Source organism: Leptonotus elevatus, chromosome 14 (genome assembly GCF_054856555.1).
Source record: "Leptonotus elevatus isolate MCC_2025b chromosome 14, RoL_Lele_1.0, whole genome shotgun sequence".
Lineage (NCBI taxonomy): Eukaryota > Metazoa > Chordata > Actinopteri > Syngnathiformes > Syngnathidae > Leptonotus > Leptonotus elevatus.
In genome coordinates, this window is record NC_141252.1 from 8,578,373 (window position 1) to 8,711,486 (window position 133,114).

Sequence of the window (133,114 nt, forward strand, 5' to 3'; positions counted from 1 at the left end):
AACAGTTGGGTAACCGATCCACTTTATGGGTCAAATTGACCCTCAAAGTTGGGTCAAATTGACCCAAGTAGAGGATCGGTCCATTTTTAACCCATAGTTGGGTTACTTTTGATTGAACGTTCCGAGCACAATTTCAAAATATATCCCCAACCCAGACTGTGCTTAAAGTGGTTTTGAATGAGTTTATTAAAGACTTGGACACAAACCCTAAGGACAAAAATTGGGATAGTTCAGAATAAGCCATCCTATGTCAGAAAAATTCCAGGGCTAATATCACAAAATATATTTGAAATGCCGCCCTTCAATCCGTATCTTCAAAACTGGTTTTCTTGATGACCTGTTTGAGTTTAGGAAAGAGAGCTCGAGAAAAAAACAGCTCATCTGAGTAGAGGTTGCTCAGGCGTGACGATGTTCTTCTTGGCCAGGAACTGTCAGATGCTCAGTGTATTGTCATAGATAACTCTCACCCCGTCTCTTGCAGTGAACGCGGCACAATCTCTGTAGTCGTAGTTTTTGAAATGTATCTTTTGGGACATCAATCTTGGAAATTTTCTGACATCTCATAGACACAAACCCCAAACCTGATGTGAAAATTGTGATTTAGATCTGGGATGGATTGTTTTGGCTAGTAAACTAACCATAAATCGAAGGTACATTTTTTTTGATTTACTAATCCTCAAATCGCTGGTGAAAAATGATGGCAGAAACTGTTTTCATGTCAACTGGAGTAGTTCAAGGTCTGAGGGAAACCTGGAGCTCAAATCCTGGACTGGTTACCGGTTCCAACTCCCAGGATAAAAAATAAATAAAAATAGGGGACAGTCCAGATTAAACAGTAACTCTTAACCTGTCAGATAAAAATGCACTACTCCAAAATACACCAATATAATCCAGGCCAGAAAAGAGACGAGGACTACTCGAACCCCATTGGGCCGCTCCGCCGAGACACAGCATCTCTCGGTGGCCTGCTAAATTGTACAAATGATGTGCGTTGTTCAGATGGGTGACCTGGGTGGGTGCGGGAGGTGAAGTCACCCGAGCAGAGGCGGCCTCTGTCCGTGTGAATCGGAAAAGACGATTGGGGGCTTATTAGAGGCCCCGGAGAAGTGTAACTTGTTGGCAGGGAGCGGCCCGAGACTGAGCGACATCTCCAGCCGGGAACAGTCAGAGGCATTGTCTTACCTAATTATGGCCGACCAACTTCTTTTTGTGTCCTGTTCGGCATGCCTGTCTGATTCTTTTTGCCTGACCGCTCGCTCCGACAACACTGAAGTGTGCTAATTAGAAGAGAAATGGTCCTAGTAATTATGTCAACTCTGATTATAGGTGACGACAATGAGAAATATTATTTTTACGCAATGTTTTGCTTTCCAAAGCTCATTAAAGTGAAAAGCGCTGTGAGACAAATTTTGCCCTAATTTTACATTCACTTTCAAACTCGCGTTTTGTGGACTTTGAATCACTTGAAAGTTCCTTTCTAATTAAAAATAAATACATATATACAGTATACCAAAAACAAGCAGCAACATTTAATGCATCATCGAAAAGGAAATGAGTATAAATAAAAAGGATTGACCATAGGCAAGTCTTGTAAATAAGTGCAAAGTAAATAAAAATAGAATATAACGATAAATGGTTCTCGGACCACAGCCAGAAAAACGTTTTCATCTGTTCTTACTACTGGTTCTCTACATTAGCAAGTTATCTTTTCTTCTTATTTAAAAAAATATTTTGGGGGCATTCGTTTTTCAGTTAGTTGAATTCATCTTACAGAAGTTTGGAAGGGGACTATTAAAAAAAAGTCATATCCCGTCACTTCTTCGGCCTCTCCAAGATGTTCAGGAACTTCCCTCTGGTCATTTCTCTGGCTGAAAAAAAAAGAAAAAGAAATTAAAAAGGTGTGAGGAAAAAAAGATCCACATCAAGATAAGTTTGCAGCGAGCAACTTCAGACAATCTGTGATCCACATTAGCCTGCAGCTCCATCCATTCTTCAGCCGCGCCATTAGTGATGCAAAGCATGAATTTAATACGCGCAGTGTCACACTGAGAAGGTAATTTACACAAACATCTGTTCATTCGCCACACAGTAAACAACATGAAAAAAAAGAGAGCGGCGCCCTGTGATCCGCTTGATTGCACAAGCACTGCAATGTGCTCGTGCATGAACATTATGTATGTATGCAAAACATCAAGATAAGAGAGCGGAATACTGAAAGGCAAAATGTCTCTATTAATTTGATCATGTAATCAAGGGGGCATGATCACGTGTGAGCAAACTGACAACAAAGAAGTCGATACAGTATAAACGCCGGTGCCATACACCATCGGGATTTTCTGAAACATACAATCGAATGATTTAAGATGGAATAATGGCTGACTGAAAAGCTGTAAGTTTCATATCGGTGAGGAAAAAGTTATGATGACTTGACATGGGTGGTTTGATTTATTGCATGACTCAATAGTTGGGTCTCCCATCCACCCATTTTTATTCGAATTTTCAAGAAATGCGAGAATAAAAGTGAATGGAAACGCCAGAAATTTGAAAACGGCCCCAAAATTCCCCAAAAAGGTTTTTACGCTTAGAAGGGATGGATTTTCACGTGCATTGAAAAAAAGGGAAATGGGAATTATGGCTATGGAAACCCCGAAACGGGTTTTGTGAATAATCGCTGGCAAGACCTGATACACGTTGCACGTTTTAACCGGATATTAAGTCCCAAATCAATGGCGGACAATAAAGTAAGGTATGTCTGAGGAATAGACGAAACATTAATATTTTGGGAATTAATTAAAGAAGCTAATATTAATGCTATTTTAGATGGAAAACAGCAAAGAAACGCTTTGGTTTATCAAGAATTACAAAAGCAAAATCAGACGACGTCATCACACGGAGCAGTCGCTTCCTGGTCTTCTTCTTCTTCTCTTAAATTACTGGTGGATCACATCCCTTAATGGTGTGTACCGCCACCTACAGCGGCGGAGTCCTCTCTCAATAATCGCAAATGAAGAACACATGGAAACTGGCATAAGTCGCATGTCCGTTTTGCGCGTTTTCAGTAAATCTGCTTAAATTTTTTCCCAAAACAATTGGATGGAAACCTGACTAATGTTTCTCGTGATTTTTGACTAACATTTGTTTTTGTGACTTTTGGCTTATCCCAACATACAGTTTTTATAAAACCAGTCTTTAACATTCTTTTATATAAAATTTTATTGAAATACGTAATAAAAAGAATGCGTAAAAAGAAGAACGCCTGATTGGTCCGACAAAAAAAAAAAAAAAAAAAAGGTTGGTCGCGAACGTATCAGCGGGAGCAGTACAAGATGTATTCTTGTAGTATTTGTTAACAAATACTGTGAGAACCCAGCTTGCTGGCAAGGTTACCAATGACCTCAATGTGTTGAGGTCGTACTTAAAAAGTGCATGTTTTCAGAAGCGCATTAGACAGGTAGCACTCAAATCAATACCAGAATTGTCACCATTTGTAAGTTGTCTTTTGAGCGTGCCCAATCGTTACAAAGACATTTGTGCACCTATGGAAACTTCAGTTCACAAATCCTGCAGACGCACCACCCAGGCACCGTAATCACTCTTTGTTGAAGATGAGAAGAAGCTCTTGGCTCCGCTGGTGCTTTTATGAGCTGCTGAGCTGGAATTACCTCCGTGACTTCATTTTGCACATCACACAATATAAATGTACGGGGCATCAGTGAGTACTGATTCCAAAACGGCATTAAGCGGAATGTCATCCACCTTCATAATGCCTGCAAGACAACTGTCTTCTGCTGAAAAAAAAAAAAAAAGAGACCCCTCCTCCTCCTCCTGCTGTGCATGGCGGCTAATGAAAAAGCTGGACCCATTTGGTAATTCTGAAGAGGTGCCCAGTATGGAATTATAAATGGCGCTCGCTCTTGTGGGCGCCACGTCACCTTGAGGTGTCTGCCATTAGGTTAAAGATGATGCTAATTCAAACGCCACAAATTAATTTTGCACTTTGCCATCTCTTCCCATCGGCCGAAACATCTGGGGCACAGCTGGACATGCATAGGACACGTCTGATTGAAACAGTCATCAAAAATGGTTGAACGCAATTACACTGGGATGACCCCAAACCTGCATTTTCTTATGAGAAGTAGTTATGCAGCAGTTAATTTTTACATTTCATTTACGGGGTCGCAATCTCTCTCGCCTCTCGTCTTTTCTTGATGAGCCCGAGCTGAAGGTGCCACGCCTCTCGAGGCCCCCCCAACACCGCCAAGAGTCTCATTAATTACAATTCATTGCATAAATCAACACTTTGTCTTCATGTGCAGCCTGTCGAGAAACTCCGACTGGCTATTGAGTAATTTTTGTCATAAGCAATAACTTTTATGTTGAGTGTAAACCAAGGTGCTAATATCGGGAAATTAGTTGTGGTGGCTTGTGTAATTGTGAAGGAGAAGCTGTCTGACTTTTTTGTGCATAAAAACTACTTTACTTTTTATTTATTTAGTTTTACGAATTCAGTTCAGTTCGATTTAGGCTCATAGATTAGTTTTAATAGCACACATGGCAGCAAAATGAGTTGAATTAAGAATAAGACAGCTTTCATTCGATCCTTTCTAGATTTATTTTTTTTAAGCATACAATGGCTCAAAAACAAATGATGCAAAAAAGATCAAAGACGGAGCTGACAGGCCCGCGAGACGGACAAACTCCAATCATAATCGCTTGCCTCTAAAACGAAAGCATTCAACACGGACACACACACACACGCTTTGTCATACAACAGGCGAGATCAATACTGATTAGGGGAACTTAGAGATTTGTTTAGTTGATTAGAAAGGTCAATTACTAATTTTGCACTAAGTTAATCAGCATCTTGTTACTACTGCCATCCATACTAAATGACACCTTATGGATTGCCAGGGCTTGTTTCTTGCCCTGCTGATTTGGCGCCATCTCATCATCATTTACCTGGTACGCGCTTCCATCGGGGAACGGTACCCTGTATGCAATTACCGACATTCCACCATTTATTGCCTTGAAACAATTTGTTATTATTTCCTGCTACAAATATAGAGGGAACCTCCAAAGTCGAACAATCCTTTCGGGGACAGTTAGAATAATTGAGAATATGTCAAATCTCTTTCAGGCAAACCTTCACTAATTTTATGCAATAATAATATTCTTAACTGTAACAAGTGTAAAAGGAAATTAACTGTGTATTGCTATGTATTCAACATTAACTATGATGATACTTTTTTTTTATTTTTTTTATGAACTTATTATTGCTTTAGCGATGTACTGAACAGCCAAGCCATCCGTACCCATTTTCAATGTTGCAGTAAGTTCGCTTTTATTCTTGACCATGACAGTTGCCCCTTTGCGGTGGGGAAAAACAAACAAACAAAAACTGTTTATAGTTTTTTTCTTTCTTCCCCTCCCTACTTTTGACTTCGGAGGTTCCACTCAGTCGCAAAGAAAGCTTGGAAGGGTTATCGCCAAAGTGGGGGCTAACTATTTGTACCTGTGAATACATTGTCGTTAAGAAGATTAAACTCTACGTGCAAACAGATGAATGTGTTCTGCCGGCTTTTAAAATGGTGGCTTTTTTTCGAAATGAAAAATACCTGGATGGGGTTATACGCAAAAAAGAAATTCTGTCACAACTCAAATGTATTCTCTGCATTGTGTGCCATTAAATCATTTTCATTTGGAGTCAATCACAAGTGGTTGGAATGTAAATGAAAAGGAAACGCTGCAGCGGAACATCTTACTTGTGCGCATTTATGGTGATTGATCTGGGTGTCATTGTCACAGCCCCCCCCCCCCTGAACGCAATTCCCCTGTGTATGAAATGAGAGTAATCATCACTCCACCACCCCACACCCATCGCGCACCTCTGTGGGCGGCACACTCCCAGTGAGCTGGCAGGACCCCTGTTAGCCCCAAAGACAGATGACCACCTGGGTTAACAGGAGTCCTGGACCCCGGCCCCGTCTGCCCCGGATTCACTTTCATTAAGAGCTAAGAGGACTTATCTGACCCTCGCTGCCCGTCTCCAAGTGCTGCTCAGCTATTACGGCCTGTAAGCTTTATTTAATGGGTTTAACATCCACTTTCGGCGCCCTCCTCCCTGGGGGGTGGGGTGGGGTCGGGTGCGGCACAGAGGAGATGAAACACTCACACACATTCAAGCGCCCCCCCATCCAGCCACGCATACACCTGACGCTCATGTTTGTGTTCAAAATTCAATTACCCACTTATTGATACTTCACAGGGATATTTAAGATGCAGACACGAGCTGTGATTTCCCAAGGGAGTCACTGCTTCCTCTTTATGTCCCAGTCGGGGCGGGGAGGGGGGAGGCGACTCCTCGGCGCATTTTCGCCTCATTGACGCACACATACACACACCAAAACAAACACCTGCACCTCCCAGCCCCGGCCCCTTACTATGCCTGTTCAAGAGGTGTCCTTATTAATAGGCAATCAGTCAAGAATCATTCATTAAAAAGCCTAAAAGGTTTTACACCCGGACTATGATTAGCTGGGAAGGAAAATTCAATGAATTCCTAATGCCTTTATGGAAATGAGGTGTCATTTCCGATCTGCTCAGGGAGGAAGCAGGCAGGCAGAGACGAGGAGCCGTGTGTGTGTGTTCATAAAGCTCTGCCGCTTCTCCTTTCACACAGCGCCAACACTGATGCTGTCTGCGATATGAACAGGCTGCTGCAGACACAGCCGCAACCTGCTGCACACATTCGGGTCATTTGGTTTCCAAACGTTTGCCAAATTATGATCCAACGGGCCGCTCGATTTGAAATCAAACAGCAGTCCAGGTGATTTTAAAGGCTAAAGCTACATAACGGAGAGGCCAGATTCTGTAGTAAACCACACGGCCATTTATAGCATAGAGCCGGTGAAGAAATTGGCTAGAGGTGAAAAGATGAGCCGAGCGTATTAGGAGCGGTAAAGAGGAAGAGGAAGAGGGCGAAGAAAGGTATCCTCATTCAGCGGCTGTCAGCAAAGGCACTTCATAACCGCCCGTCCTTTGGTCAGCCCGCCCTGATGGATTGATGGCGGCACATTAGTGCCAGTTGAGCCGAGTGAATGCAATCATATTCAACGGCGGTGCTCTTCTAATAGGCCGGAGATTGATCCTGGGGGTGCGGAGGAGGAGGAGGAGGCGCCGAAAGCAGGGCTATTAGGAACTGTCAGGGCAGGGTGACCTTCAGGCTCACCTTCACATAAGCAGAAGCAACAGGGGCTGGTGTGGGACTACATAGGACGGCATCAAGGAGGTGTGTGTGTGTGGGGGGGGGGGGGGGGGCAAGAGGTGGTCCTGTTGGCTGCTCGGATTCTACTTTAATCTATTAACAATTCAGAGTTGGTCTGATATCTACTTTCTACAACAATTGATTTCTTTATGTGGCCTTGGCGATGTTCAACATGCTGTCATGCACATTCCTAATAAAAAAATATGTTAGGCCAGAAATGTTGCTCCCATTGACTCGTGTATTTGAATGAGAAAAAGTGGCAAACTTCACCACCTCCCATTTAAACTCGAAAGCAAACAACAGCTTTACGGCTGTCATGTCTGCTCTGCAGGCAGTGTGTTTTGTGGTAACACATTCTACCATGACATAATGTGGTAATGATGTCATATACACAAGATATTGGAATTGGTAGTGCTGTTATTATTGTCATATATATATATATATATATATATATATATATATATATATATATATATATATATATTTTTTTTTTTGTTATACATTTTCGTGTTTAATTACAAAATGAAAACACTCACAACAACTTCAACCCAGACTAACTACAGTGCTCCCTCGCTACTTTGCGGTTTGGTTATTGGCCATTCACTCTATCGTGGATTTTAGTTTGTGACATTTGTTAACCAGTTTCTGGTTAACGCAAGCCATTTTAAAATTCAAAAGAAAAACTTGAACGTAGTTATTAAGTCGATGTTTCACCATTCTCCTCCTCATGTGCTGCCAGGGTGCGAAGCGCGCATTCGCTCACATTAATTTAATAACGCAGCCTATAATGAGCAGCTCAGTATTTATATTACATTTTGTATTTTAAAAGATACATTTGGTACAAGTGTTACAAGTGTTTGCAAGGGTGGGGCCCGCGTGTGTGTAGGGGTTTGAAATAGTTTAATAAAGGCCTTAAGTCAACCAGTATTCTTAAGGGATGATACTGAAGGCGCTTGAGACTTGAAACAAATAAAAGGTAATTCCAGTTAATAAGCAAAGCCAGGCCTAGATACTTTTAATTAAAACCATGTTTTCCAGTTTAAGCGATGCCTCGAGCAAACGAACACCATAAACTACCAACATCGCCACCTCGGCAAAATCAGAAAAACAGGCCCTTCTGAGCCTCCCAAAGGAACACTCAGCTTTCAATTACCTCCAATAACAGCACTTATCAGAGGACTGGGCTTTCCCTGGAGACGCAGGGCCTGTTGCCCACACTCAGCGGCCCGCGACAGAGGCATTCATCACGGGGAGGAGTAACAGCTGGGCCCGAGGAGGAGGCACGCGTCAAGCCCCAATGGGAATAGACTAGGCCAGCGTCACACGCAGCCATTGTTGGAGCCACTGGTAGAAGTGGACGGGTGGCCGGGTGGGGGCGCTTAGGATGTGCTACATCCTCCCAGTGCATGCATGCTGATGAATTAACATGAGAGTATGATGGGGGTACAGGGACGAAAATCAACACGGGCTCAGTTGCTATATCATGAGCTCAAGGGAATGGTTTTTATGCGTTTTATGTAAGACTGGCTCAGGTTGTTTTTCGAACTCTCATGCAGCCGGGTGAGTTTTCACTACTTGATTGTGCCTGCCCCCGACCATTAAGCGGCCTCCTTTTTTAATCGCCCACATGCCAATGGGGGAAGGAGGGCCAGTAAACGCCGTCCCCTCACCCTCGCTCTCGACTGAGTCTCGTTTACGGGGTCCTAAGCAAGACGGCAAACGTGATGAAAAAGTAGCTGCGATTTACAAGCCTGCGCTGACAGCCAGGGAAAGGAGAAAATTAAACCAGAGAGCCTTAAACAGGCCTCCCATTACAGGGCAGCTCCGACACCAATAATAACCATCATTGCGTCCCGTCAAGCACGGCGACATGACAGGATTGCAAATCTTGCAGTCCGCCACCTATGACAGCAAACATCTTTCTGCCAACGAGAATACGGGCGACTCCACGTTAGCAATAGTAAAGAAAAGCTGCACAATCCAAAAACATCCTTATCTTTGTATTCACTTTGTTAGCTGAAACCAGTCATTGAATAATTTGACTACAATAATCGCTTAATGCAAAAGTGATAATTTTTCCACACTGACTGCACTCACGTCCCACTGCTTGTCAAAAGTTTGGGATAATTTTACACTTAAAAAGGACGATTAAGTACAATGTGTCTACTTGTACTATTACTCCAGTTCTAAAGGCTCCCAGTGAGTTGTTGAATAAACTTTTAAGAACTGCTCCTGGTCTTTAGAGCAGAGAAAGGTTTAGGTCCTGAATACATCAAACAAATGCTAATGGTATATAAACCCAGGAAGGCTCTGAAGTCTACAGACTCGGGTCAATTAGAGGAGCCAAGAGTTCAAAGCAAATATGGCGAAGCAGCATTTAGCAGTTATGCTACACACAAATGGAATAAGGTGCCAACAGAAGTGGAGTCAGCCCCAAGTGTGAATATTTTTAAGTCCATATTCCCACCATGCCTACAATTGAGGACATTCAAAGTAGTTTTAAAATACAATTTTATTTTAGTAACTTTCCCCCCTTGTAATTTGTTTTTTTACATGCTTTCAAACATGGTATTTTTAATCATATAAAGTACATTGTGTTGAAATGAACTATATGCATAAAGCTGCCTTACCTTACCTTAATGCAAAGCAGAACAAATGTACCACAACAGCACATCTATGATTGCCAACACAGGGTATTATCAATGTTAGCTAATTTTGTATACTGCAGTCTGAGTATGAATCGGAATGTCCTGACAGGTGGTCATACAGACACCCCCCTTGATGCACTTTCAATCACTTAAGTGAACAAACGGTAAGAAAATAAAGACATTAGGAGTAAATTCATACACAAGCTGCTATGACCAAAGCCGGCGCGTGCAAACACTGTAACCCCCCCCCCCCCAAAAAGCACAATGTAAAAAAAAAAAGAGGGCTGTAAAAAATCCGCAAAACAGCAAAGGCGCGAAAGATGGACCCGCGAGAAACGAGGGAACACTGAACACGTGCAGGTGCAAGCGTGTCCGCAACGACAACATGAGTAACTGGGGTCTGTTCTAAAACATTGCTAAACAGTTACGGGACACTGTGACTTGCTAAGAAGAATTAAAATAAATTAACGTTGACATTCTTTCTTTTTTAAACTTAGCATGGTACACGTTTCTTAATGTACCAAATATTCTATATTTTGTTTAAAAATGAAATACAATGTGTTGAATGAAAAAAAAAAGTTTTTATTTACCCAAATATTTTTTTAAAGGACATTTTAGATCTGTAATTTTAATACAGTGATACAGTGACAATATTTTTTGCTCACGGTTATCATACCGTCCAAATCTAATATCAGCCCATGCCTAGTCACCACGTGGGAAAAGTTTTCAAATGATTCATCTTGGTTTCCTTTTTTCTATATCACAAAACAAACAAACAAAACAAAACAGATATTTAAATAGATACATGTAAACTTTTTACATCCACTGTATACAAATATATCTAATATATAATCAAGTCAAAAACCACCCTCATGAAAGAGGCGGTGTTTGTCACCATCTCAGTTTGTTCATTATTTCACTGGAAAAATAAACAGCCATTTTCTCTTTGCAAAATTTAAGCACTTAGATATAGCTCTCTAATCCACACTCCAGCGGGATTATGACAATGGAGGTAGTAAAAGGGGAAAGGATTAAAAACTCGATTTTGCATGCATCACATGCATCAGGCACTTTTATTATCAGCACTCATAGTCGTGCCTGTGTTACTAACCTTTTCCGCTGTAACAAGATTGACCTAAATCTTATATTTTGACGGTCAACTTGTTTGACCAAGCTCATTGCAAATACACATTTTAACCTAGGATCAAGCTGTACTAACGGTTTGCAATTTTAAGGCAACAGCCGCCATCTAGTGGCCAAATACTTCAATGTATTAAATCAAGTAAAAACAAAAAAAAGATTAAATCCTACATTTTAAAATATATTTGCAATTAGCTCAAGTTGCTAGTGGTACTTACATTCTTCTAAACCAAGTTGATAACCGAGGTTCTGAAGGCCTTTGACCTTCTCCATGAGATTGGCTGTTGTCAAACTACCCAATTCTGCAGAAAAAAACCCCCACACACACATTTAATCCTTGCATAGTGTTCATTTTCCATGCACACAATATTTTCCAGGTAAATTCTGAGTTGGGTCAAGCCAAGAAGTCATAATAAATATCCTCTTTCAATGTATTGTATTCTACTATTTAATGCATTACCTTTCAACATCTCAATGTCCTCGCTCTCAAGCTCAACCATCCACTTGGGTGGTGAATTTGTGATGGGCTGTAGAGTTAAACAAATATTTGATTAGAAGAACCTGTCAAAAGATCTGAGGTGGAAAAGCAGGATTAGAACTTACATTTTTACAAGATGCAGCAAATTCAACAACTCCAGGCACTGCAAAAAAAGGAGACTTGGAATGAAACAAGCAACAACAACAAAATCCAAGACAATGCAAAATAACCGAAAAGGACATTAGGCCTTACGCTGCTCAGGCCAAAGGTCAGGCGACGCTCTGTCCAGTTTCTCATAACTGAGCAACGAGGTTTCAAAATCTTCACCTATCGAAACAAGAAAATGGCATGCGATTTGAATGGATTTATTATTGAGGCATCAATTACAGTACTATACACTAAATAACAGCAGTAAAAAGAAACAGCTGACATTTCTCCTTGTATAAGTTGTCTTACCATGGACTAGTGAACATCAAGGCTTAGCCATTTCTAGCTTCATGCAAGTTAACAATTCACAACACTTGTAGTATACAACTTTTTTTTATTTTATGCATTCACATTCGCGTGATGTAATTTCTAATGCGTTAACAATTTTGGAACTCTACCCCCCCTAAAAAAACCCTATTATTAGCCATGCGGTCTGCTAGCCTAGACAGAAGCTGAGCTGCACTGTGTTTGTTTATGGACTAACTGTATGGCAAGAGTGTGAGGCGGTTACACCTGAACAAATTAGTAATAGTAACCCCCAGCATTTGACTGTTATTCCTTATAATGAATACATAGTTGGACAATTGTGAAACACACAAATTTGGCACTAACCAGGATATTTAAAATTAAACATTTTAATTGTTGTTTCAAAGAGTGCTATTGGCGTATCATAAAAAAATTAACAAAAAAATTAATTAAATTTGGTTAATGCCTTCAGCCTTCACACAAAAACGTTACGCCAACAGAAATCAAGTTCCAAATTAATTGATAACCCGAACATTTATGTCGATATAGTTTATACACGCCGTTAAACGAGAATGTAACTCACTGATTTATCATCAGTGTGTCACAAGCAGCAGAGTCTTACGTTTTTAGCAGCTAAGCAACGAGCACATTTAGCTGTTTGCGTGTGTCAAATGTCCACTGTTGCTGCTGTACGAACATTTGACAAAACACCAAGTCCACTTGAAGCGTTCGAGTAAAGCAGGAATTTGAACAGCAGACACACACGGCGAACAAGTAGACTGTGACTCGTTATGGCGCTTAAGTGAGGTCGAAGATGCGCTAGAGGACGAAACGATAACGAAATACGCACATAGACACAGAACGTCTCGGTAAAGAATTAGAATTTACCTCCATTTGGAGACGCCATCTTCAAAATGAACACGTGACTAAAGTCAACCAATTAGCAGCTGGTGTTTTTCAAGCAAAGTTCAGGGTGCAATTCTCCTGAGCTGCCTCTAGGATTATACCAAAAGGATTGTAAGCAGAGGTGGCTGTGAAAAAAGACCCTGAAATGTATTTACGTACAAAAGTAAACATTTATTTACACTTTTGCCTACAAAACGAACGCATTTTTGCACACATCAATCTGTCATCACCCCTGGAGGTGGGGGGAAAAGTAACAAGGCTATCTTGACAAATGAGAAGTACAGATCTGTTTCTAAATGTACAGAAGGGGGGAATCTACTTAATTACAGTAATTACGTATTAGTCCCTCATTACTTCCCATCACAGACTGGATGTTTATAAATATAATTTAAGTCAAAAATACAATTAAAAAAAACTTCCATATACTTACTATTCCAATAAGTGTTTTTTTCTTTATGTATTTGTGCTTCAATAATTACAAATTCATATTTTTTGTCATTTAGAAGAACCTTTCCCCAGCTATTTCCCGTAAATCTCACCTATTTGGGATTGTGCGCTTTTTGAAACGTCCTACGACGTCACCAAGGCCCTGTCTAAATTGGGAAGTCGTGTTATGAAGTATTCTGAGAAAAAAAAGATTTTGTGTTGTGGAGGAGCTCAATTTAGCTTGGGTTGTGTTGTGAGGAAAGTTCCACATGGAGGCCAACAGTCACTTCTGCTTTTTGAAATAAACTCATCTGTAATCATAATTCTAAACATTGTGGTGGAGCATCAATTAGTACTCACGTTTTCATTATTTGTGGCAGGACTCATGTGGGATTACTTTACAGTACCGAACTCTAAATCGTCTATAGTTGTACTTGTAAATGTCAGTGTGAACGGTTGTTGGTCTATATGTGCAGTGTGATTGGCTACTGAGAAATGGGTTTAGCTCATGATAGTTGAAGTACTAGAATGCACAGGCTAAAAGAATATCATAATTTATTAACATGGACTGTAATCTATGCATACAAATCACCATAAAGCTATATCACTAAAACTCCAGATCAATATAAGAATAAAAATAAATGGTCTGGAACTGACTACACTACTACCAAAGAAATTATTGTCTTACTTTGAGAATTTTCGAGGCACTTAAGATCATTCTTACCACATCCAATAGAATTATGACGCAATGTGCGATAGCTTGCCGCCGATTACGTGTAGCCTCAAGTCCTCAAGCTGAAAACAGTAAACTCAAACAAACCCTGGCAGGATACAGTACTGTGACAAAACATTTTCATTAACACTGTAAGACTGTGAAATTAATGACGGATTAGTTCAAGTCCTTTATGCTCAAAATGGTTTGTTTGATAACTTTTATGTCATCTTCACTTGTTAGAACTCCCAGGACTCCATCCACTTCAGTCCGACCATGGAGCTGCCCGGCTCGTGTGCTAGAGGTCCCGTCATGCCATACGTGAGTGGGTGGAACAGGTAGAAACTGGCAAAGAGGAAGACAGTCATTACTCAAGCTACATGAAAAAAATTCTACACATATTCAGAAGAGGGGAAAGTATGGCCCGTGAACCACATCTGGCCCGCACCATTGTTTAATCCGGGCTACCAATTATCAAGTTTTTCAGCTAAAGAATCACCATTTTCTTAAAATATATTAAATAAATGTATGTGTATGTAACTAAAACACTAAGATGCAATAGTTACAGTTACAATTTTAGAACACAAAAAACAAAAACAAAAAAATTGAACAAAATTACATTTACAACGGTTCACCCATGGTTGCAAGGTTAATTCCAACTGTGCTATCTTTCTGTTTGCAGATATTGGCAGTACTGACTTATTGGGAGCTGCATAAACCTCACTGCACTGCCTCAATTATGATTGCACAAAAACGTTGTGTAGTAGATGAGTCCAATCGTAATCAGATCTTCTTGCTAAAGTTAATCCGTGGAATTTTGCTCGTCTGGAATGTAAGATGTAGAGTAAAAACTTGACATGCTAGAAAAAAAAAACTGACTGCAATTTTGGAATCAGCATGACTGTTTTTGTTTTAATCAGTATAAAACTATCCGGAATTTAGACAAAAAAAAGTTCCCCATTGTTGTTATTATTATTATTATTATTATTGTTATTGTCATTATTATTATCATCAAATGTCCTATAATAGTTTTTATATTAATGTAGCAGTTTTTCCTCAAAATTGTTTAATTGAAATGTATTAATTTATTTAGTATTCATTTATTTCAATTACATTTCTTCATTAAGAAAAATAAATAAAATAATTAAACATTTTTTTATTATTTTTTAACTAATGCCAATTATTTTATTGGTAAAATAAACTCTTTTACACTTGACACTTCTACATGTTTCACATGTAGTTCTTAATTTTTATCCAGTTTGTAGAATGTAGTAATGAAAATCTCAATAAATTGATGTCTTGCAAATTAAATAAAAAACAAAAATAATTTCACACACAAAAAATATTTAAAAAAATAAAAGGAAAAAAAATAATTTTATAAAATTATTTATAGAATTTTAAATCGCAACATTGAAAAATCTTAATCAATAATTTTATTATTTGAATAAACTATTTTTATATGCACATTTGAAGTCCTATTTTTTGTTTTTTTGTTCCCCCATCTCATCAAAGAATGACCTAACCTATTCGTCCATTAAAAAACAACAACAAATAAGTGCAGCAAGAAAATAACCCATTATTTGGCCTCACCTGAAAAGAACAATTACCAGAAATAACACCTTCCCAACTCTCTGCAGCCAGTCGCAATACGGTGGACGGAGCAGAAGGTCGGCCATGTTCAACAGGAAATCCAACGTAATTCCTGCCATCAGCAAACATTGCTGCATGTTTGTATCCTCTCAAGCACAATGAGTGGGCACGCTGTAATGCGACATGCTACCTGTCAGCATGCTGCTAAAGAGCATTGCAGGGAAGTAGTGATGGTAGTACAGAACCCGGCCCATAGTGTAGAAAGGCACGTAGTGCAGGAGCCAGCTGAGGAAAAGGAGGCCTCCTCCCCTCATGAGCACAAAACAATGACCTGGAAACCAGAAAATGAGCTTTTTTTTTTTTTAAATCTGACATCAGTATATGCACAAGCTACAGTATGACTTGTGTTACTCAGGTTTTAATCCAAATTTAAAATGGCATAGAGTTAATCTCAGTACATTTGAATAGCGTGGAAAACATGGAGTATGGTCATGTGACGTTTGCAAGATGAGAAAATTGGACTGGTCTATTCCCAAGTACTCCCAAATCAATCCTACCTCTTCTCTTTTGCCCCACTGAGATGCCTCTTTGAAAGGCAACTGAAGCGACTGCCACCAAAATCAGATATAATCCCAAACTCGCCAGATTTAGCCACCAGACCACCTACAAATACATTTTACCACAAGCATGTGAATGTGTGCTGATGAGGCATAACCCGCAAAGGATGAAACGAGTCAAGCTGAATTACTTACCGGGTTGCCAAGTAAGTACACACGATATTCTGTTTCATTCACTCCTGAGAATCTCAGTCCCTTCGCCAAAGAGACAAGCACCGCTTACTTGAAATTGTTGATGCAAATCACACTTACGCACTTCACCAAGGCTCACCTGGTAGTTGATGGGCCAGTGCCAAGGTTTGGAGTTCATCTCGTTATCTTTAGGCTTCAAACCGCTATTACCCTAAAAAAAAAAAAAAAGTTTCATTACATTTGCAGAGAACCTCATGATACTTTCTTTTTTCACTTACTCTTATCATCACAATGTGAGACTCCATTAGGATCTCTAAAAAATGAGGCTTCAGCACTGACAGACTGATGTTGGGCACTGTCAAGAACAAAAAAGCAGCAAAGAAAAAAAGAAAAAAAGTAAATGCCTGATTCGAAAAAGAAACAGAAACGTGGCTCATACATTTGGCATTGACGTGATCTTCGATGTTCCACTGAGAGCTGGGAGTCTCCTTCAAGTAAGGACTACAGGTGACCTCCACTTGTTCCCAGCCCCTGAACACAAATGTGGTCAGCTCTGAATTCTCGACGGTCCGAGCGGATGACCTTACCACTTGGGGAGGGTTTTCCCGGAGGAGAAGAGCACACAACCGATGGCTTTGTGCAGAAAGCGAACTTTGCTGCGGAGCACCTTCACCGGGTCACCTTTGCGCCCACCGCACACCTCCACTATCCACAGGTCGTTGCTGTCGCCGGTATGATTCTAATGACAGACGGGTCCAAATTGCAATGAGTTATTTCAGACTTACAAGGATGGAATTGTTGTGTTGGAGCATAGTAACGCCGGAGAATATGTATTTTTTGGAATGCCACCACAGATGGATACTATGAGTAAAAAATGAGCTGTGGGATGGGGACAGAGCTATGATGGCGTATTGGGGCAAAACATATTATATTATTTTAGTAATAGTCAGAGAAAAAAACAACACATTTACGAGAAATAACTCGTATATTTGTGACATAATGAAGTAGCAAATCTGCGAGAAAAAACTCACAAATTTACGAGAAAAAACTTGAATATTTGCGTCACTATAAAGTGGCAAATTTGAGAGAAAAAACTCACAAATTTATAAGAAATAAACACAGATTTGTGAGAAAAACAATCAGAAACTTGCAAGAAATACAAGTGGCCTACTCGGAAGTCACAATTTTCAAGTGTGCAAAATGCCTACTTTTCGGCGTAGGGCCGTTGTGTCATCATCTCACAAATTTGCCACTTTATAATGTTGAAAATATTCAAGTTTATTTCTTGTAAATTTGTGAGTTTTTTCTCTCACAAATTTATAATGTCGCAAATATTCATGTTTATTTCTCGTAAATGTGATTTTTTTCCCTCGGGGATTTATAATGTTGCAAATATTCACGTTTTTTCTCGTAAATTTGTGAGTTTTTTCTTACAAATTTATAATGTCGCAAATAGTCGAGTTTATTTCTCATAAATTGAGTTTTTTCTTGCGGATTTTAATAATGTCTCAAATATTTGAGTTTATTTCTCGTAAATTTGTGATTTTTTTCTCTCGCAAATTTGCTACTTTATGACTCGCAAATAATATTATAGCAGCTTGAAAATCAACTAGCGCGACGGAACAAATTGTGATCCGATTTGATGGTTCCAGTGTAATGCGTGTGAGATTGAACATTGGTGGTACGTTGCCTACTCACAATGCCATACCCCGTAACTTGGAAGTGCTTTGCGGTCAGCGGGGCTTCGTGGAGGTGACTGTGAAGGTTTCGAGTTGTTCTGAAGGAACCGGGGATAGTGTTACTTACATGTTTACAGCAATCGATACAAAAAGCAATTTCCATTTTAAGTACTGACTCTTTGTGCTCCAATCTGATGATGTCACCATGGCGAACCAGATCAGGGGCCTCGGATTGAGCTAAAACACAATAACAAGTGACATAAATGTTATGATTGGAAAATAAAGTTACAGGTTGGGTGGTTTCCTTACAGTTTGTATCGTTGTGCCTGTGAACCAACCACAAGTTGTTGTAGTCCTTGTGCAGGTAGGCTGTAACCTACATGGGGGGGAAAAAATACAGCATTTAATAGACGCTCTGTAAAAGTATATTCACATACATTGCAGTGTCTTCCTGACCTGCTGCTGCTTAGCTCCAACTCCTTCTGGGTACAAGTGCCAGTGAGAGTGCAAGTAACCTCCAGCAATGCGAAGGTTCTTCATCGTAATGGTGGAGCCATACGCCAGGTCTGCACAAGATAAACAACACATTCCCTCACATAAACAACAAACGCTTTCTTTCCACAAAAAAACTTGATCCAAACAGCTTTTTTCATTTCCGCTTAAAAATTCACTAGGCATAAAAATGAAATTCTGCAGGTTTTTTTTTCAAATTCATGTGGTTTCTCATAATAAAAGTTGCGTCACACTTACACTCAGGCATTGACGCGTTGTGCAGGTTGTTCCCAATGAGACGAGACTGGAAGGCAGAACTGAAGAACCCGTCTCCTGGTCCGCTGATAACAAAGATATATCAAATGATGTAATGCGAAACAACAAACTGCATCCAACGCTCACACTCACCTTTTGTTCAGCACCACAAAATGGACTGCAAATATTGTAATATAGAGGAAGACGGGAAGCAGGATGAGCGCCACAACCCGAGCCAGGAAGTGCTTTGTGACGTCCACCTAAAGCCAAGAAACACAATAACGTCATACTTGTCGACACCTTCATTACTTTCGTATTTTGCATGCGGGTGTTTACCAGTGATAGGTCCAGATCCCCTAAAAGCCTCCAGAGGTCTGAAACCGTGTTCAGACCCACCAGCAGGATGACAAAAAGACCAACAAACTTCACCCCCAGAGCTCCAGCAAGATTGACACCAGTTAGTAGCATCCAAAACCACCAAGGGGCAGTAAAGGGCCTGGAAAACAGATGAGCCAACAGGATTCTCTGTTAGTAACAGACTAATATGTACATTTCATTTTTGACAGATTGAGACAACGTATTAGGGCCACACTGAAAAAAAAAAAAACCCCAACAACAAAAAACGGTACTCTTAGAATAAAATAAAAAAGACAATACTACAAGATTTCAGAATAAAGACTTGGAGCTATTAAGAAGAATTGAGCAATTTTCAGGGAATAAAACTGTAAAGTTGTTTCCTTAAAATTTTGTTTTTAGAGAATATATTCACAATACTTCAAGAAAAAAAATTTCAAAAAAAAAACCGGCGTCAAGAAAATTAAATAATAATAATAATAATATTTTTAAAAGTTGTAATTTGAATACAATAAAGTTGTAATATTACAGGTAAACTCAGGTAAATTTAAGAGAATAATGTTGAAATACAAGAAAAAAGTTGAAATATATAAATAAATAAATAAATAAAGCATAATTTTAAGAAAATAAATTCCCAATATTACGAGGCATGAGAAGTGCAATTGTACCAGAATAAAATTAACATTAAAAAAAATGTCCAAAGGTAAAACTGTTTAAAAGCAACATTTCATTCTGTCGAATAGTATGTAACATAAAATATTTTAACTTGTAATTTTTCTTTTTAGTGTAGCCCTAATACTGCTTAGTGTGCTGCCTTGGATACAATTATATTACATTCAAAACTGTTGAAGGAAAAATGTAACACAAAAGATAGGCAACCTGTCTTTTTGCTGGTTGAACTTGACCATACTGAGCACTGCTGCCATGATGAAGAACAGGAGTATGGGGTCCAACAGGATGTACTGAGAAATAGTGATGCAGCCCGTGTCTGCCAGGAAGAAGCGGACCATAAGAATTGAATGATAACTGACATAGGAAACTGAATTGACTTTTTCGTTGGGACCTTACCAAATATGAGCAGCCAGGCAGCAATAAGAGCGGCTGTGTGAGAGTGAGACAGCTCCAGAACAATGAGGTAGGCAAAGATGGGGAGAAAGGAGCCTAAGCCAGCACAGAACTGAAGGAAAACACTATGTATTATGTTTGGAAAGGCAGACTTTTTTTTTTTATGCAGCTCTTTCAGTACAGTGGTGTCTTGAGATACATATACAAGCAACTGAAAAATAAGTCTCCTATAGTAACATACCCCTCTCATCCCCCAGTAGGTGTGATGTTCGTATTTATCTCCTGGCTTTGTGAATGGAAAAGTGCCATCATAGCCGCTCATGTATCCGGCTAGTCCGATCAGCATCTGGAAGACAGCAACAACAACGAAAAACAAACAAATTGTTGTACCTGTATTTCATTCTCTGCCGTAAAATGTAGTCAATCGATCTCACCTTCCCCAGAGGAGGGTGGACATCAAAAAAGAAGGTCCTGTTGATGTAGTAGCTTCCCATCTTCCCAAAGTGTGTCTCGTCCCAGCTTAAAGACAACAGAAGAGCCACAATAAGCACCTAAAATAATAAAGAGACCTTTTTCATGTGAACTCACCACACATGTGGAGGCTCTTTGATTTTATAGAGGCGTGTGGAGAAGGACAGTCCAGCCACCAGGAGAAGAAATCCTCTGCTGGTGGGCTCAGCACTGGTGGAGCTTTTTCTTCTTTTTCTGGAGTAACTCCCATTGGTTTGCTGATTGTCATCTTCTGTCAAGTTTCCATCCTTGTTGGGGGTTTTGTCAGTAGACGGAGGAGTGGATGCCTGAAAAGTCTTTCTGTGTCTTATTACTGATGCGTCCGTTGCTATGTGGTACTGTGTGGAGCATCGTTCCCTTTCCATTAGAATGCTAGAACAAAACGTCCATAAGAAATGTCGAGCTAACAAGGCGAACGCTAGTGTTTACAATGCAATTTAATCATATCGCCTGCAGGGATACTGCAATGTAAGTATCATAATATTTCTCTATTGACGGCCACGTGTGTCAGTGCTGTCCCTGAATGCGTCACACGGTTTATAAAACTATACCATACTTATCCTAGCTTGGTCGCGTGTTTAAATCCAGTTGCTCGACAAAACTGGTCCTTCCAGACAACTACAATCACGTTAGTGCTTAATACAATTTATCATTATCTTTCTTAATTTATTAAAATCATTATTATCTCGTATTATTGTGTTGACCACGACCAAAATACAGTTTAGGCATGTTAGAATGAGCCGTCAGAAACAGTGACGCCGGGTTAAAGATGATTTGTGGGAGTTGTAGTACGCTATTACAGTTGCTCCGTTATCAGAACGCCCAAAAGAATACATATCCCATGAGTCTACACGCTAAACAAAGTCGCTCCCTGCTAACCAATCGCAAGACAACGTTGTGCAGCTACTTTTTGACCACAAGATGGCCGTACAACATAATGGTTCATGTCGATTATTATTATTATTATTATTATTATTATTATTATTATTATTATTATTATTATTATTATTATTATTATTATTATTATTATTATTATTATTATTATTATTATCATTATTATTATTATTATTATTATTGGGGCTTATCTTTTAATTACAGTAGGATTTTAATTAGATTAAATATGTTTTCGTCATGTTTAACTTATTTCAAATTTGTTGGTGTTAGCTGTGTATTCAGTATTATTGACTAAATAAAAATAACTAAGAGAATACATGAATATAATTGTTTAATCGACTAAATAAATGAACATATTTAAATAACTGCGTAAATCGAACTTTTTTTTTTAAATAAATGAAAAAATGCCACTTAAATTACTTTTTTTTTTTAAACCCTCCAAAAAATAGTGTAACTGACTAAATAAATAGTTTAAACTAAACCAGTCAAAACATGAATTGCCTAATTTATTAATAAGTCAAAAACGCCTACTACTAAATACAAAATACATAACTAAAAAGATATTATACTTATAATATTCAATATTTATTGAATGAAATAAGTAAAAAAAAAAAGTTAATATAATGAACTAAATGAATAAATAGATCTAAATAACCAATAAGCCTGTCTATTGAGTAATATAATGGATTTGATAAAATAAATAAAAATGATTAAAATGCATGACCTGCCTATTTGGACTACTGTATATAAATAAATATATGAAAATAACCAAATTAGTAAAATAAATAAATAAATAAATAAATCACAAGGCACAGTAATGAAATGTGTTCCGTGTAACAAAACACCAAACAGATGTCTATTTTTTACATTTTTATTTGGATGACTGACAGTGATTACAGTCAAGAGGTAAACAAAATGAATGAGTGTGATATTTCCGATGACCACCAGCATTACGAGGAAACATTATCATTAGGCTATTTGCGGGTTTTACAGGGGCCTCGATTGTTCTAACTTTGACCCAAATGTTAGACTTCCCGTCTGGTTCAGGTGATAATTAGAGCAGCACAATCAAAGTACAGTGCACATCGCATGGAAACTTTTACGCAATTGCAGCTTTTAAAGTTCATTAATGCAGGTTAAGGGGAGATTGGAATTCAACTTTTATATGTATGTGCTGCCATGATTGTGTTTTGCCAGGTGCCAGTTAAACAAATGGTTCAATTAAACCTGAACCACACACAAAAAAAGTTCAAATAAAGAAAAGCAAGTAGGCCAAGGCTGTCTATGATACATTCATGACTCAGAAAACCAACATAAGAAGTAATGTTCACAATTAATAATATTTAACCATAAATTTGTAACATACAGAAGTCGGTGCTTACAATTCAAAAAGTGTTGTCTTTGCAAAGAAATGGAAAATGTCTGCCATCAGATTAAGAACAGTGCTGCCATTTCCCCCAAAAATATATATAGTTCATATTCTGCTCCACAGGGCAGGTTATACACACAGTTCCTCTGGTACAGTGTCAGCCGCTCTCCTCACACATAAAAAGATTTGCTTTTAAAAAATAGTTTGTTTGTTTTTTACAGATGTATGAATCTACAAAGGTATAATATCTTTTTTTATTTTAGATTTTGTGTTTTATTTCAAACAAAAAAAAAAGTTGGTCGTGTAATGTAGGGAGCATTAAAAGGATATGTAAAAAACAAAAACAAACATAGTACTAAGAGCTGTACAAAATATACCAAACCTCTACAGCGGAGCCTTTGTCTTAGGAATGAAACATTTGATTGAATTGTTTACACAAAAGCAACCTTTTTACTAAAAAGCAGTGATATTTGTTCAATCGGGGGTTATTTTAGACACAAAACTAAAACGTAGCATCACACTTTCGAGAAGCATGCTTCTTTGTCAACAGAATAAAATAAGTTAATACTGTTAGTCTGATTTTCTTTTCAGAAAAACACAAAAAAAAAAGTGGTCAAAACAGAGGAAGGCAATGATTGCGCCATTACAGAATATCATATAATCAGATCCTCATATACATCTCGAGTCTTCAAAGGTGGCGGCTAAGTCTTTATTTTTGAAACGTTTGGTTGCATTGTCTTCCCAGCTCTTGGTCCGCACATTCCACACGCTGCTGTTCGGCTCCATTTTAATGTAGAGAAAAGAAGTGGAATGAAGGATAAGAAAATCAGTTGCTTGCTTCTTTTTTTTTGACATATGTAAGTGCCATCCATCCATTTTTTATAGCGTTTGATTATCCTCATTAGGGTTGTGGGTGAGCTTTCCCAGTTGTATTAAGGCGAGGCCGGTCCGCCCCGGACTGGTCGCCAGTCAATCACACACAGACAAACAGCCATCCACACTCACATTTGCACCTACGGACAATTTAGAGTAGTGATCCCCAAACACTCTGCCGTGGGAAACGATCCAATTTCACAGAATTGGTTTAAATTTTTGTACAAATAACATATTTTTGTTAGCGACATAGTGACAGACGCTTTTTCTCTCTCTCTTCCATGAAATGGTACAATTAACTTTTGTGTCCACCTGAACCTGGCTGCAAAAAGCAAAAATCTGCAAATAGAGCGTTATTTGCAACACACTTCAAAATGCCACAAGATGGCAGCAAAGCACTACACGAGGCTCTTCAACTTGATGCCACAAGATGGCACAGAAGAAATACTTTTATATTAGACATGGCTTTGGCCTGCCCACGATAACAGTAAATAGGTGAGATTTTCGGTGAATAATGGAAGATTGGTGAACTAAACACACCAGATTAATTGCGACAAGATTGTCATTAAAGTGAATATAAAAAGTCTACACACCCTCATCAAATGCCAGATTTTGGTGATTTAAAAAAAATATGCCAAGAATTTTTTTGGACCATTAGTGTGACCTGTGCATCTTAAATGACAGAAAAATAAGAACATTAGCACGTGAGATGTGGTTGCATAAGTGTGCACACCCTTTTATAATTGAAAATTTGAATGCGTTCATAATTAACCAATCACATTCAAACTGAAGTTGAAAGGGGGGGGGGGGGCTTGAAAGTGCAACTGATTTTACCCACATTAATTTCAGCTGTTACTTTTTATGACATTTTGTTGGTGGTGTGCTGTGATATTTTTCCGATGCAACGTATTGTATGTGCTTTGGCTCAGTGAAGGTTGGAAAACAAATTCTTGTCTTCATTGAACTAAACATGCAAGCTGGAGTATGCAGCGAACCCTCAAGTATGGGCTTGAAATAAATAACACAATTCTAAAAAAATGTTTTAAAAAAGAATGAAAGAGAAAATAAAATGTGTTATTACAGAATGAAAAAGGTCAGGCCACAGAATCCCTCGTCATGTCGTGTGAGCCGAATGCAAATGTATGTTCTGCAAAGAGTCGGAGTCTGGACATTTCGCCGTGATTTGGCCAGGCACTGAGGAGGAGAAAGCCAGAGGAGGGGTGAAAGTTCAACATTGAAGGAAGCAGGAGAAATCAGCGCTCGCCCGTCCTTGGTCTCAGTTCCCCGTTTCCTTAAGCTCTGCCGCCGGGATGGCCGGGATGCATTTGTGTGGCTTGGGGGAGGCCACAAAGCCGGGCAAACAGGTGCACTTGTAGGATCCTTCCGTGTTGCTGCAGTGGCCGTTCTGACACAACGGCACCATGTCGCTGATGTCCTCACACTCGTTTATGTCTGCGGGCAAAGGGCACATGATATGCAGATAAAAGGAAGGGCTAGCATGCGCGGCACCACGTTTACTCTGAATCGACCTTGAAGCTCGTATGCAGACGGCATATTGCCATCATCGCATTCCATAACAAGACAGTCTCACTTTTTCACAAAACAGAACACACTCAAAAGATATAAAAACCCGATGTAATGGAGCGAGTGGCCGGAGATTCAAGGGCTTACTCTTGGCAGGGAGCAGCCAGATTGTGGGCTAACAGACAATGCTGGAGGGGAGTAGACGGCTTTCATTAGATGGCCATAAAACACAAGCTAATGCAAGGTTGTTAAACGCAAAGCTTCTTCTTGAGCTGCATGAAGAGTTGCCTCACTGCTATAAATCACAAGCATGGCTCCACGAGGTTTAAACACAAAGGGAGAGAGCACCAAAGTCTGATTTCAACATTCTGAGAGAGAGTTAAACAGACTGATGTAGTGCACGCTCACTCTCGGAAGTCCACCCCCCCCCCCCCCCTGCAAATTTTTGCACATTTTGCCTGTTTTAAGAGCTAGCTTTTCATCTTTGTTTTTGAAAAACATTTTTTCTATTTGTTTCAGGTACCTCTGTTCATTTTCACCCTTATTTAAGTATTTGATTTATTTATTTATTTATTTTTATTGTTGAATGAGTTCATAATAGGTTATTATAGTTTTGGAATTTTCATTTTAGTTACTTTTTATTTTGTTTAGATTTTTTCAAAAATTTAAATAGTTTTAATTTGTTTTCAGGGTGGTTATGCTAGTTAAAAAAAAAAAAGTAGTTTTAGTTTAAAAAAAATGCTGAGTTTTAGTTTAGTTGTAGGATTAGTTTTCTTTTTCTTTTTTTATTATTATTATTATTTTTTTTACTTGTGTGCAATATTTAAAAAACACCATGGGAAAATTCAAAAAGTAACCCATTTCTTACCTAGCGTTGCATTTCGGCTGAATTAAAAGCCAAAAGTCAAGCAGGCAAATTTGTCGCCGCAGAGCGACGTCATCTGAAGGTGCTTTTCTATTGGCTGCTGCTAGATGACATCACTTCTGTGTGACACACTTTCAAACGCTTTTACTCTGGTTAATATCGAAATAAATATACTTAGAATCACATTTAAAATCATCCCCAAAGGCTCATGTATTAAATTAATTACCAAAGACTAAAATATAATTATAGTTAATTTTAGTTAGTTTTGTAAACAATAACCTTGTTTGTAAGGGCCAATAATCAATATTATTGGCGGAAATAGCAGGACCCAAAATCAAGTTTAGCTCAGAGCCCTATTGAGGCGCGGGCCGACTCCTCCGCCCACACCTCAAGAGTGGTTTTACAAGTCAGATATGAGGGCAAAAGCGCACCTATGCAGGCCATCTTGTTTAGGTCCAGCTCGTAACCGTCGAAGCAGTCGCAGGTGTAGCCTTCCCTCACGCGGACGCAGCGTCCGTTTTCACAGCCGTTCAGGATGCCGCATTCTTCTGCTTGGAGACCCTCAAAGCTATCGTAGCGCTCTGAAAATACAAAGAGGGGGTGTGAATGAATCAATATAAGCTTTAAAAACTTTTTTTTTTTTTTTATCTCAATCAATGATTTAATCAAAAGAGATTTTTCCTTGAATCATAATTGTTGATCTTATCAAGACTTCTTGGACAAATCTTCCACTTTTGTGGAAGGCAATTTTTCTTTTGCAAATCAAGGTCTTATGTCATATAAGTTGGCAAAGTATAGCCATATTTGGCACAATCCCGTCTTTAACTGAGCATTTACATGATCAAGACTCTTGTAATATTTGGTGCAGTGTTTAGCCATTTTCTCTTAAAGGTGGGTAATTAAAATGTATGTATTGTATGTATTCATGATTCAAATATACCATTCAATATTAGGATAATAAATTACTTGATTATAAAGGTTATTTTATCTTTTTATCTAATAATTGGTTTGTCGTTAAAAAAAAATAGAGCTTTCAAATGACTACATTTTTAAATCAGATTAATCACATCTTAGAATTTTGAATAATCACGATTAATCGCTTAATTAAAAGGCTTTTTGTTAATTCTTTCGACATTTAATGTTATGACGTCTTCAACATTTTTTTGATCAACTACACATTCTTATCCTCCTCTTTTTTAATCAGTTAATTACTTGCATCATTTAAAATGAAAAAACAAACAAAAAAACAATAGTTTGACATAAACAAATATTCTGAATGACATACACAAACATTTATTAAATGCTTTACTTTATTGCTCAAGCACAACCTGTGCTGCCTTTAACATAACCATCTGCTGTCAAGATAAAGGATTATTTGCAGTCAAAATTAACAGGGTGATTAATCTGCTTTAATACATGATGAATGTGATTTTTTGTGTGTTTAATCAATGAATTCACGCTTTAACTTTGACAGCACAAAAATAAAAATTATGTCAAAAAAAAAAGTCTAAATTATTTACACAAGATCTGATTTATTATTACTAAAATAAGTAATAAATACAATGGTTAATTAAGTAGCACAATTAAAAACAAACTTTCCCTCATAGTTGGCCCATCTGTCAGTTAAAAAAAAAATCAAAATGTGTCCAGCCTTTGAGTGCAAAATTTTGCCCGGATGGAAGAACTTGACGTTAGCTTAGCCATATCAAACAGCGTTTTGGGATGGGACACTTTCACACACTTTCTTCAATGGTGCCACGTGTCCCAATAAATATAATTTTTTTTCACGTAATGTACTAAAATGATTCATGAAACGGATACAGCATCTCACTGCTGAAGTAAAAACACATGGCCGACATAACAGTGCATGCTTCTAATATTGTGCCTTTCTCTAATGGAAGATATTGAAAACATCTCTCTGTATGATGCAGTGTTAATACAGTTCTAATAAAAACCTGTTACCACCCGTAAGTCACGAATGACGTCTGCTTTAAGGCCAGTGTGTCGTACCACCCACCAGAGAAGGAATCCACCGGCCGAGGCTGGTGCTCACGGGGCCGATGGGCGGGGACTCTCACAGGCGGCTGTCGGACGCTGTAATCGTTGTCATTGAACAGAGGGACACTATCAGGACCGTCATACGGTCCCGCTGGACCGCCGTAGTTGTCCCAGTAGGGTGGAACGAAGGATTCTACGGGATCCTCGGGCCCGTCCACGCCGTACTCGTAACCCGGCCGCTCTCGTAGGCTGTCTGAAGCTCCTCTCACAGGGAGGTTGCACATAACTGCGTAGTCCTCTGAAAGCATAAAATTAAATATTATTACGTCCATCCTGCCATCTATCTGTACCGCTTGTCTTCATTAGGGTGCCTATCGTAGCTGAGTCGCACCTGAGTCTTTTCTGGGACAGAAGGCACACTGTCCACTCCAGGCGATTCCATAGAGGCAGCAACACTCGGTGTAGGTAGTTCGGCGGCCTTGTAGGGGTTCCGAACACATGTTGTCTCCTTCTAAACGCTGCCAGCAGATGTCCATGTGCACATCGACGTTAGACTCCACTGTTTCTTTGGGAGGGGAAAAAAAAGAAGATTCACTTTCTATTCAGCAATTTTCAATATCAAGATTAATTAGGTAAAATAATATATATATTTTTTTAATCTAACCAGTATGTAAAATATGAATAACACCTCATCATCATGTCTCAAGTCAAATCCTCCATCCCGTCTATCAGTTTTTTTGTCAAGTCAACTATGGGCAGTCTCAGGCCAGCATTCATTTTCATATAATATTTTCTTCTGTTTGTAGTTTTGGCATTTCATACCTTCTGTTGAGTTGACGCTTATGCAGCGCCGCCGTGTGCTGTCCAGCACTAACGGCGGACTGCAGAAACAGTTAAAGGAGCCTGCCGTGTTCACGCATGCTCCATCTATACAGGCGTTTCCAAATTCACATTCGTCGTAATCTGAGAGGGAGAGAGAGAAAGAGAATGTTGAAACAATACATATAATACATATTTTTAAAAAGCGCAGTGTAATTCCACACACGTTTGAACCCTGAACCTCAGAACTGTGAGGCAGATGTGCTTGACACTATCTCACTGTGTTTGAGATTGGAACCCAAATATTTTCATTCAGTGACATGCTAACAAATAGACCATAAATAATTTTTATTTTTTTTCTCTTCCCTTTTTAATTGTAAAAATGTTTGGTCCCTTTTGATATGAATTTATTGTCATCATCTCAAACATTTGTTCATTCCATGGCATAAAAATAGCTTCTGGCTTTGTTTACAGGCACAGAGGAATGCAGTACCAAAACAAAAAGTTCAAACATGCGCTTTGTGACTGAAAGCAATAACCCTAATGGGACATGTGGTGTCAATAAGAGCAGTCAGAACAATAGAACGGGACACACGAGAGCGATCATCTCTAACAGCTGAAACGCAGTGATTGAGATCAACTATGATTCCAGACTTGAAAAATAAGGACAGCTTTCTTACCGATGCACTCGAGTCTGACGTTGTCGTAGTAGAATCCGGAGCGACAGTAGCAGGTGTATGTGGAGAAGAGATTGACACACTGTCCATTCTTACAAATGTCTGATCCAAACATTTCACACTCATTTGCATCTGAAGGAAAAAGAGAGAAAAAAGAAGAAGAAGATGTTTTAGGGCTTAGCAAACAGGACACACTGTGATTATAGCATTAAGACAGGTATGCATCCTATTGAGCCTTGGCAGAGGTCGCCTCGTAAAAGGGGGCGAGTGATTATGTTTGTTTATTTGGCTTGAAAATAAAACATTCATTGCCAATGTTGAGGAAGACATAAAAGTTTAGGGATGCTCATGAAATCAGTACCAATGTAGAGTCGCTGTTCTGCCAGACTTTGAGTCGAGGAAGCAGGAAGGGGAATGGATCCGCTGCCATGAGGGCACAACTGGTGATAATCATCTGGAAAAGAAATAGTGCTATTATCACTGACCGGATAAGATAACATGGAAACATTTAAGGATAAGCATAGTAACTGATTGTTGAGAATGCTGTGGAATCGCATCTTGAAGCTAATGGAATGTACTTAATACAAATTAAAAATTTAAGGGGCGGCATGGCTCCGTGGTAGAGTGGTCGTCTCCCATCCGCGAGGTTCTGGTTCGATTTAAAATAAAACAATGAGTTGATAAACTGATTGTTAATATTCCACACAGCCAATTAGGGAAATATACAGGTAGTCCAGTGGCTATCCCTAATTGATTTATTGCACCTCCTCCTGAAGCGGGACAGGCGTGGATCTCGCAGTTGTCGCCCCAGCCGGTGCCCACGGTGCAGCAGCACTCCTGCTTGGTGGTGTTACGGGACAAGACGTTGTCGCAGAAGTTGGCGTCATTTAAGTTGTAGTAGCATTCCTTCCTCTCCTCGGACGAGGGGGCCGCGGGGGCTTTTGGGTCGGTGTCAACTACAGGTGGACAAAAACAGTTTGTAAATGAATAATTAAAATGCAAGAGGCTTTAATTTCATAGGGTTACAAGGTTATTTTATTCTTTACAAAAAGAATAGTGTTTAAGAATAAAGTGTTCAACGTGAAGGGATGAATGGGCGTAAGGCTATGATCATAGTTTTGAGTAGTTGGGTTTTAGTAGGTGATTTTTTTTTTAAATCAATGAATAATCATTTTATTAATTGTGATTTCTAAATCAAAATAATCGTGATTATTATCTTCCCCATAATTGTCCATCCCTTATTCATCAAAATGACTCAGTAAGATTCTGCAATATTCATAAGAAGATAAACTAGAGGATAAACATGTGTAGATTTTCAGTCATCTACGTGATAGTAATCCGCAAAAGTTAAATCGGGCAGGCTACATTCTTCTTATGTTGTGTTCTTGCCTTGTTTTTTTTTTGTTTGTTTTTTTGTTTTTTTTAAATAAAACAAGCATTCAAAATGACATACATGGGCAATTATGCTATGATGCCAAATGTTTTCAACTTTTGACGCTCCACACTGCATAATTGCCCAGGATCACGCAGCAACAACGTCAAGTGGCTTTATGAGTCAACGTGTCTGCATGCCTCCTGGTAGGTGGTGCATCACCCTCGCCCGCCACTGCTCAGCCCAGTCATTTGTCCAACAGGCATGGGCTCAGGCATTTTGCCCATAAGCTGCCGGCTTAGCCAAATGGAAACACTGGCATGTGAGTCAACACACCATTCACGTTCACATGATTGATTAACACACGTCGAAAGCAAACAGTGGAATGTGGCAAAAATGTACACAGAGGCATAGCTGGGATTTAGTGCCCGGGCAGGAGGAAAAACAACCCTGCCGAGGGCGCGCCGCTTAATAATGTAAATACGCCCAATTCCTGTACACGGACCAAACTGGGGGACGTGATGATGTTTCCATGAGTCAAAGTGCTTTTCTTGTGTAATCACAATGCACCGAATAACGGTAAGCGCTCCCGAGATATTATCTTAGAAGAGCTGCCCACAGAGTCGATTACCGGCAGGTACAGTCGATCATTGTTTGTCTTGGTGGGAAAGTGTGTCTACAGTAACACGGCCCTCGGGGAGTTTGCTCGGCTTTACTGAAGGAGTTACAGCATCAATTGTCTGAGGGATTAGACTCATACAAATTTTGCAGGCCGTCCAACCAACCGCAGCACTTAGCCCGCAAAACAAATGAACGCAGCCAGGTCAAAAAGATACACTAAAATACACGCAGTGTGTCGCGTCCACCTCATCACCCATGTTGTTTAGATAATAAAGACACGGCTCATTAAATGAAGGAAAACTCCGTCTCCCGTCGATGCGACGCAGAATTAAGTCCGGTGAGGCACTGTGGGCGCTCGCGGCGTTCTCTTACCCAGGGAGCGGCAGCGGCTGGCGATGGGATCAAATTCCTCATTGTCGTTGGGGCAGATGCACAGGAAGCTGCCGTCGAAGTTCTCACACAGGGCCTCCCCGCACAGCGCCAAGCTCATCTCGCACTCATTCACGTCTGAGGGAGAGGTCGCGAGGTCAATAAAAGGATCAGGCATGTACACAATGGCATGTGCTCCAGTAGCACATACAGTATATCGGTATCAGGGGAAGTTGGTTATTCATGCTTTGATGACAGAGAAATACACAAGTCATCTCTTGAACTGATTTGAGTAAATTGTTGCTGTACAATGAATCCCTGCATATTCATGGTTCAGATGTCACTTTTTCTTTTTAAAACAGGGTACAATATGATTGGCTGCTTGCAGAGATTGCTAAATGAGCCACCACTCAGAAGTTAATGATACTAATGAGGTCAGTGCCCCCCCCCCCCCCCGCGCCCTCGGCTGAGCAGAGAGGGGAGGGGTGAGCAGAGCGCAAGGAGGGGGAGACTAACTCCAGCATACTTAGACTTGTTGCTTTGTCAATTAATGTGCCTTGTGCTAAAAAACAAAACAAAAACAAACAAAAAACATTGTGCCAAAAGGTACTAGTTACCTCAAGGGCAACATAAGTAGCCTATGGGTCCCTTCTAAAAATAGCTCACCACTGTGAAGAATTAAAACAGAAGAATTATTACATTATTTATTACATATTTGTTAATGTACCAATTATTCTATATTTTGTTAATAAAATAATATAACATTAAATAAAGCAAAATATGTTTTATCCAATGGAAAAAAATGCTGCTTTCATTTACTCAAATATTTAAAAAAATATACATTTTAAGTAGAGTTGTCAAGATAAAAACATTCAAATAAAGAGCTGTCAAAATAAAAAAAATTTTAATTAGATTGATCACATCTTAGAATTTTGGTTAATCACGATTAATCACTTAATTAAAAAAGCTTATCAACATTTTTGCCCGCCAAATTTGAAGAGCACCTATTATGTGTTTATTCTTTGGACATTTAATGTTATGAGGACATCTTTATTTTTTTTGATCAACTGCACATTCTCATCCTCTTTTTCTAATCAGTTAATTAATTGCATAATTTAAAATAAAAAGAAAGACCCCAATAACTTGACATGAACAAATATTCTGAATGTCATACGTAAATATTTATTAAATGTTTCACATTAATGCATGGAGTTATGTTTATTGCTTAGACACCTGTGCTACCTTTAACGTAACCCTCTATGTCAAGCTAAAGGATCAGCTCCAGTCAAAATGAATCGTGTAATTAATCTGCGTTAATACACGATTAATGTGATAATTTTTTGGTGATTAATCAATGAGTTACAACTTTAACTTTGACAGCACTAGTTTTAAGCTATTTTAATACCATGTTACTTCAATAATTTTGCTTTGGAACTTATCCTTCATTAATCAAAGAAAAATCTTTCTGTTAAGTGGCAAAAAGTCTGGAAATTTTTTTTTGGTGGCAAACATCAGTAATAGAGTGAAACCTCCAAAGTAGAATGAGACTTCAATGAAAAAGTCCCAATTGCCTGTTTGCCTTATAAATCAGCACAGGTACACACCAACACATTTGCTGGTGTCTCCGGATGGGTTTGAGTAGCCCAAATCGCACTCGCAGCGGTAGGATCCATCGGTGTTCTCGCAAAAGCCGTGGCTCCCACAGATGGTCTGATTGAGGCACTCGTCAACATCTGTGAAGGTAATTGAGAAAAAGAGAAGAATACAGTGTTAAATGTTTGAGATGTAACAGCAGCAGAACACGCAATAAACACAAGTCCCTTTATGACATTTAAATCACATCCAATCCAATTCCAATTTGACTTACAATAACAAGCGAAACCACAGTCTTCCTAACATGTCAAAGAAGTTGGACATTTGTATTATACAGTTCGGTGACAGACTTTTCAAACACCAGTGTTTGTCAGTTAATTCAAGGAAATTTTGTGAAATTGTTTTTTAAGTAAATCCAGAGCGGCTGTCAGGAAACAAGTGGAACAGCACTCAATCCCATCACACACCTTTGGGATGAACTACAACTGAGATTTGCAAGTAAAAATACCCAACAGACAAGTGGGAGCTTGTCACCTCAGGAACTCCGAATTTGTGTCTACATCCGATATCCGATAACATGAATCACTTTTTGAATTTATTGCTCATTATTCATCAAGAGACATAATAAGTAGCATGGGATCGGGAGAGCTTGAACCTGTCATGAGTCAGGCAGGAATCGGAGAAAAGACAAAAAAATACTGCACTGCTCTCTTGGCCGAAAACAATCCTCAATGAATGGAGTTGTTGTGGCAACTAAACATACTTAAAGAGACATAATGAACAAATTGAGGTTTAAGTGTTTTGAAATCAGTAAGTCTGATCCATTTTGTCTTCTTTTAATTTAGGAGAATGTTCCAAAGCGTTCTTGTTTGTAATTAAATGCATTTCGTCCACATTCGGCAAAATAAGCTGTGACTAGAAGCTGGCTGGCGGTCGGTCCACAGTTGGTTGTGTGAACAGGACGCAGCCAAGCCACTTGTGCCTGACGGCCACATCCTTTCTTTAATGCAACAGTGATGTCACTAACTAGCCATGAAAATACCTTCCTAGTTACGGGGTATCCTATAAATGACTTAGATGCATCGTTTTGCTTGTTTTCTTTTACATTTCACAATAAAAGTTGTGACTTGAGTTGAGTCATTAGTTGGTGAGAGTGCACATTTCGGACAGTTAAACTGTATTGTTGTTTAGTGCTCTTTTAGGGGGCAGAACGTCTAACGGAATACTCGGGATAGGCTGTTCACTTGGGAATTGATTACAAAGTTTATCTTTAGTCATTGTTTTGACAGAATATTTTTAACATTTGCGATGAAGCATACAGTTAAAATTCGAGAAAGCGATCATTTTTGCCATCAGTTTGATTTCTGTTGACCTTTTAGTTTTGTAAGCACCCCCTATGAACGCTGCAGTCTAAAAGTTTCCATGACTAATGGTAACTAGGCTTAGAAAACAGGAAGGCTTCTTACAAACATAGAAAAATGCCCATATTTGTGTAACATTTTTACCGATCGCGATAAACACATTAGTGCTCTTATATGACTCACTCTCAAGATGTGTCATCCTGATATCACGAGTTTTATTTTGACCCTGAGGACTCATAAGGTAGTCTCTCCTGAAGAAAGAAAGGAAAATGGGCCAAAAACCCATCTGATTTGAGCAAAGCATTTGGCTGGTGTCCCGTTTTCCCGTTCAGCACAGACAACCACTTTCACAGGCTTACTGGTAGGCTCATCCTCACTTGGATGCTTCCACAACATGAGACAGGGAGGAGAGCTCCCACACGCTAATAAAACAGAGACAAAGCTGTCTTGTCATTTCCAGGCAAACCTTGAGAAGGACCTAAATTGCTGGATTGTGAACTGGAATGGCAGCAAGAGGAGATTTGAGAGTTGAGACAATGTCATCTTTGCATTCACGTCACATTCATAGCAGTTTAAGGAGGAACAGTACAGTGGATATAGAAAGTCTTCACACCCCTGTTCAAATGCTAGGATTTGTGTGGGGCAAAAATGAGACAAAGATAAATCATTTTAGAACATTTCCCGCCATCAATGAGATCTACAACCTGCAGGACTTTTGAGAGAGGAAGCAAAAATAGTAAACTGGGATAATGTAGTCGCACTAGTGTACACCCTTTTATAACTGGGACGTGGTTTTGTTCAGAAATAAACCGTTTTGTAACCTCTTCAGACCCGCATTTTTCCTGCTGGGCTTTTTATTTTCATTAAATTTTGACTGATTTTGACTCTTTTCCCACATAAGAACAACATGGAAATTTTTGGGGGAGGATATCTCATGTTTTTATTTATTATAGTGGATGCCAGCATAATATAACGAGCTGTAAACTTACCAAGCTTATATGTAACATTTTTAGAATGAACATCAGGCAAATCAACTTGCGATTGTGATTGGTTAACTAGGATCCAATCCAATTTGATTAACCTTAAGTAAAGTTTTGCTGTTCTTTTGCTGTGATTTTTTCCCCTGCTTTGCCAGCATAAGATTGAAGGTTTTAGAATAGAATAGAACACTTTTTTTTAGAACACATTTTCCTCTGATACTGACTAGTATTTGGGACTGTTCAAAATTCACTCCACCTTGAATAAGGCCCCATTTCCAATTGAAGAAAAATAACCCCAAAGCACAATGCTGCCACCACCATGCTTCACTTTAGGTATGTTGTTCTTTTGGTGATGAGCAATGTTGTGTTTGTGCCAAACATACTTTTTGGAATTTGGGCTAAGTTTTCCCACACACATTAGGGTTATTTCAAGTGTGCTTTTGAAAAATGGGTGTTTTTCTTTGTAAAATAAGGCTTCCGTCATTCCAGTTTACCCCAAAGCCCGGAAATACTAGGAAAGCTGAACTTTCTGTGGGGTTAATCAGAGGCATTTTAAATGGTGGCCGGTGTGTGTTGACTGCTATGGTTTGAATGGGACTAGTTCATTGCAACCATATTTTGTCATTTCTTTATTTTACTTCACTTCTTATAAGGATTTATTTCAATTTATTTTTAAATTGTCCAGATTATAAGTCACTTTAATGGTGGAAAAAATTTAATTATTATTTATCTTGGGCTCATTTTGAACAGGGGGGTGTAGACTTTTTATGTCCACAATATATAATTTCTATATTCATAAATGCAGGCTATTGCGATTCAGAGACATTTTTAAATTTGATGAGATTTACTATAATAATAAGACTCATGTTCCCACCCTTAAATATGGCCACAAGATTTGGTTAGAGACTCCCTGTAAACTACAACCACATTAATAACTTCCGTAACAATATGAATCAAAAACTCTTTGTAAAGACAGAATGATTCAGCATGTGTTGGATCTTACTGGATTGTGCGTGTGTATCAAGTGCTTTTGGCTGGTGAATGTACACGACTCAGACTATTTTAATATTCTCTCAGGAATTAAGGTAAAGTGGATCCAGGAATGTTTCCCTCAAGCTTCTCATTCAAGTGGAACAAAATGTGTTGCTAACCACATGCAATCAAAGTATCGTCCCTGGGCGGAATGAACGAACGCATCAAGACCCCAATAATTTTTACGATAAATGTGTTTTTCCCCAAAATGCTGTGACGTCTTAGCAGTAGCATTTCTTGACCTGCCGTTATCACCTAAATCCATCGCATTCCTATTTTTTGGCGGTACAACGGCACACACCAGCAGGATGCGGGATTTCATTTCTTGCTCTTTCCATGTAGTAATCAGTTAAGTGTAAATTGCCTTGAGGGAAAATATGAGGCAGGGGAGAAGGTGAGGCATCCACTGTTATAAGGTTGAGGGGCAAAGCAAGACCAAAAGGCGCTCACCTCCAGTTTCCGAAAACTCTGTGCCATGTGCTAATCTGATGCAAATGGTGGTAGTCAGTAAGACTAGCATGAGAGCAAGTGATGTTCTGCAACTTGCATTTCCCCTATATTGTGTGCTGAGCCTGATTGAACCCATATGCATTTCACATGTGGGCACGAATGAGGAACGATGACATATAATGGGAATCCTGTTTCTGCGCCTTTACGATCATTTCGTCAATCTCCAATCTTGGAATGACCACATCAGATCGCAATAATGTGTAGTTTAGTACAGTATGTGGGCATAAAGACATGGTAACCAAACATACACATGGCAAATTTTCTCACTGGGCTGGAAGGTTGACATGGGTTTGACCGCATGCTATTCCCGCCCTTAGGCAGGTCTTATTAAAAAACAATGCATATAGCATGAGGGAACTCATGAGCCCAGTGCTAAATTTAAACAATGACACATCCATGGATGTATATGGTTCCACAGTAACATGCCCAAAAGGGTCCTATGCACAGCATCATCATGACAGGGCTTCCTGAATGACCCCTAAAAAGCACACTTGCGGCTAAAAGGCCACTGCAAGCAAAAATAGATATTTCCCCCCTTTATTATGATTTATAAATCTAAAAGCAGAGAGCGTACAGAGCCAAAGAAAAGTACTGCCCTTTCAAAAATAAAGCAACGCCCAATGCAGAAACTGCACGTTACGACCTCCTCTTGAATGATTGATGATGATTTTTTTCAAGCAAACATGCCGTAGAGGAAGTAAGCATTTTCGCAAGATGACGATAAGTCTACGCTTATCCCGAAAAAAGGGTTTTAATGGTGCCCAAGAGACAACAAGCCAAAGTGCATTGGAAGAGGCAGACATAAGTTACTATGATTTACTATGATTCAGTGCGGTGTATTTCCACTTAAACATCCACCTTTGGGCAAAAGCAGAATAAAAAGATTCTGCAATATTTGTTGCTTCTGTTTCTCTATAGTGGAAACTCAGAAGTCAAACAGACTACGCTCAGGGATGCTGATCAACCACTGACTTGTAATAATCATTCCATAGTCAAACTGTCACTATAATAAAACCTTTATTAACTGTACAGGCAATTGATTAATCATTTTGTGTTGCATTTACATTCCTAACAATCATACAAATGTACACGCAAAACACACGTGGAGCTAATCCTTTTGATTAGAAGTTGTCAAATTTTAAACCAAGTACCACTTCAAAAATAATTTTGGAATCTAAAGGGGTTAAAATACAGTAGTGTATTTGGTTTATATCTATAAAGATTATTTAATGTAGCCATTGTAACAAGATGGATAGTTTGAATGCACTTAATACAGGAAAATAACTTCATTAAGGATTCATTTGAAATGTATTTAAGTGCGAAATTGTACCTAAAACTGTTTGGGGAAAAAAAACTGTTATAAAAGGTTAAGAAATGTATTGTACTTAAAAGTCTTGTGCAGTGTTTCGAAGTCTCACATGATTGAGGCATATTTTTCCCGGAAAATAGTGGTTGGTTTCCAAATGGTATGATCTTTAGGACGGTCGACTTGAGGTTCCACCATATTAGCAATGACACATTTAACTGCACTGAATGCATACACTGGCCGCTATTAACACCGACAGCTTCCATCTGTGTTCAGATAGCATCATTCCATTCGGATGCTCTCAGCCTGCTTTCCCATCTTCGCCTGTCGTTCTCCAATGACTGTTTGGATCCCAACTAAGGATGAGATAAATGTTTGGCCCTTTTATCTCTCAAAAACCTCATAACCCCCCCCCCCCCCTTTTTTTTTTTACACTGAGAGTAACAAAGATGAATCCTGCACTAGAGAAGGAGGAGCGAGCGAGGAAATCCAAAAGTTGTGCAAGAAACCCAAATATCACAAACCCAAGGTGTCTGTGCCAGTAAACACACAAGCATCGGTGTACTCTGGATGTCATGGAGATCGTCTATTGTAGTTGGACAGCTGCGAGGCCCAGATGTAGCAAATGCACAAACACGGCCAGCTAAACTAGGTGAACTGGAACCACAGAGAGGACACAGAAGGTATGTGGACATCTAAGCTAACAGTCTTGTTCCCCAATCATAAGAATAGCAATGATTAGGTTTCAACACATCTTTTTCAGACACACTCCAGACTCGTGTGAGCTACTGGCCTCACTCGCTCCAGTTTTAGGTGGAGTGCAGGGGTGGATCTATTGCAGTTGGATACAGGGCGGAGGGGCACCCCAAAATCCTGCACTCTAAAAACAGTGGGGTCAAAAATATCCCAAATTGGGTCAAAAAGGGACCAGCTCAACATTTTGGGTTATTCAATTAGCCCAAAAAATTGGGTCAAATTAATAACTCACAAACAACCCAAAAACTGGGCTGCTTATTGGGTTAAATAATACAAAAAGTTGAGTCAGTTAATTTTTCACCCAATTAATTTGTTGTTTTGTGGGTTATTAATTTGACCCAACTTATTGGGTCAATTGAATAACCCATAAAACAACCCAACAAACAGGGTTGCTTTGTAGGTTATTTGATTTGACCAAAAGTTTTGAATTAAATAAGTCAAAAAGTTGGGTGGGTTCATATTTGACCAAATTCAGTTGGGTTATTCAATTAACCCAAAAAGTTGGGTCAAACAAATAAATTGCAAAACAATTATTATTAATTTAATTAGTTTAATAACTTAAAAAGTTGGGTCGGTCCATTTTTTACCTAACCGTTTTTAGTGTGAAAAATCCCAAAGTATTACCTTTATTAGATAGCTGTGATGTTGCAGATTTTTCAAAATAACCAAAATATAGGCTATTTCGAAACAATACATAAATGTGTGACAGATTCCCTTTAGTCTGTTTAATAAATTAAAGATGAGGCATGGAGCTTTCGATTTGTCGATCATGATGGACGAAAAGCACTATAGAAAATAGATAGACAGGATGTAGTGCAATCAGTATCCTTCAAGTATCACACCACTATGGTTTGTACCCCACTTTCACATGTCATGAATCACATTTTTTTTTATACCCTTCACAAGTGTGAAAGGAAATTCAAAACTGTTCTTGGTTATCCCAAACTAAATAATACATTGAAGAAGGGCGAAACACTCAAGATTTACAGTATGTCTGGTCTTACGCTTCAGTCATAAGGGCTCCGAATCGGCCTGTCTTTTCTCAAATGCGGTAAATTGTGCCCTCTATTCCTTTAACTACATGTGGTTTGACCACTAACCGCAGTCTGTGGCGTGCTCTCCCTCAAGGCTGGGCTGGCAGCCCATGAAGCAGCGGTACGACCCAATAGTATTCTCACAGCGCCAGGTACCACACACCGAGCTTCCAAACTCCTTACACTCATTCTGGTCTGTCGAGAAAGAACGAGAAAGAGCAGTTGATTAGAAAAGGGCAAGACCAGGGGCACAAATGCAACCACATGTGACCCCCACGCCCACCCCTCCTGCACACACACGCACACACACACACACACACACAGCTATCCCTCCCTCTGCTTCTACTGTGGTGGCTGTGCAGCTGGAGTCATCCAGGAAGCCTGTGGTGTAGCTGTCCTCAGTGAACGCAGCAGGCAAAGGGGAATGGCCAACAACAATATTATCACAGCAACCAAAGAACTTGTGAAGGAGCTAAAGGGAGACGATCCGGAGGGAGAAGCGGCTCCTGCTCACAATGGGGTCATTCACGCTACTCCTTTGGGGAAAGACACTTGCAGGCCTCCAGACATGTCATTCAGGAACCCCTCGCTTTTTTTATGCCACAGAATGGCTTGGACAATTCACACTGGCGATCACAAATTAGTCATGGTCAACTGTGCTGTACCGTCGAAGCTTCATTTTAAATGTAGCGCAACGATCAGATATCTGACGCTGGCATATGCTCTCAAGTATGGGAAATTGAAAAGTGAAGTTGACCTCTTCTCTGCAGCTATAAAATAATTGACTTTTGTGATGATTTTCTACAAGAGTGATTTTGTGAAAGTTTTTGTTGCTATATTTTAAACTGATTGTTAAACTTTTCTTGGGCACTTCGAGGGGCTGTGCTAGGCAGAGGTGGCAAAGAAAAAACAACAACCCTGCCACAGTTTGGCTTTAGCCCTTAGTGCTAGCGAGCTAGCTAGCTCCTTAGCATGTAAACGAGCATCATGGGTGCTAGCTAGCTAAATGAGCACTATGGGTCCTAGCTAGCTAGCTTGCTCCCTAGCAGGTAAACGAGCACCATGGGTGCTAGCTAGCTAACTAGCACCTGAGCCTAAAGCCAAACTGTGGCAGGATTTTTACTTTCTGCACCTGGATTTGCCACCTCTGATGCTAGGGAAATTTAGTGTGTGGTTCAAAACGTCACCAAAAGCTGTTCTAAGATACAATCATAAATCCTAATATCAAATACACCTGCATTATAATAATAATACCTATATTTAACCAGATAAAAAAAATAATAATAATTACCTTCACAGTCAGAAGTGTCCTCGCTGTACTTAAAACCAGCCTCACATAAGCACATGAAACTGCCCTCAGTATTGAGGCATCGGCCCCGAGTGCACACGTTGTCTTTGCTACACTCGTCCACATCTATGGTAAAAAGAGAATCAAGATTTATTACATACCCATCACAAAACATACCTCATTGAATCTACTCAGTGCTCCCTCTGAGTCATAAGTGTTGATAATGAATGCTACATGCTTGATTAGAGGCACAATGGTGGATAATTGCAGCATTACAGCATAACTCGTGCTGTAAAGGGAAGTTGGATCCAAGATGGGAGGCGAGGAAGAATCCTTTTTCCTTTCCTAAACATTTGATGAACCAATATGGTGAGCTTGACAATTTAGTAGGATGTAAGTAATGTGCTACATTAATGCAACTAGATGGCTGAAGGTAAATTAAAGGGGAAGTCAGTCCTCCATTTTTGTGTGTGAAAATAATATGTCCTATGCAGCCCTCTATGCAGTTCAAATACGGTATTCTGGTTAGTATTGCGTTAGTGGAATATGAGTTAAACAGGTGAGCTGCGATTGGCCGTTGCCTGAGCCCTGAGCAACTGTGATGTCATCTTCGATCGACATTAAGCGGCAAAATGGCCGCCCCCTCGGATGGATAAAAACTGCTGGAATTTGATGCATAACTCAAATTTCAAAAATGTAATATTAATTAGAATGTCATGCTTAGACTAGTGAGGTCACATATAACATTATTGTCAAGAAATGTTGAAGGTTGACTTCTACTGTGTATCCACCTGTTGCCATTCAAACAACCGAATAATTCATCATGGTTTCCTGCGAGCAGGTTTGTGTTCAACTAAACTTGCCCTGATTTCACACTGAGTAACTATTATATTATTATTTCAGTATATATACACAGTACTTTTTGTGACATCTTTGTTTGGTGGGGTGCCGTGAGATTTTTCAAATGTAAAATATGTATCTTGGCTCAATAAAGATTGGGAAACACTGACCCCTAACTGCTTTGAAATGATGGCAAAATACCAAATACTATAAAGCTGCAAACAAACCCATGTGAGAGGATTCTGGTTTGTCTGTGCCAGCACTGTTGAAAAATGGATGAATGAATGAAAATATGGGACAACCTGATTAATATGATAATCAGTGTCCATGATTTGCTCTGGCAGGCAGCCAAAGAAGCTGACGGAGGCTGGTAGGCTTGCATAACAATCTTCCAAAGACCTCAGTGGGAGTAATGTCCCTAGGCAAGGAGTGAGCCATCATCGCTCAACTCTCTGCAGGGTTGTACTAGCAAATACAAGAGCCTGGACCACGGGACCAGCCCATCCCCACAGGCGTCATTTATCTAACTTCACCCTTTACTGTATTGGCAAGACACACTAGAAATAACACGGCTTCAATTCAAACATTCCAGTCAAATCCTTTTAAATTATTTTGACAGCAAATTTGTTGAAAAGAGAAGCTTGTCCACCATAACGGATGACAAAGCAACATTATTTCCCCCAGCGCTATGAAGACTTGGTCACTGGGTGCGGTTGGAATAATATAAAAATGAAGCCGGTGGTGAGATTGATGGGGAGGTTACGAGCAATTAACGTACTATTTCCTGAAGTCTCAGACCTGACTAGAACACCACAATGTATTCCACAAGGAGTCCTACAATTGTGAACAATACTGTATATGTATCTATCTATTTTCTATAGTGATTATCCTAATTAGGGTCACTGGTGAGATGGAACTTATCCTATTTGACTTTGGGCAAGAGATGGGGTACACCCTGGATTGTGTGTTTTGTTGTGGGGTTTTTTTTGCAAAGGGGAAAAGGCCAAATGGTGTGACATAAGAAGAGCTGACAACTTCCAAGGAAATGAAAGCTGCATTAATATCAGCAAATTATATTTACAATACAGCTTCATCGTCATAGAAAATTCTCGTACACTAAGCCTGCTGTATGTAGTATGTGGCAACAAGCTTGTAAATGAGGCAATGAAGGCTTCAAAACTGCCTAAAATCTATGATCTAAGATCTATGAGGAATTCCAATAAGGAGGTCATACAACAATTGGTATCGTGTTTTTGCTATAGTGTGTTACTTTGCCTTGGCAGCCGGTCCGCCCATCAAGTGTGTTATATCCCTCAGGACAGACACACATATAGGAGCCTTCCGTATTCAGACACCTGCCTTCTCCACAGATCCCCGCAACGGTCAAACACTCGTCGATATCTGCGGCATGACATGTAAGGACAGACTTAAGACATAGCATCAAAGTAAGTCAAAGCTGACTGTTTTTGCTTTACAATGCATATACCTCCGCAGGAGGTCCCATCGATCAGCTCGAGGCCAGCAGGGCACGCCAAACTGTGGGATTCAACGGCTTTGGTGCACTGACCTCCCACACACATGCCTGTGTCCTCACATTCAGTTCCATCTGTGTTCAAACAAATACACACACGCATAATGATGACATAGTCTCACCAGCTGGAGATCACTGTGTTCTTTTCCAAAAGTTCTGTCATCTTAACGAAGAGTTTCTGGTACTAATCATCCCATTACAGGGTGCCCATTGACATAATTGCTACTCTTGGAAATTAGTGAAGCACATGCTTGCTTTTTGAATCATTGTTACTCATTGTTTAGAGCCCAAGTACATTTCAGTTGTATTTTAATTTTTAAGTTTAAAACACTGGCATTTCAATTCAATTCAATTCAAAATTTTCTTTCGTTCTTAAAAAAAAGAAATGAAAGGGGACAGAAAGAAGTCAAACTTATATTTGCCCCTGATTAACAATTTTTTTTTATCAACACAAATAAATGACAGCAAGCAGTCAAGACGCTTTCAATGTGACAATTAAACAAAATAATTCAACGGCATGACCTTGTGCTACATATATTTTTCCAATAATTATTCTTTTATACCTTTTTTAAAAATACAAATAGACTAAGATGATTTAGTTTTATAATCCAGATTGTTCTACAAACTGACACCTTGATTTGAAAAACGTTCTTTTTGTTTTGTTGTGTATTTAGGTTTGGATAAATATCGTAATTTGTACTCACCTTCCCTTTTTTAAATTGGATTTGCATGTTGCATGCATGATGGGCTTTGTACATTATTTTAAGGCGGTTAAACTCCATCAATTCATTAAATGTGAACTTTTTTAGTTGTATAAATGTTGGATTAGTGTCATCTCTGTATCCACATCCGAAAACGACACAAAATTAACGACACGGCATTAAAATTAAAAATTTGTCTCGGTACACTTTTTAAGTAAATTTTTACGTGAAATATATATTAATGAAATCAAGCTATTTTTTAATGAAAAGGCTACACTACGGTTTATTTAGGTCATGATGGTGGTTTAACCTGATGTAAAAAAAAATAAGTTTGAGAACAACTGATCCATGGGATTTAGGAAGTGAAATGGATCCATTTTGCTTCGAACAACAGTTAACTTGGGTTTCAAAATATGTTTTTCTTGATGCGCCTCCACTGACGACCTCCAGGGCGAGGCGCGTAGATAATGCAACCAGGCTGATGTACTGTACGGCACATGACAACACAGCCACTGCAGATGATCACATACCTTCGCACGAGAGGCCATCAGGTGCCACGGTAAAGCCGGGGTCAAAGGCCATGCACGAGTAGAAGCCCTCTGTGTTGGTGCAAATGCCCGTGGGACATAAACCTGGGTTCTGGCACTCATCGATATCTGAGCGACAACGGAAGAAAAGTTGATATAATCTTGGCCAAAGAATCCACATTGTGGAAATGCTATACCTTCGCTGTCTGCTAATATTATTAACGACACAGTGAGCTTCAGCCTAAGTGCAAAGCATTAGGTGCAGTAAGTAAATCTCTCTTAATTTGATCGCACTGACTGTTTTATTAAAAAGGACGGGAAGATAAGTATGCAAGATGATCATCGACTGCAAAACAGCAAGCTATTACAGGTGGTGTGTAATTTCTGGATAAACAAACAGTGACTGAGATGGCTGTTATGCGATCACTAAAAATTCCACAGACAAGCACAGATTATATTCTTTAGGGGGAAAAGAGTGTGGGCCGCCATTAAGTGATGGCTCAATTTTGCCTTTGGGTGAGCAGAGGGAGTTCCACATAGCGAGCTTACTGAGGAAGGATGCACAGCGGTTGACTTAATTTCAAATTAAGGCCTTAATATTTTCCATCATATCATTTAAATCCTATCAGAGGCTGACTTGGACCCGGGGTTGTTTTGTGAAACTTTTTCCCAGCGCAGAGACACACATCAGTGGGGGATCATCCTCTCGGGCAAGATCCCCACTTCCATTAAAAAACACAGAACAGTATATGTGAATAACCGAGGCCACATTTCAATTAAACAATCATCCGGTTTTCTCATTCTCATGAAGTCACAGCAAAGCTAACCTCACTGGATTGGTCAATGCAGACGTTGTATTCCATTGATCTCGTAAACCGTGCCATGTTATAATAAGCCATACAGTAAAGTTCCTCTGTAATCATGTTGAGGGTCTTAAGTAAATCTTATTTTATCATGGCCTAGATCCAGTTAGATAATTACTACGATGACAACATAAACGAGCCAAGATGAAATAGTATACAGGTTTACCCTCGCAGCCATAACCGTCCGCAGTCAGCTGAAAGCCGGATCCGCAGCTCCTGCAGGTATAAGACCCCAGGGTGTTTGAGCACAGCTGGCCTGGGCACACGTTAGCTACCAAGCATTCGTCCACATCTGTACACAAATACATGGATGGACACGTCACAACACAAATTGCCATCTCTGGCTTGAAACAAATACATCCTGCCGGTTTAAATCAGCTAAATTAAAAGTCAGTGAAGCTAGGAAATGTCAACACGTGTATCTTCCTGCTTGAGTTATCTGAAGAGTATTTGACATAATGCACTATTTTGAGACAGATGTGTATTTGTTTTGAGCACGAGTTAAATAATCAGTGCTCGAGGCTATGGGCTTGATCAGCCAGCTATGATGTGATGTCTGAGAGATGTGGCATGTTGCATCGGCAAACCTGAACCAGATAGAACCCCAGGAAACGGCGCATTGACATATAAAGTCCACATCTGTGCGCAAGTAAACAAACAGCATCCAGGAAGCCAAAAGTCTCACCATCACACTGCTGTCTATCCTCGGAGACTTTGTAACCAGGCTGACAGCTGACACATGTGAAGGAACCCTCTGTGTTTGTGCATGTTCCCCGGGGGCATGTAGTGGGCAGCGCACACTCGTCAATCTCTGGCACGAAACAACACAGGATATTAGAAATTCCCGAGAGAAGAAGGGGAATCTCCGCCGCCAACAAAAACACCTAATTCACCATGACAGATCTTCTACAGCATTGATAAGACACGTGAAGCTATGCGTGGATCCCTTAAAGGGGAAGTCACCTCCCCCCCAAAAATAAAAAATAATATGTGTTCTATGCAGCCCTAGTAGTCTAAATATGGCATTTCTGGTTAATATTGCATTAGTGGAATATGAGTTAAGCAGCAAAATCCTGCCATTTTTATCCATCTCAGGGGGCGGCCATTTTGTCGCTTGCTGTCGACTGAAGATGACATCAATGTTGCTCATGTCTCAAGTAACAACCAAAAGTCAAAAGTCACCCATAGCTTTTAGAGGCATGTTTTGCCAGGTGCTTTAGGTCTTAATGGGTTAACCTATTAGGGCCTAAGGCGCCAACTGTTTTTATCAATATCAGAAAGGGGCTATTTTGCTACTTGCTGTCGAGTGACAATGACATCACAGTTGCTCAGATCTCAGGTAACAACCAATCACTGCTCAGCTTCAGAAAACAGCAAGTGACAAAACGGCCGCCACTTGAGATGGATAAAAACGACTGGATTTTGCTGCATAACTCAAATTCCACAAAGGTAAAATTAATCAGAATATCACGTTTGGACTAGTGAGGTCACATATTGTCAAGAAATGTTTAAGATTGACTTCCCCTTTAACGATGAGTGCTGAGTGACCAACCTTCACAGAGTTCTCCGTCATACGACACTTTGTAGCCTGTGGGGCAGTTCTCGCAGGTGTAAGAGCCCTCTGAGTTTAGACAGATGCCATTGGCACAGGTAGACAGCGACTGGCACTCGTCAATATCTGGGTGGATCACAACAACAACATCGTAGACGTGTTTGGACCTCACTCGGATCAAATGTGAAAAGGAATTCTCAAGTTGAATGCAACGGATTTGAAAGCTTGTGTTGTCAAGATGCCCAGTATGTGTCAAAGGAGACCTGGAAAGAACAAATGGTTTTCTCTGAGGAGTGGAGCTGGGAACGAACCTTCACATCGCCGTCGATCTGGAGTCACTCTGTAGCCTGCCTTACACCTGGTGCAGGTGTACGATCCGGCTGTGTTGGCACACACGCCACCGAGGCACCAGTCGCCCTGGGAGCACTCATCCACATCTGTAGACACACACATTCAGGTTCACCAGAAAAGTCTTATTATCATATTTTATCTATTTATTTATTTTATTTTATTTTTACTCCTATTACTATTTTAACTACTCTCAAAATTAAAGCGTTAACACTGGAGATTAATTTAAATGTTTTAAAGTGTTAACATTTTTACTCCGCTAATTAATTAACTCAAGCGGTAATTATTTTTTTTAAACTCGGTTAATTATTTAACTCAAGCGGTACTCTTTTTTTTCTTTTTTCTTTAACTCGGTTAATTAATTAACTCTATTTTATTTATTTCCAGTAATGGCCTATCACCTGCAGTCAAACTTGCCCACTGGCGCTAACATGGACAAACACGGACTTATAGGTAGGTTTACTTTCAGTTTTACTTGCTTGAATTCTATTTAACAAACAAACACAGCTATTACAGCAGTCTTTGATTCTAAATATACTTTCTATTTGATGAATTTACATTAATTCCAAGATTTTTCCAAGAATATTTGTTACAAGCTCTGAAGAAAAAAGTAGAAGCAGAAGTAGAAAAATGCGATTAAACACGATTAACTCATTTGCTCCCAAAAACGTATAAATACTTTCTATTTTAAATATTACCATGCTCCCAAAGACGGATTTATTTGTTTTTCATGGTAGAGCAGGGTTCACCAATTCCGGTACTCGAGGTCCAGAGTCCTGCAAGTTATAGATGTTTCCGCCTACCAACACACCTGTTACTAAAGATCAGGATCGTTATCAGGCATGCTGATGAGCTGATTACATGAATCAGGTGTGCTAGTGAGCGGGTGGAAACATCTTAAACCTGCAGGACTCCGGACCTCGAGGACCGGAATTGGTGAACCCTGTGCTAAAGCATACAGAAGGATTTGATGCAGCCTCTGAACTGGCAAAGGCAATGGTAGTTATTACAAAAACGGCTAGCAGGTGGCAACAGAGTATAAGAGATCAACCAGGGCCATGTTGAAAAAATTTATTTTCTCCACTGTTTTAAACAGATTTGTGAATAATGGCGAAACTTAGCTATATTCTAATGCTAATTGTTGCAAAACGGAAACACTTAGAAATATACCTTTTTTTCCTGATGAAAGAAGAGACACTAATCTTTCTTTTGGTAGGGTCCATGTTTTTACAGCAATAGAACACAACATTCTGTTAGCCTTGCAAAATAAATCAAAATCCAGCAAAACAGCCAGGAGTGAAGGGGTTTGCTTCAGAGAAAATGTCTGGGAGGGAATGAGTTAATTACGGAAAAATTGTGTGATTAATTAGTTTTTTTTTAGGATTTTTACGGGGTCCGTAGCAACAAAATGTAGTTGGTAAGATCTGATGACATTTGGACTACTGTATAGAAAATAGATGGATATATAACTGATAGGATTAGATTTCACACAGATGGTGCCCCTTAAAACAACCCCTTTGAATGCACCATCTCTATGAGGATTATTACTAAAATTGAATGGTAACTATGCAGATGTAACAAAAGGACAAATGCAGCTTGACACTAAATGAAGGTAAAATTCTACCTTCACATCTCAGCCCATCAGCAGATGGTTCAAAACCAGGATTACAGCTCTGGCACATGAAGGAACCTGGTGTGTTGATGCAAATTCCTTCAGGACACTTTTTACCAGCTACGCACTCATTGATATCTAAAGGGGGAAAAAACATGCGCGTTTAATTCGGTTGCCATAAGCATAGAGCAGCGTGATGAAATTACACAGCAGACCTTCACATGCTTTGTCATCGGAGGTGACTTGGTAACCATGGTTACAGGTGCATCTGTGTGTACCCTCTAGATTGACACAGCGTCCGTGAAGGCAGATCCCCGGAAGCAGACACTCATTCACATCTGGAAAGAAGAAAACGTGGAAAATAGAAGGGGGGCCTCAGGAAATCAAAAGACACTCGGGCTCTTTGTAAGCTTTTTTTTCTAAAAGCTTCAAATTTGCCATGGAGCTTCTGCAGTAGCACGCGTGCTGCAAACTATTTACACAGCTGTTACTTTGTCACGGATCTCTCTGTCCGCTGACGACTTACCTTGGCATACGTTGTCCAGTGTGAGTTTGTATCCCTGGAAGCAGTTGCACCTATAGGAGCCCTCGCTGTTGACACACCTTCCACGGCCGCATATGTTTTGGTTCAGGCACTCGTTCACATCTGCGGACATCGAGGGTCATGAAAGGACAACGCATGAACTTAATTGTTATTTTTTTCAGGTTTCAAATATGTGCCTCAGGATTTTTGGGACAATAAAAGTTGCTTGCCAAAATCTCAATATAAATAGTAACTGTGGTTGTTATATTGTGCTAAAAGGGAAATAATTAGGGAAAGCATCATGAGCGTGGAAAAAACAGCATTCTTTAAATTCAACTCGTTAAGGCTTTAACGAGTTGGTGCAGGAGATGCCTTTTCCACTTTGTGAGTCAGAGCTGTTGATCCAGCATTTACTACTTGTGGAAAAACTTTGAGTAGGAATATTGTTTTGTAGTGCAATTTTTTGCCAAGGGTTCACAACAACACAATGTCACAATTTCACAGGATTATGTGAAAAATCAGAGTCAGAGGAATGGACATTGCATAACAAATAAAGGAAGTAGAGCTGTCAAAATTAATCGATTAATCGACAAGTAATCAATGATCAAATGAATCGACAACTATTTAATAATCAGAGTATTCGTTTGGAGCCATTTTTTTTATTTAAAACTGTCCAAATCCGCTGATTTCAGCATATCAAGAGTAATTGTTCACTGATTTCTGTAGTCCTTCATGAAAGAAGACTGATTATCTTCTGTGTTTAATCAAAATAATAAATGTGAAAACATCTGTTTTTACTTTGGAATACAATGACCGAACTGATAAACCATAGTACAATATTAATTCCGCCTTTAAAAAAAAAACACTACATGAATATGAAGTACGGAATAAACACTGATCACTGGTTAATAAACAGTAATTAGGGGGGGGGGGGGGGTGCTTTTGTAATAGACTTTAATGCAAAATTAAAATGAATCTAATTAGTCCATTTTCACTGAAGCAACCCTCTTCGCTCTCGCAACAGAATTTTATCAGGAAAAAAAGTACGTTTGTATCTGTTTCCATTTTGTAGTAATTAGCATTAGAATATAGCTAAATTTCATCATTATTCACAAACCTGTTGAAAACAGTGGGGAAAAGAGCTTGTTGCGACATGGCCCTGGTTGATCTCTTATTGTCTGCTGCAACCTGCTGGCCGTTTTTTGTAATAACTACCATTGCTTTAAGCGACCTCTTTAGGTCAGAGGCTGCATGAAAGCCTTCTGTATGCTCTGCCATTAAAAAAAACATTTTAAAAAGTTTTGGGGACCATGGCAATATTTAAAATATAACTTTTTATATGTTTTGGGAGCAAATGATTTAATTGATTGAATTAACCGTTTCAAAAAATATTTGATAGTGCCAGCACTAAAAGGAAGGCACTCGTTTGTCTGCAAAGGAGGTGGAGAAAGAACTGGAATTAAAAGAGGCAAACAAAAGGAGAAAGTCACAGACAACGTTTTGTTTGGCGCAATGCAGTCATGCAATCTCCCCTCAGCCTGTGTGATAATCTTTGACAAGGCAAATGGAGCTGTTCACTATCACAACGGCAATTAAGCTTATCCGCGACCCGGCCAATTGGGCGCAAATTGCCGTACTCCCGTCAGACGGCTGAAGCAAAAACTGGAAACGGCCTGTTTATGCCGGACGAGCGCCAGTAGGCCTGGATGTGGATTATGTTGACAAAATGTTTACCTTTAACCTCTCATCTGCTATTTATTCTTAACAGATTGCTACAGATTAACCAAGTAGTTCATGAGGAGTTCTGCGTGGAAATCTGGCATCTAGATGATACACACAGGCCAATTTTCTTCACACTAATTAGAATAAATCAATGGCAAGGTGCTGCAAACAAACACTTCTGAAGTCAATTTCATTTAGACTCCAACTTTTCACATGTCTGGAATACTCAAGACAGGAGTTTAGGTTTCCAAACAAATTAGTGGTGGTGTAAGGTCACGGAGAGGGGATGTGGTAAGTCACACCATTCGGGTTGTTATGTAACCGGGCCACGTTGGGGCTCAGTGTTAGCATCAAGCCGTCAACGCAACACACACCATGTGCTACATGCATCCAAATCTAATAGACCACAGTGAGAGGACGTGCCGGTTGAGTGAGAACAATTGTTTGCAAGTCGGGACCTCTTCGCAGTCGGTAGTTGACCGTTTGACCCTCCTCATACATCTCCAGTGACTGCCTGGTCCCCTCACCCAAGCCGGCGGTGCTAATCAAATCCTGCCGGCCTCCAGCGGACCCAACAGTACAGTGGTCGCAGCTCTCCAACAATAACATGCTGTTTGTTCACGGATGTGGCCAAGAGAAAATATTTGGATTCTCCCAAATTTAAGTATTATAAACAATCTTTTCTTTTTCGGGGGCCACTGATATCAGAAGATCAACAATAACAGTGAAGATGTTTAAATAATATTGTGGATATTACCGGGGCTGCTAAGCTGATATTTCATACATGAAGGCACTGAATGGACTCGGAGGGAGGAGGGCCGAGTACAATCCCGCCGTCACCACTGTGGTTTTTAACCTGTCATGTTGGCCTTATAACGCCGCACGGCTGACATAAAACATCCACGCCAAGCTGGTTTGAAGTTTAAAAACAAATGTATCCTATACACATTTAAACACATGAACAGCCTTTGAAAAAAAAAAAAAAACAGTCAAACTAAAGGAGCTTAAATTTGGTGCTGGATCACAGACTGTCGGCAAGTCATTACCGCCGGGGCTTGTTGCCATGTCAACTCAGTTGGGTCTGGCAATTCCATTTGGAAAATGCAGCTTTTAAATGTAACCTAATGCAAAACGCTTTTCAACAAAACCTGACTGATTTCCATGGCAGCGGTCTCAGGGAACGCTTACACGACAGCGATATATAAAAACTCTTTGTCTTTTTGATTGCTTTCACATACAGATGAAATCACTGTCAAATCAATTCTTGCTTCATCTGCAAAAAAAAAGACAAAAATTTTTGTAATTTGCATGCTGTGCAAGTACTACAGTTGTCATTCTTTAGGATTATATGTAGTCAGTTTTTTTTTGTCTCTACTATGCTATGCACAAGCTTACTTATTTATCTTCTGTTAAGTCCTTGAAATAAACGGATAAACTGAAACAGATGTTTTTGGTGAGTAATGCAACTCCACTGGACACAACAGCATTAGTACACTTTGCTGCGTTTCAAGCGCAGACTCTGCTACAGGGCCAAGGTCACCATTACTGTTTTGGTACTCACACATATTGAGACTGTAAACTTAACATGATTGCACAACTCATCTGACTTCACTCATTTTCACATTTCACATGTTCACGTAGAAATCCAGTGAATGAGTTAAAAAACCCACACATGCAAGCACATTTTGTAATTAGCAGTAAAAAATAACGGGAGTGGCGTGGCTCAGTGGTAGAGTGGTCGTCACCCATCTGTGAGGTTGTTGATTGATTGATTGATTGGGGGAATGTGGGGCTTTGTAAAGCGCTTTGGGCACTATAGCTAAAAAAGTGCTATATAAATAGCAGTCCATTCCAAAAAATAACCACATATAAAACCATACTTGAGAGTTCCCATCAGACATTTGGTGATGTTGCTGATAACAGGCTGCGTTACCTTACCTACACATCTATTGCTGATAGGCCTGAAGCCTGGGCTGCAGACCTGGCACTGAAAAGAGCCCACAGTATTGACACAGCTACCACTGGGACAAGTGCTGGGATCTTGACACTCATCTACATCTGGAAAAGAAGAAGATGACATACAGTATAAATGCTTAGCTGTGAACAGGATGCAAGATGACGTTTTTGGCGTGTCACCTTCGCATTGGCCTCTCCAGGACTGGGCAAAGCCGCTGTCACATTCACAGGTGTAAGATCCCTCCGTGTTGACGCAGTGGCCATTCTGGCACTTGTTAGGCATGTTGCATTCATTAATGTCTGCAACGAGGATGAATGTAATGTAATGTAAAATGTAATGGTGGCATTCATCTATTTCAAAGGTGACACTGCTGTTATGTACGCTTGCTTACCTTGACAAAACTTCCTGTTTTGCGTGATTACTTGGCTGTAGCCGCTGAAGCACTGACAACTGTAGGAGCCATAGCTGTTTGTACAACTGCCTTTTCCGTCACATGGCTCATCCTCACACTCATTCACATCTACAGTGGTAGAGAGAGGGGAAAGACAAGCGATAGCTCACTGGTATTGTGTATATACTGTAGGTCTTAGTGGCGGGCCATGCATTTTGTATCTGGGCATGAAGATGGGGACTTACTCGGCTTAAACCACCTCTTAATAACACTTCCAAGCAAGGTTATTTTAGTTAACGAAAACTAACAAAATAACAAAAATTCAAAAAACATTTTCACTAATTGAATAAAATAAAAACAAAAATGCTTTTTAAAAAACTAAAACTAATTTAACAAACACATTTTTACGTTTACAAAACTAAAACAAACTATAATGATAGTGAAAATTTCCTTCGTTTTAGTCTTTGGTAAATCATTTATTACATTTATTTCGATATGAACCGGAATAAGGATGTTTGAATGTTTGTTGCACAGAAGTGATGTCATTTAGCAGCAGCCAATAGAAAAGCACCTTCAGATGACAACAATTTTGTGTGCTTGACTTTTGGCTCCAATGGTTCAGCTCGCCTGCTTTTTCATTTAACTCAGCCGAAATGCATCACTAGCTAAGAAATGCGTTACTTTTTTTTATTTTACCATGGTATTGATTAAATATTGCACACAAGTAATACACTTTTTTTTTTAAAATACAAACATTCATACAGAAACAAACTAAAACTAAACTAAAACTAAACTAAAACTAAGTGTTAAAAAAAAAAAATAATAACAGAACCACCCCAAAAACTATTCAAAACGAACTAAATTTTAAAAAGAAAACTTAAAATGAAATAAAAACTTACTAAAATGAAATTTCCAAAACTATAATGCTGCTTACAACCAAAAAAAACAACAACTGAGAACCAATAAAATCTTGCTGGCCTTGACAGCTCACCACTGCCAGGTTTGCATCCACAATTAACTCACCCCTCTGTCTTCCAGTTTCTTACCTATGCAGTTGGTCTGCAGCGCATTGAGTTTAAATCCCGGCTCACAGTGACAAGTGTAGCCAGTCTGCACAGGAACACATTTCCCGTGGCCACAAATGGAGGGGGCGGTTGCACACTTGTCAACGCTCACTAAAAGACAAAGTTAGAGACGATCTGAAATGCACTAATTTGAGTCTCAACAAATATAAAAAAATAGCGTTTTGGTTACACAATATGGTAGCCGCTGTAAAGTGTTAAAAAAAAAATACAAAGCCTAACACATTCCTCTCTATGAGAGCCTTCCTGCTCTTATATTTGACCCATCCAGAAAGGGAAAACTTTTTTTTTTATACATATACGTTTATAATGAATGTTGCTCATTTCCAATATTGCCCATCCTACAGGATCCTGGTAACATTTAATATAGTCTAGAATACAGTATTACAATTCATTCAACATTTATACCCTTGGAGTGATTCCCAACCAGCTTGTCGTGGCACAATAGTCACGTGAGGCCATTTCCAGCTGAACTATTTTTAATAAATTTTTGGTTCAAATACCTAAAATCCTAACAATTTGTAACCTGGTACAGGCCATGAAGGAATACACTAAAAATTAATTTGCAAAAATGAAGACAGTGGTTCATAATGTCCATTGGATATTATTCCTCTATAATTGTTCTCCTTTTCAAACCAAACTGATACAAGAGGATACATATTTATAACATGAGATGCATATTCTTTTATAATGTGCGTCTTACCTGAATCTGTGTGGGCTGTTTCCTTTGGATCCGGCTTGGCTGGTGAGTCTGGAGCAACTTCTGGAAGGAAGAATAATGTTAGCTATGCTGTATTTAGGCCTTGTATAAAAGGATACAACCACTAACGCTCTCCTTAAATTATGCATTGCTTATTTTACAAAATTTGACTGCCTCAGCTGTCACTCAACAGGCAACTTGAAAAGAAAAACGATGTATGCTTTTCTCCATGTTAAAAATAGGACAATAGCAGAATTAGAGCAGTCACAATTGGACTGTCAGTGTTTTAGCTGGCACAGGAGCAGAGCATGCAAAGACTGTAATTGGAAATACTGCGTTAAATGAAAACATAACAAAATACATTTCCAGATTGAAATGACAATACATCATAGCAACCAAATTACAATGTTAAATATAACAAATTAAGTATGTCAAGGTATGTATGACAAACCTGGATATTTCAATGGCGAATCCGTCACAACAGCTGGCTAGAAAACAAGCACACATTCCAGACAAATTTTGGTTATATTAAAACCATCATCTAGCAATGTTTCCCATTTCCCATGTATTCATACTATAACTAGATGTGTTTGAGAAATGTCGCCTGAATATGTTATGTGATCATAATGAACATATGGTAGGTAAACATTTCAAGAGCATATGCAAAAACGGTAGGAACAAGGAGCAAGAACTTACCGGTCTTTGAATTTCCACATCTAGCAGAAGATAACAAGAAGAGAAAGTTAATTTGTAGCATTGATGCTATTAAATTTACATTTCCTATACATTTACTAAAGATAGCAATAAAAAGACATACAGTATGTTTAATTCAGAGGGACATCCCAAAACATTTGTGCACAGTGAATAGACACTTCAACAAGAATATAAAACAACACTTGTTGTTACTGCTGTTCTGTTTTAGTGAGCACTTTTACTTTACCAAGGTAATCCTGCTCTACACATTTATTGCACAGGTGTGTGCCTCATGCTGTACGCAAAAAAGGCCACACTTAAGTGCGCAGTTTTACTGTACCTCCCTGTGCACAGATTTAGACAGATTTGTGAAAAATATGTAAGGGAAAGAGGCATTTTGTGCATGTAATAAAAGTACAGTTCATGAAAAATGGGAGCAAATATAAAAGTGTTGCATTCATATTTGTGTTCAGTACATGCCAACTTGTTGGGAGAAAACCCACAAAAGCACAATGAAAACATGCAAACTAAAAACAGCAAATGTAGGCACATCAAGTTATCCTTTACGCCAGGCAGATGAAGTATTTAAAATGATGCCAAAAGAAAAGCACTGACGCGGAAAATAAATGTCAGATGATGATGGTGCTATCCATAAATGTTTACATGCAGAATGTGTTGATCAAAGTCTTGCAGTTATACCAAAAAGTAATTCACATGCATTAAGTACATAAATCCTGATGAATGTGAACATACATCATCACTGACAAATGCGTCAGATTTGACGGCACAGAGCCAAGCATCCAATTGTGTTCCATGTTGCATTTATTTGGTGTGAATAAAACACACTGTTGATGTTTGGATTCTTGGAAAATAAAACTTTTATTGAATCATTCTGCTGCCTTGTGATGTTTATACTATAAGTGTTGTGGTGAAATGTTTTTAATAAGTAACTCTTAACTAACAGTAAAGCCCTAGTAACTTTTTACCAAACAAACCTTACAGTACTAACCATGTCCTTCTCACCTTCATGCTGCCGTGGTGTTTCTCTGTCTGGGATAAAGTGATGAGGGGGCTCCTGAGGAGTGTCAGGGTGCCGGGGTGACTGTGGTGACTCTGGGTCCTCGGGCCACTGGGGTATTTGAGGCGTTTGTGGGTAGGTGGGATATTGCGGCTGGGAGGATGGCAGCTGAGGATATGTGGGGTGCTGCTCCTCCCAAGACAATCCAGTACTCTGAAGATCGTCCTCTCCCAGGTGCCGCAGGGAAATCTGAACATCAGAGCGGGAGTAGGTGTATCCGTGGCCGGCTGGGCAGATCTCCTTGAAATGATCTGTACGGTGGAAAACGGGAGCAAAAATCATAAACCATAGTCAACAATGAATATGTAAGAAATTGCGTGCTAACTCTTATTGTTTTTGCTAAGAGTGACAAACGGGACTCTCTCTCTCTCTTTTTTTTTTTTTTTGTCCACACTGGACAGACAGACAGATTGCTAGATTGTTGCATCTTGGTACTGAAGGTGTACCAGTTAATAGAGTTTTTAGAAACATTTGCATGATCATGCATGCAAAATCACTGATTTAACAGTTTTAGTTTACATTTCCTGGAATGCAGCCCAAAAAAACCAAAAACATTTTCCATTGAGGTTTTGACTCATTTTTTGTTGCTCCATTATTTTTTATGCAGTTACATTATAACATTGCTTGTTCTTGTCTTGGTCTCAAATTGGTCTCAACTCTTCAAAGTAGCGCGCACTATCCTGACAGGCCTTGATTTTGACTCAATGTAACATTTCCCAAGTCATGGTATAATTGTATGGCTTGATCTTGACTTGGTCACAACTTCTCAAAGTACAATTTTAGTATTTAGTAGTTTGTCCTGCCTTGTTCTTTTCCTTGATTCAGTTTCCCACTGCATGGTTCTTGACTTGGTCTCAACTCAGTCTAAATACTGATTAAGTCTTTGTGTATGTGGTTCAGACTGTCATGCTAGTTCAGTCCTGTACAGTACTCTTCTAAGGCTCCAAATAACACAATAGACTTACAGGGAGTGACTAATATAATTGTGCTAATATGAGCGTTTCTATGGGCTGTCTATTACAGTATAGCAGTAGCCAAATGAGTCACAGTTTTTGTTTAAAGACATTGGCATATTTGCATACCCAAATAGCCTAGAGGATCATGTAGTACTCAATAACCCCTTAATGCTAATTGCTAACTTGGCAGACAGCAGGAGCCCAGCAAACCTCAGAGATGGTGAATCCATTACAAGCGAGAAGTACAGTGTCCCTTATTTGACCTAAGACCAGCAACCCTATGCCGAAAGGATCTGGAAAAACAATGTACGTAATGACAGTGAAATACGGTGGAGGTAAAGGAGGGAAACATGGATGTTATACGCAACAGACTGATTAAGGAGTAGATGAAAATTGGGCTTGATATGATCCGCAGCACATCACAGGAGCTGAGTTGAAAGTTGGAATAAAAGTCATCAGGATCCTGTTACCTGGTCACAAGGAATGGAACATGACTCTAGCACTTTGTCAGGCCATACAAAAGCCAGGATTAAGGATCAGACGCTATGCATCAGTCCTGGTCAAGCAGCACCATGGAGGTCTATGATATTTGATCTATTACAATACTTGTAAATCACTGGCTAGTCCATAAAATCATCCCATTCCCCCCTGGAACTTTGAATAAAACAGATTTGTATTGAACAATTTTGACGGTTTCCCTTGTTTCTTTTGGCCAAGCTATTTATTTCTGTTTCTGAGTTTTGCCTGTCTTTAGTGGGATTTTTCTCAGCGGACATGAGCGATAACCCCAAAACTGACTCCCACTCTTGCGCAGGCTCTAAAATATGACAACTGTTATGCTTTTGGTCTTTTTCCACTTCAAACAAATTTTGGCTATTCCGAACTCATTTGCACAGCTGGCAGACAAGAGGGTGCTGACTGACTGACTGACTCAATTCATCTTTCTTTGTAGACGTCTTTCAAAAACACTGACAACCTTTACATGTGATTACATGTTGCATTTTATACCTACAAATAACAGCAACTGAGCAAATATGTGTTCTGCAAGTAAAACTCATAATGGAATGATGTGTTTGCAGATTGAGGACATGACATTGTGCAATATTTGTGTTATTGTATAGACATACATACCAGAACCGGGCAAAGGGCAGCGATCACACCCATCTCCCCAGGCTTTGCCCACACGGCTGCAGCAGCAGATCTGCTTGGTGATGTGCTGAGAAAGTGGCAGTGAGCATGTGGCTGCTGACATTGATCTGTAGCAAAACGCCTTTTGGTCTGAAACTGCCTTGTCAGCTGGGGAGATGTAAGACACACTCAGAAAAAGCATGTTGACAAATCCTGTAATTAATCGAAATGAATTGCATGATTCCAAAAGTTAACTCAAGATTAATCGCAAATTTTATATCTGTTCTAAATGTATAATAAAATGTACAATAAAATATTTTTTCTAAGTTGTCATACTCTTAACATAAAAGTGGATTTTTTTTTTTTAAGTAATAGAAATATGGCTGCGTATTTTATACATTTCCATGGAGGTCTATGCATTTCTGTGATTCTTCCAATCTCTCTATATCTCCGCAACAATCTGCTGATGACAATGTGACACTCAAAGATCAGTGTCTTGGTCTCATGATGTCAAAATGTGAACAGCTTGATGAACCAAGTGAACCAGGAAATGCATTGGCCGATTCATGGATGAAATACACGTCAGATAACACTTGCTCAGTACAAATTGTAGATTCTGTATTTTTTTGTGAGTGTCCTATGGAAATGACTTCACTGCTGGGGGCTAAACCTAATACACTTGCACAAAGAAAAACTGGTCTCTCTCCAACAAGCAGCCCAAAGTTGCATATTTTCTGGATTGGGCTTTGAGCTTGCTGTCAGTCAGTCCCCAAGTGCACAAGCCTTTTAGACTGAGCTACGGCCGCCCCCGCATTTAAAGAGTACAAGTGAATACCTACAGACGCAATGGCTTCTGGCAGGGTCCAACATGAAACCGGGTTTACACGTGCACCTGTAGCTTCCTTTAGTGTTGAGACACTCTGCATTCTTGCAGATTCCTGGCAGCAGGCACTCATTGATATCTGTGAAATATGCAATGCGTTAGCCTTGAAGCTTTGTTTTACCCTGACAGGGAGTGTTTGAACTGCAAATGATCTCCTTGAAAAGACATTTCAATATCACATTTCTTTTACATTGAGTATGCAAAGATGTCATGCTGTAAAACCAACAATGATGTAAGTTTTGGGAATTGTTTACACATTGAAAGGTGACAAAATATTGCAATGGATCGTGAAGTTAAAATAATGCCAGCCGCTTGGAGGTGATGACTGGAATGCTTTTGGTTACCCAACGGTATGAAATACAGGGGGAGTGATGACATGAAGAAAACACATGCGCCGAGGAATTGACAATTCATTCATTTTGAAAGTAGGACAGTCGAGCAGATGTGGATTAATTACTTTACATCATCACCTTCTATCCTTTACACATCACAGCATCTTCAGCAGAGGTCAAGGAGTTTTTTTTCTTTTCTGTAAAGGTGGAACTCAGCAACCAGTGCAGTTCCAGTGCAGCTCCAGAAGCAATAAAACAAGCTGGCCAGTTAAAATGCCAGCCAGGAGCCAGGAGTCAGACACTTAATTTATTTTTTCCTTTTTAGCCGTTGCGGTCCTACCGGACTGGTCAAATGGGAAGATCATTAGGTCATTTCTCAACTGGCACTATACACCTAACATTTTCAAAATTCCAATTTAATTGCTTGTTTTGTTGTTTGTATCCTGCTTGGAAAAATTTAGATTGGAAAAAATAAAATAAGGGAAAGCCTCTATGTGGCTTGCGTTGGTGTGACATGCCTTGCTGATTTGTTTCATATCCGTAATGATATTATTGGGAAATACAACATTATTATTTATAATCCATTTGATCAAAAAATCTTTACACTGGGACATCTGTGGGGGCCTTTGATTTAGTTTAAGCAGTAAATTTTCTGGTCAAAGTTCAGGTCAGCATTGGGCTCAGCCTTCGTCACATGGGGTCTCTAATCCGTGGTTTGGTTGAGACCAAGATTAGCGTTATTCTTACAGTCTGCTGCTGGGTTGACTGGGATTGACGCTGACTTTCAATGACATCCTTCCATGACTAGCACTAATCTCAACATCATTTCTGATTTATAATGCATGGTTGCTAACCCCAACATTTCCCAGTAAGAAGGCAGATGCCACACATATGTAATTGTGAAAAGCATTGATCATCTAATGCTTTCTTCTAACTTTATTGGAGCACTCCTAACTGTTGTAATAAAAAGTATTCATCTGTAGAATTACATAGAACCACTGTCGAGAAAATTGGCTCTTAACTGTTTTAGCCAAAGGCGGGATTATACAATTACTTTGGTGGTCTAAACCTAGACATACTTTATGGGGGGAAAAGTGCATAATTCAAGAGAAAGCAGAAATAAGTTTTCGTTGGCTGTCTTTGAAATAAATCAATTATGTTTGCATTGTTTGATATTTGAATAACGAGGATATACTAATTTACCACTAACAACCCATCGCATTAGCCCAATTAGCAAATCTCAAGTAAAAAAAGAAAAAGAAAAAACAGAAAACAACTGGAAGTGTCAATATACAATATAGAGCAGCACATAGCTATGTCAATGTGTTACATGATACACTATATGATCCCAAAAACGTGCAGTTAACAGTAACGGGATGGAGTGGAAGGTCTAGGTTGGCAAACTAGGCATCATTCCAAAAACAATGAGAAATTTTGGTAAAAATCTGTGTTTCTCCTCTTTGGCACTTGCAGCAAAGCCTCTGGGAAAGAAGCAACAGCTGAAAGGGACATTAGACTTTTCAAAAAATACCATGGGGGACTGGTAGCTTGGCTGTTTTTGTAATGAAAGAAATAAGCAACTGCAACGGAGGAACATCTTGAAATGATCGCAAAATAAAAGCATGAATGTATTAAAGATACATTATTGTAGCTGGTTGACATTCTATTGAAAAACAAGCGTGCCCTTGTCGACATAAATTTTTGTTTTATTTTATTTTTTTAAAGCCCCACAATCAAAACATTTGAGCCATGGCCAGTAAAACAGATCAGAAGTCCCACCTGCTTACAGTTCAGTTCCAAGCAGTTCCTATCAAATTAGAACAACATGCTTCTTTTACTTTAATTGTCAACTCAAATGGCTCAAAAACTCCAAGATTTGATCTAAATATTTATTCAGTAAAGGTCTCGGCTGTCGTGTTCAACCCTTGACTTTCCGCGGTAACGCTGTGATGTCCACATATTGGACGCCGTGTGTGGCTCCTTCGACATGACCTGCCAGACAGTTGACAGCCAGCCCCCTCTGGGATGTTGTGTTGAAGCGAAATATGCTGTTTTCTTTACGAGGAATAACTTGATGTTGTTATTTTATAACAGATGGATGGACAAGCTAGCAAGTCACATCACATCTCCTTTACTACTGGTGTGGGCCAGACCAGCACATAAGTCTACATACTTAAAGATACCCATTGAACCCAATCAAAGCCTGCCGGAGAAAGGCTAATTGCGGTCTTGACCTGTGCGCCACAGGGGCCGTACACACAGCAAGAAAAACTTTATTGAAGCACTCAGGGGTCCGTGTATGTAGAAAACATATGGATTTTTTTTTAATCCCATTCAGAACATACTGTGGCAGAAACTTGATTCTTACCTTGACAATGCGTCACATTCATTCTTTTATATCCAACAGGACATTCCACTTGTCCATTTGAAATCACTGCATATGCTGCAGAGAGAATAGAGAGAACAATGTTTTAGGGATGCAAAAACACTCCTTAACACAAAGCATTGCATTCATCACAGCGGTAGACTGGGAGCTCATGGTAGGAGTGGGAACATATAACTTACAGATGTGGGCCACAGGGGACCCCAAGAGTGAATGGATGGATCTCCATTAACCTTTTTTTAAATATAAGACAGTACTGCCATCCAACAGAATGTAGGAATAACACTTGACGTCATGTATAATCATATTACCTATAATTCTCCACAATCTTGAGGGATTTGAAGAACGTGCTCATTTTAATTCTTTTAAAGAAGCTCTGTGATACTTTAGCATGAACCACCATGAAAAATGTGCTTCAAAGAAAGACACTTACAAATGGTGATGAATAAATGGTGTTTTGGATTGCGTTGGGAAACAGAAAAATTCTATGGTGTTTGCATTCAAAAGTCAATTTAGCGCTACAATAAATAAATCAGCACTACGGTTCATGCCCCAGTGCGGCCATATTGTCGGTGACAGACGCCTGAAAAACACCAGGTCATTAGTCACTCGGCACCGGGTTAAGCCTCAGGATGCTCCATTAAATGTACAGACAGGTCAATGTGGTCATTCATGTGGCAAAAGCTAAAAGTCACATTGTGCGTGTGCGTGTGCGTGCGTGTGTCTGTGTGTGTGCTACGACTACAACACATTAAAGCAATTATGGAAGAACTTCTTTTATCTTGCTTTTGAGTCATGCAAAAATGAGTCACGATATTGCAAGCTTCTTCCAAAATAATTATTATGTAATTCTGTCCTTCTTGTCATTGCTGGAGGATCCAAGCTCAGGCAGTCACATTGGTGAATCAAGAAAATGGAAGAGATGCATCATTGTAAGAATCATTGAAAGTTTTTTTCATTTGTATTTATTTTACTTGAATACAAAAGGCAAGGAAAAGAAAAACACATACAACTATGAGAATAAAATATTAAATTATATTGTTAGCAAAGTGCAAGATATAACTTGTAATTTAAGGGGGGAAAAAGTACAAATATGAGAAAAAAGTTGCATTAGGGGAGAACAATATGTAATATTGCAAAAATTTTGTTTTTTTCCCTGGTTGTTGTTGTTAGAAAAAAGTCATATCTGTGGTTGGCTGCTAACCAGTTTGTACCCAGTCTCTCGCCCAAAGACAGCTGGGATAGGCTCAAGCATGCCTGCAACTATAGTGAGGATAAGTGGTTCAGAGAATGAATGTATTGAAGACTTAATATTATAAGAATAAAGTTATATTGATAAAAAAAAAATCGGAATATTATAAGAATAAAGTTGTATTTTTCTCAGTATAACTCATCAGCAAAAACAAACAGACACAAATGTTTACACAATCACATTTCTTTCCCCTTAGGTTAAAAATATAGTTTGCATTAGCCCCATTTTAAATCATATAAATACATTTGTCCAACAAATAGCGAATGCTCTATTCTCAAAAATTAGCCTCAATGTTAAGAATGCAAGCTCTAGCATCTGCGGACCAGATGTTTCATGTGTGTGGTGTTACGCAGCTCTGGCATGATGTGACTTTTATCTGGATTGTGACTGTCGACAAATAAGGCCAGACGCAAGCCTCAGATCTTGCATGGTGCATGCTCAGGAATCTACAATCTGCCTCCTTCTGCCATCACACATTAGAAGAAACATCCAGCACGCCATTGTTATGTATTTTTTAATTTGTTTGGGCAGGGGTGTCAAATTAGTCTTTAACAATTAGGCCCGGATGAAGTTTCACGGTGCCAATGTTATTCAGGCTAAATCAATAATTACTCAATCATGGATTGGGCATGAATCATACGGCCTCTTTAATCTTAATTATGCATTCAAACAATTTGGGGAAGGCTCTTCTCTGAATCGCCAAAACCCTGACATAAACCCCATCAAGCATCTTTTAAAACAGATTTGAACAGAGATGATAAAACACATGTTGTAGTCAATGACCTCTGAACTCTAAATATGTACGGTGGCGTTAGCGCCTGTTCGACTCTGGCTCCGTCAGACTTTGTGAAAGAACTTGGAGCATGTCTTTCCAGAAGAGTGGAAGTTGTTGATGATGGAGTGCCTTTTTTTTGAGTTGCTGTAATTGTTGAGGTTCACCTGTGATTTTTTTACGTATAGCATATGTCTCGTCATTACAACACCCAAATCAATCATGAATCTGTGCCACTTTCCCAGGAGTGTCTGGAATGTGCCACATTGAAGTTTCCTAAGAATGAGAAGTGTTTTGGTCCTGCTGTGACCCAGTGGACCAAGCAGGTTCAGCGTACCTGAAGGTTCGACAGAGCAGAAGTGGGTCAGTGCGAAGGGAGCATGGAGAAAAGAGGGGGACTGTGTCAGAGTGACGCCCGCACTCCTGTCTGCCCACCTCATCCTGTTCCTCCACACCAGTCTAATCCGCCTGCAAAGTTTCTGAGTAATGAGCTGTTGTGGCAGGGTGCTGGGCATGCCCTCCTGCAGAGACAGGATCAGGGAAAGTCTGGCTTGAGTGACAGCAGGGCGCACATGCCAAGGGAAACCCAGTGGGAGAGGTCTGTCTCAATAAAGCTTATTAACACAAAGGAGGATCTCTCTTCCAGGGACAACTTTGACACGTATCCGAAATGGTCATGAACATGAACCTATGGGCGTTGCATCAAGAAATGTTTGGTTCAGTTCAGTGAGTTCGTTTTGGCATTATTATTGCTCCCAAGGGGCAACTACTCTCGAAAGCCCTAAAAATCCAGCTAATGAACATATGCGTGCAGTATCTAACATAGCTCTTCTAATGTTGTATATATCTTGTAGTATTGTTTTGTAAAGTTGGGTCTAATCTTGCAAAAATAAGGCCAAGTTTTTTCTGGTGTCGTACACAAATCTAAGGGCTACCTTGTTTTCGGATCATTTAATGATGCGTGCTGTCTCATGCTGGCTCCTACGATCATTTGAGTAGAAAATGTCTGTGTAGAGTTTCACAGGCAGCGACTTGCAAGAGTGAGCTCAAGCTGTGCATCATTAGTGTCGCCCTTGGTTACAATGAGTTTAGACGCAGACTGGTCTGTATCCACTGAATGTACAGGGAAACACTTCCAATTGTTGTCCATCCATTTAGCCCTGATTAACAAAAGACTTTGTCACCCCTCACTAATTTTGTCTGTCTCCATTCAATTGTGTTGTGAATGCCACTGGCAACTGTTGAATAATATTTGGTTGAATTCCCTGACTTGTGTGGTGTAATTCAAATCCCTTGAAGGTTCCTGATTGGTGGTTCAGTCCTAAATCTGTTTAAAGTCTGTTTTTCGGATCAAGGAAGACCCTAGTGGGAGTATTTAAAGGAAAGGACGGCTTATGCAAAATGCAAGTAAACACTGACGGCAAAGGGGCTGAGAAAGGAGATGGATTTTATGCTCAAATGGGTACCGCTTGTACTAAAATCGCTCTTTAATTCAGTCTGTCTGTAGGACCACCCTGCCTAGAGTGTGTTCTCGCAGATATTCACCGATATTGTCAGTCATGCAGGGCTCAGAGTCCTTCATAACATCTCTGCGATCTTTTAGAAAGCATACTTCTCTTTTAACATGTAGGATGGAGAAAGTTCAGACGCCATCCAAAGGATGGAAAACGGAGAAGCTCTAACCATCTATTCCACCAAAGGCCTCTTATAGGAAAACAAGCATTATCTCCGCCAAGACCTCCCCAGGACCCTTTTCCAGTAATTTGCTTTCTGACATGCTGCCATGGAACAAACTGGTGGCACACAAAGGAAACTAGGGGCACACACCACAGAAATCAATGAATGGATTAAGTCTTTTGACTTTGTGAGATGCCAAAGCCATCTCCTCTTGGCCTTGGAGTCAACATTTGATTGGAGAGAACAGCTCCAAGGGAAGCTGTTTGCTTTTAAAGGCAAATGCCTCCTTGGCACGCGTCAGTTTGCCATTCAGTTCTATATAACAGGCCCTTGAATATATGTCCCTGCATCCCTTGCAAGCTAAACTTAAAACTACAAGACTGATCAGTTTGGATTCATGAGATGAATACCAAAATTCTCCAGTTGATACAGACACAACCGGCACATGACGGCACATGCAATGATGAGTTTAGTTGCATACACTGTGCCACATTTTATCACCAGAGATATACTGTATTTCCCAAAAATAACTATTGCTGTAGTTGTTTTCATATAGTGAAAAGTATGTTCCAAGCATTTAGTTTGACAATTTAGCTTAAGAGGTCTAATGTTGACGTGTGTGCAGTCCGCATCAAACACACATTCAAAACAGACCTGCATTCCTCCCTAATCTCCAATTCACTGTGGCGCATTAACCACCTGGGATGGCTCCAAAAGAAGACATGCCAGGGTAAATTCCTAATAAAAATCTGCTCAACGTCGCATGTATCCAATTATGAAATGCAACACCAGTTTGAAAATGTATCAGCCTTTAACTAGGCTTTATTTCTTGTTGTGGTAAGACTCACAAAGCCCTAATTAACCACAAGCGCGATGCATTAGCAAGTCAATGATAATGAATCAAACGCTGTAAACGTGATTTGAGGTCTTTATCAAATCTTGATTGGAAGCCGCTGCGGAGCAGCTCCAAGGCATCTGTTTCCTTGCTGCCTATTTCCCAGACAAAGTTGCAGCACCTCTGGGTTCTCGTTGGCCATTACAAGTGTCCGTGTTTGATCAAAGCAGTCCCAAACACAGACTTTGGCCCTTTCCATGAATGTTAGAAAACATGTCTGAGGAGCTGATGGGAGAGCAGGGTGGGATGAGTTCACATGGAAGGATGTAGATCTTGGCTCCCTCCGTCCTCAAATTTATACTCAATCTTACGTCATGTGAGTGGTACATCAGTGGGCAATTCCTGACATGGTGTGAGGCCAACTGCGGAGGGAAAGGCAAGCCCGGCAACTCCCAAGGTTGGAAAGGGGTGAGTTGGAGGGAAGGGCATGGTGAAGTCTGAACTCAGGCAATGACACTGCGAGGACCTGTCCGCCCAGGGGGGTAGAGCAATCCATGGCTTATGCGGGTGTGGTGGTTCCTTAAAGCCCTGGGGGATGTCTGATCTGGTTCATTGGGACATCCCATCATCTCATACATGGGAGAGTCTCAAAAAGGGAAGCTTCCCAGCATTGACAGATGAAGAGAAAAATGGATTGTGGAATTCCAATAGCGGTTGAATACAGAATGAAAGACAGGGCTGCCAAGAGTCATGCTCACTCCCGGCTCACAAAGGCAGAGCAAAAGTTTGCTGAGGGAACCTGATATGAATTTATTAAAAAACATTCCTATATAACCCCTATCATTGCAACACAATCCTGGCTCTGAGCTTTTAAAGGATTCATTTTCACTTAGTCTGAGTGTGTGTTTATGCAACCTATGTACACAAATATTCTTGCTTCATATTTACCCTTTGCTTGACCATTCTCATGTCAGCTTTTTGTGTCTCTCAACATCAAAATTGATAACCAACTAGTTTGTTGGTCCAGGGAAAATTTTTCTCCAATCACCCTCCCCATCTAGTCCAGAAGAAAAGCACAGATTGTCTGGTTGATATGAATGCAATCCCTAATATGAAATTGTTAAAGGCAGTGCGCATTGGTATCCACCTTCACTACCATTCAGCCTGCACAGTTTTGGGAGTAATGTCCTACAAATGTGAGGTAATACATAACAAAGTATGTTTTTTTATTTTTATTAAACCCATTACAACCTCGACAACGATGCATTTTTACCATATAGTAACACGATGGGTTATTTTTTCCCCAGATGTCCACTTTTTGGGAAAAATTTAAGTGCTGCGTACAAAATTCCATTAACCCAGTCCTCACACATTGTTCCACTTTGCTGTGAACTGGGTTTCTCTCTAAGTCCTGACAATCATGGTGTAACTCAACTGTCATTGGCTTGCTTTCCACCTATCACAGTCATTGTGACAGCACATGTCCATCATTATAGCAGGACCAATAATTGGTTATGACCTTGAACTACTAATAGGTACTAGTTAGAAAATATATTCATTATATGTCCTTTTGGCATTGTTGCTTTGTTAACAGCCATTATTAAATAAGCGCCAAAGGGCAGCATTAGAAACAAATCTGATTTACTGCCGACATTACAGACCAAACTCCGACACCCAGTTGTACAAGGATGGAATGGCCCCGTATTAAGGGGTCTGGGGCACCCTCCACAGAACTCCCCGAAGGACACGGTCGAATGCCTTCTATCTAGAACCCTGCTGAGGATGTAGAGCTGGTCCACTGTTCCTCCTGCTCAAGACCCGTCTGTGTGATTGTAACAAAAAGTAAAGTCATAAAACTAAAATGACAGAGATTGTCTCACTCGCTATAAACCTATAAATGGGTATGCCACATTTTCAAATAGAAACTATGCATTATCACATACTAAACAGGACACACAGCAGACTCCTAAAATGCTTTATGACTCTCTCTCCAAATTGCAGACTGACAACTGACCCTCTCACAGTCAAACAGAACAAAAGAGCAACAACATTTTACAGGGGCCGTTTTCCCCTGGTTCCATATCACTCCTGTCAAACACGGGCCATGGTGGGAGGAATGCAGCTTAAAGATCTAGCCAAGTGTCTAAAGTGAGAACAATAACACTCAGGAATTCAAAGCACTTCTCTTATTAAAGCTCCCTCCAAGACTGGAGGGACAACGAAAATGACTTCATTTTCCCCCTCTTTCATTTTTTACCCCATTTCTTTGCGGCATGCGTGTGACCTGGGACCCAGGCCTACACTATACCACAAACATGACGAAAAGGAGCATGCGTTTGTGCTTCTAGTCGGAACTTCAAAGGACCGCAGGAGAACATCTGTAAGCTCAGGGAGAGTGTTGCCTGGAGAGTAGCGGAATATGGGAAAAGAATGATGGATGGAGGGGATGCAGAGGGATGATGTCTGCTTCTGATTAAGGCCTGGTTAGATATTAAACACAGCGTGAGGACTTTAACAGCCAACTGACATTTGTGGCTTTGGCTGCAATGCAATTGAGAAGAAAATCCATATAACAAATGTGCCACTATTGCTGCTTTCCACCAAGCCTCGATTGCTCAAGTCCCCCTGGGCCAATACGGGTACACAATCAAGCCCCCCTCCCCATATAACACACAGGACTGTCAGGTCGAGTAAGAGTTTCTGTGTACAGTGAGAGGTGTCACCACCCAGCATGCAACCAGCCTGCTGCTGTTTCTCAAACCTACCGCAGCTTGGGTTGGAAAGTAGATGAATTACGCCTGTTCATTTCCTCAACGACTGGTTCCTTATGCCCACAGGGTGGGTGGTGCTTGTTTCAAACTCTCATCTTCATGCTTTCATATGGTTCCCAAGTTTTGGTTTTTATGGAAGCAAAAAAAAAAAAAACTTAATTTTTACTACACTGGGGATAGTCAAGTTATGCAGTTATTTCGCAGATCTAATGACGTCTGACTGCGGTAATTATCCTTACCCCCAAGTGCCCAGTAGTGTTTAGGCCGGTGATAAATGCTCTAAATATCCACCAATTAGAAACAACTGCAGTTGAAAATGAGAATGGTTGCCACTGACAAAAAAGGCAACAATAAACAAAAATCTGGAGGGGAAACTCCACTTAAAAAGAGAAAAAGGTCCCAATTGCGTCTTACGGTTTCGGGTAATTGCGCCAGACAAAACCAGAATATGAAGAAACTAATAAAACCACAGGAAAAAAACTACAAACGCATGGTCGTAAATTACCACAGCATGCCCCATCTGGCATCCTCAGCTGTTTATCATTCATACAGTATCGTCTAACAGTTGTTTAACATCAAGTTCCAGTAATGTCTACCACAGTTTTCAATGATCTGATTTGATGGATTGGAATGCGACGAAATAACATAATTGATTTTGGATTTTTCAGCCATTATTGCTTATCCGCATTAGGGTTGTGAATAACGTGAACGTGGAGGTTACCACAGCTGACTTTGGGCGACAGCTGGGACACACCCTGGACTGGTCGCCAGTCAATTGAAGTGGTTTAGGTTTGGTCATGGCAAAATATGCAAAAATTCTGACGGTGGATCCAAAGACATCAGCACAAGCGACTCACCCTTCCATCTGTGTGGTCTTATTTTTTTTAAGACATCAGAGCTGGTAAAAAAAATAGCTCCATATAAACACAAATGTAGCAAAATTGTGTAAGCCAGCAGATGAACACTAAGTGAACATCATAACAATGGTATGTATCTGTTTGCATAATGTGACCTTTCAATCCAGTTGCTGGCATCTTATTGAACCAATGTATTGTATTTACTCTGTATTAGTGAAACAAATGGCATGAAGCCAGTGAAGGACTGAGTATATATTGAATATTGGAACATCAAACTATGGCATAGCTCAATGACTGTTGGTCAGTGGTGGCTAACCTGGTTTGGTTGGACACTTGTGACACTTGTGGAGACCCCAGGATGCTCCCACGCTTCCACAGCAATCATCCTGTTTGGTTAGGCCTGGCAGAGGTTTACCACACTGCAAAAACACACATCTGTGATAAATCTCGGAAACAAGTTTGGCAATAAATGTCCATGCAAAAATTGTAGGTGCTTGTCTATGATTATGCAATGACAGAGAGAGCATGAAGACATTAGCTCCTGGCATTTGGAACATGGGCATTTGGCTAATTAGGAGTAATTCCTTGCAGAACCGTATGGATTTTGGCCAGTAGAAATTTATGAAATTCAAGTGAAAACACAGAAAACATTCTTTTGGAGAACACCAAATGGCTAAACTGGCACGAGAAGTGAGGACAACTGTGGAAAATGGGAGCTGTAATACACACAAACATTTGTGTAAAACTGGAGCCACAATTCCAGTGTGGCTGACTATGGAAAATGACCATTTAGTAGGAAATCTTACAAAACGTTTTGGATTTAGGACAAAAGACTCTCCAAAAGAAGTCTAAAAATGGCAAATGGCCCAAAACATATTACTCAGACAGGAGCATTAACAGTTTATTGAGGTATTTACTGAGTTCAAAATTATTATTTTTTTTAAATAACTAATTGACATGCCCACGCTGAGGAAGTGGTGCAACACTACACTGACCAGTATGGTCAGGCCTCATCAAACCTGGAGATGACATGTACCATAACCACAGACAAACATCGACAGAGAAAGCAATAGGAAGATAATGCAGTACAACAAACACCATTTGGGTCTTAACACCTACAAGAGACCAGAGAGCACCATACCTGTCCGTCAACTGTCTCCTGGAAGCATCTTCCCACCTGTCCGTTCTGATGGTGGTGTGTTCTGGCGTGGCCATCCACGCTGGTGTATACGTGTCTGCCGCCGTGCTCCATGGCAGGCTCGTGGCCATTGCTAGGCTGAGAGCGCTGCTGGACAGAGTGAGCCCCTTCAGTGGCAGGCAACCGCTGACCAGGTTGGACCCGAGCCACTTGGTGGATGCGGACCTCAGCTTCCGGCGGGTGTTGGATGTGGACATTGACCAAGGATGGGTGCAGTGAAACTGGAAGAAGAATATACGTAACTGAAACACTTCTCATAGAAACTTAAGGATACACATTTTTGGGCTGAAATAAAATGCATTGCCGGTAAACGTAATTTGGCCTTCTTTAAACTTTTGGATGCACATGTCCAACTGTTCCGTGTTTTAGTATTGCTAAAAGCAACATTCACAAAGGTAGATTTTGCGGTAATTAAAAACAAAACAAAAAAACTGTCATGTCATATATGTTAAAACATGACAGTAGAATGTTATTCCAATTATCTGTTGGAAAATCATCCATCTCTGGACCCATATTATGCCTCTAATCTAACTTTTAATTATTAATTCTGAACTAGCCAATCAGCGATTGTAGAGACAGTTGTGACTGAGGGATGTGCAGTGTCATCAGCAAGTTGCAACAGAGATAGAGAGAGACCAGAAGAGTCAGAGAAAGGCATATAAGTGGACTTCATGGATCAAACAGCTAAAATTCAGCTCCTTGATAGTGAACAAGTCCCAGAAAGTAGAAAAATGTAGGTTTAAATCAAACGTTAAAGACCAAACGGATTTGAAGGATTAGAGAAGATGTTGCAATGTGTAGAAAAATGGCTCTTGTCCTTCGCACTTAAGGATAATTATCTATTTTTTTGGAGTTCCAAGGCTTTTTCCCAGAATCTGCTATCATGAATCAAAGTGTGACTAAGAAATGCATTTCATGAAGAGCACTTGAACATGACGTTTGCCTCCGTCCATTTATAACACTCTCAAAAGAATGATCTATTTTTGGGTGTTTTCACACAATTTTATAGCCGCTGGACTCACTCACACATTTGAATTTTTATTGACTATCACTGAAATTCAAAACGGATGCTGGCACATCTGACAAGCTTTTACATTCCCTGATACAGAGCTTCTGCTTCGAAGAAATAAAACAGCAATACCAAGACAGATGGAAACTGATCCCGTGAGGGGAAACAATGGAATCAGAGCCAACTATTTCCCTAAGATGTTAAGTAAGTAATTCAAGGACAGCGGATGCACAAATTCATATGGCTGTGCTGTAGAAGCTACCCTTCCATTGGCTGCAGAAATGCGTACTTACCTTGCTGATTGGAAAGCGGAAGCGTGTACGTGGTGTGCGAAGGAGATTTGTGTCCAGAGTTTCTGGAGTCCTTGTGAGTGTTGGGCTTTGCGTGAGGCTGAGCTGGCAAGTGGCAAAACTTCCCAGTTGAGTTGGTTGGACACCAACATTGGTCCCTGCCAATGCAACGGCCTCCATTTAGACAGGGGATCTGACAAAAGACTGCAGAGAAGAGGACACGAGGGGAAGGAAGCGGTTAGGTGAACATTCGACAAGATAAGACAAGTAATAAGCCGCAGATAGCATATTCCTAGTATTTCGTGTTTTTTTGGATTGACTGATTGATTGATAGCTTTAATTGAAGATAAAACAGAAACAGAAAATATAGATAAAAAGAAAAAGAAAGAAAGCGGCAATAAATATCATCCATTGACTCAGTTTTCATGTAGGAGTACAAAACATATCTAGCCTTATCCCCTTGTTCTCTATATTATTAATTGACTTTATAACCATTGAATTTTGGCTCTAAAATAAATAAACAAACAAATAAATAAATAAACACGATACTATTATTTCTGATTACATCTAACATCTTAAATAATTAATGGCAAATGTAATCAATTAATTAATATTTTAATCATTTATTCAAATTAACTTCATATTTACTCATTTTGGGCACTGAAATGAACATTCAAATCGTTCCAGTGCAATTATTTCTGAGTATACTTCACATTTTAATGAAGTCACATTTTATTTTATTTATGTAATATTAGCACTATAATAAATAAATAAGGTCAATGCGATCATTTCTGATACTGTTTCACAATTCAATTAATTAATTGAAAATGTAATAAATTAAATTACTTTTTATATGCTTATTTTAAAACTTTATATTTAATTTTGGCAGGGCAAAAAAACAACAACCTACCATTCGGTGAAGGGATGCTTTGTAACCCTGTAGTGAAGAAGGAAAATGTATAGCCTTGAAACTCAAATTGAGCTCACTTTAGACTTTAGTACAGAATATGAAACGTTATCTGTATTATTTCACTATGAAAAAAGAAAAACAAAGAGCGGAAAAGGCAGCTTTGACTGGATGACATTTGACTGCATTGCTTTAAGTAGTTAAATTGTATGTACTTAAAGTATCAACTGGCATGAAGGGCATGTGCCAGAACAGCTCATAACATAACTGAGCCCACACACATGTAGAAATTTGAATGAGTTTGATTAGTTATTATGAGAGGAAAGGGGAAAGCATGCTGTGCAGTGTCTTCATGGAGGCGCTAACACTCTTAACAGCAAGCAGGGAGATGCTGCCGGATCTCACTGGCATGATGGGAATGAGCTCCTGTGTCACAAGGCATTCGTTAACACAACGAGCCAGGAGGCGGAGTAGAGTGAGGGATGGAATATGTGGGCAAAACAAAAGGATAGGGCAATTGTGTATATTGTGGTTATTTTTGCTTATAATTCAAATTGATGCTTATAAAGACACTTTTTTGAGCATATCAGTATTGGTGTGGAAATGTCTTACCAATTTTACTGTTCAGGAGTAGAGAAAGGCCTCCTCTGATTAGACATGCTGGCTATAGTATCAGCTCAAGGGGGGCTATTAAATTCTTGCAGTATGGTACGCAGGTCTGCACTTGTCTGCGTCAGGCCAGTCCCACCCGGGGCAGAAACTATTCATAGATCAACTGTAGACTTCACACAGTGTCAATCTGTGCGTCCACTCAAACAACCAAACAAAAAAGCTCACGTTTCTCACTCCATAAACAGACGTCGACCCCATGTGATGTCATGCTTTAAAGTACAGAAGTGCTGTGCGCAAGGGAGCCTGCTATAATTACACAGCCGGGTTTTTTACTGCGCCAGCGTAGGGAGCATAACAAAAGCATGAGATAACTGTTTGCGGTCCTCTTGACATTCCTTGATGAAAACGCACGCCCAAGTGATAACAGGACGCACACCGCCTCCTTTTAATAGACGTTTTACTCGATCATATTAAAGGTGGGCTTTCAGGGACATAAAAATGATTCTGAATCTCAAGGGGGAGGTGGCAGGAATACAATGTTGCTGCCAGACGATTAAGTTATTTAATTAATCACCGCATATTATGTTAAAAACCCCAACAGACACCAGACACCTCATTTAGTGGGCCTGCACACGCCAAGGTGATGGATAGTAGATAATAATGCCCCTTTTTGAAAAACAAGGTCAGAGGCAGCTTTTCACCAATTCAAGATACAAGTGCAATCATAAGCTTAAGCACGTTTCCAATCCAAGGGTTGAATTTGACAACCATGTGCAAAGGCTTTCCCATTTTGCAGTCTCATTTAAGTACAGCCCATAAATGCATCCTTTTACCTTTTTTTTGTGCAAGGCGCATCAATACCGTATTCACAGCATATCATATCCCAAAATTGTTCATGCACGGCACAGTCTTCAAAAGTAATGAAATATGACAGCAAATATAAATATCTAACAGCAGATAGTATGTTTTTTTTTTTTAAATATATATATAATGAGGACAAATGTAGCATCTTGACTTTGGAACAAGGGTTGGAATGTCTGACGCAACTATGAAATCTTCCAATGAGGGTTGCCGTTATGTGTGAGATGACTACCACGTTCTCCGAAAGTGGCAGCTCCTGGGACACAGCTATTCTAGACACTTTTATAGACGTAAACACGTGAAGATCTAAGATCTTTTTCGACTGTTCTTAGTAGGGCTGGGCGATATGGCCAAAAAATTAATTCATTCAGGACGATTTTAATCGAATAAACCCAAACAAACATTTATTGAAAGGTTTTATTAATTCAAAAATGATTCCTGTGTAAAATGTTCAGACAAAAATTATGTATCCTCATTCAAAATCAGTTTTTACATAAACTTAACATTCATAACGTTTGTGATTAAATGCCACAATTAAGTAGTTGATCGCTATTGTAAACATGTCTTGTAAACCACCCATCCAGCATTGGGCAAAATTACAACTCACTAAAACATTTGGATGGAACTGAACATAAAAACAACAGCTTTTAATAATCGAGACAAAACTCGATTTCATGATTTAGCAAATTTTCAACAATTAGATTTTTAAAATGATGAGTAATTGAATTAATTCGACTTATTGCCCAGCCCTAGTTCTTAGCAATAATCTGGTGATATGCAGACCAAAGATTTTCCACCTTGGGGGTGGTCGGAGCTCTACAAGTGCTTTTCTAAAAAGGCTTAATATTTAAGACTGTACAGCAGTGGCGATTGCTCTAAGACTGCAAGGGAAGCTCAGCTTCCCCTAAATGCCTCTAAATGAAGAAATATGCACTACTGTGTGTACAATTTATGCGCAAAAATACCTTTGTCTTTTGTTCAGAATTAGCTTATCACAAATAACTGACACAACTTCATTCTAATTTATCCCTGCAGTTCCATGGCACTTTCATTTATTTATTTACACACTCGGACGCTGCTTCGTAGAGTGGGTTATTCCACTGCGCAAAACCGGACGGTCATTGAATAAATGCTGGGCTTTTTCCCGCCCATCGGACTCTCAGTGTCTCTGGGGGCTTATGGAATAGTGGGCGGGCTACTGCATGATGATTGGATGATCTGTCTGAGACATAAAAAAAAGAGCTTCCCCTCATTTGAATGACCAATAGCCGCCACTGTCGTACAGCTATACTTTATTCCATTATAATGTGATATGGATATTGATCCAGTGGGGGAAATGATTATTTAATCTTCTGATGAAATGGCAAGATTGCACACTGACAAAGAAAATCTCCAATTGTTAAGGTTCTCTTTCGATTCTGGTAAAAGAGAATATCAGTCAAAAATACATAAAAGGGAAACATGTTCTGTCTTAAAATTTCACTTTTATGTGAATAAATAGGTGCATCTTTGCCTGGGATCCACTGTGCCCACGAGTACCATTCTAGTTGTAGTTATACGAGACAGAGTTAAACCGGATGCCACATTGCCAAATATTTGGGCTTGTCAGGGTATATTACAGTACATATAATAGCGCCATAAGGAAAAGGTTGTTTACCTGTTTTTATGTAACTAGTGCGGTCATGTATGTGTGTGGTATGTGCACCCGTCACCACTAATCCACGAGCTGTAATTAGTCTGAGCCTTAGTTGGACCTTTGCGACTGAAGAAATAAAAACATGCAGGGTCACGGCCCCTTGCACTTGGCATTGACCACCCCTTCGCTTCCCATGGACACTACTGTGTGAATTGGAGGCAAAGCGCCCCGGATAAACGGCAAATTTAATGTAATCCCTGTAAAATCCTGTTCATGCTGCTCGTTCTGTTTTACCGGCGCACCCGCTTTCGTCTTTCATTCTAATGCGCTCTCCCAGAGAGCATGTTAAATGGTTAATGGTTGAGCCAACAGCGAGGTGTAAACCGCAAAGAGATGGGGATAAGTGGTGGGAGCGTGGGATCACCATCCCTTAAGTGTGCATGTGTGTGGGTGTTTGGGGAGATTAGCCCTCCTTTACAGACCCTGCTTTTAGTCTTACTCCTTTTCTTTCCCGTTCTGCCGACCTCTGTTTCTGTCTGACAGTTAAGATTTTGTTTTCATCTGCTGCTCTCTGAACTTTGGTATTCAGGAGAGACAGCATGACACTGAGAACCCATTTTGCCTGTAAAAAAGACCAAGCACGGAGATGTAGGGACTGTGTGTGAGAATCAGAAAACAGGCAAGGGAAAGTGAAGAGGTGAGAAGGAGTGACAAAAACACCAGATAAGAAATCAGTGATAATTTGAGGGCCTGAATTCAACACTCACAGAGTCGAAAGCCCGGCGTCTTTGGCTGTTGTTGCTGCAGCTGCTGCTGGTGCGAAGTCTCACTGTAGACAGTGGTCACGTCTCCTTTCTCGCAGCTATTGTAGCAGCGCCCGTTGCTGCATACCCGGCGGCACGTGGTGGGCGTGAAGACGATCTTTATGCGGTCTAGGTTGGAGGTGAGGTTGGCCCCTGGAAAGCACACGCACAGCCGGTTGAGAAGGAGCAACATCAGAGTTAGACTGGAGGCAAGCTCCATTCCTCCTCCTTCAGCCTCACTGTGACACTCTACTCATCTATTGGCGGAGTAACGGGCAGTTTATAAGTGCACAAGGGCGTGTGCCGATAATCGCCATTGGCACGCTGTAACTGAATGAGCAACCGCACTGCAGGCCAGAAAACATGGAGCAGATAGGTGGCTAGCCTCCAGGGCCTTTATCTTTGCGAGAGGGTGTTTCAGATGGGTGTATGAGTGAAGGGGGCAAAGAGAGGTGAGGGCAAGTGAATGTTGTGTACAGATGGGGCTGCTGTTACTCTGGTGCCCAGAGGTGAAAAGAAAACAGTTAAGTATACAAAGAAATATGTTGTATGAAGGAAGCTTATTGGGTGAGTGTTCAGCAGGTCTGAGTTTCGGGGTTCGAATCTCGGGTCCGGCTTTCCTTTGTGGAGTTTGCATGTTCTCCGTGTTTTTTTCCCCTCCAGTTACACCCACATTCTAAGAACATGTGGTTCACTGGAGATTCCACCATGAGTGTGAATGAGTGTATGTGTCATGAAATTGGTTAGTCACCAATCCAGGGTGAAGCCCAAAGTCAGACGTAACCCTAATGAAGACAAGTACCATAGAAAAGGGGTGGATGGATGGAAGTGCAGTGAGTACCAGACATCTATTAAAGTGGAAGTCAACCGTAAACATTTCTTGACAATAGTATGTTATATGTGACCTCACTAGTTTAAACATTACATTTTGATTAATATTACATTTGTGGAATATGAGTTATGAAGCAAAATCCAGCCATTTTTGTCCATCTCAGGGGGCGGCCATTTTGCCACTTGCTGTCGACTGAAGATGCCATCAACCTTGCTCAGGACTCAGGCAACGACCAATCACAGCTCACCTGTTTTCTGAAGCTGAGCTGTGATTGGTTGTTACTTGAGCACTGAGCAACATTGATGTCATCTTCAGTCGACAGCAAGTGGCAAAATGGCCGCCCCCTGAGATGGATGCAAACGGCTGGATTTTGCTGCTTAACTCATATTCCACAAATGTAAAATTAATCAGAATGTCATGTTTAGGTCACATATAACATATTATTGTCAAGAATTGTTTTTTTTTGTTTCGACTTCCCCGTCAAAGGGGAAACATTTAGTATGTTTCAGTTGATATGAAATAATACAAAATTAGGTAATTGCTGCTACCTAATTTCTTTGGGGTCGATTTGAGGTGTGGTGTTTATTTAAAATCCATCATGTGAAAAATCAGGGTACGGCATCCATTACAACGATTTGAGAAAGGAGACAATAATTAAAAAGGGCCGATTTACTCCCAAGAAGCATCAAAAGAGACCAACAAGCATACCGCCTTTGCTCTGACTACTTTACTTTACTTGACTTCAACCGCACTAAAGTTATCTAATAAAATGGACTTTAACTATATCTTTATGTGAGACTGGGCTGGGTGCCAATAATGTCCAAGTGTTTACCTCTGCTCACACTCTTCAGCAGAGGCAAGCATGCAGATGAGCGGCACAGCTGAGCACAGGCGTGAAGTACAGTCTGGGACGCTGCCAATATTAGTTTTTTTCTTTCTTGTGGCCCATGTTCCAGTTAGCAGTGACACAGCAGGATGTGTCAGGATGTATTCTGACCTCAGCAGTGTGTTGTTTGTTTTGACGCGGCAAGGCTGTGCGCAAATGTCAACTGTGCATGTAAAGAGAGCGATTTATGACTTTTTTTTTTTTTTTACCTGCTGGCGTCAATGCATTGTTGAATTGCCCATGTAGCTGGTTGTTACTGGTGGGCCTGTGAGTGTTGAAGTAGTCATGCCCGTTTCTTTGTCCGTGGGAGTTCCTGTGCTCATTTCCGTGGGTGTTGCCGTTGGGCAGCGCGTTGGAGATGATCGGCCCAGAGGATGACGGATAACGCTTCACGGTACGGGAGGTCCCTGTCAGCTGAGGGGAGGATTCAGGGGGTCCCCGTCTCACTTGGGTCCTGTCAATCACATCATCACAAGACCACAAACATATGACCTCAGAGCAAAGTGAAGGTCCCGCACATATACACTCAATCAGCATCACCGTGAAATTGGTTTAAGCGTGGTGAGCCTGTGCAAAAGAAAATCATATTCCTGAGAGATGAGCATTGTGTCTTAGGTCATAACTCTGCTTAATTAATAAATTTGTACAAATTAAATCTATAATAAAAGCATAGTTGTCTCAACTAACATCTGCTGCAGGTCAAGAAGCCGTGACCCTTACTCATCCACAAAGATTCTTTTTGATGACACAAAAGACATTTTGGTAAGAAAAGATAATTCATCACTTAAATGAAAAAACAACCAGGGAAAAACGATCCCGGTCCCAGATTCCCAAAGAAAACGATGTTGCCATGAGGCCTATATTAGCTTGCCCGGCACCCATTTAGTCTGCTTGACTAGATGATGAACTTGTCTGGACCGAAACAACATCCTGAATGATAAACAGGGCTGCAGGAAGTATTAAAACTAGGGTCGAAGAACAAAGCTTGACCCAGGCACACTTTTTTTTTTCAGCGTTTGATTTGGGTCAATTACTTGAGCCCGTGTTGTGCGACCTGGAAGCTGAGCTCATGTGAGAGACTTGGGGGAGTCGCGTGCCTCAGACAGAGAGGCAGACAGTCTTACCTGGGATGCGGGGGCTTAGGAAGTTTTCTTGGCCCATTCTGACATTCATCCTTGCAAAAACACATCTGGATCCTACTTATCTGGCCTGTCAGACGGCCAGCAGAACAAGACACTGTCGAACCAGACCAAATCAGATCAGTAGAAGAAAGGTTCTGCAAAGCACACCGGTGACCTTGCAAGTGTTTGCTTTTTTCATAACCCAATTCATAGAGAGACTTCGTATAAATTGTCTTAATGTACTACAGTGCTTAACAAATTTATTAGATCACCATCATCTATTTGTCTCAGAGACCATCCAGCTAGATAAAGTACATTAATGAGTATTAATTAAGTTTCAGTGAGCTCTCTTTTGACAAACGATCAAAAGATGTGTGCTTCTCTGTATTAAACCACTAAAACGAATGGACAGTGAAATCAAGAAAAAATAAGGATTCATAATTTTTGTTATTTTTTTGTAAAATAGTACATTTGTCATAAATCACAACCATAATCCTTTTCATTTTAGAATTTAAAATAACTTTTACATACTAGTGTATTACATTTACAAAATCGTGTCGGGCTGAAACTTCAAAAGTCACAATTTGGTAAAACATTATTATTTTCAAAAATCTATATTATTGGTTAGTCCAAATGTGTGGGTGTTATTTTTTTATATTATAGACTAATCTAAAGTGTTTAAAATGGCTTGCTTTGATGATGCAATGTTAAAGAGGAAGTCAACTTTAAACATTTCTTCATACTAATATGTTATATGTGACTTCACTAGTCGAAACATGACATTGTCATTAATAATACATTTGTAGAATATGAGTTATGCAGCAAAATCCAGCCATTTTTATCCATCTCAGGGGGTAACCCTTTTGCCACTTGCTGTCGTCTGAAGATGACATCACAGTTGCTTAGGGCTCAGGCAACGGCCAATCACAGCTCACCTGTTCTCTGAAGGTGAGCTGTGATTATTTGTTACCTTAGACCTGAGCAAGTGTGATGTCATTTTCACTCGACAGCAAGTGGAAAAATGGCCGCCCCCTGATATGGATAAAAAATGCTGGATTTTGCTGCTTAACTCATATTCCACTACACTGTAAAAAATATATATATATATAATATTTAATAATGTAATATTTACTTGAAAAAAAACAACTAATAAAGTTTTTTCAATCAGAAATTCAAAGTAAATTTTACAAGGAGAGTTGTGAGTACATTGTACCAGTTTGTTAAAGAAAGAAAAAGAGCTACTCAAGCGTTGAGGAACTAACTCGTGACCTTCCGCTTGGGAAACAGCCACTCTTGCTGTTTGCCACTATACTGCATTGCTAGTGTGTCCAAATGAGACCAAAAATTGATCTCTTGGAGGTACAAGGATTCGTTCCTCAACCCTTGGGTAGCTTTTTTTATTATTATTATTTTCTTTTCTTTTTTATATACATATTAACTGGTCAAATGTGCTCATAACTCTCCTTGTCAAATTTACTTTGAATTTCTGAGTGAAAAAACTTTACTATGTTTTTTTCAAGCACAGATTACTCTGTTTTGGGGGTAAGGGGGGGGTCTCCTCCTCCCGACAGCAATATTTAGATAATTATCTGTGCTATTAATTTACGGCAGCTGTGGTATGAACCTTACGTTAATTTGTGGTCTAACATACAGTAATTGTTATGTGCGGTACTTGCACTTTCATACATGTGACAATCTGAATAAAAATACTTGCTGAAACTGTTCTTTACCAGGAATCCTTTGTGTTGGTATGCAGACCACAATCTTTTAAACTTGGCAGAGGTCTGCGCTCTACTTTGTAGTTACATGTGATTCAGAGCCACACACCATGTATTTAGACAGTGAATCAGCTCCCAACAGTCACAACAATAACCAGATAAATAAACATGTTACATAAAACGCATGAATACACACACGCACACAACATTCCAAGCTGTGATAAATGCATCGCAAGTCAACGCATGACTCTTTATACCCAGAACAGGCTAGAAAGCACCTCCCTGCTGTCGGCGAAGAGAAGAAATAAAAGGAAAAGGGGAAAAGAGAGACAAACATTTGATAGTGTTCTCTCGCGTCATCTTTTGAAAAGGCAGCGGACTGAAGATGACAGCTGTTGACCTAGAGCCTGAACCTCCATGGGCGGCTCCCATGGATTAGGATATGACAGTGGGAAACACAAGGTGCTCGAGTCAAGGTGGGGACGCCAGAGAACGCTGCTCCGCCGTCCGCTCCCAATCATGATGAGCTTTTTCCATCGTTTACAATGATACCTGGCTCGCACGCATCCTGCCTCTTTTCCTGGGCTTAGCCAGATGTTGCTCTCCCTGTCATTGACTTTCAATGGCGAAGCGACTTCCTTCCAACATGAGCTCACAGCTGCCCCCTCTGCCTGCAGATCAGGGGCCACTGAGAGCAAGCACAACTCTGCATACTTGATGTCATCATTAGGTCCCAGCAAAGGAGCCAGGGAGGAACTAACTCTTCCCCCTCCTTGTTCTGGGTGACTTGAAAGCAATTTTAAGACCTCGGCCAAGATTACACTGCACATGATTTTAAAAGACACATGGAAAAATGTTTGGGATATCAAATGATGGCCATGCATGTTCAATTAAATCCCTGATGATCCCGATGAATAAGCTGCTAAATGTGAGCGCAGTTCACAGACGCACAACAGGATTATTCGGCTCTGTGTCTTCTGGAAGTAAAACAAGCTCATGTTTCCAAGCAGCTACGGTCAATTACACCAAACAGAAGATGTTACATGCTTGACCACTGGACCAGCTTATCTATTCAAGGAGAAACCAACCTTAAACATTTCTTGACAATAATATGTTAAATGTGACCTCACTAATATAAACATGACATTCTGATTATTGTTACTTTTGTGGAATATGAGTTATGCAGCAAAATCCAGCTGTTTTTATCCATCTCAGAGGGCGGCCATTTTGCCACTTGCTGACTGACTCACTGTTGCTCATGGCTCAGGCAACGACCAATCACAGCTTACCTGTTTTCTGCAGATGAGCTGTGATTGGTTGCTATCTGAGACATGAGAAACTATGATGTCATTTTCACTCGACAAGAAGTGGCAAAATGGCCCGGTAGAAGCGTCTCTGCTTATATCATGACAATTTATGCTGTCCACGTTGATTGATATTGATAAAAACTGCTGGATTTAGCTGCTTAACTCATATTCCACTAATGCAATATTAACTGGAATACCGTATTTAGACTAGTGGGGCTGCATAGAATATATTATTATTAAGAATATTTTTGGGGGCTGACTTTTCCTTTAAGATTGCGGATTTTCACCCACCTCAATCTTTTTCAGAATATTATAAAAACATTATAAAGTCTACACAACCAACCACATCTTAATTGCTGTATTTCAAATAAATTCTAAAGGTAAAACTATTATATAATAACTTTTATATATTTGATTCATTCTTGACCTAACTGTACTGTGTGAAAGTAAACCTCAGCCCAAACAATTGATCTTAACCTTCTGTCTTTTGATATCTGATTGCGAAGAAGGCCTCCAAGACATAACGCTATTGGTCGGGTCAACTTTCACTCGTCATATGGAAAGCTATTAAACCTCATCACATTTGCGGAAATTACAAATCACAGTGAGAGCCAAGAATTTACACTCAGCAAGGACCAACCCTGTAAATCTTCCAACGCGTTGCACAACCATGACTTGGCGTTCAATCACAGTAAATATCTTTGAACTTGTTTTGGTATTACAGCATGCGGATGCTCGCCACTCACGAATCCTTGACAGACAGCATGAATGGTAGTTCCAGACTCACGTACTAAACCCAGATGGGGCTGGAAAGGAGATGGTCTTGGAGCTGCAGTAGAGCAAAGTCAAGTGCTGTGAAAGGAGGCCAGGTCTGAGAACTGGAAGACAAGTTCAAAAAAGCCACAAAAAAACTCTGATCTTTGAGCTTCTGCTCATGCTAAACACAAACTATGCGTGAAATTGTGTCCAACATAGTACACTGCCAGGCCAAAACGTAGGTGTACTTTGAAGTTTTGCTGAATCTACTCCAAGGGTCGGGACTTGTCAAAGTATTTGGTTAGGTGGTTTGGTTGATTGGTTGCCAGTCAACTTGGACAGTCTTAAAGTGTCATGATATAAGCAGAGATGCTTCTACCGGGAAACAGGAGTCTTGGGAAAAGGATGAACAGGAAAATTCTGGATTCATCCGATGATCCTGTTCAGTCCAAACATTCACACAAAGACACACACACAGTGATCAAGATCCAGAGGAATTGTTTACATCTCAAATAATCTCTGTAGGCTACCCTGTTTGACAAACGTTTATGTAAGACCTTGCAACATCAGGTTTGGTCCGAAGTTGATTCATTTCCTCACAGCTCAGTCTGGTGGCGTTTGTTATTGTCTCTCCCAATAAATTTCCATTTGAAATTAAGGTTTTTGTCAGTTACAGCTAATTTGTTTTCAGAAGTATTACCTACTTTTTCCAACAGCACATTGCCATGAAAAAGAGGTATGTTATTTTGATATTACTTTTCACCTCTCAGCCCTTGAAGCTCAGCACAAACCTTTCTTGGCAATGCCCATTTTTCATTTCCATTTGTTTGAACGTTGTCTAGTCCAAAACCATGTTTAAAAGCTTGGATTGCTGGTTTATAGAAGCCAATGCAGAAAACAGACTGATATAAGGAGCTCGCCTGGATGTTGGAGAGAGTCATTTGGCTCCGAACATACAATCTAAACAAGACAGTCTGACAGCTGGGAAAAAGTGTCTGGTATGGGCATACCAGTCTGAATCACAACACACAACTCAAAAATGGACAGATTCGGTCTTCACATTTGTCTTTGTGACTTGCAGACATGACCTGCAGTGAAATGAATGACAGACCTCTGCAGCCATAATCATTACAACCACACAAGTTGCTTTAACCACCTTGGGAAATTTGAGATATTTGTTTAAACCTTAAGGTTGGGTTTACCCTTTCTCCAACTAAAAGTGTCGGCCAAAACATGTTTTATGTAAGAGTTGTATGAAATTATAGCAATTTAAAGGCTACTTGGAAAATGGCAAAGTGAATGACCATCATTACAAGTGTAAATCAAAGTTTGGGCATTTTCATTCATTTAGGGAACACATTAAAGTTGACTTCATACCTCGCCATCAAATACGGTGATCATCAGTCTGACTGCAGGGAGCAGCAGAAATTAAGGAAATTGTGCAAACGGCATCTGAAACAATGAAAACTTTGTACTACTTTGATCAACCGCTACAAAAACATCTTTCAGCAAATGGGGTTGATTTATGAATGGGCCGTGGTGCTGAATGAGAGAGCTTTGTCAGGTATTCAAAAACATAGTCCAAGCCAAAAGTACTGTATGAAACGTGCAAAATAATCTCATAGTATATTTATTAGCGCTGACAGACAGCCATGTGAATTACTACTGTTAGGATGGGCATTAGACTAAAATCCTTTCATCGCGGAAACACGAAAATCGTACACATTAAAAAAATTGATTTGTTGTTATTTTTAAATATTATTTTAAATGGGATGGGGAAAAAAATCTCTGAATGTTCTGAACTCCTGTTTCCTTGAGGTGCCATGGTGAAGTTATTGGTGGATGTAGCACAACTTCCCATAGCTGTTCTTTAGGCCACAGGCTAGTTTAGAGTGAATCAACAGGACCTCTGTTGGTTGTAGCTAAATAATGCATACAAATTTCAGCTTGAAGACACAATTTACCAATAATCAATTATACAAGATCAACAGATCGAATGATTCATCAATTATTATGCCTATCTCTAGGTTCTGGACTAACGAGACTTTCAAAGTATTGCAGGTCAACACCAGCATGTCTGATGCGTCTCCTCACAATTTGTATGAAATGATGACGGGTGAGATATCGTTGATAATCTAAAAAAAAACTCAGTTGCACTCCATTCTACCTTTCTCAGATGCAGTATCTATGACCTAGATGACTGAAAGCCTTCACTGATAATCCCAGGAGATGTAATTTAATAACTCAAAGACATGCATACACACTTGTTCATGTTTTGCTATCCTAAGCCCAGCAGTGTTATAAATCCCCGTCTAAAACATCAACTACAATGTATTGTGGAAAGTTCAAACATTCCAGATTAGCTATGAAGATGCTATCGTGCATTTAAATCCCTCTTGCCAAGTATGACATTGTGTGTCCAGAATTTCATATAGTAACAAGTTTTTATAGCGTTTATATGAGATAAGTGATGAGATTAATTGCTATCTGGGTATTTCAAATCTATTTGCTTTTACTTTGAAAAGATACTCGTATGGTTGCTTTCAAATAGTTGATATACCACACAGAGGCCACAATGAAAAGAGTTCAGTCTGGAATTTGGTTTGTCTTAGCAGTCTCTGTATATTTTAGGAGGTGAAAGAAGTCTCTGTGGGCTGAGAAAAATAAATTAAACCTTTTTTTTTTATACACACAAGTCAGTGCACCACACCATGTGCACCACCGGCAGTCAAAACCAATTGCGGTCACTCTTTTCATTTCTCAGGCTTTACGCAGCATTCATCCACACTTCGTTTGCCACCAAGGCCCGTGTCATTCTTTCAATAAAATCCTGAGGTTTGATTCCCAGCATGTGCCATTAAATATAATGGGTAATTTTTCATTACGTTGTTGTTGTGTGCTTCTCTTAGCAACAAGGTCGTATAAAGGTACAGTGGCAGGCTTTATGCTAATTGGGAATACAAAAATAACTCCGCAACTGCTCCTGTCACAGTAAAGTCTGACCTAAAATTACAGCTTTTTCTAGAAGTTTAATCACTGGTAGTAAACCTTCACTTTATATAGACAGCTTTGCCAAGCTAAACACTCCAGACGTTTCAACTGTATATAAAGATGTTAAAAAAAATTTTTTTTTTAATTGTCCTATTAGTCAGGGATACATTAGGTGGATGTTAAGGGTGCCATGGAACCTAGGGGGCGCCAAAATCAGGTTCAAAATTATTCAATGTAATTATATTAAAACACAGAATCAACTCTTGATTTAAAGTAAAAATGTTTTCACTATAAAGGAAAAGAAAGAATAAATTGAAATAGACAATAATCAATTAATTAAAGAAGCGAATAGGAGCAATGTGAACTACTGTAATCATTTAAATCAGTGCTCCTGCCCGGAGCGTAAAAAACGACGTACCCAGCCACAGCTGACAGCAAACTGGACAAAGATCCTTTGTAAAGGTACTGCTGCAAGTTGCAACACAACAAATTGTGCAGGACTGAATCATCTACACAAGCCCGTAGACGTAGAGGCAGCAATGATTTTAGACTCGTTTGCGAGTTGCTGGTGAGTTGGGCAGATGCAGCAGCAGCGGCTTACAAACTGTGCTTCACCTAAATTGAATTAACTCTTGAATGTCTGGGTTAGCTGCAGTATTTTCTACATTTATGACGGTAATTCCACTTTATATAATTTTACATGACAAAAGTTTCATATTAAAGATAAATAAGAATGAGATCATGTTAAACAAAAAACCTAAAGCAATAGTGACAGCCCCATTTGTTGTGGAAGAATGTAAAACATGAGTAAATCTAAGACGGAAGCATGAGTAAAATCAAATGAAATCTTCCAAGGGTAATCAATCTCTTTCAAGTGAGCTGCACAGCTATACAATAACTTGACAATTGATCCCGAACATGGAACAGATAACAGAATCAAATTTAAAGAAATGCCAAAGTACTATTATTACAAATGATAAAACCAACTACTCCCTCATCCGGCTGGTTGAGGTCAATTTGTTGATATGATCCCAGAGAACTTGTCAAAATGACCAAAACAGTCCAGAGCACAAGGATGAAAAAAGGGTGGGAAAGGGTGAAATCAGCAAAAGAGCAGTTGCTACATTTGGTTTGTCCCATGAGGTGTCAAATTTTTTTCCTTCATCACATGTGCAAGATAAATTTGGCTTAGAAATGAACAGGATGCCCTTTTTTCACACTATTTTTATTGGTCAACAAATGCCTGCGATTTGAAACAAGCCATTTTCTCCATCAATATCTAAATAGGCTTTGCTCTGATTAGGCCATTGTTCTACCTAATTTGATATGGAAACAACTTTCCTTTCAGTTGGTAACTACCGATATGTGGACATTACCATGTCTTTCCATTACGATGGCTACATTGAAATTCAGTGAGCTATCGGCGGCAGCAATGTTATGCATAAAACAGTGTGTGTGGGGGGGGGGGGGCATCTTGATGGAAGGGGTGGTTTTAAAACAATAGTACAAAAAAAAAGATGTTCGACTTTTGTAAGTGCCTGTAAACTGACAGGTTTATTTCTTCATTTACCAGTTGATCGAGGTCAGAACCCTTTTGTGTCTCAACTAAACCACGCCAGAGTTTGGTTACTTTGTGCGCACCTGACCAAAATGCACCAAGTGAGAAGAGTAAACTACTGTAGAGGTCAATTAGAATAGACCAACAGTGTTAGTCTATAGTACAAGCACCCCTTACTGCCTTAGTAATGGATGTTTGCAATTGTGTCGTATTCATTTTTGGCTGAAGCAAACCTATTTTCCCATTCCCAGTCAAACCAATGACTGTGTTATGCATCCAAAGAAGTGGTTTGTTTGAAATGCACGCTCCTTGGAAATTACATTTATTGAAGGTAGTGCCAAGAGAGTTTAAAATGAGTAAGTTCCATCACAGAAAATGACTGCACACAGACACTTTCTTCTAAAATACGTGGAGGGATAAGGCCAAACATCGGTGAGCAATTAAGGGCCAGTCTTTTTTTTTTCTTTTTTGATAACATCTCCAGTCATTATGACTTAGATAATTGTGGGTCCTGGAAGAATATTTCCCCTTGTGAAAATATGGGTGTGTCTAAAGGCTTATCGCACCCGCCACTGAGACTGGATTAAATCATGTTCTCTGTCTGGACAGCCTTCCAAGAATATCTCTAGTAGCAGCCAGATCCTGGGTGAAATGAATTACTGTGGGTTTGGTTTGGATAAGCCTTTTTTGTCTGTCTCCCAACGGGGATAGGGCTCATACAAATGGGTCTAGTCAAGCATGAAAAACAGCAAAGAACTATAGAAAAGTGTATTAGTTGGACCTGATACACTGACAAATTATGAGATGAAATGCAATAATTTTATTACAATGGTATCATTTGAGTGCAAGTATGAAAATAGCATATGATAGATTTGCAAGTGTTGAATGGGAGAAAACTGGACTTCTTGGTTTTGTTGAAAGAGACTTCAGTTTTCGATCAAACACAAGAATGCTACCAAAAGTTCAAGTTGCCTTCAATTCAACTTTTGAAGATTACCATGACCTGGATGACTGACTACACAGTACTGTATATAATAGAGTTAGACATGAACATAACACACAACTGTATTGGGGTAAACAGTTCCCTTTTTGTCTCCTAGGGCGCCAAAGACATAATAAATCCAGAGAGGTCTGATCCTGGATGGAAGCACAGTGGTGCGGTTGCTGTGGTTCAGGGGTTACAATCATAACGTCTGCAGACATTGTGAGCTGAGAGGAAATTCAACCCTCGCTGCTCTGTTGTAGTTACTCTGATCATTCACTTAGCAAAATGCCACAGGACAGGTCAGCAGGAAGAGCCACTGCTGACTCAGCTATTTCTGTGAGTGTCACATGTCAGACTGCTCTGACAGAAAGCCAGAATATATTTCCGGTAGAGAAGGCGACTGATGGAACTTTTAGAGCAATAAAGAAATGTTCTCACAACAGTGGTGAAGGCACATATAAGCTATAATAATATTTGACTGATTTCTATATTGAGATGCCCCGCCTCCATCTGCTTCAACCAAGGCACTAGAAACGATTAGTCCCCTGCACCAATTTGCTTGATTTTCCCAACGAAACTGGGCCAACTGACACTGCGGCTCAGATAGTGTGTTGCAGACAAGGGTTTAGAGAAATAAGATGTGGGAGTGAAAGACGTATCTGTCCCACGCTGAGTGCTAAATTCTCTATGGTCCTTTGTTCCCCCTAGCCTAGCAGGAAGTCAAACACTCATGGGACTCATTTGGCTCTGTATTTTTAGACAGAAACACAAGCTACTTTTCCTTGCCCAACTGAGTCAATATTGCTACGTTAAGCTTAGTGAAATTCAGTCTACAGTACATTTAGACTGTCTTCAATACATTTATTACACTTGTCAAGCAACGTACAGTGAGCGAAGCTGAAACCACTTCTCTTGTGCTGGTGCTAGGCAAAAACAAGAACACTCAAAGGCCAGAACCTTTTCTGTTCATTCCCATTCTACCGACACAGGATGAAATCTGCCGTAACTGACATTTACTGGCCAAAAGGTGAAAGGATGATATTCACCTGTCTTTTTTTTAGGTCAGCAATGCAGACTGTCAAGTGTTACAGCAGTACAACAGACCAAATACAAATTACCTTTAACTACACATGTGGAGCTAATGGAGCATTTGTGCTATTGTTTTTTTTTTCTTTTAAATCTTCAAAACCACTCCCCCTTTTTTGTTGTGCTTTGACATATTTGATCATGAGTAGTGACAAGAGCAATGTTTATGAATTATACTTCCATACAGGTGCCGAGGTCACCTATGTGATTTTGGCAGCAGATCCAGTTTGCGCTGCTGCCGCTGCTGCTGGTGTGGTTTGTCTGTAATAGGAGTGAAAGCAACCAGTGATCCATGATTAACAAGGAGAACTCCCACTATGACCACAGTTTCCTCTGAGAAACGACTGTGTGGTTATGTGCAAAGCCTTGAGTCAACAACCCACACACAAGCGCTCGGCCATAGTCACCATGCATACTGTACGTGGGTCATAACAGTTAATGCAGAGATCATACTGTTAAGGGTCATTCATCTGTTATTTGTTCCCTGCTGTTAATTCCTCATCATCATTTTTCATATATCAAGCAGTTGGATGAACTGATCATTACAGACGAGCTAGTTACTACAGGTTACCAATATTTTTAACTCAGTTCCTCTTTTTTGACAATCGGAGACAGGGTCTTCACGAAAACAATTTCATTTTAACCATCCAGTCATTTATTAGTCAGATACCTTTATCACTACAGCTACATGGACTGTCCAGGTGCCTTCTTCAGTCCGATTATGTAACAGAAAATGAGAGCAAGATGACCTTTGCAGGGATGATGTACATGCTGCACACGCATCCTGCTCTGCCCCGATCTGTTTCCTGCAGACGACTGATGTCATAGACTAATGGGGGTGTGGAGGTGATACGAGGGCCTCAATGGAGAAGGTGATTTATGTGTTATCACTATTCCAGCTTAGCCAAGGGAGTTCATCATTGGCCTTGACCTTCCTACCACGACCATCTGTGATCTATAGGATTTTATGCTGACAGTGACATGATTTTCATGACTGCTGTGTGTCACACTTACAGGAAAGGCCCAATGTCACAATGAAGCGTATTAACACGTCACAATTCAGGTGAGGAAATAGCTATGTTTTTTTTTTTACCTCCATTAAAATCTCAGTTTTAGAGTTCCCGAGCGCATTTTGTTGAGGCTTTTGGTAAAACTGGGTCAAAAAAGGTGAAAGGTTGTTCCTGTGTCCCAGAGTTCAACATATGTTAAGGTTTTTAACTCCAGGCAGACAGGAAGTAAAGGATGGGCTGTGGAGCCACTGACAAACAGGTAGACTATTTTCCCTACAAAATTATGGCTGATGCCAAAGATGCACGCAGACCAGCAGCAACAGCATCAAGTGTTGATCAAGATTATAAAAAAAACTGCAACTTTTCATACATTTGATAGATAATTCTGTTATTCTCAATAGAAGCGTTAACAATGTGAAAAACAGAAGAATGTACATCTGAAACTCTGTGAAGTGGACTCACATTCAAAACAAACACAAAACTCTTATTTGTCCCAATGGAGTGTCTAGCCATGGCAACAGGAGATGATCATCTATAGACACGAGAATGAGTACGTAGCAACTAACATACCAATGCAAGTCGTGAAGCACTTTTTATTACGCAGTTCTACTTTGTCATTACAGTTAAGTTAAGGGAGTGTTTGAAGAGTGTTTTATTGTTTTAAGATAGTAATGTTACAGGGACTTAACAAAACAGACTGTTAGACTTTTAAGGTTCCATTTTTGTTTATGGTTTTATTGAACGTATAAACACAAAGAAAACACATTACAAGTCTAAAATATAAATTGAAGTAAAAAAAAGAAAACTGCACATCAAGCCAAACAGGCATCGGGCCAAAAGTGGTATTGTTTTGTGCAATTTGTACACTTAACTCAATCAAACCCAAAAATGTATAGATATGTTTTTTAATACTTTGTCCTTCACTCCCAAGAAAGGAATTTATAGTTTTTTTATGTTTATTTTATGCCAGAGCTGTGGTTCTCAACCCCGGTTCTTGAGTACCCTTATCCAGCCTGTTTTCCATGTCTCCGTCAGTCAACACAGGTGTTTCAAACAATCAGCTAATCAGCAAGCTCTGTTCGAACCCTGATAATGATCCTCAGCTGTGTTGGCTGAGGGTGACATGCAAAACAGGCTGGATAGGTGTACTCTAGGACCGGAGTTGAGAACCACTGTGATAGAGCATACCGAATGCTTAGATGCAGCTTCGGACCTGAAGAGGTTGCTAAAAGCAATGGTAGTTATTACAAAAAAACAGCCAGCATATGGTAGCAGAGTATAAGAGATCAACCAAGGCCATGATGCAAGAAGCTCTTTTCCCCAGTGTTTTCAACAGGTTTGTGAACAATGATGAAACTTTTTCCTGATGAAAGAAGAGACTCTAATCTATTTTTTGATAGGTTCCATGTTTTTATAGCAATAGAACAGAATATTCTGTGGGCCTGGCGAAATCAGTCCAAATCCAGTAAAACAGCCGGGAGTGAAGGGGGTTGCTTCAGTGAAAATGGCTGGGAGTGAATGAGTTAATAAGAGACATTATGACATTACACTTGGCCTCTAAGATAGCAATATCTGACTCCTTCATTGAAGGCAATGACTTCCAGTCCAGTGTCCACACAAATCAGAAAACAATCGAATGATTGCAATGAATGGTTAACTTAAACAAAGCCTCTGGGAACTTAAAGTAAAGACAATGAAGTTGTCACATTTCATAAAGTAAACACATACAAAACTTTGAATTCAGCAAATGAAAATGTCTGGAAAAAAGGTGCGACCAAGTGACAAATTTGGAAACAACGAGGTTAACAGGAGTAGTTGTTGGTCTTGAGCCCTGTGATGACTATTGAGTACTCATGTAATGATGTAGTAATGGGTCATATCATTCACCACAATAACCTCTATAATACTTAACATGGCAGCCTAGTGGAAAGAAAAAACTAAGGTCATTTAATTTCATGGTGGCCATTGCACAGACTGGTCAACAAACTTACTGGGTTTCTGTTTCTCTACTACAATTGGTGGCTGCTAATGAGCCAACAACTTTGCCTCGATAAATGAAACTAAAAGAAGACTGCGACTGACGTGATCCTGGGCTAGTCGGTTTACTGTGTAGAGATTATTATCACTGTGGTTATTGTTTTAAATTCTTTATTTAAATGTTTTCTCTCCCTGCGTCTGTCTAATTATTTTTCCAAACTATTGCTTGTTCTTGGCGCCACTTGACAGGTGAGGTCAATAAAAGGGTGCTGCTGACATAAAAAGTCAAATGTGATCCAAGACAGACTTATTTAGTACCTGACACCCTCTCCAGGAGGACGAAAGTAGAAGGAAAGTAGCTGCACATATGGGAAGGAATTTACTCCCTGGGCATTTAGGTAAGAAAAAAATAAAGATATTTCTGAAGCAGACGTCAGTCCTCCCTACTCCTTAATCCAAATACCAAAACTGGGCAATGGTGTTGTTGTCTCACTATCTCACTCTATGACTTCATGTTGCTCGTGCTTTCTTGGCTTTGGAGCAGTGAAACATCAATCAGATATATGAAACCAAGACTTGCATCCTCCACTTCTTCTCCAGGGGGAACTCTTTCCACCCTTTCAAGTCAAGTCTGGGCCAAAAGAATGCAGAACATTTTCTGTCAGTCCATGAGATATAAGATTTGCACTCCAATTTGTCTCAAAGCTTACTGGAAGGACCGCGGAAATAAATAAATCTGAGGTGATTTACAATGTTGGCAGATTTTCCACCTGTCATGTTAAGGGTTTTACGCAACAACCACATCTAATAATTAGCCAAAGCTGCATGCTGGGAAATCTTGAATTCCGGAAGAGGGAAATGTCTCATCTTGGAACCTAACCACACTTCTTACAAGTCGTTAGTCAGCTTTCACAAAATTATGAGGGTGAACAGTCACGACGAGGGAACGCGTGATTCAGCATTACTCTCTTTCCTTTTACTATCACTCTCTTTGACCCAAAACTGTGAGTCAGGAAGCAGAAATATTGTGTGAGTCAAGAACAAAGAGGAATACACACGGCAACTGTGCGATCTTCACGGAGTAGATTTACTATGACTCAAAGATAACCATTTTGGAAAGTGGGATACAGAATACTATTCTATGAACCGTCTGCCAAGACTTACAATTGATCACAGATACCACAAACATGAGTGTGGTGAAGCCAGGATATTACAACACTGGCAAGCACACAAGACGTCAAGAGAACAACACAATTAGCATGAGAAGCCCCATGGAAGACTCTAATAGATGATGATCATGTGGTTTGGTGAATCAAAGTTTAGAAATCGAAAGACTAAACGATGAAAAATAATGTCTACTATAGATCCACCCATTTTCTATTGCACTTGTCCTTATTAATCGCAGGTGAGCCTTTCCCAGTTGACTTAGGGCTAAGTACACCCTGGACTGGTTCTGCGGTAAATCACAAGGCTATAGTATATAATGCATTTGCTTTCAACGTTTATAAATGAATAATGAATAAATGACTAAGCAAACTAGACAAAGGGCAATTTCTAACAGCTGAATGCTAAGATGTGAATGCATGTGGAATGCTTATGAAGTAAACTGAAAGATAAATTATGTGAAAGTTACAAATTATTAATTGTAATGATAAATTAATTTAAAAAAGAAAACTTGAACTGCGATCTTTTTAAGGTGGGATTTAAATGCTGTTCAGCATTCCCACAATAATGGAAATTATACGTCATCAGTTACAGTGTGGTCCTACAGCCGTGCAGCAAGTGCACATATGAATAGATGTTACTTCACCAGTGTTCTGGCTCGTCTCCTCTGACCACTCAGTTCAGGCAGGAGCATTTATGTAAAGTGGCAATTAATTTAATCAAAAAAATAGATTTCATTATTGATGGTAAAATGCATTAATTGGCATGGTTCCATTTTAAGCTTAACAGAACCAGCAATTCTCCCTCGGCCAATCACGTTGACTAAATAAACACACTTGGCCACTATTAGAGTAGTGAGGAAATCCCTGAGCTTGCAATACTCAGGTACAGACTGGTATGTCACTAACCACCACTCGCCCTGATTTTGGTAAAACAACTTGTACAAATATGAATAGGGATTGGGCCAAGGACCAACATTTTAGACTATATGACAAATGTTAGTTGCAAGAAATAATAAACTATTAACATTTTCCCAGAAAGCATTTATTTGGGAAATAGCTCTACATCCCCAATAAATAACACGATTGTGTCCATGATCGGGCAATTAATCACACCAAAAGGTTATTTCTAAGCAGGCTGGACCTGAAACAGTCACACACTTTTCAGCCAAGAAACTATTAGGTCTGTCTGATTAGCAGTCTTTGGAGAATTAACTGAAAAGACATGTTCATCAGGGCAATTACAAGTTGGACGGGTTGTAGTTATTCTAAAATCTGCAAATGTCAAATATAATTGCCCCGTTCTATTTTCATAGAAAATAGCCTGTTTGATACTTCTGTATGGTAAACCTTAAAGTAAAGTTATGTTTCCATATCTCAGAGATTTACCTTAATATTTCAAGTAGGAAGCAAATTCTTATCAGTCTTGACATTTGTTTTACATAGTGTTTATCAAAGATTAGGGGTTGAATCGGCTCATCTGGAAAGATTTATTGGACATGTAAACATGGGCACTTGAAGAGGAGTGTAATTAAACTGGTTGTTTGTCCAAGAAAGTTAAAAAATGTTGTAATCGTGTGGTTTATATCTTCTTCTTTTTTGCCGGACTCCCTGTTTGACCGTAAAGGTACTTTAAACAAACTGCTCTGTGGATTTTTCTTCTTCAGATAAATACACCAGTAACATTCTCAAAATGGCTGTGAATTTGTAATAATGTAAAAATTACATGGACGTTTTCATAGAGGTGAAGTTATGGTATGAAGATTTTATCTCTAGACTGCAAACAAAGACAAGAACTGGAAGTTGGAACAATCAGTTAAATTAGAAAACATTATGAGTACTGACCTTTGAACATCAGGTGTAAGGAGGTAAGAAGAAAAGACGCTAAAATGTCAAAGGCTACTTTGGCTCCATAGAAATCACATTCACTCCTTTGTTTTTCTTTTCCTGTATGCTGATTGGTTTAGTTTTAAGGCATAATTCTTTTTGGCCACTGGGCACGCTAGCTAACAATAACGCTCTAGCTATGGTCGCAGGCAGTCTATAAGATTTTTCACTTGAAACTAGTCATAAAAGTGTTTCCACTCAGTTAACAATAAAAAAAATCAGTACATTAGACATAATAGCGGCTAGCTTAAAGCTGAACAGTTAGCATATAATAGCGCACGCACTCAAAAAGGTCATGGTGGTTTACTGGATACTAATGTAATTAAGCCCTCCTGCTGGCCTGTCAATGGAGGTTTTCTTTCTACAAACAGAACAGCTGCATCACTTACGCAGATTGGACTGGTTGCCGAGTGGTCGCAGGTCGCGGGGTCTGGACCTTGGTGCTATCAATGGCCTGCCTTTCTGCGGGCCGTCTCCGCGGTTGGTCTCTCTGGAAAGGGTTGCTCCCCGGCTGAACACGCCTCAGAGACCCTCTGTCATGGATGTACACCTGCTCGGGGGCCACCTCCTCACAGCGGGGCCCCTGGAAACCCGAGCGGCACACGCAGGTATGCGGCCGGCTGCAGGAGCCGCGGTTCTGGCAGGGCGGCTGGCAATCGGCTGAAGAGAGAACACAGATGGAGTTAAACTTTTCAGCAGGTCATTTTAGAATATTTCCCCCCAATTGTATCAAGAATCAGTAGTAGAAATGTCTCCTCTTATTCTGGGCACCAGGGTTCATTTTAAATGCATTCAATCAAGAGCCCGTTAGCTTAACTTCTGGACCTTTTCTCTAGCTTTTATGTAGCAGAAAGCCTGGGGAAGGCTGTCATGTTCAATTTCTTAAGCATACATGTGATCAACTACTTATCCAGCTTCTGGCTAAGGTAAAAGACTGTAATCAAGGTTCATGGTTCTGTTTAGGGCAATAGGGAGCGATTTCGTCACAGATCTAGAATTTGGTGGGGTTAGCTTCACTGCAAATTAGGATGGATTGAACTACATGGGTCAGTGACAGGATTCCAATTTTTAGCTCCCAAATGGCATCATTTTGTATGAGTCATAGCAATGTAAATACAAATCGTATATCCTTACATTAGAATCAGACCCCATCAAAATATGGATAAAAGTGTTATATAAATTTGACATCTACCAATGCAACCGCAATGTGAATGAACAGATGGAATATACCAGGTGTCAGCAAACTTTACTGTCAAAAGAGCAATTTTAGGACGAATAAATAACAAAAAATCTGTCTGGAGCCGCAAATCATTTGAACATTGTGATGAAAGAAACAGCGTGTTAGTGTTAGTCTAATCATTAGACTAACACTAGTTAGTACATTATACTCTAATGTACTAACTTCTATGGTTCATCTTCTGTTTTTGGATTTTTATTTTGTATTTTTTTTTTATTTGTCGTACTTCATTTTCATTAGACTTTTCTGCCTTTCTGTCAACTTTCTGACATTTTGGGCAATTTATGTATGGTAAATTTTTGTCTCCTTCCTTTTTTGGACATTTTATGGCTATTTTTATTTATTTTTTACATTTTTCTTGCCTTTTTTGCTGTCAAATTTCTGACATTTTGGGCAACTTTGTGGACATTTTATGGTAATTTTTGGAATTTATTCTTTTTTGTTTTCTTATATGATTTTTTATTCAATTCACTGACCTTTTTGGCAATTTCATGGACATTTTATGGTAATTTTCTGCTTTTCCTCTTCCATTTGGAATATTTTATGGTCACTTTCTGATATTTAAAAAAAAACTTTTTGATTTACCTTTCACCTCTCTTAAAAATAAATCACTTAAAAATGTGGATTCTGACATTTTTTTAATATTTGATTATTCGTTTTTTATTTAATCATTAATATGTAAATTATACATATTAATTTTTACTATTTTTTAGAGTTCTACAGGGAGCCACAGGAGAGGGACTAAAGAGCCATATGTGGCTCCAGAGCTGCAGGTTGCAGAACCCTGCGATATACCCTGTCGATGTGAGCAGGGAGGAATGAGTTTAAAAATATTTGATACTTTATAAAGAGGTATTACATAGAAATGTAGCTTTTATTTAAAAAACAAGCTCCATTTGAAAGCAATTACTATACTCCAAAGATATACGGCTGCATAATATTTATGAAATGTCAGCAAATACATTGTGCCGAAGTCATTTCACGGTCATGGAAAAATAATCTGTGTCAGTGGGCCGACCCACTTCCACATCCTCCCATCACACTACAGATACTTCAAGCTCCGAAAGCCCGGCGGCATGCCATTTAAGTAAACAGCCTCTCCATCTGGTGACACATAGGTTTTTAATAGAGGATGCTTGAGGGGATTTATGACATTGTCCTTTTAACGGTAAATCAGGCCACAAAGCAAAGAGCAGCACTCTGTCAACACCGCTATGGAATGCTATTCACATAGACGGTCTGGACACTGACAGATTGCAGGCCGAAACACTAGCACAGCTCCTGGAATTGAGAAAGCCCCCCCATTGCCTTCTACTTGCCATGTACTTCCTCATATAGCCATAGTTCTCAGGTTCCGCGGCCCTTTATTTATTTTTCACACAAGGGAATGTCCACCATTTACATTTTTTCCCCCTAAAAGTTTTTTTTATGTCAATACACTGGGAAAGACAAACTCAACTCTGTGTTTAGGTTTTCTCACCATGAATGGTAATCGAAAGGCCAGCCCATTATGCGCAGTCATGGTGTGATGTGACAACAAAAGCTAACAACCTAAGAATTGAATATCGCACTCTCTTAAAAAGTCGGACTGTTTTGCTGATGAATTGTACACCTACATACAGAAGAAATGGGGTGGGTACGGCTCAGTAGTGGTGATGGGAATTTTCCATCATGGGATAAATTGGGAATGATCTGACTCCTGGGTTCTGTCTGGCAAGGGGGTCAATACATCATCAAGCTTGTATGGCCTGGCTATATGCCACCTTTTTGTCTTGTTCTGTTCAAGCTCAAGTTTTGGAGAAGAATACAGAGGCCACAGATTCCTGTGACATTTTGAATCACACTTTAAGATTTAGAAAAAAAAAGTTTAGATTTGCCCTCTCTTGTAATCACACAAAATTCATTTTGGATGACTCGATTTAGAAATCTGAGCCACTTTATGAGGAACTTTGTATCCAAATGTGTTCTTTGGCAATAGCAGATATCATTCCACTTCTCTCTGTTCTTTTTGATCAATTTATTATTTATATATTGCACTTTTATTCCCAACCAAAAGCGGCACTGTTGATTCTGTCACAACTAATTTGCTGTCTAAAAAAATGACAATACGTACTGAGCTCTGGGATGCCGAGCTACATCCAGGAAGACCACTACTGTCCACTATGGATCTCAGCATTACTGATGATTAATGCCTCCCTCACAGGCATTGGAAATAAGCAGCTAGTGTAAAAAAATAAAAAATAAAAATAACTTACTTGATTTCACTCTTGATATTTGAGCAGGCACATAGGAGGTCCAGCAATTGGTATAAAAAAATAAAAAGTAAATTTTCACATTATATATTTTTAATGTGATGGTTAATTATGTTTATTATTTTTATATTAATTATATATTAAGTAGTTATGATTTTATATTAATTAATTATGAATTATATAATTTTTTGTATAAATTATTATTATTGTTATTATTATTATTATTATTATTAGATATGTTTATTTATTATTTTTATTATTATGTGTAGGGCATTTGAAGATTTTCAAATGTCACTTTAAATAAAAAATCGCCTGAACAAGATATTTTAATACTTGTGTGTTTATGTGTGTCTTCAGTGATGTGTGAAAGGCCATTCTTCCAGTAAAAACATTGTCACAGAACCTCCAACAATGACACTGGCATGGACAGGTCAGTTACATGCACCCCACATGAAGCCTCTTGGCGGGCCTTGGCCGAGAGCGCTGCTGCCTGTCTGCGTCTTCAGTGGACCCTGCCTCTGTCCTGGTGAGCGCATTGTCACAGTAATTGCTGTCGTGCAGATTTGTCTTGCACATCATTAAAACTAATTGCCTCACATTCCATCCATTTCACAAATATGTGCTGTGATCATTACTTTGTGAGAGTAATAAAACCAGAATCTGTCAGAAATAAAAGAGGACAAATGGCAAACATTCCTGATATTGCCACTTTGGCCTTAATTATTACGGAGACAGAGTGGCCATGTTTTGGGAGGTTGTATCCAAATCCAGTCATCTGAAAAGACGATTAAGATTAGTGTTGGCAGATTGGAACACCCCAAACAAACATGCTGATGCAGTCGAATCAGCAAAATAAAACACATACTAATATGGACCTAGCATTTTTTCTGGACTTTGCTGGAGCATTTCCTCTTCATATTTAGGTGAATATGATAATTCTCTCCCAGTCCCGCTCTGCAATCCACGTGCACAAATCTAAGATAGATTTAAGGAAGTTTTTAGTGCTACAGTACCATGCCTAAAGCGTTATGCTTTGTGAGTGCACCCTTTCCAATAAAATAAGTAGCAAAGTATTTGCGATGTGAAGTTGGTTGGTTTTCATGTGATCACATTAATATGAATGTTTTGGTAAAAGAACTTGGAGCTGTTTTTCAAGGTAAGTAGAGTTCCCTAATAATAATTTAGGGTTGGCTTTACTTGGCAGAAATAGTGGTACAAGAAAAAAAAAGTGGAAAAACTGTGTTAAACTGTTGTATTTTTATTGCTTAATAAAACTCATGACATGCTTCACATCTCTGGGATTAACCTGCAAAAATAAAAAAAGGCTTCTAAAAATTAGAAAGTTGCTCCTCAAATAAGTAATTGATTAGAAAAATTCCACAAAGAAAAAAAACAATATTAGCCTTGTAACTACAGAGCAAACTCAACATGTTTCCCAACGTTTATTGAGAATATATATTTTAAACTGCACAAATTCAACAACACCAAACAAAAATGTCCACAAAAAAGTACAATCATGAGGAGCTCATCTCAATTTACTCACAAATGTACTTACTTTGGGTGAAATATGGTCTGTTTATTTGAATAGAAAGCTTATATTCTTTTGTTTGAATGGTGACTAGAAAAAGAATGGACAGATGAACCTCCCGTGATGAGAACTAGCGGGTACTTCTCTTGATGAGTCACCACTGGACCTGATTGCTCCCCAAAAAGTATAAAAACGCTCTATTTTAAATATTGCCATGGTCCAAAAAACGGATTTATACGTGTTTTATGTTTTTTTTATGCTCGAGCATACCGAAGGCTTTGATGCAGAATATAAGAGATCAACGAGGGCCATGTTGCAAAAAGCTCTTTTCCCCATTGTTTTCAACAGGTTTGTGAATAATGATGAAACTTAGCTATATTCTAATGCTAATTGCTGTAAAACTGAAACAGTGCAAAATAAGTCAAAATCCAGTAAAACAGCCGGGAGCAAAGGGGGTTGCTTTAGTGAAAATGGCTGGAATGAGTTAAATATTTCTTGACAATAATATTTTATTTGTGATCTCACTAGCCTAAACATGACATTCTGATTAACATTACATTTTTGGAATATTAGGTTTAAGCAGCAAAATCCAGCCGTTTTTATACATCTCAGGGGGCGGCCATTTTGCCACCTGATGTCGACTGAAGATGACATCACAGTTGCTCAGAGCTCAAGTTCACACACAGTTCACCTGTTTTCTGAAGTTGAGCTGTGAAGCTGAGCAACTGTGAAGTCATTTACACTTGACAGTTAGTGGCAAAATGGGCGCCTTCTGATATTGATAAAAACTGCTGGATTTTGCTGCTTAACTCATTTTCCACTAACAAAATATTAACCAGAATACCTTATTAGACTAGTGGGGCTGCATAGAACATAATATTGTCAAAAAAAAATTGGGGTGGGGTTGACTTCCCCTTTAAAGGTAATGGGAGGCAAGTGTTTGTAAAAAAAAAAAAAAAAAAATTGCTCTATTGAGCATTTAATATGACTTTGCTAATCATTTCAAGTGAGCGTTAATCTCTTTGCAGCATGTGACTTCCACATGGTTGCCAGTCCAGTGCTATCACCGCAGGCCTGCCAAAACCTGACGTCGCTGTCCGCAAGCAAAACTGCATCGACTGTAAAGCTTCTCTGTTGTTCTAATGTGAAACAGACAGGGGCATGACAAATGATCATGTATTTTCTCCTTGTGGTAAATCTTACACGGTTTATATTTCAGCAGATTATAGAGCCTCTGTCACATATGCGCATTTCTGAATCAAGTGTTTTTGTCTAATACGGGAGCTGGAGCTTTTAATTCTCCACACCCCCCTCAGCTCATTGGGGGATTTTGCTAACCTACAGTCGACCCATGACTCTGTGTACATTACTTTCAGCTATGCTATACTGTGCACCTTATACTCTCGCATTCAGTGTCTAACGAGCCACATGCCGGGCCAATCTGAGGAAGATGTGCCAGCGCCTTGTAAAGCTGACTCGAACAAAATCCACAAACTTTCATTCTCCAGGGGGAGCGTTACGTATAACCAACCGCTTCCATATGGTCTTTAAGTGGGAGGGTGCTCCCCCCCCTGACAATGGTGCAGTTTCAGCGGGCGTGTGGCTGCTTTTTTTTTTTTTTTATGTGGCTGTCAAAGCATCAATCAGTGGTGAAGTTGCGTGCTTCTTTGAAATGCATGGTGTTATGAATGTCCAAAAACAGCCACAAAAATGACAGATCTACAACTACAAGGATAATTTGACTCGATCCATGGTAGTCAAATACATTCCAGTGATCCGTTTAGCAGGACAATTTAGCTGCCATAGTGCGAACGTAGCACATCTTCCCATAGCTGAGATCATGTTGTCTTGATACCAAACAATTTGATACTGAATCAACAGAGTCTCTGATGGTTACAGTCGAATAGTGATTTTCATATTGCCTCAATTGCTTGAGGACCTCAAGTATTCAACAATCAGTTAAACATAGGGGCCGAGGGCATTTACTCATTCAACTGCAGCGTTGTAGGATGTGTTTAGTAGGCATTTTTGGAAGAATTGTAAACAATGTTAGTACGCAGCAAATTTCGTAGAGTACATTTTACTCTAAAAAGACCATATTTGGTCCCAGTCTTAACTAAATTAAATTTTATACTTGGAAGAGAGTAAATATTCAACAATAACAAAAAAAATCACTCAAGGGCTGAGGAACGATCACAGAACCTTAAGGTTGGGAGATGGCCAATCAACCTGCGGAGCCATGCCAGTCCTACTGTGTGTCAGTATATTGCTGGTGTCAGGTGGAGTCCATTTTTTGGTCTCCTTTTGGACACACCAGCAATGTTATCCAACAGTAGGCATGGCATAGCTCAAGTGATAGAGTGGCTGTCTCCCATGCTGAAGGTTGTGGGATTTTATTATATTATTATTATTATATATAATATTTTACTCTCTTGTGAGTGTAAAGTTTACTCTGTTTAAACTGGGACCAAATATAGTCATTTTCATGTTAAAATTTCAAGTGAAAGTGAATTTTAACCCTGGTGCCCTCATCCAATTCACTAGCATTTGAATTGCCTTTGTTGTCAAACAAGTACACACACAAACAAATCAAAACTTCACACAACGAGCTCTAAAACACGGCCAAAATTATTGATAATTCATAAAGGTCAGCCATAAGGCTTTAAAGCAAAACAAAAAGACTAATATAGAGAAAAGCAGCAAAATCCCAAAACAAGTAGTTGAACAAATAAATAGCTCCCCGGAAAGATGCACATGACATTATGAAGTGATCATACAGTACGTCCATTTAGCATGACAACATCTTTAATACTGCATAGTGAACTTTTTTGTTTCGCCACATGAAATTACCCGAGATAGTGTTTTGAAGTTTGGTGCTGCTGCTTTGTTTAGCAAAGAAGTTAGCAACTATGTTCTCAGAACAATAGTAAACTCAATGAACAAAACAAATATGATCTGAGGTAATTATTTCTTTAAAAGGAGGTGCCTAATTAAGGGAGGTATTAATCTGTCCCAAGTGGCTGTCAAATTGTAATGGGCCACAATGGTAAGTGATGCCGTCTACTCCAAAAAATCCAAAGTGATGAACAGCATCACCAATGATGAGTAAATCAATAAAACCGAAAACAGGATTCCATCCATTGTAGGTCCAGGCGTTGAGTAATGCCTCATTTTCACGAGACTTTCAACAATGGTAGCAATTAGAGAAGCATGTGGCGCAAGCGGAGGCTACAAACAGACGCACCAGCTGGAGTGGCGAAAGCAGCACTCCTGGTTTTGGGGAAGACAAAGTGAGAACAGGTTGTCCAGCTTCAATGTTAATGATAGCTTTTGGGAACGATGGCGTGTGTATGGATTACAGGATCTGCCTAATGGCTCATAACTCTCTACAAGGCTGCCACAGGGGAGTGTGAACTGTGAACTGCGCAACCCCCCACCCCAACACATGTAAAGGCAAGGAGGGGTTTGTGGCTGTCTGCACAGCCCTAATTTTACCCTCTGCTCAGTGAAATCACAAGCTAAGAGGCATTTTTAAAACCTCCTCCTGTTCTTGTAAAACATCTGTAAAGACCGTTTTAACCCTCTTCGAAAACAAGCTTTCATGTTTCCCTAGTTATTGTAGATGCAGATGGAGAATGGTTTCCAACAAGCGGTACAGTTCACTTAAGTTCGTGTTTTGGGTCGATGTTTTCATCATTCAGCTTTGTACATAGTATGACATCATAACAGCGAGATAGCATGTAATTTGCCTATCAACTAAGCTTTTTATCCACCATGAGCAACTGTCATACAGTAACTAACTCCTGCATAAGTCTGAATGTTGATATTTAGATATTTAGCATTTGCAAGAAATAAAGCAAAATGTCAAAAAATTACCATAAAATGTTGGATTTGCACCTGAATCTTTGGCATATTTCGTATGCAAAACAGGAGGAAGAAAGTAGGACAGCATTTAGGAACTTGAGACCTCTTTGATATTCATATTGCATCCTTAAAAATCAAATTCAATGTGAGACATAGCACATTACTAAGTATCTACCCCCCCAAAAAAATCACACATCAAATCCTACACATCAGATGGTAGGCCAAAATTAGCAATGACGAAATGGTGATTGATAGAACATATATTAAGAAAACTTGCAACAAACAGCACATCTGGCACTTAAATGGAATCTACAAGGAAAGAGAGGACAATGAAGTCCAAAAACAGCTTGGTGGAGGTCAACACAGACCAACCAGACGGAGGTGATGGCCCAAGACAAGTGGAGAAGCCTCACTGGCAACCAAGACCCCAATCGAGGTACAGTATAAGGGTTTACATAACTATAATAATAATAATCATCCTTGGCTGATGCAACAGTCTTCTGCAAACCTTTTGTAGAAATCAGTTGGTAATTTTTGCACAGTCCTGCTAACTAATAAAACCAACAAGAAAACGACATGACATGTACATTTCACATTCTTAACAGTGGAATTGCATAATTTTGTTTGATTTTCTTGTGTTTCTCATGGTTTCCAGCTGCACGTACTGCAATTGTGTGAATGTAAATAACCAACATTCAACAATGCAGTTCAAAAGTGTTACTGGATGAATTTTCGCTAAGAGCAAGTATAAGAAAAAAAAAATGCTGCAATAGATGCATGACTGTAAATGATGAGTTTATCTGAATATACTCACTTCCTCCCTTTTACACTTCGTGTAAGCAGGTATAATATTTTGGGATATTAGAGCCGTGGAGGCCGAGATGATTGTTTGTTTCTATTAGTGCGCCAGAATTTTGCAATGCGCTTTAAAAGGTTAGAAAACAGTTACAGATGTATTGATGTCCTTGATACTTCACCAGCTGTATCGCACATGTTCAAGACAACAATGAGCATGTTCAAAATTCCAAAGTGAATTTGAGAAGTTGATATTGTGTGTTATGATGCTTGTTAAATTATCTTATCAGTCAGTGCCAAACAACTCAGGGAAAAGAGTCACGACATTGAGGGTTCCAGGTTGATACAATATGAACTAAACTATAATGTGATTTGCAGGGTGAAACAAATATACCTGTTGAAAAATAAGACAGTATTTGAGTACTGTAAATGTCCTTGATCCACTATGAGGAGAATTTACAATTAATTCATCTATTGTATGATTTTCATTTTTTATTATTATTGTTTTTAGGATGGCAGAATCTCTCTCCGAATGTTCTGAAATCTTGTTTCTATGCTAGTGTTGTAGTAAAGAGTTGGAGATCTGAACGGATAGAGACTGAAAAAGTTGGTCACAACAGTGCAAAATTTGGGGTAAAGGAAAAAAAAATAGTAAAGATGCTCATTCCTATTTGTAATATAAAAAAAATGATTGCACGATAGTACAACTTTAAACAACCTTCGGAGCATAGTTGTAGCATATTTAGCTAAGAGATCAGTTGGGGCAACATTGCATAACAAAGAGCTTTTAATTTGTTACCCCCTCAATTGTTTCAATTTAAATCACAATTAATAATGCATTTGAAAATAAACACAATAACTTCAGTTGCCACTTCTGGTTTCTTTTTTTTTTCTTTTTTTTATTGCGAAATAAAACTAATTCCAAATTGACCTACAAGATCTAATTGAGGATTAGCACATACAGACCCAAAACATGTCAGCAATTCAACTCTCATCTTAATTCCACAGCTAAGTAGCTTACGGTTTTGTAAACATATTTCTGTGGCCATTCTTCTCAATTCAAACCTTCGTTGAACCTGCACACGTTCTCGTCTTAGCATTTAATAAGGTAGACATTGACAATATTCCCACAGCCGATCAGAGCAGTTTTTGTGAAATAGTGCTGTTAATATTCTTGAAACACATTGAGGCTAATTTTAGCTGAGATGCATTGCATCTATGGAGTCATCCAGCTGCAGCTAACTGAGGCAGAACAACTGCTGGGCTATGACTGGGTGAGGCTAAAATATGGCTCCCTGAAGTTCGCTAACAAAGCTGCAGATGTGCATAAAGTGGCAGTGGGGAATTCTATACAGTAAGTCCTCCTGACACCAAGACAAGACGTTACATTCATCTCGTCGAGAACTTTCCAGTACAGCCAAGCCTGCACATGTGCTCACTTTACCAACCAACGATGCATCTGGTTATTGGCAGCCACTGAGCTCAGTTATACCAGACTAGAAAAAATAAATAATAGCAGGAATGTTCTGTTCCTTCTACTACTGTGATCACTTATAGCGACAATGGACCTGATTTACTAAGATACCAACTAACGAGAACTTAATTGAGTGATCCTCTGACAGACATGTGCAATTAGGTTTGTGCCCATTTAGCACATGCAAACTTTTGGTAAAAACTTTTGGCCCTGTGTGTGTTCTGTCTTACATTGAAATTTGGCTTATGCTGGTGGAACTGATCTCTTTCGTAAACCCAGGACCCCATGTACCAGTCGAAATTGCGATAGTGGTGTTTAATTCCCCCAATGAACAGGATTTAGTCGCTGGACAACAAGCTCCAAGCTGACAAAGACTATTTAATAAACAATGACGTGAAGGTGGACTCCCCGGACAACTAGTGGTCCAATTCCTATCATATATTTGCTCTGAGCTCAACCAAATTGAACAATGAGGTACTGTTAAGAAGCCATAACCCACGACACCCAATCCGGTCTCCTAAGTAAAGCCTGAAGCTGACACTTTTAATATTAGACATTACTTCAATCCCTACAGCGGGAATTTCCTAGACACAGTTTAGCCCCGATATGTTTTCATATTTCACTCCCAGCCAACAAGTTTCCCCCCAGAGTGAGAAGGTTTCTCCTGCTGCCAATGCCTAATAAAGCTTAAGCGAGGACAGTTGGAAGATAACCCTGTTTTCTCCACGGAGGTCTTCTTAGGGCCCCCTTCCAGCCTGGGGACCACAGTGTTGGCATCTCGTGGCCGCTTCGCTTCACTGATGACAGTCTTGCCTCCAGCCACGGCTCGACATAAAATGGTTCGGAGCAGTTACTTTCTGGCAGATTAAAAGTACACTTTAATTTGGACAACTGCAACCTGACGTTAAATGTAATTAACACCTCACTAAGTGTGCCTTTAGCAAGGACTTGAGGGGGGGGGGGGGGGTGTAGGAAGGAAGGAAGTGGATCTAATTAGGAGGTTGCTGGGGCCAATCAGTTTGTTGTGTAATCCACTTGCTGGGTTATGTGTGTGTGTGTGAGAGAGAAAGCAGTAAACAAGTGGCCAGATACTGTAGATCGAGCCTTGTAAACAAAGTTCACTCGTAAAATGTAAAAAATAGCTGCCAAAAAAAAAAAAAACACGACTTTAACCTGTTATTTCACAAAGGCTCACACATAAACCTTAAATGAGATTGCAAATGTGGTTTCTATCATTTTAAACAGACCAGGCAACGTATAACATAATGAGGCAGTCCACATTTAAATTCAGCACACACATGCTAATGTGACGGGGGAAAAAAACACTTCTAATCTGTTGTTGATAATTCATTCACAATTAATGTATTCCACTCTCATCTGCTTGTGATTATGTGCCGGTGAAGCTATTCAACGATGTGGTGAAGTAAAAAAAGAAGAATCTCAAGACCAAATGAAGGTCTTGTGTCCAAATGAATTGCAAGTCATTTCAATGTCAGAGTCTTAATAATGATAATAAATATAATAAAAAGGCAAACACGGCATGATGAACGTGACCAAAGAACATTTTCATAGGGCAATTTCACTTGACAGGACAGCCATTAGTCACTATTACCTATGTTATTTTTCTGTCAGTTGGCAAAGGCTTGTAAAGCTTCTCTGTCTACAAACTTTACTGGTGGGAACAGTTGGGATATAGACACACCGAGCACAAAATTAGGTAACACAAGAGTTGTACCAAAAATGCTGTATTTGCAAAGATAATTGAAAAAAAGAAAATAAATGGCTCAGTTTTGACTGACAGTGTCAAAAAGAATACTGTAAGTTTATTATTGTGGTAGTTGGCAGTTGTTTGGGCAGCTTGGCTTAGGTTGAAGTACTTTACAGCTTCATTTATTGGGTCTGGAGTACCCAGAGAAAACCCACTAAATGACACACAAGGAAAACATGCAAATCCCACACAAGATGGCCGGAGACAAGATTGAACCCAGAAGACATTCAAATTAAACATGTTAAAGGGGAAGTAAGCCCCCCCAAAAAAATCTTGACATTAATATGGTCCACTGGTCAAAATATGGTATTCTGTTTAATATTGTGTGAGTAGAATGAGTTAAGCAGCAAAATCCAGCCGTTTTTAACAATATCAGAAGGCGGCCATTTTGCCACTTGCTGTCGAGTAAAAATGACATCACAGTTGCTCAGGTAACGACCAATCACAGCTCAGCTTTAGAAAACAGGTGAGCTGTGATTGGTCATTGCCTGAGCCCTGAGCAACTGTGATGTCAATTTCAGTCAACCGCGAGTGACAAAATGGCCGCCCCCTCAGATGAATACAAACGGCTGGATTATGCTGCATAACTCATATTCCACAAATGTAATATTAATCAGAATGTCATGTTTAGAACAAGTGAGGTCACATAATGTCAAGAAATGTTAAGGTTGACTTTCCCTTTAAAAGGATGCTTACGTTTGATGCAGCGATTGGTTCCTGATGCCACAGCCCAGCCAGAGCAGCACTGCTGACCGCCGCACACATTTGGCCTGCACAGAGGGAGACGTACACAAGAACTTGGTAAGACAAGATACTGATGGGTCACAGAACGCTAACAATAAGTGTGTGTGTTCTCGTCCCTTTGCATGACAAGCCGATCTGATTTAATGTTTTGGGTTCAGATCATTCTGTTGGGGGTGGCCGATCAATAATGACATGACACCTTGGAGAATACTCTTTAATAGAATTTAAAGCAATAAGACGAAAATCAGGGGAGGGTCATGAAACTCTATCTGAGCGTGGATCCCTCTTACCATCATGCGAGAGTCCACAGTGAAAACAAGCGTGGAGTTATTTGAACCTTAAAGAGATTATATGAGACACATGGGACTTGAAAAGCACCCTGCATCCTCAATAAATCATTGAGCAAATGAGAGACGACATGTTAAAAAAAAAAACTCTAACGGGATTCTTGCACTCGTTAATCCTCGCTTGCAGCCAAGGCGTTGTTGTTTTTTTTTTTACAGCAGAGCGCAAGTGCAACTTGGGGCCGCTGGGCTGGCATGGATGTGGGCCCATCATCGCTTCTCAAGATATTACAGTAAATGCATGTCTGACTCATGGAGATTTAAGAAGATACGATGCGGATTGACTTCTCGACCTCGCTTGGATTTTACTCATTAAGCTCTGCGTGTTGCACTGAGGCGCCACGGAGATAACATAGTCGTCATTTAGGCCCCTTTGGCAAACTCCGCATTGACGTAAATCAAACACGCCAAAGTCATCAGTCAGCACATAAATTCCATCACCTGATTTAATCACGGAACGAACACTTTGATACCGCAGGTTGCGATTAAGACGATAAATCAGCTTGTGTTAACACCTTGTCGATTGTTTACTAGAAGCGTGCAGAATGAAGGAGTCGTGTTTCAGCTGCACAAAACGGGAGTAGTGAGTCAGTGTGAAAGTAAAAAAAAAAAAGGGTTGCAGTAAAGAAGGTGAGCGATCATTCTGAGCGGAAATGTGTCGTGAAAAAACACTTGAGTCATGTAAGGCTGAATGAATCAACATGGTCAAATGAAATCGCTATTCGTTTATTACATTGTTGGCAATGTCGAGGAAAGGCCTTACACATGTTGCATGTAAGCATACATGCATGTATGCTAACGGACACACACACGCTTGTTCAATTCAGCTATGCGTAACTGGCTGTCTGACTAATGTAGGGGTTCACGGATATTATTATTTGTTTAGCAAAATTTTGTGGCCGTGTGTGCCATATGGGCCAAATACAAACCCATTGAGTTCTGTGTGAATCTAGGACCTTTGAATAAATTGGCATACAGAAATCCCTCATTTATCGCGGAGGTTGCATACAGACAAAATCAGTAGTAAGTAGTAGTAAGTAGCGACCATATATTTATTTTATTTACATACATTTTAAACTACGATATATTCACAATACTAAGACTGTATACATGTGTTTTGAAGGTACTGCATCTGTGATTGCGACTGAATGCGTGTGACTTTAAAAGGCAGAGCCTGGCCAGTTGGGTGATATGGGAGGGTCTAATGCTGCATTTGAGGAAAGTGGGAAGTCAGGACTTTTTCGACTTTATACCAGGAAGTGTGTACGAGAGCACTCCCTTGAACTCGGAAATCTCACTTGCGAAGTTGGGACGAAAAAAAGGACCCCGAATTTGCTGACCGACTTCAATGTGATGTCACTCTACAATGGCGACCCCTATAGAAACACAGTCCATGAATGGTAAAACACTCATTTACTTGAGTATAACTAGATAGCTTGTTTCTTCATTCATAAATATTCGACATCATTTCACGTAACACAATGTACGTGACACTATGCCGCTATCTCCCTGCATGAAATTATACGGTGAACTACTGAACTGTATGGAATGCTTATGAAATAAGATGAATAAATAAATAATAAATACCTCATTCATCGATGTTCCTCTTCTATTTGATTTATTGCGAGAAGGAAAGTTTGTTGGAGGTCAAAATGTGTTTTGAGGACCAAAACAAAAAACAATTTACCACTATCCAGCATTTTGGTTGTTTACTTTCGCCTTGAACGATTTCAGGTCGGAACTGGGAAAATCCAACTGGGATCATTCCGATTTCCAAGCTTCCTCGAATGCAGCATAAGTGAGTGAGTAGACTGGTTGTTAACTGGCTAATTGTTAGCTGCTCTGCATATTGATTGCCTTGGTGTGAGTTGTGACAATCGGATTATCGAATTATTTTATTGCTTTTGCTCAATAAAGCGATTTCAAAATAATAGCAAATAATCTGTGATGTAGTGAATCAAAGTGAAGTGCAATAATGTGAAGGATCCTTCAAAAGTTGCACCATTTGGTTGTGATTCTTTAGCTGTAACGAGTTCCATTCTGTGCCACAAATTCGGGTCACTATGACTCTATTTGTCATTGCTATTGACACACAAGCAGATTCTAACATGGAACTGACAAGTCTAAACACACATTCTAAACTTAGCTTACCCTGTTGGTGTGCCTTAGTACTGGACACTCCACAGTCTCCGTTTTGCTGCAGAGCTCCGTTTTCTTGCTGTCCTCAATAGCCTCTCAAATTAAATGTGTCCCCACAGTCTGAGAAGTAAATACAGAGGCCCCTCGCCTCCATTGTTGTTGTTGTTGTGTCTCGTTCCAACTGATGCATTCAATGTAGCACAGTTTGCAGTAACCAACAACCCCAAATCAAGGTGAAAAGAACCAAGGTGAGGACTGTGTAGGCTGTCTTGATTAATCGAGGTGGTTTCAGAAAAGTTTTTTTTGTACACGGTGGCTTACAGAATGTTTATTTTAACATAAGGGCAGAATCAAGACAATAACGAAGTCTTGTAGCATACGACAGTAAAAAAAATTGTTGATTCAAGTTGTCACCTTTCTTACATATCTCCTTTAAATTAGCTTTTTTTTTTTTTTTTTAATACTGAAGAGGATATTTTAGTTCAGTGTCTGCAATTCAAAGACAGCCTCTCAAATCCGCCTCTGATCATTATGTAAACACTCCCACTCCCCACCCACACACCCCCTAACAGTGAGTATCATGCTTTGTCCCTATAGAACAAACAAAACTGGATGCATCAAGGGTTCATTAGACAAAAAGAAAAGAGTTTTAATATGGAAACAAGCAATCTTCCTGCTGGGGAGTTTGTCGGAGACGCACAACAAGAAAAGAGACAGACTCATTGGACAAAACAGGTGGTTCTGATCGCCCAGCACATTTTTTTTTTTTTATGTTCACCAGGCGACCCAAGCCACAACAACACATGGCCACGGGAACCGTGCACAAAAGAGGGACACTCACACTGAAGCAGTCTGCAGCCATGTCTCAAACACTGAAAACATTGGAGAGACTGCAATGGGAGTTTTAAGCATATTTATGTAGACTAACTGTGCATTATGTATTTCTTCAAGTTATTAATCACAGCTACTATATCATGTCCTGCTCATGCTCTTCAAATGGCCGCTTCTTGTTTGATTATGGGGAATATTGAGGATCATCCATTTTAAGCAATATGTTGACACTTTTTCTTTAAAGCCAATGTTTGGCAAAGTTATCAACATGGGGGTGAAGGGAGTTTTTGTTTGGCAAGGTTATGCACCACAACACTACATTCAAGACCCAGTAAAGTGATTTTTGAGATTTGTTTCTAAATACAGTACAGTATTTGACACTAATAGATTTTTGGTAGGGGTGTGGCTAAAACATGAGTTGCCACTGCCCCATTATATAAAACTTGAGCATCTTCGTTTGTATCCGTTATCCAGCGTAATTGTGACATGCAGTTAGCCAACTAGCTTGGCCTATACGTTGCAAAAAAAAAGCATCACCATTCGGACGGAACGCCTCGTCAGTTTTGAGCACACGTCACGCAAATAAAGGTAGAATAGTGGGGCTTGACAGCCAATGTGTTGGACCGGGTCTTCAGACTGGTATTGCCGGTTTAGAGTGCCTCATTGTTGCTGCGTAGAAAGTCCCGCAACGACCCAGTGGGACATTGTAGCACCATTTTTCATGGAAAACATATTGTATGTTTATCAGTGTTTCGTCATGATTTTTTTCCCCCCCAATGAATTTCAATGGGCGTCAATTATATGCGACTTTACACTATGCGCAGACCAGCTCCGGTCGACTGTATTCTATTGACAGATGACAGGTAAGTGACGTGGTTTCATTGAATTCAGCGAACATAAACCCGGCATCTGAGAGCTGAAAGAATGGCTTGATTCTTCATGATTTTGAAGCCTCATTATATACACTAGACATTTTTAGATGACGACGTATTTATTTTTACATTATTGGGACTATAATTGACAAGTGTAATTTGGTGGCTTTGTGATGCAATGCTGCCTACACAAGTGGAAATACAGTTGAATCTACAGATGCTTGGGGCATACGGTTGAGTTAGCTAGTGTTGGCTCTGCGCAAGGTAAGCTTGCTACTGATTTACACTGATTTCTGGACAAATCAATTTGAGCCGATTCGCAACAAAATGACATAATTCTTACAAATTAGGGGTCCTTTTATCCATGTTTTAAATCTCTAGCTTCTAACTTTATATACACTGGTTAGATTTTTTTTGTAACACACCAACTTTTTTATTTAAAATTTTTTTTTGTGGTTTTGGGGGTTGGAACGAATTAAAGGAATTTTAGTTCATTGAGCAAGACGGATTCGATGTGTACTTAAAACAAACGTAAATTGAGTTACAAGCTTTGCCACTGAATGAATTAAAGTCGTACGTCAAGGTAAGTAGCACTGTAACTGTACTAGCTAGCTGTCTTGAACGTCCAGTGTGGAGTCTGCGATTTGTTACATCACCACTTCCTGGCATGAAGCGTCTGCCAAAATGAGCAGACTGTATCTCATTTGAAATACGAACATATTAATGGACAATTACGGGTGCCATTCTTACCCGACAAGTCGCCTGGAATTCGCCGTACTGGACTTGCTGTTCTGCCGGCGGTTCACTCTGGTTCTGATCTGCGAGGGGGTCACGCTGCGGGGGTGCCTGCCTGTCCTCGGGGCTGCCTTTGACGGGAGCCCGTCATCCCCCCGGGCGTGGGTGGTCTCCAGAGGGCTACTTTCACCACTTTCCGAGTGACCCCAAAGAGTCTGCCCGGCACCGGGAGCTCTTGTCTTCCCACCTGTCGAGGTGCCCGTGTGGCTGTCACCTACGTGAACCAGCGCAACGGACAAAAGCACCACAACAGCCAAGCCGGTACGCTCCATTTTGTTTACAAATAGTAGCCAAAAAAAATGTCCGACAGTTCAACTTGGGAGTTAATATGACCACAAAAAAAAAAATCTTCAACTTTCCTTCTGAAGTTCACTGAGACGTCATTCTCTTGAGTGGGTACCTCCTCATAATGACCAGGTAAAACTGCTGGCAATGTGTTCAAAACTATGATTAAAAAAAATAATAATAACGATAACGGAACTTTCCTCTCACATCAGACAAACATAGTCCTTTCCTTTCTCCTCCAGCGAGGCGCCAAAAAAGAGCAGCGAGCTGCTGAGGCTGAGCTCCAAATGTGAGTGAGAGAAGCAGAGGAGAGACCATGTGCTTGTGTGTGTACGCGCGCGTGTGTGTGTGTGTGGTGCTCCCATGAATATCACCACCTCCTCGCCTCAGGAGTCACCGGGAAGAAACAGCCCCTTGTCCACGGTATTGTTGCTTCCACTCAACACACAACTCTTGACAGCCATCTTACATCATGTTAATGCTGTGCACATACTGACAATAGGGCCAGATTTGAGCATTTTCATTTGTCTCTGAAATATTTACCTGCGGTGACTTAAGGCAGATAATCCTAAATGTTTGTGTATAGTGCTCACGTAACAATAATTCAAATGTCATCCGATTGTCGGCTCTTGAGCTTCAGATAAGAGTTTCATGGCGTATTTTGAGAATAAAGATGCATTTTGGGAATTATTTGCTTTTGTTATATTTATGAACGAAATATAGTGACATTCACCACACACGTCTGTGGCGTGCCGATCTGTCTCCCTGCACTTGAAACAAATGCACCAAAATCGCGTTACACCACATGCTTAGACCTGCTTTTACCAAGTCTAAAATAAGTGCACCTTATGACTTATTTTCTGGAAAAATTCTTCTTCTTTTTTTCATTCCAGCATTTTTTGCTTGAAAACTGGCTTCTTTTTTTCTTCCATTTCTGAGCCATTTATGGTTTGCAAATAATGCATTATTAGATACACATTGTAGTTATGTAAAATTGACCTTAGAATGATGAAAGGAGCCCCCGCCCCAGAGCAATTTCACACAATTTGCAAAAAACAAACACAAAAAGTTTATTCATACAAATAGCTTATTGTTCTAGTACTAGTGATACATAATTACAGGCAAAAACAATTAAACGCTTCTCCACTAGATGGCAGATGTTAGCATTAACCCTTTACATCAGGGGTAGGCAAGTTCGGTCCTCGAGAGCCACAGTCCTGCATGCTTTTGATGTCTCCCTTATCGAACACAGCTGCAGAACGTAATTATGAGCTGATGATTTGAAACACCTGGGTTGGAGGCAGGAGACACCGAAAACATGCAGGACTGCGGTTCTCGAGGACCGAATTTGCCTATCCCTGCTTTATATCAATCAATTATTCGCCTTTTTTTTAGTTGTTACCTTTTTGTTTGGTGGTGTTTAGTGACATTTTTCTCATGTAAAATAATGTGCCTTGGCCCAATAAAGGTTGGAAACACTGCGTTGAAGGGACCTCTTTCAAGGCCAAGTGCTTGCAGCTTTTTTTTAAGCCAATGCTGCTGTTTATTCACAATTGTAAACATGCGTCTTGGCATGTGTGGGCATACAGATGTAGCAGATGAAGCTCACATTTCAAACAGCGTCGGAAACCTTGGAAAACTGCTCAGGTTATGTAAGAGGTCCCATTCACGGCCTCTTGTCATCTATGCTGCATCATCACTCCCCCCTTAACTGTCTGGAAACAACACATTTCTCCACCGCCATTAAATCTCAAACGAGCCAAAAGAGAGCTGGCTCCCACTCCTTTACTTTCAAGCCGCAATCGATGCACGGCCGCCTCGCTCAGGAGCGCTCCCTGAGCAACACGACCGCACTCCGAGCATGGCGGTCCAAAACACACAGCGCTGGAGAGGGAGACAAGCAGAGCGGATATTTTCAAAGCTCTTGAAAGAGAGTGAGGCTGCGTGCCACAGCTGATTACAGCTAATCTTGCGGCCCAGCAGAATCGAATTAGAGAAGAAGGATGAATTTATCTTTTAACTGTGCAGTACAGGAGTCTACCCTGCTGCCCGAGACTGTGGCCACTCCTTCACAGATCGTAGAACACAGCTTCTAGTGCCTGTTGCCCTACGCTATTAGTGTTTTTCTTATGGGTGTCTCTTTTATGAAATTGCTCTAATGTGGCCCAATCTGCAGCATCGGGAGGAGAATGTCTTACAAAGGCTCATTGGAACAAGCACAGCCACGCCTGTCAACCTTTAAATGTAGAGCAGACATAACTGCATTAGAGCGTTTCCAAAGCCAAGCACACAATAACAATATTCAAGTCTGGAAGTCACACTGACGTAAACAAGCTCAAAGGTGGATTGGCTTTTTCTCCACAGAGTACTTAGTGATTTTAATTGCTTCCACTTTGTGAATGTGCTGCTTTCCTGCGACTATACACAGTTCACTCATGTGATGCATTCTGCTCAGTTCTCGAAAGGGAATAATCGAGGCCTGATTTAAAAAGATTTCAAATAGTAGCCACTAACTTCTATGATGGCATAATTAGGGCCACATATATATATAAGGGGGGTTAATATTCCCAGAAAATAACTAATTTAATAATAATTAATTTATGAGAAAAAAACAGTTATATTTGCGACATTATAAAGTGGTAAATTTTCAAGGAAAATACTCACATATTAGCGAGTTTATTTGCCGTAAATTTGTGAGTTTTTTTCTTGAAAATTTCCCGTTTTATAATTACATTATAAAATTTGCAAGGGAAAAAAATTAATTTCATGCAAATCTGCGAGTTTATTTCTCGAAAATGTATGATTTTTTTCTCCGACATTTTATGTCAAAAATTTGCGAGTTTATTTCTTGTACATTTATGAGTTTTTTTCGCGCAAATATTATATCACAAATTTGCGAGTTTATTTCTTGCAAATCTGCAAGTTTATTTCTTGTAAAGTTATGATTTTTTTCTTGCAAGTTTTATAATGTCACAAATTTGCGAGTTTATTTCTCGCAAGACTGAGTTTATTTCTCGTAAATGTCCTAGTTTTTTCCTCGCCAATTTGCAAGTTTATTTCTCACAAATTTTTGAGTTTTTTTCTTGCAAATTTGCCACTTTATGTCACAAACCTGTGAGTTTTTTCCCGTAAATTTGTGATTTTTTTTCTCACAAATTTGCAAGTTTATTTCTCGTAAATTTGTGAGGCTTTTTCCCCCCAAAAAATTGTCACTTTATAATGTCACAAATCTGCGAGTTTTTTTCTCGTAAATTTGTGATTTTTTTCTCAGAATACTACCCACCTCTAAAAAAAATATATATATTTATACATGGCCTTAATACGCCATCGTAAAATTCTGCTCACTTTAATATAATTCACTCTCTGTGGGTGGGCTTGTTATGTGTGATCTAATAAGATTGCGGTACATTTGGCAACAGGTGTGGCGTGGTAGAAACCGCCCTATTTTTTTCGCTTTCGATAGTTGTGATGATTTTCACCATGGAAAATATGGGAGAGCACCACAAGCACAAAATGACGTTTGAAGTGACTGAATTGGAAGTGTTGGTGGAAGAATCAAACTAATGTTTGTTATGACCCCTTTAGACTCACACACAGCTTGCTCATTCAGAGAATGGGTGTGCTTACAATTGCGGTGTATAAACGCCCTGTCTGAGGGGGGAACAAGTTGCAGATGAGTTCAATAATAATTTTTGAGGAAGCCAGCAACCGCATAAAAGCCATGTTTTGTTTGGTTTAACTAGTTAAAAGTGCGTGGGAATTGGATGTATCCTCCCATTCTGTGTTACATTGCATGTCAAATTTGGGACAGCATACCTGAAAAATGTCAAAAGTGTTCTTGTGACAGACTCCAAGTCAGCCCTTAGATTAGTGATGGGCCACTTAAAAGATGCAATTTTTCGGCAGTGCTCCAAGAGGCCCATATCGGACCATGCGCTTCTTAATCAGATGTATGACAAAAATGCCAATTTAAATAACGACAAAAAATGTGCAGACGTCTGTTTTCTATTGAACAAATGTACAGAAGAGTATCTTAATATATTTTAATGCTCAAATGCATCGTATATAAAATGATCCGCTCCTCGACTACAAATACTTTATGGCAAACATACTGTGATAGTTTTGAAAGTCAACCCATTGAGAGTTTGCTAAGCATCAGAGATTACGGTCAATGGTTTCTACAGGTCTCAACTAGTGCACAGGTAAGGGTACACCCCAGCGACAAGCTAAAAGTACACTGATGTACTTTTTCGAGCGTGCAGAGAGAGCGACACGCGGGCGTCCATTTACATCTTGAGTGACTGCCTTGTCGGCGCCAAGTGGGAGAAGGGTTAGAGTTCAAGTGTCCCTATTAAAAAGGCAAACAGTATCACTATAGCCCGAATGTGGGGCTCTCATTTTAAGCAAAGAGCGTCAACCGAGTGCTCCTGAATTTTAAGTGAATCGCCTGAATCGGCCTCTGTGATGGCTCTCAATGGAGAGCACCACCCAAGGAATGTCAATCTTTTCGGGAGCTACCTTTTCTTTTTTTTGCCGTTCGTATCAAAGCTCTCTCTGGGTTCCTCTCGGCCAGCAGCGAACATAATACCGACATTGTTTCCGAACAGGCAGCAGTCGGGACCCTGAGGGAAAAGGTGGGAGAAGGAGGATTCGTTTTGGCAGAGGTCATGAAAGCTGGAATAATGTACTTCGTTCGTGTTTTATTTCATTGAGCATGACCGTGCTTCCTCTGGCGAAATATTTAGGAAGACCTTCATCATTCTTAGCGCTGATGCAGCGAAAGGAATGAGGCATGCTAACATACTGTATAAAGTACAGCGGTACCTCGACTTCTGAGTGCCTCAACTTATGAGTTTTATCAAGAAATGAGCTGTCACTCGGCTTATTTTTTTACATTGACTTGCCAGTAATGATGTGCACAGTTATAAATGTGCTTCAGACTCTTCTCTGCTCCAGCAAAGTGGAAAAACAAATGGACCAAATAATTTGACTTTGTAGTGGAACGTCGGTTCATTAACAAATCAGTTTAAAATCACAAACTACAGTACGGTATATTAAATGACATGCACTCCTTTAAAAAACAAAACAAACAAAAAAAAACACTATTTAAATACAATTATATAGGTCACTTGAATCCAACATCAATACACAACTTCAACAAATACACACGCCGGGGAAGTCACAAAGGATTAAAAAAACAACAACAAATGAAACAAAGAAAGATCAAATAAAAGAAATGATAAGCTGTAACCCTAAATGAATAGGTTGTAAAGTTTGCAATAACTATATGCTTTTGCAGGTTTATGGTTCGTAGAATTAGGTATGGAGGAAAAAAAAAATTTATATGTAGAAAACCCTCAATGGTAAAATTGGATATATACGTATATAATGTTGATCAAATAATAATGTTTATTGAATAAAATTGGGAGAAAGTGGCCTATTCATATTCAATAATACCAAATACCACATTCTTCCAAAATAAGGAAAAGTGGGGATAAAAATGTTACACCCAAACTGTTTTGTGTATGGATAAAAACAGAATAAATGATCCAATGTTTCACTTACCTCATCACAAAAACTGCAATCAATATCTATAACATCCACTCAGTTGTGCTTTCGCTCACTCAGCATCCACGTCATGCACTCCATATGTCACATAGTTCATGTGGCATTGTTTTTTTTTTTTTTGCTATAAATTACCCCCCCAGTATGGCTCCCAAAAAAGTAAAAAGTGCAAGTGATTGTGACCCAGAAGCTGTTTTTTGGAACGTAACCTCCGCTAAAGAAAGACGGGACAGCAGCTGCTGTGCAATGCGGGGATGGATTTTATGGCACAACACACAACAGCACTACAATGTGCGTGGGTGTGAAGTGTAATCAAGACTTAATTCATTCAGACGACCGCCATATTAGCACAAAAATGACACCACAATCTTTAACATCTTGCAGCGACAAGATTGGAAGTAAACAAAAATACATGAATAGAAATATGAAATGTGTCATAATCTACAGTTGGTTTTAACTAATTCTCCTTCTCTCTCATTGACTTAAATAAGGAGAACCTCAAAAGTACTTCAGTGGCCACTGCTGGTAATTATTTTCTTTATTTCACAAAGCCACAACTGCAATCGAGCATGCTAAGACAATTTAACTGTCTGTGTTTTTATTGTAGTTTGATGAACAGCAGATTTTTCTGTTTGTTTCTTTTTTTATGTGTTTGTTTGTGTTGTTTGGGCAGACGTGGGTATTTCCAAAACTTTATTGATCCAAGGTGCATATTTTACATTGGAAAGATCTCAGACCACACCACGGAACAAAAATGTTACAAAACGTATGTTATCCCTTTGCATGAATGGCAACAGGTGGCTACACAAGTGAATTGTACCTTCTGACATCATCCATCACCGCTTATACTGTTCAGGGCCAAGCACGGGGTGCTGGATCCTATCCCACCTGACTTCAGCCAAAAGGGAGACGACACCTCAATCACAGGTCAGGTGTTGTTTGTTGTTTGTTAATTGGATATTTTGTAACCCATTCATCCGAATTCCGCACCACCTCTGGTTTTTCTCTGGAGGAGAACAAAAAGGGGACAAGTTACATTAAATTGACTTCGACTTTAGTACACAAACGATATCTACTTAACCTAATCAGTTGCGTCAAAATAATCAACCCAACCTTGGGTCAAAGTAACCTGATCGACCCAGCATATATAGTGTGTCGGCGTAAACATTACTAAGAAACGAAACAGCTGAAATGTTTTTTATCATCAAGTTTATACTCACCTTGACAAATAAATCTTATTTTCTGTACACACAGAACACAAGAGCTATATTTAGCGTTTTTTGTCCGAAAGGATGCTATCCTGGAAATGTAAAAGCAACACAGCGTGATGAATGGTTCTGGAAAGAGATCTTGTGGCGTCGCCCTTCTGTCTCTCTCTACTTGCGATTTAAAAGCGCCTCCCCATGTGAACAATGCAGACAATGATGTCACGCCATCGAAAGATAAATGCCATTGGAGCGGATTCAAAGGGTGGAGGAGTGCACTGTGGCAGTCTCGGACTGAAGACGATAACTTTCCGAGGAAGCAATGTCGGGGATAATAGAAATACTGTACAAAAAATATGTTTAGATAGATCCACCTGGCTTCTCAATTTTCCAGGGCCCTCAGTGTAGCATCCCTCTTGGTTTTGACCTAACTGTAATAAGGCCTGCCAGAGCCCTTGTTGATATGTCCTTCATGGCGAAACAGCCATGGAAAATTGAATCGTAAGTGTTTTCCGCATTACCGGGAGGCCAGAAAGTGATATGTGTGGCGACTACCCCACATCCCTCCTATCCTACCACAGCAGCTCCCAAATAATGATGAATAAGCAAATTGAAAGGTAAAGACAAAGAGTCTGGTACTGAATGTGCACTGACTTTCCAGTGAGTTGTCCAAATTTTAGAATCTGATGTTTTCTTACGGTGGTATTAATGTAACCGAAGTAGTCACAATTTGATATCGTTTATCACTAACCTACACTAACTCGGTAGTAAAGTCACAATTGCAGTAAATATTTGTATGAAAAACACTTCAAGGCCATAAATATAATACAATCAAATGAAAAACAATACGTACAAGAATGAGGGGCGACGCTAAATTGCAAACAATTTGAGCTTTCATCTTTGCATGTGTGCGAAGCAAAGTTTGATGACTCGCCGTAAAACAGAAATATCTAATTATTCCACAAAGGCAGTGCTTGACCAAACATCCATCTTGATGGCATTCGTAGGCTCTCCGAACTGGCTGAAATATGTAGATGCAATGACTTCCCTCCTGACGCTCCAATTTCATTCAAACTGTAATCTGTAAAGGGGAAGTGAACTCAAACATGTTGTAGCAACCACACTAGTTTAAACACAGCATTCGGATTAACATTGTGTTTGTGAAATATGAATTAAGTAGAAAAATCCACCCGTTTTTATCCATCTCAGAGGGCGGCCATTTTGCCACTTGCTGTCGACTGAAAATGACTTTGCAGTTGCTCAGGGTTCAGGTAACGGCCAATCACGGACTATTTTCGGACTATATGCCCGAGTTATTTGCTGGCTGTTTGTTCAGTTCACACCCAGTGATGGTGCGAATGTGAGCGTACAAGGCTGTCTCTATATGTGACCTGTGATTTACTAAAGACAGGGTGTAGTTTCTCGTAGCTCAATGCCAGGTGGGATACAGAGACACAAAGCAGGATAAGTGGAATAGAAAATGGAGGCGTGGACTTTGTGTGAGATTACCAGCTGGGTCCAAAGTAACCCAAACTGGGTGAAATAGCTAACTCACCGCTGGCTGGGTCCAAAAGGGAACAAGCCAATCCTGGGTAATTTATACCCAGCGCATTGGGTCAAATTTTTGGTCTAACAAGGGGTAAAAACAAATGAAGAAAAAGTTAAAGTTACCAAGAAATTGGTTAACAGGTTATCATTATTGCTATGGTTCATAATAATTTATTTTGTCACCATTTTCTAAGAAATCCTGATACAACCAAACACAAAATGGCGGCTAGCTTCATCTGAAGAGCAAGTCCAATTTTTAACCCAATCTGCTGGGTCAAACTAATTAACCCAATCTTGGGTAAAAGTAACCTCATTTACTCAAAATACACAGCTACCCAGCAAGTGGGTTAGGAAAACAACCCAGCATTTTTTTTTTCAGTGTAGCAATATGAGCGCACCACTTCGCAAAGACTTTTATCTTTATCTTTGTTGTTCTTTAAAAGGTTTTGAAACACTACCTGTAAAATGTGTTCCATCCTTTTCAATTAGCTCCTTAGCACTAATTGTCTCCAGACACAAACAATAACAGAACAGCTGGGCCTTTGGACCATGGTGAAGCCTCGCATATTTGCTTTGAAATCTTTAGTGCGTATGTCACACTGACCGTCATAAATCTCTTCAATCTTTTGTGTCTCTTCACAATCAAAAGCACGCTCTCGCTCTCGCAAAAACGGGCACGACCGCACGCCGGACCTCAAAAGGTTGAGGAATCTATCGCTTGTTTTGATAGCGAGATCTCAGCCCGCTGAGTAATGCGCGTTTAAGGACTGTTTACCGCATGGAACAGATGATGCATAAAGCCCATTTAGCGCTTGACTCAAGGATGACACGCGCCTTCCAGCACCACCACCACCGACAGCACACCGGTTTGGTATGGTGCAGTGCGACGGGCCGGACTAATTGCTGGCTGTGTTTTCAAGCAGCGTTCTTCGCATATGTAGCATTCAGTTTCATGTCATGCTCACGTTTGACGAGCGCCGGTCCCTCTGGACAGGCCTCACGCTTGGTTAGCCGAAGGAGGAGAGAATCATGTGCTCCGCGCGACGGTTACGGTTAGATGAGTGAAATGTCTTCTTTGCTGCCCCCAATTAACAGTGAAGGTCGAGCAACCAGAAAGTTATGATGCGATTTAACCCCCCGCATGTGGCCAATTTGACCCGAACGGCTTCCTACTAAGCATGATAAATTTGTTATTTTTCAATCCATTAAACCTTTTCCGCATAGTCCATTTAGTCAGAACAAACCACCAGCCTGGCTTAACCTTAGCGCCCGAACAAAAAAGATGACACAAATTAGCCGACTTGGCTTCAAAGTGGAACAGCACGGGGGGGGGGGGGGGGGGGGGGGGGGTGGGTTAGCACATCTGCCTCACAGTTTTGAGGTTCTGTGTTTGAATCTCATCTCAGGCTTTAAGTGTAGAGACTTTTTATTGATTAAGTGAAGGGAAAAACTCATTTGGAATCTGTCATTAGCAAATGTTCAGTTTTTTTGTTTGTTATGTCAGTCTTGGTGGAGTAACAGAATAAAAATACATGTAACGGTGTTGGCTATGTTAGTTGAAGATATGGCTAACTACACATAGTTTGTGAACGAGGTCCACTGTGAGTACAGTTATAGTCTCTGTTTACATGTTGCGGAAACTTTTGTGCTCAATCCGTTGCTTAAAGTGTTAAAGCTCTGCAACATAGATGCTAATTAGCATTAGCATTACGATGACTGGTCTTTCTTCAGACAGTTGTTTGTTTTAAATGCACAAGCCTGAGTTCTTTGTGTTTTTTGTTAAAGCTGCAATATGGAACTTTTTTTTCCCATAACAACAATACGCTTTTTATTTGACCATTTATGACTGAAATGCCTTCTAATTAGTAGATTAACACCTTAGCTGTTCACAATGGGTACTCCTGCAAGCCTCTGGCCAATAGTTTTCAGACCCCCCTGTAGAACCCGCCGCCATATTTGAGGACTGGTTTAGTTTGACAGAAGCTACGACTTGGAATGGCATTAAATAGCCTGAAGCCAGGGCATTGTTGTTTGATTGAATAAAGTTTTATTATTGCAGATCCCACAAGGTGGCATCCAAGCATTACTAATCAAGCAAACAATAAATCACAATATAGCAGGGTAATAATATAATTGAGCTTTGAGCCTTACATTTTATTCTGATTAAGTTCAAATACACCGAGCAACAGGTTTGCTATTAAGCGCGATATGAGGAAGAATAATGAGGGAAATACATATTTTTAACACACAGTAGCATGAGCGTAAATTCTTGTCTCTTATCATTTACACAGGAAATAGATCATGCAAAACAGGGCGTCCACGCACACTAAGTGGGTCGCGTCGCCCTTGGATGTCTCCCATCGCTACCGAGCTCGTAAATTGCACCTCTGAGGGAGGTGTTGTTTGCTTGTTGCGCAACATTGTTGTCTACAAGCCCACACAACCCACCTCGGCTTGTCCAGCCTTCTCATGCAAATACGGGAGTGTGATGTTGTGGCACACTTTCTGGCTCGCATTTATCCAACGCGGACCAGCCCCGCGCCAGCGTTGAGGCTTTAATCACTCAATATGTCAACAACAGACCACAAAATTCCGCCATATGCCCTGGGGAGGAAAAAATCTCTTCTTTTTTTGTCTTTTATTAACATTCCAGTTTAATGTAATGTAAAAGTGTTCATATGACTCGACCCCCAGCCCGCCGCTACAGCTGACTTTTATACCCCAGCTCTCCGTAGGGAGCAGGAAGAGGCCCCGTGCGTCCAGGGCCTCGTCTCCTGGGCTGCACTAAGCGCTCAGCAGGCTTCAAGGGCGAATGTTCATTAGGGAGCCAAGTTTTAATAAGCCCGCAGACAGACATGCTGCTAAACAACCTCAGATGCCAGGAGAGGTGAGTTTGCTTATCTTGCCGATCCTCATGACTTCACATGGTAACGTAAGCTATTAAAAAAATACCCGCTGAACAGAACACCTCATAGGGCAGGGAAAGGACTTTAGTTAATATTGAACAGTGAGAGGAATTCCAGAATTGGAGGCACTAGCATTTTTGAGAAATGGGTCAAGAATTTTATTTTTTATTTTTTTGCTATGTTTTCAAGAAAATCAGGTAATAAAGTGACATCATTTGATAGGTGCAATTGAACCATCAATGTTACACTTTTAAGAACTATTTTATTTGTCCAATTGATCATGTATTTTGCTGTGTTTAGCGTAACCCTGTTACAGATACTAGAAATACTTCCCAAGAAATGCAAAATGAATTACAGTATTTATGGCTAAATAAAGAAAGTTAGATTTTATTGGAATACAAATTTTAGTATTACTTTAATTACACAACAGGGTTGCAAATCAATGCTAATGTTTGAATTTTTCTCAAGCGTACATGCTAGCTGTGTTCGCTTGTAGATGGCAAATTATAATATGAGTAACCGGGCTGGGTTGGTTTTAGTGACACAATCAATTACGGCTGAAAACATGATGGAACAAATATGAATAGATGAGAGTACTTACCTTATGTCTACTCATGGTCAGAGCAATTAGCTTGATGGTGTCATTTCTGCTGAGTTTGAGGCTCACTTTTTTTCCTTCCTTCTACAAAGTGAAAAGGTTTTAGTAACAGGGCTACGTGTATGTTGAGACGAGCGATATCTACAAATAAAAGCTGATTTAAAACTCCTATTTTATGTACTATATCTAAATTTGACATCAGGTGGGGGGGGGGGGGTGTCCGTTTAGGGAATGCTTAAGAGGCATTTGTTATCTTAAATGTTTGTAACTTTTACGACAGCTAGAAGCCAGAATACGCAAAGGCCCGAGATGACATTCGAACCTCGAACCTCAGAATTGAAACTAACACTAACCTCTAGGCCGCTGTGCTGCCCTTTAAGAGATTCCAGAGTGCTCCAAAAAAAACACCTCGTAACAGTCCACTGCGTCACACCTGTATCCTGTCAATCAACAAGCTACTAGAACAGGTTTCTATTAAGAAATGACCCTCAACAATGCCTAAGATCAGAAGAGAGTGTTTCCTATGACAACTGCTGAGCTCCAAGACAGCCATAATACATTACGTAATGAAACGCCAAAGAAGTTGCGCTTAATCCCTCTTTCATTGCGGATGGCGTGCGCGCTCCACGCTCCCTAACGGCTTTCATCAAAAGAACGCGTCAATTACCCAATGAGTGAAAACAAGTCGAAGAATCAAGACAACAACAGGCTCGACAATGAGGTAACATAAAAGGTCAGAAAGTCATCCCTCAGCTGTACTGACTTAACCCCGCGGGCCCTCAAATTAGATAAAAGCGAGGAATGGCGGCAAATTCTGCGTCGGAACGTGTACAAGTGAACCTGATATAAGTGCTCTCTGTGCGGGATGTTTAGATGTTTAGCGAAGTTTGGCTCGCACACTTTGTTCTGCAGCAGGTTTTGTGCTTGGAAGGCCTTCGGGGGATTTCCTAACGGGACAAAACGGAGACTAGAATGACAGGGTTGATACTCACAAACAAACCAGTGTCTGTTGGATATCTGCACATTGATCCTTGATCCATTATGTCAAGCGTGCCTTTGAAAATAAACAAACATATTGTGTTGATCAAGTGAAAGAAAAATGACAGCTGGTTCCTGATATGTTGTCCCCATCAAGTAAGGTCAGATCAATTTTTGAGGCATTATTTTCCCACTTGATATTATATTTTTTAAATATATACATATTGAAATTCAAAAGTTTGCAAGCTGAGCAGTGAATGGTTGTTACCTGAACAATTGCGATGTCATTTTTCAGTGAAAAATGGCTGCATCTTGCTGCTTAATTCATTTTACACAAACGCAATATTAATCAGAATGCAGTGTTTAAACTCGCGGGGCCACAACGAACATATTGGAAAGAAAGGTTTTGACTTGACTTCCTGAGTGTGAGCACTTCTGCCACCTTTGTTTACCAGTTGATGCCATTCCTCATGATCGTGATGGCGTCGTCATCTCATGATGAAGGATAGTGGCGAGCGGGATGGCGCTCTCTAATTTCCGCGGCGTTGATCAGAGAAGTCGACGTGTGCAGTTGAGGTCAAAACCACATCTGGAAGCGGCCTGGACGCCGTTAATCAGTAACCTAAACAGAACGGATCTCCTCGTCACAAACACGCGGGAACTCCTGGACTTGCGTAAGGCTCTTTAACATCGTCGTTTGACTCCTTAACAAAATTTTTTCCCCCATGAACGCTTGGAGGAGTTACTGACAAGCTACTTTCATGACGTGTCTTAAGTGACAAAAGTACTCACAATCCGTACTTAGATAGAAGTATTTGAACTTTGTCACTTCCCGCCACAAAAGACATGAAAAGGCAAATTTGATGCTGATGTCATCTTCATTTGCTGCCTGAATTTGGACTCCTAACACGGCCGACTCTATGGATGGAAAAGTCTCTCCACCGCAATCCACAGATAAAGTTGCACATCTGACAAAATGCATCCGTCCTTACGGAGCCCCTGGCTCGGCTCGCAAAGTGAAAGTCTGGAATGGACGACCTCAAACGTTGGGGGAATCCATCGAGGTCTGCGGAATATTTTGGCCTGCTTGAGCTACAGGAAGTTCAACATCCTACCAAGCGGCCAGACTGATGGTGATGACAGAAGATGTCATTATTATTATTTCCTCGAGGCTTTCACTGCCCGGACGCCGTCACCCTTGAGCCTGCTTCTTAGCATTGTCTTCCATAAGCATAAAAGATCATTACTGTACTTCCCCCAAATAGTGCCAAGGGGACATTTATTTACATATATGCTGAGAGGTTTATTTGAAGGAGGTGTTGATTTGAGAGGGGCGCTTTTTACTTGTAAAAATGCTTGCGGCCTCAATACTGCATCCAAAGCAGACAAGCACACGTTGACAAAATATAAAAATGATAGGAATTAGATTAGGGTTAATTGTAGGTAAGAGCCGTTTGAAAATGTAAAAGGGAGCAAAATATTGGATGGGAGAGGGGAGACGACGGGTTAGCTTAGCGCTAGCTAGCTGGTACGACACAATAGAGATAGATTTAGCTTTTACTTAGGAATGGACAGCTTGAAATGGTCAGGCTAATAAATAAAACTAAAGGAGCTCGTCTTTTCCTCACGATGAACATTAAACGCCTCCCTTCCGAGGCGAATGAGTCACTTTTGCCATCGCATAAACACAACCGTGAAGTCATGCCCTGAGACAAATGAGGAGAAGCAAAACGGCTGTTTTGTTTGCCTGTATCTCGCCCAGAACTCTGTGTGGTGACCCTTGATGGGGGGGGGGGGGCTACTCGTTACTACCTGTCGCCAAAAAAGACAAATATACAAGCAGCCCACACACACACACACACACACACAATAAAAAACAAATGCCCTCTTTTGTCACTTGCCTCCTTCATCTAACATCCAACGTGGTATTCTCATCATCCCACTAGGTAGCCGACACCTCAAACAGGAAGAGACTCCTGCCATGACCCATCAGAGGCAAACATAGAAAGCAGAGACGATCACTTACGTCACAGGAGCTCATTTGCACTTGGCCCAGACCATGACTTAAAAGACCCGTAGCGTGATTAAAAAAAATTTTTTTTTTTAATACATTATACCTGTTTTAGGATAATTGCTGAACACGTGCTAAGACCAGCTGCTAATATAATAGCAAAAATACTGTACACCACTCAGAGCAGCAGTGACGACCATTGAGAATCATGAGAACATAGCTGCAAGGAAATCAAGCTGAAAACACACCGTCTCTGTTTACTTAGACGCTGACTTGCTATTATCCAAAACGGTAACAGTCAAGGTTCGGAAGTAGCAGCTGATAGGACTAAGTCAATCTTTCTGTCGGTCTGAACAGAGGCGCACTCTGTTCTTCCTCACCCACCGTGGTGGTCCCTACCCCACCGGCGGCCATCCCCCCGTTCACGATATCTCGGCAGACAGTAAAAAGCTTTTCTCTCAATCAGATGGTGTCCTGGACCTTCTTCCGGGCACATTCATTACTTACAGTCAAAGTCAACCCCAAAATGTTCTTTACAATAACATACAACATAGCAAAATCCACTTGTTTTTATCCATCTCAAAAAATGATATCACAGTTGCCTCAGGGCAAGAACGACCAATCAGGGCTCAGCTGGCAAATGTCACTTGACCAAACTCAGACACACGCGGTTCCTCACATATGATTGTACAATGGCTGAAAGAATTTAAAAGATGTGTTGTTGAAGTGATTTGCCGCAAGCCTAGCCCACATGTGGTGTTCCGTGCGGAGTGTAGACAAGAATGGGTTGAAAACATATAAATCAGAGAACCACATTACCCCATGTCAGATGTAATACAGCAATCTGATAACAA

The 133,114-nt window shown here is 39.9% G+C and overlaps 3 protein-coding genes across 6 annotated transcripts; all 3 read right to left on the minus strand.

Moving 5' to 3' along the window:
• Nucleotides 1-1,500: 1,500 nt before the first annotated feature.
• Nucleotides 1,501-13,002, minus strand: lin52 (lin-52 DREAM MuvB core complex component). Of its 2 annotated transcripts, none has more exons than XM_086095329.1 (6): nucleotides 12,872-13,000; nucleotides 11,783-11,857; nucleotides 11,656-11,693; nucleotides 11,513-11,579; nucleotides 11,271-11,354; nucleotides 1,501-1,868 (listed from the first exon to the last, which is right to left on the minus strand). In XM_086095329.1, exons 1-6 carry the CDS (start codon nucleotides 12,888-12,890, stop codon nucleotides 1,813-1,815), a joined length of 339 nt encoding a protein of 112 aa, XP_085951455.1. In that variant the 5' UTR covers nucleotides 12,891-13,000; the 3' UTR covers nucleotides 1,501-1,812. The 2 variants fall into 2 exon arrangements, with proteins under 2 accessions (XP_085951455.1, XP_085951456.1); XM_086095330.1 differs by lacking the exon at nucleotides 1,501-1,868 and adding an exon at nucleotides 10,519-10,667 and having other exon boundaries at nucleotides 12,872-13,002.
• An 851-nt stretch (nucleotides 13,003-13,853) lies between these two features.
• Nucleotides 13,854-21,466, minus strand: pomt2 (protein-O-mannosyltransferase 2). Of its 2 annotated transcripts, XM_086095328.1 has the most exons (21): nucleotides 20,800-21,466; nucleotides 20,646-20,730; nucleotides 20,453-20,557; nucleotides 20,215-20,323; nucleotides 20,026-20,134; nucleotides 19,129-19,288; nucleotides 18,946-19,052; nucleotides 18,796-18,878; nucleotides 18,502-18,611; nucleotides 18,355-18,421; nucleotides 18,222-18,282; nucleotides 18,065-18,143; nucleotides 16,954-17,105; nucleotides 16,806-16,897; nucleotides 16,645-16,721; nucleotides 16,506-16,577; nucleotides 16,370-16,429; nucleotides 16,175-16,280; nucleotides 15,808-15,948; nucleotides 15,618-15,729; nucleotides 13,854-14,372 (listed from the first exon to the last, which is right to left on the minus strand). In XM_086095328.1, the coding sequence occupies exons 1-21, from the start codon at nucleotides 21,084-21,086 to the stop codon at nucleotides 14,267-14,269; spliced, it is 2,280 nt and encodes a 759-aa protein (XP_085951454.1). In that variant the 5' UTR covers nucleotides 21,087-21,466; the 3' UTR covers nucleotides 13,854-14,266. The 2 variants fall into 2 exon arrangements, with proteins under 2 accessions (XP_085951454.1, XP_085951453.1); XM_086095327.1 differs by having other exon boundaries at nucleotides 18,065-18,282.
• Nucleotides 21,467-22,472: 1,006 nt separating this feature from the next.
• LOC147162856 (latent-transforming growth factor beta-binding protein 2-like) lies at nucleotides 22,473-117,758 on the minus strand. Of its 2 annotated transcripts, XM_086094737.1 has the most exons (42): nucleotides 117,120-117,758; nucleotides 112,136-112,209; nucleotides 98,911-99,181; nucleotides 81,172-81,416; nucleotides 79,209-79,397; nucleotides 75,336-75,362; nucleotides 74,429-74,629; nucleotides 73,070-73,347; nucleotides 72,245-72,347; nucleotides 63,750-63,824; nucleotides 61,006-61,128; nucleotides 60,170-60,334; nucleotides 58,028-58,333; nucleotides 57,008-57,027; nucleotides 56,763-56,799; nucleotides 56,315-56,374; nucleotides 55,576-55,704; nucleotides 54,530-54,658; nucleotides 54,318-54,437; nucleotides 54,120-54,239; nucleotides 50,463-50,582; nucleotides 50,152-50,274; nucleotides 49,949-50,074; nucleotides 48,288-48,413; nucleotides 47,977-48,102; nucleotides 47,110-47,235; nucleotides 46,591-46,716; nucleotides 45,565-45,690; nucleotides 44,289-44,408; nucleotides 44,078-44,203; nucleotides 41,966-42,088; nucleotides 40,741-40,869; nucleotides 33,707-33,835; nucleotides 32,106-32,240; nucleotides 30,505-30,696; nucleotides 30,102-30,194; nucleotides 29,744-29,872; nucleotides 29,067-29,207; nucleotides 28,636-28,809; nucleotides 28,264-28,542; nucleotides 26,678-26,827; nucleotides 22,473-25,309 (listed from the first exon to the last, which is right to left on the minus strand). In XM_086094737.1, the coding sequence occupies exons 1-42, from the start codon at nucleotides 117,434-117,436 to the stop codon at nucleotides 25,134-25,136; spliced, it is 6,084 nt and encodes a 2,027-aa protein (XP_085950863.1). In that variant the 5' UTR covers nucleotides 117,437-117,758; the 3' UTR covers nucleotides 22,473-25,133. The 2 variants fall into 2 exon arrangements, with proteins under 2 accessions (XP_085950863.1, XP_085950864.1); XM_086094738.1 differs by lacking the exon at nucleotides 75,336-75,362.
• Nucleotides 117,759-133,114: the final 15,356 nt, after the last annotated feature.

What these genes read in the sequence shown, in the direction of transcription:
- lin52 (XM_086095329.1), bottom strand. An exon ending in TTGCTGCATCTTGTAAAAAT is followed by an intron (nt 11,580 to 11,655) that starts GTAAGTTCTAAT and finishes TTAACTCTACAG; the next exon opens with CCCATCACAAATTCACCACC. An exon ending in TCAACTTGGTTTAGAAGAAT is followed by an intron (nt 1,869 to 11,270) that starts GTAAGTACCACT and finishes TTTTTTTTTCAG; the next exon opens with CCAGAGAAATGACCAGAGGG.
- pomt2 (XM_086095327.1), bottom strand. Translation starts at nt 21,086, where the DNA reads ATGGAAAGGGAACGATGCTCCACACAGTACCACATAGCAACGGACGCA. An exon ending in CCTACTGGGGGATGAGAGGG is followed by an intron (nt 20,324 to 20,452) that starts GTATGTTACTAT and finishes GTTTTCCTTCAG; the next exon opens with TTCTGTGCTGGCTTAGGCTC. An exon ending in CTCACATTGTGATGATAAGA is followed by an intron (nt 16,578 to 16,644) that starts GTAAGTGAAAAA and finishes TTTTTTTTTTAG; the next exon opens with GGTAATAGCGGTTTGAAGCC.
- LOC147162856 (XM_086094737.1), bottom strand. Translation starts at nt 117,436, where the DNA reads ATGGAGCGTACCGGCTTGGCTGTTGTGGTGCTTTTGTCCGTTGCGCTG. An exon ending in AATTCCAGGCGACTTGTCGG is followed by an intron (nt 112,210 to 117,119) that starts GTAAGAATGGCA and finishes CCCTCTGTGCAG; the next exon opens with GCCAAATGTGTGCGGCGGTC. An exon ending in AAGCGTCAACTCAACAGAAG is followed by an intron (nt 28,810 to 29,066) that starts GTATGAAATGCC and finishes CCCCTCCCAAAG; the next exon opens with AAACAGTGGAGTCTAACGTC.